General features: G+C 37.2%; 14 protein-coding genes, 1 long non-coding RNA gene and 1 pseudogene across 19 annotated transcripts; 9 read left to right on the plus strand and 7 right to left on the minus strand.

The window, feature by feature from the left end:
• The first annotated feature begins 4,380 nt into the window (after positions 1 to 4,380).
• On the plus strand, positions 4,381 to 7,766 carry LOC147870047 (ras-related protein Rab7-like). The gene is made up of 7 exons (XM_087336352.1): positions 4,381 to 4,530; positions 4,623 to 4,649; positions 5,379 to 5,478; positions 6,022 to 6,168; positions 6,997 to 7,077; positions 7,226 to 7,371; positions 7,454 to 7,766. Exons 1-7 carry the CDS (start codon positions 4,478 to 4,480, stop codon positions 7,518 to 7,520), a joined length of 621 nt encoding a protein of 206 aa, XP_087192478.1. The 5' UTR covers positions 4,381 to 4,477; the 3' UTR covers positions 7,521 to 7,766.
• Positions 7,767 to 9,568: 1,802 nt separating this feature from the next.
• On the plus strand, positions 9,569 to 23,885 carry LOC147870048 (uncharacterized). Of its 3 annotated transcripts, XM_087336365.1 has the most exons (14): positions 9,569 to 9,800; positions 10,065 to 11,262; positions 11,411 to 12,143; positions 13,377 to 13,842; positions 13,915 to 14,072; positions 14,163 to 17,666; positions 17,776 to 18,006; positions 18,094 to 18,297; positions 18,614 to 18,817; positions 18,928 to 19,089; positions 21,393 to 21,740; positions 21,820 to 22,240; positions 22,538 to 22,625; positions 22,902 to 23,885. In XM_087336365.1, the coding sequence occupies exons 1-14, from the start codon at positions 9,638 to 9,640 to the stop codon at positions 23,149 to 23,151; spliced, it is 8,130 nt and encodes a 2,709-aa protein (XP_087192491.1). In that variant the 5' UTR covers positions 9,569 to 9,637; the 3' UTR covers positions 23,152 to 23,885. The 3 variants fall into 3 exon arrangements, with proteins under 3 accessions (XP_087192491.1, XP_087192506.1, XP_087192498.1); XM_087336380.1 differs by lacking the exon at positions 9,569 to 9,800 and having other exon boundaries at positions 11,126 to 11,262; positions 11,404 to 12,143; XM_087336372.1 differs by lacking the exon at positions 9,569 to 9,800 and having other exon boundaries at positions 11,139 to 11,262; positions 11,348 to 12,143.
• Positions 23,886 to 25,340: 1,455 nt separating this feature from the next.
• On the plus strand, positions 25,341 to 26,320 carry LOC147870049 (uncharacterized). The gene has a single exon (XM_087336392.1). It carries the CDS (start codon positions 25,433 to 25,435, stop codon positions 26,057 to 26,059), a length of 627 nt encoding a protein of 208 aa, XP_087192518.1. The 5' UTR covers positions 25,341 to 25,432; the 3' UTR covers positions 26,060 to 26,320.
• A 4,872-nt stretch (positions 26,321 to 31,192) lies between these two features.
• LOC147870050 (uncharacterized) lies at positions 31,193 to 32,121 on the plus strand. Its single transcript, XM_087336416.1, has one exon. The coding sequence runs from the start codon at positions 31,224 to 31,226 to the stop codon at positions 31,878 to 31,880; it is 657 nt and encodes a 218-aa protein (XP_087192542.1). The 5' UTR covers positions 31,193 to 31,223; the 3' UTR covers positions 31,881 to 32,121.
• Positions 32,122 to 33,301: 1,180 nt separating this feature from the next.
• PSS1 (phosphatidyl serine synthase family protein) lies at positions 33,302 to 40,505 on the minus strand. Its single transcript, XM_087336404.1, has 13 exons — positions 40,367 to 40,505; positions 38,692 to 38,863; positions 38,468 to 38,533; positions 37,605 to 37,664; positions 37,413 to 37,503; positions 37,182 to 37,236; positions 37,007 to 37,086; positions 36,244 to 36,360; positions 35,935 to 36,019; positions 35,705 to 35,796; positions 34,561 to 34,814; positions 33,892 to 33,980; positions 33,302 to 33,824 (listed from the first exon to the last, which is right to left on the minus strand). Exons 2-13 carry the CDS (start codon positions 38,832 to 38,834, stop codon positions 33,673 to 33,675), a joined length of 1,284 nt encoding a protein of 427 aa, XP_087192530.1. The 5' UTR covers positions 38,835 to 38,863; positions 40,367 to 40,505; the 3' UTR covers positions 33,302 to 33,672.
• Positions 40,506 to 42,948: 2,443 nt separating this feature from the next.
• CHL (chloroplastic lipocalin) lies at positions 42,949 to 45,629 on the plus strand. Its single transcript, XM_087336424.1, has 5 exons — positions 42,949 to 43,094; positions 43,678 to 43,825; positions 44,315 to 44,545; positions 44,764 to 45,054; positions 45,184 to 45,629. Exons 1-5 carry the CDS (start codon positions 43,036 to 43,038, stop codon positions 45,460 to 45,462), a joined length of 1,008 nt encoding a protein of 335 aa, XP_087192550.1. The 5' UTR covers positions 42,949 to 43,035; the 3' UTR covers positions 45,463 to 45,629.
• A 1,464-nt stretch (positions 45,630 to 47,093) lies between these two features.
• Positions 47,094 to 49,746, plus strand: LOC147870053 (Ribosomal L5P family protein). The gene is made up of 3 exons (XM_087336436.1): positions 47,094 to 47,413; positions 48,223 to 48,423; positions 49,025 to 49,746. Exons 1-3 carry the CDS (start codon positions 47,150 to 47,152, stop codon positions 49,394 to 49,396), a joined length of 837 nt encoding a protein of 278 aa, XP_087192562.1. The 5' UTR covers positions 47,094 to 47,149; the 3' UTR covers positions 49,397 to 49,746.
• Positions 49,747 to 52,192: 2,446 nt separating this feature from the next.
• On the minus strand, positions 52,193 to 55,427 carry LOC147870054 (uncharacterized). Of its 2 annotated transcripts, none has more exons than XR_015531670.1 (4): positions 54,952 to 55,427; positions 54,435 to 54,571; positions 54,158 to 54,350; positions 52,193 to 52,697 (listed from the first exon to the last, which is right to left on the minus strand). It is a non-coding gene; the product is annotated as an uncharacterized LOC147870054 (long non-coding RNA). The 2 variants fall into 2 exon arrangements; XR_015531669.1 differs by having other exon boundaries at positions 52,193 to 52,404; positions 54,952 to 55,426.
• A 4,380-nt stretch (positions 55,428 to 59,807) lies between these two features.
• Positions 59,808 to 62,036, plus strand: LOC147870055 (acyltransferase GLAUCE-like). The gene is made up of 3 exons (XM_087336460.1): positions 59,808 to 60,338; positions 60,669 to 61,254; positions 61,495 to 62,036. The coding sequence occupies exons 1-3, from the start codon at positions 59,874 to 59,876 to the stop codon at positions 61,875 to 61,877; spliced, it is 1,434 nt and encodes a 477-aa protein (XP_087192586.1). The 5' UTR covers positions 59,808 to 59,873; the 3' UTR covers positions 61,878 to 62,036.
• Positions 62,037 to 64,130: 2,094 nt separating this feature from the next.
• On the plus strand, positions 64,131 to 70,463 carry GUN5 (magnesium-chelatase subunit chlH, chloroplast, putative / Mg-protoporphyrin IX chelatase, putative (CHLH)). Its single transcript, XM_087336472.1, has 7 exons — positions 64,131 to 64,304; positions 64,568 to 64,635; positions 64,931 to 64,981; positions 65,089 to 66,370; positions 66,512 to 66,594; positions 67,138 to 68,940; positions 69,387 to 70,463. The coding sequence occupies exons 1-7, from the start codon at positions 64,220 to 64,222 to the stop codon at positions 70,242 to 70,244; spliced, it is 4,230 nt and encodes a 1,409-aa protein (XP_087192598.1). The 5' UTR covers positions 64,131 to 64,219; the 3' UTR covers positions 70,245 to 70,463.
• A 960-nt stretch (positions 70,464 to 71,423) lies between these two features.
• CHUP1 (Hydroxyproline-rich glycoprotein family protein) lies at positions 71,424 to 78,609 on the minus strand. The gene is made up of 10 exons (XM_087336494.1): positions 78,455 to 78,609; positions 78,084 to 78,267; positions 77,600 to 77,670; positions 74,651 to 75,499; positions 73,110 to 74,501; positions 72,813 to 72,944; positions 72,519 to 72,700; positions 72,321 to 72,432; positions 72,023 to 72,169; positions 71,424 to 71,881 (listed from the first exon to the last, which is right to left on the minus strand). The coding sequence occupies exons 2-10, from the start codon at positions 78,178 to 78,180 to the stop codon at positions 71,774 to 71,776; spliced, it is 3,090 nt and encodes a 1,029-aa protein (XP_087192620.1). The 5' UTR covers positions 78,181 to 78,267; positions 78,455 to 78,609; the 3' UTR covers positions 71,424 to 71,773.
• A 180-nt stretch (positions 78,610 to 78,789) lies between these two features.
• On the minus strand, positions 78,790 to 78,903 carry LOC147870058 (U6 spliceosomal RNA; annotated as a pseudogene).
• Positions 78,904 to 80,162: 1,259 nt separating this feature from the next.
• TWN2 (valyl-tRNA synthetase / valine-tRNA ligase (VALRS)) lies at positions 80,163 to 91,453 on the minus strand. Its single transcript, XM_087336483.1, has 21 exons — positions 91,299 to 91,453; positions 91,119 to 91,181; positions 88,011 to 88,073; positions 87,777 to 87,934; positions 87,622 to 87,694; positions 87,472 to 87,537; positions 86,183 to 86,266; positions 86,019 to 86,096; positions 85,834 to 85,917; positions 85,659 to 85,738; positions 85,451 to 85,508; positions 84,996 to 85,298; positions 84,747 to 84,914; positions 84,436 to 84,626; positions 83,939 to 84,341; positions 83,124 to 83,375; positions 81,998 to 82,504; positions 81,820 to 81,923; positions 81,238 to 81,337; positions 80,816 to 80,958; positions 80,163 to 80,603 (listed from the first exon to the last, which is right to left on the minus strand). The coding sequence occupies exons 1-21, from the start codon at positions 91,353 to 91,355 to the stop codon at positions 80,444 to 80,446; spliced, it is 3,195 nt and encodes a 1,064-aa protein (XP_087192609.1). The 5' UTR covers positions 91,356 to 91,453; the 3' UTR covers positions 80,163 to 80,443.
• Positions 91,454 to 93,294: 1,841 nt separating this feature from the next.
• On the minus strand, positions 93,295 to 102,159 carry LOC147870060 (putative serine/threonine-protein kinase SIS8). Its single transcript, XM_087336506.1, has 13 exons — positions 101,037 to 102,159; positions 99,447 to 99,887; positions 99,204 to 99,307; positions 97,247 to 97,881; positions 97,117 to 97,157; positions 96,663 to 96,731; positions 96,479 to 96,579; positions 96,324 to 96,402; positions 96,148 to 96,246; positions 95,584 to 95,652; positions 95,385 to 95,434; positions 94,386 to 94,562; positions 93,295 to 93,946 (listed from the first exon to the last, which is right to left on the minus strand). Exons 1-13 carry the CDS (start codon positions 101,505 to 101,507, stop codon positions 93,868 to 93,870), a joined length of 2,415 nt encoding a protein of 804 aa, XP_087192632.1. The 5' UTR covers positions 101,508 to 102,159; the 3' UTR covers positions 93,295 to 93,867.
• A 3,045-nt stretch (positions 102,160 to 105,204) lies between these two features.
• Positions 105,205 to 107,466, plus strand: LOC147870061 (pentatricopeptide repeat-containing protein At3g09040, mitochondrial-like). Its single transcript, XM_087329108.1, has one exon. It carries the CDS (start codon positions 105,205 to 105,207, stop codon positions 107,464 to 107,466), a length of 2,262 nt encoding a protein of 753 aa, XP_087185234.1.
• A 1,605-nt stretch (positions 107,467 to 109,071) lies between these two features.
• LOC147870062 (metal transporter Nramp1-like) lies at positions 109,072 to 117,332 on the minus strand. Of its 2 annotated transcripts, XM_087336517.1 has the most exons (13): positions 117,035 to 117,332; positions 113,275 to 113,353; positions 113,128 to 113,168; positions 112,119 to 112,197; positions 111,887 to 111,991; positions 111,704 to 111,813; positions 111,426 to 111,607; positions 110,568 to 110,637; positions 110,310 to 110,483; positions 110,111 to 110,215; positions 109,880 to 110,011; positions 109,620 to 109,715; positions 109,072 to 109,452 (listed from the first exon to the last, which is right to left on the minus strand). In XM_087336517.1, exons 1-13 carry the CDS (start codon positions 117,155 to 117,157, stop codon positions 109,123 to 109,125), a joined length of 1,626 nt encoding a protein of 541 aa, XP_087192643.1. In that variant the 5' UTR covers positions 117,158 to 117,332; the 3' UTR covers positions 109,072 to 109,122. The 2 variants fall into 2 exon arrangements, with proteins under 2 accessions (XP_087192643.1, XP_087192651.1); XM_087336525.1 differs by lacking the exons at positions 113,128 to 113,168; positions 113,275 to 113,353; positions 117,035 to 117,332 and adding an exon at positions 112,284 to 112,384.
• Positions 117,333 to 123,489: the final 6,157 nt, after the last annotated feature.

The following is a 123,489-nucleotide window of genomic DNA, read 5'->3' on the forward strand; positions in this document are numbered from 1 at the left end:
GGATTCTTTCTTTTTGGATCAGCTACTCCATTTTGTTGGGGTGTGCGTCAGCATGAGAATTCTCTCTAGATGCGTTCACCTTGGAGGTAGGAGATGAATTCGTCAGAGAAGTACTCCTTGCCTCCATTCGATCATAGGCATCGAACGTGCTAACTGGTTTCTTTTTCAACTTGGTTCTTGAGCTTGTGGAAGTGTGAGAGCACTTCACTCTTCTTCTTCATCGGGAAGATCCATGTGTAGCACAAGTAGTTGTCGATGAAGGTGACATAGTATCAGCATCCTCCGCTCTTTGGTGTTTGAGCCGGTTCCCATACATTTGAGTGGATCACGTTGAGGAGGCCTTTGCTTACACATAGCTCTCCTTTGGGAATGGGAGTCGATGTTGTTTGCCGAGCTGGCATGCTTCGCACACTCGGTCGACTCGTTTCGACTCAAATGCTGGAAGTTTGACGATGACTCCCTTTGATTGCATCGCTCAAGCCGTTAGAGATTGATGTGGCCGATTCTCTTGTGCCACAACTCGATGTTCGTCTCGGTTTTGAGACCTTTGGCATTCATGGCCGATTTCACTTCGTTCGAATCGAGAATGAACATTCGGCCATCTCTCTACCCCCTAGCTATGAGTCGGCCATCTCTTTCGATAAAGCATCCTTCGTTGTTGAAATGAACTTGCATTCCTTGCTCCACGATTTGGCTAACCAAGACCAAATTCTTTGTTATTTTAGGCATGTGCAAGACATTCTTGGTGCAATTGTTTTTGTCATTATTGCCGAATGGAACATTGTCGATGTGCCAAATAGGGTGTGTGGTGTCGTCTCTCGTCTTTATGTACTTGGGTTGATCCGACGTTCTTAAGTCACAAAACCATTCTTGGTGTGATGTCATATGATGTGAGGCACTGAAGTCGACGAACCACATGTCTTCCGAGTTGGAGATGCTTGTGGAGTTAGAGGCTGACATAGAGTTCACTCTATGTCTCATTATGAATAGTCCACCGTAGTCGTCATATTCAGAGTTGGTGGCGTAGTTTGTGAATTGTCGGCTTGTGGAAACAGAGTCTCTTCTTCTCTTTCGACACTCCTCTTCGTGGTGGCCGACCTTCCCACAAAAGTTGCAAATAATGGGCCACGTTTGCCGACCTTGTTAGGCATGGAAGCTCCCCCTTTTTCCGAAGGTTCCTCGATGGCTTGCATCTTCTTATCAAAGGTTTGAGTTCCCTTCATGAGATGGGCCGAATCGACCTCTTCTACTGCCTCGACCTCGTCCTCGACCACTATCCGAATTTGAGAAGAACATTTGTCCTTCCGACATCTTGGTCTTGGTTCAGATGTGGTTCTCTTCAACCAATAGCATTGATTGAAGGTCGAAGAATGAAGGAGGGTTTTCTCTCACTAAGATTGTCGTCCTTATCATGTCGAACCGTTGTGCGAGGCTGCCCAAGCACCCTTGCACCATTTTGTCCTACTCAATGTTTACGTTGATGGAGCTAAATGAGTCACAAATGCTCTTGATCTTGGTGGTGTAGTCCAACATAGACATATCTTTTTGTTGAATGTTGTTCAACTCTTGCTGGAGTTGAAGCTTGTGGAAGGTCGTATTGGCGGCGAATATTTTCTTCAAGTTCTCCCACGCTTCTTTAGGCGTCTTGGCGTCTCAAATGTGGCTAAGTATGTGATCGTGGACACATGTTGCCAAGCAATACATTACCCGACTTGCTCCTTGCTCCCATGTTGGGTAGTTGGCTTTTGTGATGTCGAGTTTGTTTTCGAGTGCATCGTTGATGTAGCTCCAATACCCTTGGCCGACTAGGTATTGGTTCATTTGTACTCCCAAGATGAAAAATTTCTCCGGTCTAGCAGTTCACTAGGGAGCGAGCTACCCATTTGTATGTTCATGTTGATGTAGTGTCTTCCTTTTTGGTTTTTCTTCCTTCGGTCACGTAAACGTGCTACGTAGCGGATAGTCGGATTTGTCGTTGGAATTTCGAACACACAATCACGAAGAGGCGGATGGGCTTAATGGATGTGGTAAACCACACGCTCTGACACCATGTTAATAATTAGGTAATTAACTAAGGGTTAATTAGTGTTTAATTATGTGAGTAGTTAATTACGTATGTGATTAAGCCGCAGAAGATTATGTGATATCTGTGTGAGAGAAAGAGATAGAGGAAGTTACACTTATGAACAATGAGATTAACAAGAGTGTAATTAAAGACCTTTCTCTATATTAATAAGCATCAAGTTACAAAAATGCCCACAATGAGGTATACATACAAGTCATGTGCAAGGGTGCACATGTGTGAGTAGAATATAGGTATAAGGATGTAAATTCTATATTAAATATACTTGGTAGTGGAGGATCTAGAATGTATCCCCACTTACGTACAAGTACAATATCTTATTTGAGGGTTTAAGAGGTCAACAAACTAACTAGATTCTATCTAGGTAACTAATAAGTTACGTGGTTAACTAACTGGCTAAACTTAGTTGAGCTTGATATCTCAACAATATGTTGTGAACAAACTAGAAGAAAAGGAAAAAAATTCTACACATTGACATCCCTCCAACATATTGACACTGGGCCAAGTAGACACCATTAGGGGCCGTATATTATCCCATTGATACTAGTTTACTTTGTGGGGCTAGGGGCTAATGTTACTTCTGATTTTGAGGGAGCCTCAACCAATAACTTGGCCTTCAAGTATTGTTTACCACAATGGGTTGCACTCGTGCAAGCTTGTTATATGGCTTTCTTAACTTTCCCCATTGTAAAGGTGTTGCAAGTGTCAACCGCATGTAATTCTTATGCAATGTCATCAGAGGGCTTTGTTTAATTCCCATGTTTAATTCAACAATATTTGTAAGTGCAATGGAGTGTGCCTTGTCTTCCGCCTTTACATACTCGTTTTCAAATTCTTTGAGTGTCATGATGCACCGACTTTGCCTTTGGATGAGGTTAAGTGTGGTGTCTTTCTATATGATAGCAACAAAATCATGATTGCTTAGAGGAATTTCCAACTCCCTATTACTTACTTCTTCGTTGGTTGAACGAACAATATAATTACTTTGAACTCTCGATCATGGACAACAATCTCAAATTTGTCATTTCGTTAAGGAAGTTCCTTTCACATGAAAGTTGTGCCAATGGAGAAATGAAATGATATGTCTAATCCATTGCCCAAATAGAAAAAGGCTCACTATTCAAGAGTTAATATTGCAAGTGAAACGTGGTTCACATAATGGGGGCTAACTATTCCATTGGTTTGTTTCCTTGTTAAATGTGACTTCCACATGGGATGGAAGGTTTACATAAGCCTACACACATTCTAAGTGGCATAAGTTATAACATATTCAAGAATATTCAAGTGGTATGATTTGACAGTGATTGATCATGTCATTGCGCAATGTTTGAATGGGGAAATTGATCAACCACTCAAGTGAGTCCTTGTACGTATGGAAAAAGGCCACCTATGTATTTAGGAGGCCCACAAGTTTTAACTTTGAGGGTCACAAGAGAGTCAATCAACGTGTACACATAATTTATCAAATTCACGAGGATGTTTGGGACGAAGAATTCTTACAATCTCACATCACACAATCTATTTGAGATTTATCCTACACTGGTTGTTGCCTTCATAGTTGATGATGATCAACATTTATTTTCTTTAATGAGTGGTCCATATGCTCAAGCATAATCTCAAACAAGAGAATCTCATAAAATGCACAAGGCAATTTGATGCCTTGTCTTCTTTTGCCTCTTGATAATGTATTTACTTAATATTATTAACCAATGAGATTTATTTATAATCGACTAGATCAGGGGGTGGGGGGGAGTCAAACTTATGTTTTGATATTGGTCAACTAATTATTAGGTTCATTGCATGTAAGCATACCGTGTGCACTATGTTGTAGGCCCATTCAGACTAAAAGAGATAATCAATACCCTAACATTTGAGAGATTACAATGACCTCACAATAGATTTCCATGTCCAAGAGATCCCCAATAACCAATGTTATTGGTAAAAGTGCACTCCTAGAGTGTAATTCAGTTCATACACATGAAGCCCCCGATAGAATCCAACTTTAAGCTACCTCACAAGAAGGCGCAAGAAGCATAGAGAAAGAGGTTCAGGGAGAGAAGCTAGCTAATGCAAATCCTCACGAGCTCTGGCTCTGAGCAGTCGAGTGCAGGCAAGAGGGATAGCCGACGACGGACGAGGGACAACAATCTTGGCACTCAAGAGTTGTCCACCCATATTTATATTTATACATTTATTTCTTCCAATTATGTACACTCTTTTTTTCATTGCTCTCTTGAAATATCCCCCCCCACCCTCTCTCTTTAGCCACGTGGTGAACAGAATTTCCCCCAAAAAAGCGTTTTGCGATATCAGTCATTAATATGTTGCTTTTGTCAGAAATCCCACATCTTCTTTGTTAAATCTCTGTGAGCTTTTGGGTTTTTGAAGGAAGGCATGGGTTTTGGCAGAAGGACTCTCATCAAAGTCATCGTCCTCGGAGATAGTGGGTAAAGTCTTCATTCTCTTCACCGTTTCTTCTTTTGTTCCATTTTCTCTGTTCATGAAATTGAGTTTTCACGAACCTAGCTCCTCTTTGCAGAGTTGGGAAAACATCATTGATGAATCAGTATCCTTTTAAAACCTAATTCTATAAAAATTCCTGTTCCTTTTGCGTGCTAAGTTTTCATGTAAAGTGCAGTATTTCATGTTATATCGTGTGCAAAAGGAAGCGTGGTTTTCTTGGAACGTTTTCTATTTGATAGGGCTTTTGTAAATTTCGTCACCTGTTAACCCTTGATTTGTTTACTCATTTATTTTCATGTTTTTTTTTTTCTTTTGACGAGTCATTGTGAAATGCATTATGTCATGATATTTTTATTTTGTTAAACAGATATGGGTTTTATTCAAAACACTTCAGATTTCTTTTGAACCCTAATTTTCTTTCCTTTTCTTTGATGGATTTCGTGAAAATGCATTCATCATATATTCTAGACGTGTAACAGAGACGTGTTTTTTCATAAACCCTAATTTTCGACATTTCTATTTCCTTTTTCTTGAATGGGTTAATGTATCAAATGCATTGATCACTGTATTCTACATGTAAGTAGAAATGGCATTTTCTTGAACCCAAAGATACAAGATGTTTATATCGCCTGGTTATATGTGTTAGAAAAGGTATTTTTTTCAAATGCATCAATTTATGTGTATTTTATATAAATGGGAATGGTTTTTTTGACCCAAAGATATATGATGTTTATATCATGTACTTATACATACGTGTTAGAAAAGGTTTGCAGATGCCTTTTTTTCATACTACATTGTTTGTTTCTATGTTCTTAACCCTTTGAAACACAAGATATGTTCATAAGAAGTTCAACCACCAATACAAGGCTACCATTGGTGCAGATTTTCTAACAAAAGAAGTGCAAATTGAAGATCGACTTTTAACATTACAGGCAAGGATTCTTGTCATGTGTGCAAAAATCTTGTCTATTATTATTCAGGAAACATACCATAAGGTTTTGGATTTTTACCAGAGTGCCTCTCAAGTCTTGGGTATTTGTCATGCCTTGAACTTCATAAATGTTTCCTTTTTATTATGATTTGGAAAACACAATCCTAGCCTTTTTACCAGAATACTCTCCCTTAAGTGTTTTTGTGTCCCACAGAGGGAATTGCTGGTAATATTTAAAAACTTAGAATATTTTGCTAATACTAAAAAATTAGGAGGATTCAAGTGAATGCTCAACAAGTTAGGAATATTCTGGGGGTTTCGCCTTATTATTTGTGAAACATACCCCTAACTTTTTGGTTTTTTTTTTGTTCTATTGAGAGACATGCCTGTAATGCTTTTAAAATGCTAGGGCATTTTAATAATGTTTGACAAGTTCAGAGTGTTTTGGTAAATGCGCAAAACATTAGGTGGTATTGTAAGAGTTGTACAGTTATTATTTTTTACTTTCTAATGTTTATGATTACTGTATATTTCAATCAATCAGATTTGGGATACAGCTGGGCAAGAGCGATTTCATAGCCTCGGATCTGCTTTTTATAGAGGAGCAGATTGTTGCGTGCTCGTGTACGATGTCAATGTGTTGACATCCTTTGAGAACCTTGAGAAATGGAGGGATGGATTTCTTATGCAGGTTAGATGATCTAATGATAAACCATTGTCATGAAAAATTAAACACATTTCATATCTTGTATATATGGTTGACATATTTCTATGTGAGAACACTGTATATCTTTGATATATTTTGAATTTTTGAATATAATGGAAAAGAACTACCAAGTTTTTCGGTGCAAAAAAGAAACTGAAAAGGTCAAAAAGTTAAACAGAAAACCAAGGAGAAAGTGGTTGTGTTTAAAAGTTATGAAAGAAGAAGAAGAAGAAAATAACAGAGACACAAGTTGCTTATCTATATTTGGTTGTGTGAAATGCATGTTTTGTTTACTAGTCATTATTCAAAGATTGAATAAGATGTCCTTGCACAAAATGGTCTAATAAATGAAGCTGAAAGAAGTATGAGATTGCGACATAAGTTGTATGCTTGAATTAATGTGAAGTTTTGTTTTGACGGCATTAAACAAGATCTTCTCCACATTGAAATAATCCAAGGCCCATTTGCAAGGTGAATCTTCTTTTTGTTCCCATTTTAGCTATGCATTATATACACACAGATTACTGGTGGGAAACTGTCAAAGCAAGGTTAAAATCCATGTCAGTTCAGAAATATCCAAAGGGCAAGGCATAAATGTGATTGAACCTATGTCACGAGAGACATAAAAATTATAAAGGGGATCATCTGAGGGAAAACTTAAATATCCTATATGTATTAGAAATGAATTGTCCAAAATTCAATTGATTGTGAATACACCACATTATCTATAGACAAATATACCATACACGTACATGTATGTATATATAATTCAACCATGCAAAGTGCAGATTGTGTTGAACTTACTTTTGGCAGGCAAACATTCTTAACCCTGAGAGGTTCCCTTTCGTTGTTCTCGGAAACAAAATTGATATTGATAATGGCACGAGTAGAGTGGTAAATTAAGATTTTCCCCTACTTCTCATTATATATCATTACTCAAACCTATTAATTTATTTCAAATTCATTAACAGTTTTGGTTCTCATAACTATTTATGTTTTAAAACTTATTCACATTTGTTTCCTTGAGCTATGTGCATTGTAGGTATCTGAGAAGAAGGCGTTGGCATGGTCAACAACAAAGGGGAACATTTATTATTTTGAAACATCAGCAAAAGAAGATGTGAATGTGGATGATGCATTCATATGTGTTGCACAAAACACATTAAAGCTCGAAGCTGAGGATGAGATGTAAGTTCATTTTCATCTTTGGGATGTATTGTCTATATATGCCTTATAAATCACATGTTAAAGGAAGTCCATTCAATTTCAGATTCATTCCTGATGCCATTGATGTGGTGACTAGAAACTCAGAACAGGCGTACAACTGCACATGTTAAAAACTTGAGCTTCTCAAAGAATTTTCCATTTACTTGTTTGTGCCAGGTAAAAAGGATTCAGTCAGGATCCTCGATGAAATCCTAGCTCATTGCGAAGAATCTTTGTAGCATTTTTTTCTTTTTCTTTTTAAGTCCTCAAAAGTATCTTCAATTTCTTTAGAAATCTTCATATTCCTAGGGATCTTTTATCCAAATCTAAAAGAATTCCTAGAAAATTTAATTAATTAATTAATTTTTTTCTATCTTTATTACCTTTGTAGACTTTTGTATTATAGTTCAAGCATGCCATTAAGGATCCAATGTATTTTGTTGATTGGTATGCAAGAGGAAGCTAACCAATATCATCATATACTGTGATAATATAATTAGTTGTATTCCCTAATAATGCCATTTGTTTATATACTGTAATCTAGTATATGCCAAAAGCAACAAACTTGGAACAATAGAGGCAGAAAAAGCATGTAGTTTATTCCCTTCCATCTTCTCAACATTTGCTCGTTTACCGTGAACACCATTCAAAAGTAGTATATCAATGGTGAAATATGATTTGATTCACACAAATTCATGTTATGGTCAGTGTGAAAGCATGTGGCTTGAGAGTTTCCAACGATTAAATTGTCAATGTTTGTCAAATGCTTCCTTTATCAAAATTACAAATCAATGCATTAAAAAATGTTGTAATTTGTAATATAATAACAGTCAGTTTCACATTACAATCCATTATTATAATTAACTGTCCATATGTGCACTATGCATCATAGGAATGTTCTCAAAATTAAATGCAATGTACTCCTTACATAAAGGGCTCGACCCAAGTTTATTCTTGTTTTCATCTTAACTCAACAACACACAAGTGTTAAATCATCTTAACTCAAAACATGTATTCCTACAAGCCAACATTAAACAAATAATGAAATTTGCATGTTAATTACACATGATAATTGAAAGGAATCTTTGTGTGTGATTGTGTGAGGTAATGGTGTTATTCATGGAACAATTTGTAGTGATTTGAATGTTAAATGGGGAATTATGACACTTTCAATTAAGCACCCAACTCAGCTAAAATGACGAAACACTTGCAAAAGCTTGTGCTATGAAAAGGGAAGGGAAGGAATCGGACTACATCTTAAAAATTGAGAAGAGAACTAATCAATGTTTTAATGAAGGATAATGAAAAGACTCACATAAACAAGTTTTCTATATGTACACAAAGAAATATTGTGTCTATGTTTAATGTCAATGATAATGATGAAGAGATTCATGATAATAGTGATTATGGCTAATGTTCAATTTGATGTGGATCCAACATCTTCTCTTTAATTTTTATGAAAACTAATTCGGGCAAAGCGTGTGCACTTTGTTATCTTTTCTAGCATCCATGTCAAGAAACATGGGCTAATAGCGATATAATGTTGTCATTCTCCAATCCCTCTTATTATTTACCTCATCTTTAGAAGGTGTTGTATTTGAATTTGGGTTCGTGGCAATCATTAGCACATTAGCAACACGCACAAGCTACATATAAATACTTTTAACGGCTACATTGGAAACCCCCTGTTTGAACTTGGGCTTGGGAACATGTCATGATCTATGATTGCTAGGATCCATGGTTTGACTCAACTCAACCACTAACATAAAGCTTACGGTGAGCCACATGATCGTTTACGCTTTTACAATTGACTTCAATTCTAGAAAACGTCAACAGTCCATGGTCTCTTCGATCTATATGCCCAACTTGGTACCCCCCCAATAGAGAGCTCTCTCTTCTCTTGTGAATGAATAGTGTGACTAGACTTGGCACATAGATCCTTTTAAAGGTGACCCAACTCCCTTAATACAATGCACTCTTGACCGCACATCGGGACACGAGACAGGCCATGTCCGAAGAAGGAGAAGAACCGACAACATGCAAAATGTTGACCAGATCATTGAGAGAGCAAGAGAAACACAAGCTCCAAATTTAGAGACTAGCAAAAAAACGTTAGCGTCTTTTGTAAGGGGATTTGGTCCCAAAGTTGTAAAAACAACTGCATACTATGTGTGTATGTACATATACCCTCTAGGGTTTAAGGTTACTGAATCTGATTAGGGTTTACGACTCCTGAGTCCAATCAACCATGGCCGAAACAGAAGTACGCCCTGTCAAGAGATTTCGATCGTCTTCCCCGTCGCTTACCGCTGAACATGTGTTTCCTAACCAAGAAGAAGAAGAAGAAGAAGAAGAAGAAGAAGAAGAAGAAGATGAGGATTTGGCGTTTTGTTTGCAAGCAGAAACAATAGGTATCTCTCTTGTTCCTAACTTCACCCTAAACAAGAATAACTAAGCTCTCTATGAACAGAAACTAAACAACTAAACTCTAAAGTCGCCCCCTCCCCAAAAATAAATAAATAAATCACAAATCGCCAAATTCCTAAATCTAAATGCGTAAACCCCGAACCAACTTAAAAACCTAATAATCGAACAACTCAACTCTGAAAATGACTCCAAAAAACATAAAAACCAACAACTAAACTCTGAAATCCTAAAACATTTGTTTTTTGCAGAACAAGAGAAGGAAGATGACTTCAAACTCGAATCAAGAATGCCAGCTTTCTTTCGAGTCGAGGATCTTGACGAGAGACTGAAGTCAATACTTGCTGGAATATCATCGAAAAACCCTCGAGAAGACCTAATAGAGTTCAGAAAATTGCTTCAAAATGATGAAGATGGTCATTTTCTCTATCAGTACGTCCTCCTCTCTCCGAAATGTGCTGAGCTAATGTCGGTATGGTCTCTTGGTCCTGGTGCTGAACCCGCTGTCCCTTTATTGCAACTGATGGAAGAGATTATGAAGCACCCGATGGGAAAACAAGGTAATTCTATAGATTTGTCAAAGCCTGATAATGTGAGAATCCATTCTGTAGTTGTTCGGTTGCGACTAGATCGGTTGGCTCGATTGATTGTAACTACAAAACTTAAGGATATTTATGCACACTTAACATCAAGTGAGAGAAATAGGCAACGATCTGCTTTGCTTCTTGTTGCCTCGATAGTTCGACGAGGAAGTTTGCTCGCATCGGAGATAGCTACAAATTTTGATTTTTCACTTAATGCGTTGCCCAAGTTGTCAAAACCATATCATAACTCATATAAGAATGCAAACAAGAACTCCAAAGAGATGAATCGGAGCACCACAAGTACATCCGTTCGGAGTGCTTTCATCGAGTTTGCACTATCGTTCCTGGAGGTTTCTCATGCAGCTCTTTTAAGATGGGTTCTTCAAATTAGACCTTTGTATACAGGTGTTTTTCATAATCTTTCCACCGATGATGAGAAGACAATTTTGTCGGTTCTTAGTGTGTTACGAGACAAAGTTTTGGATTCATCTTCTATGGTGCCACCAGGGCTTCAAAGTGCCATTTTTGGAGATGCTACCCTTGAACAATTATCTATTATATCCTCAAATGAAATGCATTCAAAGGCAGCACAAGCTGCAAATGACACCCTTTTAGTGTTGTGTACTGATCCATCACATGGTATATGTCCTGATGCTGCTGCATTATGGGAATCTTCAACAAGAAAATCTGGTAACTTTGGTGGAGGTCAAGGACGATTGGTTAGACTTATGCTGAAATTGAGAGCAACTGAAAGCCAAAATCACAGGGAACTACTTTTGTTGATAGCAGCTGGAAAGCCAGTGCTAGTTGCTGCATATTTTGATTCATTTCCTTACTCTCTTGAGCCGCGAGCTTCTAATGCTTGGTAATTCCACACTGGAAACTTTTTGTAAAGAAAAATGTTAATCATTTCAATTTGTATGCACTGTATAGGCTTGTGATTTTGACAGGTTGGCTTAAATGTGCCCTTCTACTGTTAAGAGAACACACTATGACATTGGAGCAGTATGCAGGTTTGCAGCTGTTTCTCTTATTTCGGATATAATTCTTGTCTCAAAGGTGCAACCTCCTTTCATTGCACTTGCCACACAAGGACTTCCTCCACCATTTATTGAGGACTCTTTGTTCCAAGCTATTCTAGGTAGTGCTTTACCTAGAAGCCTAACTCGACTAGTCATTAACAGAGGTCTTCTTCATGCAAATATATTTGTTAAGCATGGATGTGTAAGGATGCTTCTGGAAGTCTTTTCTGCAGTGCAATTCTACGTGCTTTCCATCCGCAAGGCATCTGTGAGTTGTCATCAAAATCTATGCATTGGTGAGTGTAAAGAACCAGGATCAATGTCAATGGAAGGCAGCTTAGATGTTTATGATGCTACTTACAAACACTCCACTGAATCTCAAAAATGGCTTCTGCTAGAAAAGCATCTACAGAATGAACTTCAGTCCTTCTCACCAGACCCACAAGTTCTTGTGTCAATGCTCTTTTTAAAACCAGTTCTTACTAATTCTTCAAACGAGAAGAACAAGAATATCTCCAAATCTCTTTCTACTGATGAAGATCACTTTGAGGAGAATGTGCACAAAACTGACACTCCGATCCAGGATTTTTATCATAAAGAGAACGAAGAAGCAAAGTTAGTTGATATCTGGAATGCAGATTCTGAATTGGTTAAGACTGGGGAACTTAAAGATGTGGCAGGTTTTCTCAATGCAAAGATTTTGGAACTTTTGGCCTGTTATCAAGTAAGATGACGATCACCATTCTTTAATTGATAAATTTTAATGTATTTGTGCTTTACAAGTATCTGGCAATGTGAAAAAGGACAGCATATTCTATGTGGCAATTGTTAGGGATATAGATTGCATTGAAGGCCAGATTAAGCGCATTTTAAACCTTGTACCCTATATGATGCGCACTGTAGAACAAATGATGCACATAATACTTGGACAATTGTTAAATAGCATTTGACTCGTTTCTGTAGGAGTTCGATTGTCCAAGTATCTCATTTGTTTCATATGGACGAATGCTCCTTCTTGGTGTTTCTTCATGAATGCATGAAATGGAGCATTGAGGCTAGCTTGTGTTGATGTCATGCACTCAGAAGAAAAAATGATGCACATAATACATGGCCAATTGTTAAACAGAACTTAACTTGTTTCTGTAGGAATTAGATTGTCCAAGTAGAAGAGGATTAGACAAGTGTCTCACTTGTTTCATATGGACGATTGCTCCTACTTGGTGTTTCTTCATGAATGCGTGAGATGGAGCATTGAGGCTAGCTTGTGTTGATGTCATGCACACAGTGAATCATATAATCTAGACCTATTCATGGTTTTCACTTAACGTATGGGGCAATATCTGTTTTGTCTATGGTTTAAAGTATACGTGCATGGATATAGATTTGTAGATAGAAATAAAGAGAAGGTTAGAGGAAGAAGTGAGGCTTTCATTTATAAGCAATATCAAATTTAAACGTAAACCTTTTGTGGACTGAGTATGAGTAGTATATATGTAGAACTGTAAAAGCTTAGCTAACATCTTATTATCCATTGAACGTCTATTTATGTCAGTTTACATGTGTAAGTGTGTTTTTGGATAAATTGTGTATTGATATACCTTGAACCAGATCCAGGGATGCTTTTTAATGTTCCATAGACCAAATGCTTGAAGCACAAAATGATTATTGATTGTTGATTAGTATTCAAGCATGCTATAATGATGTCAGAAACATTCACTCCATTGTTTTCATAAAAAAGATCAATCCATATAAACTGAAGCTTAAATGAAAACTTTCTTAAAAGTTGTAAGCTTGTATGGAAACGGATCTCACATTGTATTGGATTGAAACTGCATCATGACTATATATTTCTGAGTAATTGATCTTGAAAAATATTTCATTGCCCAAAAGAACGTCTTTGTTTGATTACTGAAGAACATCATTTTTAGAGCTGAATATGTTGAATGGTTTACTGCAGAGAATCATTCCAATGGCTTTGGTGGAATGTTCCTTTGATGTTTTCAAACTTCTGCCAGAGGATCCAATATCGATGACAGTATCTCAACAAAAGGCTTTATTGATGCTACTTTTAGCAGCTTCCAGAGAAATTGAAGGATTGGATCTGGATTCAATGTCTCATCACAGCTATGGAAATCTGAATCCAAGACATTTGTACAGGCACTTGAAGTCATTGTTAAATTTCATGTGTAAACAAAAGGTTAAGAGTATAAAAGAGCAAACCCAAACTTTGGCTTACCGTGCCATGATCAGTTGTGGAGCATTTGAGAGTAACAATGGGGAAATTGGAATATGGCTTCAATTTCTCCCACTATCTGATGATGCAGTGACGTCCTTTTTATGTGACTCTGTCGATGCAGTTGGTAGGAATATTGATAAATATGTGGATATTCTACTCTCTACACTACATTCAGCTTCAAGATCAGGTATACAATGTTGAAGTCTTATTAGCATTTCGTTTGTCTCATAATCTAATCAAATGGCTGTTGTATTTGCAGATTTGACTATTGCTCCAAAGTTTGGACCTCTTGGAATTTGTGTGCTTGATAAGTGTCTACGAGTTCTTGCATCAAACACCAAGAGTTTTAAGGTTCCTCAAAAGACTAGTATTTCGATTTATGTTGCAAATGTATTACAGCTACTCCTACAGTCACAGGTAAGGAGATAGGTGGTTAAGGAATTTCAAGCTACTCCTACTCTTTGATTTCATGTGTGTTCTTACTTTTCAAGATGTTGGTTTTTTCAGGTTCATTCAAAAGCCTTGGGCATTATTCTAAATGAACTATTATGCATTGAGAAATACGAGCCATTGGCTACCACTAATGTTTTTAGGTCTGAGTGGTCTCCCCTACAAACTCTGCGGGTAGAGGTTCATCGCATTTTAAGGGAAGATAAACTATGCTATTGGAGCGCAAATACTTTCTATCAGCCAATGGGAAATGGCGCTTTAACTCAAAGCCTCCGGAAGGCATTGGAATGTTGTAAAAATGATGACACTAGCTCTTTGGACGCAAAAGCTTCTGCACTTGGTGCTTGCCTTCTCTGTTTATGTCCAGGTGAACTAGTTGAGAACTTTCCTTTATTGATGGAGACTTTTTTCCCTTTGTTCAAAGGAAAATTCCTTGTTCTGACTGGAATTTTCGGTGTCTATAAGTGGTTACTACCAGCTATTATAGAATCATGGAAAGATCTCTTCAATACAGCTATAATACTAGCCTCAAGCTTGGCACTGTCCACGAATATTGCTAGAGACAAGGAAGATAAATCCCAGAATGACATAAGTTTGTCTTTTGATGGTGCTAAAGATAATAGTATGTCAGCAAATACTTCAAATATCACAGCATTCTCCTTTTCAATATTTTTACTTAGTCTTCCATTTGGTGTTATTTTTCCTGGTGCTCTTTCTGCCTATAAGGCAGAACTCTTGAAAGTAAATGCTTTTACAGTAATACTTCAAGCTGCAATATCGGAAGTTCCACCTCAATTGTGGCTAAGCACGGCTAATTCTGTATTGTTCTGGATTGACAAATTGTGGAAACTTCATTCTGAAGGTTCAGATATGAAGTGTCAACTTGAAATTTGTATTTCCCTTTTGAGGTCTATGATAGTTCCTCTTGAAGGGAAGGGTTGGCTTTGCTACTTACTAAAATCAGCTTCAGACCCAAATATTGATGTAAACCTGATTATTGAGTTCGTTAAAGGAGTGTTAATGCATCCTGTTATGGATTTGCAGTATCGAATAGGGGGAAATTACCCATCTTCAACTCCATCTGGACTTGGAAAAGGAGAACATGGTGATGAATTTGGAGTAGAATCATGGTTGTCCAGAGGTCGAGATGCATTGACTCTTCTTGATTGCAAAGTGATCGATATTCTTAAGGAGCTTTTGCAGTGGTCTTTGGATGTATCACATACTGCATTTCCTATTGAAGTGAGGAGGACAGTTCAGTTGCTTAGAAATTCTCTGTCCATGTCTTGTAAGCCTTTTCTTACAGAGGCACTTTGTACTTTAAAAGAGGCCATTAACAATAAAAAAACAAGTGCCCCCAATAATTTTTCTAGCATTTCTGCTTACATTGTCTTCTATTTTTCTTCCTATATTGACATCGAATTGATTGTTGATCTTTCTTATACATTGCTATCCCGGGAAACTTGTAATGGTAATGTCAATGATGGAAGTTCCTTGACCTCAACAATCTCTTTTTATGACATGGGTGTTTATTTTGCTACCTCAGTTTTTGATAGAATTGGACAGTTAATCCAACAAAAGGATTCAGGAACCAATGGGTTTGCATGTAGCAGTTTATTACAAAGTATGTATAGAAGCCTTCTGGAATTAGTAATAACAAGTCCATCGGAAAAGGTATATTCTTGTCTTTTATCTGCGTTGGATGCTAACTATGGTCAACATTTTTTTACTCCTGATGGATCGTTGTACAAGTTCTCTTCTGCATATCTGTCAATTTGCATCCACAAAATGCCAATGAAGGTATTACGCCATCTTATGACAAACATCAGTAGGACAAAAGTAAAGATAATCTTCTATTTGGTTCAAATCAGTCACGTATTCCTTCCAGAAGTTTTTGAAGTCTTATGTCAGCACCTAGGGCTGACAAATATCCGACTAGGTCCTATAGTGTTATCAGAGTCTTCCCAATCTGGTCATGCCAATGAAATTTACACACATAAGGAAATGATTCTTATGCTGCCTGTTGTCAATTGGCTAATACATGTTATCAAGAGTGAAGAGAATGACTCTCTGTTTAGGATGGTTGAACAGATTACCATTAGCTACTACAAAATGATAACTGAGGTAACAAATCATTGGGATATCTTTCCAACAGCATTGGACATGCTAGATGTGCTCCCATTTGCCAATTCACAGGAAGGAAACAACGAATTCTTTAATCTCTTTGGTTTGTCCACACCTGGACAGCTTGTGCTAATGCTCAAGCATTGTCTCTCTTATCATGCTGTTGTTATAGAGCAAAAGAAGGAGTTATTCGTTTCAATTCTGCAGAACAGCGACCAATTACCTATCAAAGATGTAAATGCGTTGTCAGTAGAGGATACTGTCAAGTCAGTGAGTATTATAATTCTGAAATTCATGATGGCAAGGATGCTTCTGATGTCTGATATAATCAAAACAAGTGCGTCAGATGCAGAGAAAAGTGATAAGGATCCAATGGCTGTAGATGGAATAGCAGAAACAATGGTTGACAATTGTTATGAACTTTCTGATAATCTGATCCAGACTCTCAATGTGATTTTCAAACATAAGTTTGGGGGCAAAGAAGAACGCAAGGTCTTTAAAATATTTGGCCGCAAAATAGAGCTATTCAAAAGAGACATTTTGCGTATACTTGAAGTGACATTGTTGAATGAACTGAAGGACATTTTCATAGGTTTGATAGATCTCAAGGATGAAACGCAATGCTTATCCTTATTGAAGAAATTTACAAAGATAATTCTCCGATTTAGATTTGGTGAGAGATTGCCCATGCAGGTACTTCGATCTTGTGTCTCCACAAGATCTAAAATGCCTGTTTTCTCAGGGCGCTACTCAACATATGGCTTAGAACTTCTAGTGGGCCATTCGGAATTTGCTTCAACTTTACTGCTCTCAAAAGATATCTCCAAGAACCATTTGCTGGGTCGATACTTCCATGAAAAAGACACCACTTCGAGATCATTACCGTCTACCTTGTATTTACTAAAACATCATTTACTACATAATTCCATGGTTGCAGAACCCAAAACTTCCCACTCATTAGAACTGCAGTTGACCGATGCAGAAAGTAAAAAATTAGAGCTACTTAAGTTTTTGAGATTATTATATTTTCTAAAACATCAGGCTCTTGGAAGTGAGATTTCCGTTGGTTCAACTGTAAGCTCGATTGAGATGCTGTCTTTGTTATTGGCATCATATACCGCTTCCATGAGTGAAGTTGATAAGGAAAATCTGCTATTAATGCAAGAGATAGAGTTTTTTGAAGGGCCAGGCTTTCCTGGCATTTTAGGAATGGATTATCTTTGGGGAGAGGCAGCTCTAAAACGATGGAAAACAAAATCTGGGTCTGTCATGTCTGAAGCATCTGATGATGGTACTGTTACGGAACTCTGGAAGAGATCTTTCAAGGAAGACCTCCTACTAGATCCCACAAAGTGTGCTCTTGGCGTGCTGTTTTTCCCTTCACAGAGAAAGCTTTGTACTGGTATATTTGTATCGACAGGCGTCAATGTTGTGGAGGTGGTCTTCATTTTCCTTGTTAATATCTGTTCTTGTGTCCTTGTTAATATAAATTGAAGTTATTAGTCCCATTTGGGGTTTATTCTTACAAGCTCCCTTGACATTAAAGGATCAACAATCCACGGATGGGGGAGATGAGAGGATGTTGGGAGATGCAGCATATGATCCATGTTTCATTTTACCATTTGCATTGCACTGTCTATCTTGTGGGTGGATGATGGCAGATGATTTTGTCAGCAAAGGACTACTAGCCTTAACATTGGTCAGTGTTTCTTCTGCGGATGAAGACATGCGTAAACTTGGATATGAAATTCTTGCGAAGTATTTCATGATCCTTGAGGTATTTATTTAAATGCATGTAGTAATATGCATTATCTTATCTCTGAAATTCTGCGGTTTTATTTGAATTTGTTGAACATGTGCTTAGGTCTGTGAGAACTTCAAGGGGAAGCTACAGATAAGGCTACTATTAACTTTCCTGAAGAATATGGTACTACAGCCATGGCAGAGGTTGCCTTTCATAACAACTTTGTTTGCTGCTGAGGCGTCTTGTATGTTGATGCATCCATCAGATGTTCATTACCCAGCCATCAACAAGTTCCTGCTTCGTGCTCCTGGAATTGACCCTGAGGTATATTCTTGTATTTCTGTTTGTGATTTGAAGCTTGGTAACTATTTAGATTTTTCTGCCATGGTAACACTGAAGTAAAGAGTTCTTAATTTCTGTCTTCAAGCCCAGGATGTTTCAATCATATCTTCAGGAAAAACTAAATTATAGTTGATGGTTGATCTAACTTAAATTATAAAGATTGTGATATACCCTGTTGGGTATGTATCTAAAATCACCTTAAGAAATGTTGACACTGAAAGTGCCTATGTGAGATTAGTGTAAGCAAGCGTTTAAGTACAGGCCAACATTTTGTTATGTGACACTTTTTCATTTACAGACAATACCACTCTTTAAATCTTTATTTGGAAGTGGATCAGTTCATTTTCGGGCTGATCGAGCATGGATGCTGCGTCTTCTTGCGTTTGGTTTAAGAACCTCATTCGATATTCATATTTATCGTCGCCGTTTTGTACTAGAAATTCTGATGAGTTTCTATAGCTCTCCTTTAGCTGATAGGCATACGCGGGAATGGATTTTCCAGGTTTTATTCTAGTGGAAATAATATAACGTGCATTTGTTTTCTTGTTTCATACCTGAAACTATTTTATGTTTTAACTTGTTTGCCCTGTTTGGCCTTCTAATATCTGTCAGATTCTACAAAGAGCATCCAAATTACGCAGCCTCATTCAATATCTTATAGAGAGTACTGGCTTTCTATCTTGGCTGTCCTCTATTATATGTGGTAATAGCACAGCAAAATCAGGAGAGTATGCGGTTGGAGTCTCAGAGGATTTTTCTTTGGAGGCTTTACAGGTATTTGGATTCTTATACATTTTCCACTTTGGTTAGTTTTGTGAAGATAGATAAATTTACTTTGGAGCCTCAATTGCACGTGTTAATCTCAAAATTCAGCATATCAATGTAGTCTATTGTTTTACATGTTCCATTTACATTTTCTATGGATGATGCTAGCTTTGTTATGCAAATTTATAAATATGTTACATTATGTGTGCTCACTGTGTGTGCCACTTTTTTCATATTGAGTAATGTGGGATGATAAGAGCTCATAGAGTGTATCTGAAAGTGCCTAAATTGCTTTCTATTTGTTGCTGTTGGCATGTTTACAAATTTGGATCTCACATTTGGCTGATTTTATTACCGATCGTACCAGGGTAGATGCTAATACCAGGTTAGAGGAATGTGACAATGATTGGAATATGACTGACAGTTATAAGGTAAAAGAGAAAGAAATGTTGCCTGGATAAAGAAAAAAACATATTCTTCAACTTTCAATAGCAAAGACAATTAGAAGAAAGCTTGAAGTAAAGTGAGTTAAAGTAATCAATTTTGGAATTGAAAGCTGAGCGGTAAATTATTGGGTCACCAAGAATGTAAGAGAATAGTAAATACTTAAGCCTAGATAGTGAAATTAGAATTCGTATTCAATGTACACTTGTAATGTTATTGACCTAGTGTTCCCCTCTACTTCCGAGTTGTTGTTGGCTTTTTCTAAAACGTGTCTTCAATGTCCACAACTAATTCTGCTACTCGCTATTTGAACCGGGCTAGAACACACAAAAAGTCATTAATGGATATAGTCGCCTTATAGTCTAAGATCGCCGATGATCCCGTGTCTGGTTTTATGGTGGTGGCCATCTCTATTGTGAGTGAGTTGGAAGGTGGTGGATGATGGTTTCTGTAGGACATCGGCATTAAATGCGTATGAAGTTGATTGTTGGGTGTTTTCCTTTATTGGCCACTAGTTGGCTCAGGCTTTGGATTAATTCCCTTCCTGTTGGCAGTGATAGCAAAGGATTGGTCTCGGTTTGTGATTTTGCAGTGAAGTGTCTTGATTGCGCAGATGGGGATTTGGGACAATTGTCTTTATTTTGTGGATCCTCTTGTTTGTCACTTTGAAAGTCTCTGTGATTTCACTTGTATTTTTCTTGATGGTGCAGAAAGTACCCTTGGTTAACCTTAACATCTCCATGGTATAGCTGAAAATTTCTGTAGTTGTATGAGATGCTAGAGTTGTGGCTCTGAAAGCTGCTGTAGCTGCTTGTTTCACTTGGATAGTGATGATTATTGTCTTGGGTGTTTCACTCACCAACAGTAGCCACCATTATTGTTGCAGAAAATCCACTAGTCGGCTTGTTGATAATTATGATCTGTATCGCAGAAAGTCCAGTGATCATCTCTATAACAGTAATGATTATTGTTGAAATCATTCTGCCAGTCATTGCAATGGTTGTCATGATCGGTGGCATGTTTGGATATGGGCCAGCGATTGTCATGGCAACTGTAGTCCGGTTCAATCTGTTCAGCAACTTTAGAAAGGAGCTGTACTCTCACTGCTTGATGGTGTGATTTCTCAAGCTCTGTTTGAATGCACATCCAGTTGAGACCTGTTTAATGTTAATGCAGATAGTGCAATGGATGTTTGTGTTTAATGTTAGCAAGTGAGGTCATTGGTGGAGGTACTTGACAGGGCAGAGGTTGACTAACCACTGTCAAATGGTGTACATTACCCTCGTGTACTGTGTTTTGAGTACTCCATTGTGGTCACTATGTGTTAATCATGGGCATGACGGTCGCACAGCATCAGGAATGGTAGCGCTAATAGTTAGTGGGAGTAGATTGTGACAAAAGTCTGGAAACCGTGATAGTTAATCAGAGAAGGGGACACAGCACTTGGTTAATAATTAGATAATTTAATTCCAACTGTGCTCTCTCTAAGAGATAATGAATAGCCTAACTCTTGAATCAATAGATATGACAATGAGAGCTAAATACTTAGATATTTGGAAGAATTCTAAAAAGTGGTTTTAAGGGTGGAGCAAGTAAAATGAAGATAATGTTCTGTAGCTTAGAACCCTCTCTGTACACGTTTAGAGTTAGCACATTTGTTTAAAGTAGAGAGAGACTATCATAAATACAGCAATTAGGCTTCTAAAAGATCTCTCTTACCGCTGTGACAAAAATGTTTTAGGCTAACTAAATTGATTGTAATCCCATCTTAGTTGGAGTGTTCTAACTACAGTATTTATTATGTAAAAAACTCTCGATCCTGTATGAAATTCATGCTGTCTAGAGAATATGAAATTGTGTTTTTTCAGATATTTGAGAATGCTCTATCTTGGAGAAGTGTGAAAAGGTGGCTTACTTTGGAAGGTTTCGAGGAATTATTAAAGGTGGTTTGGCTACTTCATCATGCCCTAATTAAGAGTCAAAGTTTCAGTGAAACATCTGTATTCATCAAGCCTTACCTAAGAATCCTAAGAACTGCATTCCATCTTTCACTAGCAAGAAGAAAATATCAAAGTCGCTTGAAATTTTCAATAGCAGATTTTCTTGAAATTGTTCAGCTCGTCAAAGCACAACAGGATGTTGTAGGTTCAGAAACACAATTATTAGCCCTTGAAATCTTCCTTGAAAGCTCACCGCCAGCATGCCATTCCCTTGAGGTAACATACTTAGAGAAAATATTTGATACATTTTTGAATTTTGTTTTATTTCAATTATTCTAAAAACGTTTGTAACCAGGACAAACTTCATCTATATGAATTTGGGACATGGGCATTAAATATGGTGCAATACCAGCATCTTATTTCACCGTTCTGTCTCAAGAAAATCAAAGGGAGAGAAAGAAAGGAAATAGATAACTTTGAAAGTGGCGCTGATTTGGATGGACTAATAGGCAAGGTCTTGAGATGGATATCATCTTCACTTATTTTAGGTGGATTGGAAGAGGGCATTGTTTCGTATGGTTGTCTAACTGCATGGGATTGCTTGAGGAATACAATAAGCAGTGTTGATATTGCAAGTCCAGCTGATAATGATGCCAACAAGAACCTTTTACAATTGATCATTAATCTTCGATATTTATCAGGATTATGGATGAGTAATTCCTTGTCTGTTGTGTGCGCTTGCACCCTGCTGCTGTCAAAAGTTTCTGAACCTTGTGGTAATGTCTTGTATCACTGTCTCTCTGTTTGCTTTTTCTTCTTGAACTTTATAAATACCTATGAGTGTGTGCATTGTATCTAATTCAGTATTGGTATTTTGCTTTCTCATCTCTAGTTCAATTATTTTAGTATATAATATAATTTAGTGTTTGGCCTCTTTCTCTAGTTTCTCGTGATTGTTCGAACATGTGAAATTGAGAATATCTCTAATTATTGAATCGTTGGAGGGACTGTTTGTTGGTATTAGAGTGACAACTTTGCTTTATGGAAGATTTTTTATTTTTAATGTTTGTCAGGTATCTTTTTAAAAGCATCCAAAGAATTGCTGAAGGGGCCCCTTTCGCAAGTTTCTGCTCCTCCTGAAACAGATATTTCTTGGCGATGGTATGGAAAATGCAATCAATTTCACATTTAAAATTATTCTATATTTTCTCTCTGGTTGGATGTATTCCTTTTTCTATTACCCACATTCTGCATTTTTCAGTTTCAGATCTGTGATTGTGTGAAATAGTGACTGTGAATATACAATGTTCCATAGTAATTTGTTGAAAGTGCTGGTTGTTGTGTTTCTCATTTTGTTTTAATCTTAGTTTTCAACAGCTTTTCTTCGTTATGCAAAAATCTGTATCTGAATTTGCCGATCCAAACTGTGATCTGCAGGAACAGGAAGCCATCTGTTTCCAAGAAGCCACTGAAGACCTTTGAGATTGAGACGTGTTCAATGCTAGTTCTACTTTTTCTTCAGCTTGTGAATGCAGAAGAGAAGAGTGACATTCCTTTTGCGGTGGAGAGATTACAGAGTGCTTTCAAAAACCTGTTGAGTTCTCAACGTATATCTGGTTTGGGATCTGATGTTGGCAACCATGATATATGGAAGCATCTAAAAAGTGCATCAACATTTTCACACTAAAGAAATCATGAAAGCATCTTCAAAAGAACTTTCGAATTGTTTGAACAACCTCGTGGCTTGCATTCTCTTCCCTGTGATAAGTATCTTCTTCTTATGAAGAATATGAAGACTCTAATAAAGACTATTTTCCTCTCCATATTACATCTTGAAGAAGATGAACTAGTATGATGAGGCACATGTTTCTTAAGGGGAGGGTATTGCAACCAACTTAACAAAGATGGAACCAATGTAACAAAGGGGAGGTACATGCTTCTAAGAGAAGAGTGTTGCACCTATTCTCCCATATGAAGAAAGGGGAGTATTGAATAGAAGGATAATATCGGAGAGATTTGAGAATACAAATGCTGGTGAAGGAAATATCTGGGGGCAGAATTACGTTGGTGGTTAATACTTGTTGGCTGGTATCTCCTCCCAAAAGAAATGAAAATCCCAATGCAAATGTATTGAGCATTTGAATTCTGTTCTAAATTCTCGTAAAACTTGGCAGCCATTCTACTTATTTTTTATCATTTTGAAAGCCCACAATGGTAATAACTCCGTTAATTAATATTCATTTTTTTCATTTCCAAAGCTCACTTATTAACAGATTGACTGTAGTCATGTATGAATTAAAAGAATGAAAGTTCAGGTGATATGGAGGCACGACCTCACCTTCCTCCATCACCCTCACCTATATAAACACAATGTAAAATCTATCTCAAGAGGGGGAGAATATAATTGATGTTTTGTCACTGTTTTTTGTGTCAACTTCTCTATTGCCTATTATTAGTTACTGAAGTAAATGTTAATTGATTAAGTATAAAGTATGGGCCAGTTGCAGGAGTGCCTAGTCTAGCTTTGGTGACTAATTGACAAAATTGCTTGCTGAAGTGTAATTGAGGATGGTTTTTATAGACCCCCACCCCTACCAATGGAAGGAAAATATATTTGGCAAAAATGTGGCTGTACAATCGGCCTGAGCAAACTTACCACTGAATGATATTGTTCTTATTGAACTATGCTGTTCTTGGCAAAACATGATAACTCTTTTGAGTGATGTCTTATAGAGTGAAAATTAGTGATTTCTTCAAGATTGATCTACTGTCACAATTTGCATTAGATATTTTGAGTTTGTGCTGCAAACATTGTGTCGCATATGTTGCAAGAAACTGCAAAATCATCTTTTTGTGACAGGTATGTATTTAAGAGCCCAACCCCTTGTTTTGAACTAACACCATTGATTCTACATGACTTAGTCCACATTCTTCAAGATTGATCTACTGTCACAATTTGCATTAGATATTTTGAGTTTGTGCTGCAAACATTGTGTCGCATATGTTGCAAGAAACTGCAAAATCATCTTTTTGTGACAGGTATGTATTTAAGAGCCCAACCCCTTGGTTTGAACTGACACCATTGATTCTACATGACTTAGTCCACATTCTATATGAATACTTGTGAGGAGAATGATGGAGTGCATGTTTTCTGGACATGCCACTTTCAATCACAATCCACATTTATAAGGTTATGGCCATTAAGAGAAGTAAAAATGTTTTTACTATGGACATATCCGTGGAGGTCCAAAGAATGGTGCGTGCAACAAACATAGCCATCAAGTTTGAATAAACGCTCAGTCATATCATAAAGAGAAATTAAAAAAATGTCTAGATTTTTTTAGCTAAAGAAAGATATAATGGGTATCAATGTATGATATAATAATAAGTAGACAAGTCTGAGCATTGTCCTACATTGTACACGTTCAAACAATTGAAAAATATCACCACATAAGTTGTTGAAATGATCACAAATACTTACCAAACTTCTAGAAAAGGTGTTTAATATGTGGGCACCTCAACTCAAAAGGTGACTGCTCAATGGGTCATACATAATGGAAAATAGGAGAAAAGAGTAGGGGCAGTGAGATTGTGTGTGTGAGATTGTCGATTCTTGTAGACAAAATGGTAGTAAAACAAAATAGAACATCTTCATAACCACGAGATTCGCACACAAACTCCCATAAAAAGAGACAATATGAGCATATAATCAACCTTTAAAGATTGAAAACATTCCCTTTCCTTTTACTTTTTAAAAACTCTAACATGAGTAAACAAAACTCCAACAAAAAGGTCAAAAATACTTCATATATAAATATATATTAATCTTATAAAATACATATTTGATAGAAAGGACGATGACTCCAATGTAATCGTGAACCTTATAAATGACCTACAAATCATTTCATCATTGTTCAATCCAAGAGTGAAAAAAGACTCTGTGAAGGGCTAAACTAGCAAGAGCAAAAATGTACACAACTAGATGTCTTGCACTTGTCACCATCCTCTCTTTGGTGTTGATCTTTGCTAATTTCGGCACAGATGCCTCGGCCAAGCTTGGCCAGGGGAGCCGTAGATCAATGGCTCGTAGGGGCCTTCCGCGATGGGCCGCTGGGATCAAGCAAGTTGTAGAGTCTCGGGGTTTTGATCCTTACAGTATAGTCGATGCCACTGACCCCAACCTCGAGTACTATGTCCAAGTGGATGTCTCCGGGGTCGACATTGGGACCTTACTCCCTGCCCTGGACTCCAACACCACCAATGACTTTGGCGAAATCGATGCATTCGCACTCAATGTCACGTCCGGCTATGATGTGTCATCACAACAACTCGGGATCATCCGTGGATACACCGTGCAGACAAGCTACACCTCCACTAGCTACTCGGTTGAGGTCGAGGTGCTCGACTATAACGATGGAGCCGGTGTCAATGGTACCATTAGCCTCCAAGGTCTCATCACCGAGGCAACCAATGAGCTCGCGATCCTAGGCGGCTCGGGTAGCTTCCGTGGGGTCACGGGATACGACATTGTCACATACATCAATGCTAGCTCCTCTACAATCTTTGTTTACCACCATGCTCTCTACTTCCTCTAAAAGAGAATGGTTTAACCATCTAGAACCTCCAAGCATATTTAAGGGACGTTTTAGAAACTTCTTTCAGTTGTATATGTGGGCCTAGTGTGGCTGTTTTTGTTTATACTTGCATTTCCTTAAATATCATTTCAATTTGTTTCTTTACGGGCTTAATCCACCCTCACATGTTTGTCAAGAACCTTCTTTGAGTTGTATGTGTGTGCCTAGAGTTTGTATGTTGTTTACACTTTTGTTTCCTTAAATATCATGCCAATTTGTCTCTTCAATGGGCTTGATTCACTCTCACATGTTTGTCAAGAAACATCTTTGAGTTATATGTATGTGCCTAGAGTGTGTTTGTGTTTACACTTTTGTTTCCTTGAATGTCATGTCAATTTGTCTCTTCAATGGGCTTAATCCACTCTCACATGTTTGTCACCCGATAAAATGGTTATATTTTGTCTCATACTTCATGCTAACTAATTCTATCTATCTATCAATTTGTCTATGTAAGTTGCATTGACACAACAAAGAGTTCCTAGTTTTTCCTATCAATCAAGGTTGTGCGTGTTAAATGTTTTCTCGATACTTGATTGGTAATTAGTTCAAGCATGCATATCGTAATTCCTTGCTAGAAAGAGCTCATTAAACATCAAAATTTGTAGTTATTATAGCTCAAAATGTTTCTGTGATGAGTCTAATGATATAACTAAAATAACAATGTAATTGTTGGTGTATTTGCCACCATTTTTTGTTTTTACCCTCTCCTTGACCCAATACCTATCTAGTTCTATGTTCATTGAGATTGTCCTTAGAACAAACTCACTTTGGGGTATAGAATAAACAAGCTCTTACAACAATAATATTTTTATTGTACCATGTAAACTTTACCCACCTAGCAATGATTATGTGGGACTTTGTTTTTTCTCTTAAGGGACTTGTTGAATTTACATGGGAATGATCAATTAACACATTCAATCCACAAGGGAATGTTCGCATCAATATCATTTGAGAGACAACATATTAACTTATGGTTGGTAGGTCATTGTTGATGTTTAAGTTGCAATACAATTGTAGGACGTCATCATTCATAACATGTTGACATTAGCATGCAAATGACTTGCATGGAATCACCCTTTTAACATCTATATAGCATTGATTGTTTGTTTATTCATCAAGTTGAACATCCATTATGTGCCGACAAGTTTATCAACTTGATGCATTGCACTAGTGCAATTTCAACATTCAAAGGTGATAATTAGAGAAATCAATACCTTGCAGGACTATTATAACGGTGTGGTTAGAAATTAACGAGTGATAATTAGAGAACCAATACCTTGTAGGACAATATATATATATATATATATATACATACATACATACATATATCATATTATGCTGACATCGTTGTGTTTGCCTTATTCTACTAAGAAAAGAGGCCAATTTATGGAAAAGGAATCTAACCCCTACGATGGATTCGAACATGTACAATCCCATGACAACAAATTTGACCCTCTCGTGATTAGCAAGTTTGATTTGTCCTCCTTAAGAGTTTGCATTGACACATTCTCCAAAGCATGAATTATGTAACTTTTTAAATAATCTAAGCTGGAATTATCGTAACTAGAGTTCCAATCAGATAATTTTGGTGGTAATCAACGAGATGGCAAGACTATTGATGTAAGACGATTCTCACGGTAATCTCCGAGATAGTTGATGCGGACAATGAAGCATAATTTTTAGTTTAGGGTTTAGGGTGGGGGTTGATGCATATTTTCATGTGGAGAGGCAGAGAGTACACTCATGTTGTTTTTGTAGGTACAAGATTTTGGTGATAATCAGCGACAACATGGTTAATGTCAACTTGAGGAAGCTGATTTTCTGTTTTTTTATCAAGATAAGTGATGATGGTGTGGGGGTTGAAGCATATTATCATGAGGAGGTGAGGAAATGTTTTCCTAGACTCATTTGTTGTTACTATAGGATTTTGGTGGTAATAGGTGAAATGGTGAGATGGTTGATGTGGACTAAATGAAGCAGCTTTTATGTTTCTCATGAGTCATAAGGATGAGTGGTGATGGCATCGGGGATTGAAGCATATTTCCACCAGAGAAATTTTTTTTGGGTGATAATCGGAGAGAGTATTTTCTCGATGATCGTGGAGATGAAGATGGTCGGTTTTGACATGGGAGACCCAAGGTTGATCCACACAGCAGTATAGCAGATGCTCTCATTGATGGATATGTATCAAAATATGGGAGATGCATTGGCATTATAATATGGTGGATCTATTGCTCATAGTATTGTTTTTCTTGAGAGGTATGGAAGGGAAACCCTCACTTTGGGAGCTAGATTCTAATTATTCCTTACATGTGGGAGTAATGGTGATGATTCACATGCATATGATGCTCGGTATAAGCAGTTGCTTTCAAGTGTGGACTTAACTAAGGACTTCGTTTTAGCTGCACATACCCAATTATGTAAAGCTTACAAAGGAATATGCTTGTTGATGAGGCTAGAGGATGCCATATGAAAACATGTTTGTTTGGAATTGTTTTGTATGTTGTCGCTAATATGCCTTTTTAAAAACTAATGAAAGTATATTTTGTTCTGAAAAAAAATCATTCATGCCAAATGATAAATCAAATAGCGAGACTTCCCAAAAGTGACACCTTTGATGCATATAAATATAAACATCAATTTGGGTTTCTCATTTTTTTTGCTCCAATGTAGTGATAATGCATTTATTTCAATATATAATGCCCTATATAATTGTTATAGTAGTTCTATCATAAGAGAATAAAGGTCTACTTTTTTTACCACCCATCAAAGGTTTATGTTTTGGAGAATACGTTACCATAGCAGTTTGGCTTGCAAATGAAAAATATAGCTTAATATTAAATCGAAAATAAGTTATGTGGCATGGATAATATCATGACGTGTACATATATGTGATAAGAGTAATACCAATGAAACATTGCTTTAAAGTTTGACACAAATAGGAAATCTCGACATTGCGAAGGTGTTTTAGAAATTGAAACTATAAAGTTTAAACGATTACAAATTCATCTCAATAAGGTGAGTTTCATATTAGAAACATGTTATTTGGAAGCTATAGCCGCCTATCATGCAATCAAAGTGATAGACCTAACTGATAAGAGCCTTTAAACATTATATGAAGAAAGTAAGTTCGTACAAGTGCTACCAACTTTCCAAGATAAAAAAAGTTAGAAAGGAAATATGAATGGAAAAGGCAGAAAAAGACATGGTTACCCCTTGATGTGAACATGAAATGCATGTAAATAAAAAAGGAGGGCATCTTTACCATAGAGTAATAAATGGAGAATTCAAAATGAATGGTGGGCAATGTTTCAACCATTGCCATAACATGTAAAAGGAATATAAGCTAAAATTACACATGGTGACTATCTATGGGCAAATGTGGAACAAAACTTCCATATGTCTGCCCCTAAAATCCTTATAGGAGAGAAAATGAAAAGAGAGATATTAACAAAGGATAGATACCACATAAAGAGGAGTTTAGAGAATGTGAGCTAGTAAATAATACAAACTTAACTTCCAGGAATTAGAGAGACAAGGAAACCAAGTCTTACTATGAAAATGCCCTAGGGGAAAATATTTGTCTTATGTTTTACTGAGGAAAAATATAGTTGCCTAGTCCTTTTTCCTAAGCTCCTAAAATTGACAATCAATTGGAATAAAGGCAAATAACCTCAAACGAAATATATATAAGCATGAGATCTAATGTCAAAGCATTGCCGTTATACAACATATAAGAGCCTTTGCATATACATTACTAAAAAGTTGAAGTTACGCGATATAAACATGAGGATGTAGCGGTAAGTGTGTACTTTGTGTAAGGCTAAAGTTGTGGGTAGTTCGATGTTATAACTTATGGCATTGCTATAGAAAGAATTCTTCATAAGCTTAGTTTAAGTTCATGTATGTAACATTCTTGTTGCCACTTTTACCAAAACACAAACATAGGAAATGGTAACATGCAAGAGAGCACTTATAAAATTTTACATGCTAAAGAAATATAATTGAGATTCTAAACTTTACTTCTATACTATATATTTTTTGTTTTGTCTGTCAAGATTGTGGGTTTGAATCCAGAGGAAATGGGTTGTGACATTGTTTGTTTTTGAGAAAAACATCACATATTTTTTACTTTAGACGATGAACACTGACCATTGCCTATGAAAAGGAAATGGTTCTATGACATCAGGATTCATCACATTCTCCACAATGTATTATGATATTGGCAGCAACATATACAATAAATATGGACGAAAATGGAAAGGGACAACAATAAATAGATATTTGCAAAGATAAATATAATAGGTCTTGCATAAAGATGTTGGTAATTAAATAAGTGATACAAATACAATTAAATGAATAAGACAAGAAATGAGATCATGTGCATCGTGTCACATCCTAGTAAACCAACTGTCAAAAGCATCGAGCTCATTTTCACGATTCCAAATTGCAGTCTTAAAAACAACACAAATGTTGTTCACGCTCTTATTGGAAGTATGATGTGTGCGATAGTATAGTATACAAATTTCTCGCAAGAGACGGAGACGGGCATTATTGACACCACAGCATGAGCCGTACAATAAGAGAGAGAGAGAGAGAGAGAGTCCTCCAAGAGATGGCAATGGACAAAGTGACATACATATTGACAATACAAAAATACGCTCAAAGACTTACACTCAAATGCATGTTACAAAGAAATACACTCAAATATGTACATGTGTATGTACTGTAGTCTGTACATGTATATGTATATGTATACATGCATTCATGAGTGTGTACATGCGTCACAATCCAGACCTGTAAATGGATAAGAATGAGCCTCGTCACTATTTAATACAAAATTCATAAATGCTCTCCAACCCGTGAATGATCTAGGTCTTGGACGGCCCTGAACTCGTTTCGGGAATCCGAGACGATCAGGGCCGTCCACCATTTTTTATATCTAAAAAGAAAACAGAAAAAGAAAAGAATAGGGAAAAGTGAAAAGAAAGAAGAGAGATAATGTCTTCAAGATGAGGAAGAAGATAGATATGTATATGTATGTATGTATGTGTATGGAATGGAATGTTAGTATAAATAGGAGGACAAGATGACCAAGCATCTATCATAAACGAAGAGGTGGACAATGGCTTCCCATCCAACAACACTCATTCGGACCCTGCTCTTCCTCACCCTGCTCTTAACCTCCACCATTGCAGCTAGGAAGATAGGGTACTCTGGCACCAACACGCAACGCAAGCCCTCCCGGTCGGGCCTCCCTCGATGGGCATCGGCCCATATCATCCACCAAGTCACCGACACTCAGACAAATCCAGTAAGAGACCCTTACAGTATCATCGACATCGGGACCGATGTCGACCCTAGCCTCGAGTTCTACGTGCAAGTCGAGGTGGGCGGGGACGACATTGGCATCATCCTCTCTCCCCTTGACACTAGCACCACCAACAGCTTCGGCGAGATCCAGGCATTTGCACTAAATGTAACGTCCGGGTATGAGACCTCATCCACGCAGCTTGGCACCATGCGAGGTTACACCGTCCAGACCAGCTCCACGTCTACTAGCCATGCGGTCGAGGTCGAGGTCCTCGAGTATGATGATGGGGCCGGCACCTCGGGGAGCATTAGCCTCCAGGGCCACATCACGAGTTCCGCCAATGAGATTGCGATCGTCGGGGGATCCGGTAGCTTCCGCGGAGTCCGCGGCTACGATGTCATCACATATATCAACGCAAGCTCGTCCACCGTCTTTGTCTATCACCATTCCCTCTACTTCCTCTCTTAGAAGCCACATACCCAGACAGACCCTTGTCTTGAATAGGACTCCCTATAAGTATCTCTTAGGACCTTGCATTTAACCCTCCCTAGTGTTCGGAAGAATATCCACATTGCCTCAATTATGTCGAAAACATAGCCAAAGCCTCACCTGAAATGTGCCTTCTGTAAAATCACTTTCTTTCTTCTAGAGTTCAACATCTACTCACTTTCAGCATCTTCCAAAGATAATAAAAGCTCCTTCCGGATCATCTAAGTCTTCCGATCATTGAATTCAATTTCTATATGTTTTGAGAAGAGACAAGTAATGAAATAGTTATCCTTGTGAGGAAACAAAGTAAAGTTGAGTTGCATTTAATATGTTTTCGTATGGCAACGTTTCTTGTGTATTGTGTGTCGTTAGTTGAAACGGTTTCCAAGGGTAGGGCATCGACATTCATAAGAGATGCATCTTATGTTGGATGATTATGTGCAAGAACAAGAGGGGAGCTGTGGTCAGTGGTACTAGGATTAAGACCCCTTTTAATATAATCACTCGTTTTGATCCCTAAACCCTTTTTAAAAGTTTATGCCCTTACAAAGAAATCTGACACATTATATCATTAATTACCAAGCCCTTAAGAGTTGTTATGCGGCTAAATTGTTCCAATGGGTGCCCATAAAGGTACAGTGAATTTGGAGGACATACACGTGCATTCCTCCCTCCATGGATGCTTACTTATCATCTATGGCCTTTATCTTTTCACGTACACAAAATATTACCTTGGTATTGTCAAAAACGACAATATTACCCTTGGTTCAACCAATATTTCGCTAAGGTTGCCTCATCACTGTCTATAATCTAATCAAACTATCTAGGCAAGCAATGTATTCAGCTACTAATCAAGACATCATACAAAGACAGTACCAGCTACTGACTGATCATATCTGGTTTAATGGGGGCACTTCATTAATTACGCAATTTTGCAAAGTTTGTCAAAATACAAATAGTTAAATAAACAATAAAGAGCAACTTAATTACAAAATCCAATTGATTAACTTTACTACCTATTGCGGTTATAATGAAAAAAAACTTTGGACGTTATTGAAAAACATACAGTACTTTACTGGTAAGCCTACATCGTTGCCAAGGATAGGAGTGCTCATATTTTTTCAAATACCAAGCGAAAAACTTTCCAAAACAGTGTTTTGCTTTATTTCAAAAATACCCTTGAGTTGTCATTGACTCTCCAATTGTGCCAATGAGTCTGAAGGTGCAACCATATTTTATCCCCTTATTTATAGGTGCTATTTGGGCATTATATGGCTATTCATCCCTCTTTTATCTCCTCTTCTAGGGGCTAGCCAAGGGCAGTAATGGGTGATTAACTAAAACTAAGTGGAAGTACTCATAACTCAAACATTCAGGGTCATGCCGGGGAAACAATCATAGTTAGCTACACAAATTCTTCTCATTAACAAATCTTCCAGGCCCCAACAAACTAGAGTTATGGTTTATAGAATCTGTCACTGAATTGTTGGTATATCGAAATTCATACATGCTAATATAGATCTCTTCAGATCAAAAGTGAAATGATATCCATCCACCACTAACTAAAAATTCTTTGGGACTGACCAATCATTTTTTGCATCTAAGCTTCGCATCTGGAAATCTTTTTTTTTTAATCTAATTGTACAGTCCATTGTCAGGTTGGTTATGACCTCTATGGAAGAATATTTAAGATATGATGAAAAGAGAAGAAGAAGAAACCGGTTATGTATATGAAAATCTGATTTTGGACAGATTTTGGATTTTGACGAAGTTATGCAGCTTTTTTGGTTGTCATTCCATTCTTCTTCGTATGACTTTGAAGATATGATTTAACAGACCAAACGACCAGGAAACAAAATAATCCAAGTGCAAAACAAAGCCAGAACCATACTATCCATCGTGGCATCAGCTCATTGTATAAACCTGTACCAAAGGTGAACTGTTAAATGCTAAAACCCTAATCAAGGTGGAAGAAATTAAGCCACCATACCTTGGCCAAACTTAATGCAAATCAAGACTTCAACAACGCAAATGGCAACAGAAACCCATGTGAATGCTCCAACTTTTTTTATCGGCATCCTGGAGGTGAAATTAGATAGAATCAATACAAACATTCAACCGTATGTATCGCTAAGGAAATCTGAAAACACACAATGCAATACAATAACTTTTATGAAAGAGAGAAATAGATAGAGAGAATGATCATTACCATCCAGGAAGACCGAATATATGGTCTAAGGGATGGGGATGTGGATGGTCTATCAATTTTATGACTTTCATGTAACAGTATAAACGACCAAACCAACAGCCAGAGAGAGAGGGTGCTATGAGACAAAACAAGTACATATGCATGCATTCTCTACATACATATGCCTTCTGAAAACAAATGAAGTGATAAAAAAAAATTAGGATAAAATAGTGAGACTATAATGTGAAAGGTTACTGAGGACACGATTGGAGGAAGCGGGGTCCTCTAAGCCTACAGAATCAAAACTCGAATCCATAAGATGGATAGAGAAAGATATATTAACATCTCCAAATGACCATCTATAATGTGGCCCATATGTTGAGAAACCACACAAAGATAACTGTATTAACTTGTCAAAGTGACTGGCAGAAGAAATTTATCATAATAATATATATAGAGAGAGAGAGAGACCTGTCTTGAAGATATGCATTATACTCTCGAATGGCAGGATTTGCTATAAGCCACCAAATAACTAGCCGATATACGTTTAGCGGATTGGATGGTGGAACCCAAAGGCAATATTTAAGAAAGAAAGCATTGAGCTCCACTGTAAGTATGATAATTACGAGTCCGAGAATCTGAATAAATCTTAGTGGCCCTGATAAAGGGTGCCACTCATCTCTATCCCAATAGGCAGGAGTGAACTGACCCAAGGAGCGTTTAACCTGATAAAACAAAAAATCAAGCAAGACAAGCATATGAACCCCCAAAGTAATACAATATATATTTGAACGTAGTAACAAGTAAAACAACAAAACCAATTAGTTCATTTATTTTTTGGGTTTTAGGGACAAATGAGATTTTTTTTGAAGTCATTCATCTTGTTTTTTCGTGGTTCTAGTTAGAAAGGAATTCAAGTCCCAAATCACATGTCTTAAGAGTTTGAACCATACCTGTCCAAATATTTATTTAGAATATCACATCAAAAACATTTCAAAGTTATTTATTTTGGCTTCAGTATCTAATATCTCCAAAAAATCCAAGTTATTTGTCCTGGTTTACTGGACTAACAAGAAAATTATGAAACGTTTATTTTGATTTTAGGGACTAATTAGAAATTTCGGTTTAGGTCTGGAATTTGAATCTAAACTACCCAATCGATCAATTAAGCAAGTCATTCCAAACATAATAAAAAAATCTCAATCCCTTAGCTTGTCGTTTGTCTTGATTGTAAATATGTAGGGTGGATATTTTAAGCCATTTATTTGAGTTAATTATAAGTGTTTGAAGTCTCAGACCCAAAATTATTTCCAAACCCCAAAACCAAAATGGGGGGAAGGAAACAAGTAACAAACTCAAGATATATTGGGTAATTGAGAGTAAGATGACTAATCATTGTAGTACACATTTCTTGAACAAAAACGATGCAAATAGTTCATTTGAACTCAAGATTTGACCAGAATAATTACATTTAAGATTTTGACCATATGGATTTTACTAATTCTGATTGATCAGAGATACACGTGAAACATTTAATTGAAACTTGAGCATAAAATGTAGTGAGAAAAATGCCACATATGCTGTTAGGAACTAAAATTGCAGAACACTTACATACCTTGCCAAGAATGCTAGGCTGAAGACTTAACCCAACCCATTCATATGTCTTTCCATCAAAATAATGTACAGTCTTCATGCCTGCCCATATACCTTTTAAAAAGGCAAGAGAAGAAATTTAATAAAGTATTGGTGAAACACAGAGGATGAGACATTCATTTATGACACATTCTTATACTCATAGTTCATATTCTAGACTTGAATACAATAGCAAAGATGTTGGAACAATACCGATCCAATTACAGATCAATATATCCAGTATAATGCTGTCCCACCAACACTCATTGAAATTTGGCAGCATATGATTGAAGGTGACCTGCAATCCATCAACACACTGAGAACAGTTATACTCTTTTAACATAATTTATCCTTTTACGTGCACATGAACAACAGAATGTATTTAGACCATATATTAAAACTAGAACAGGGTTCAAGTTTTATGCTCCTGCTAAAACAAATTCTATTTTTCTATCATTTAAACCACCAAAGACATTACGCATAGTTGAAAAAAGTTACGAACTAAAGTACGAAATACGATACCTCCATCATCTCAAAACCTACAGATAATATCCATAAGAGAGAACCATTGCGAATCATAATGGCTTTTCCCCACCAGCCAAGGACATGAGCTATTACAAACTCATCCAACACTGTGTCCTACAAGAATATCAATTCAACAAATACAACGCCGTAAACATTCGAAACCGAAATAACAATATGATTTTTGGTTGGTACTGAATAGAAATCCGAGTAACCATCAAGATGTAAGCTACAGACCAATTTTGTCACATCAAGATCATGCATTGAGCAAGTTTACAATCATGAGAGATCCAATTAACCATCTTGGACAATCCACGAAAAGGGTTATGAACCAATTGTCACCTCCAGATCATACATAAAACTCATCCAAGAGAAAGGCAAAAGATCAACCATCAAACTCACCAAATGTTGTTAAACTAAAAAGAAAAATAACTCACATGAATATGATCTCATTCAAATATTGAGGCTCTCAAAACTTAATATTCATTTACTGTTTTACATTCATTCATGGATGTTGTGCTAGTGTGGATGCATCTCATCCTATTCTATTCAATCCTGCATGCAGCTAAACTTGCATAAATTGAAAGTGCAAGAGCATTTTTCCATTGTACACAGCGTGTCAGCCATCTGAAGGGTTTCGAGGTATGCCAATTCACAAATGCATACATCATAACCATGAGCTCATTCATTCAGTAAATTTTCTACACAGAAATTTTGCACATGTTATAATAATCATTGATCCTAATAGCATTGATGACATTACATATAAATTGATGAACATGCTTTTTGGATTATCTGGTGTGTACAACCGGCAATCAGAGCCATATGATCTCTCCGGAAGCTCTGCAAAGACCAAATTCAGTGATATAACAAGTTAAGGCTGAAAAGTTATTTAATTTTGGGACAAGCAAAAACTGCTATTCATAATCTGCACATACCAATACCCAAATCTGGATGCAGATACTTCATAAATTGGCGTGCATCCTCTCGTGTCTTCAAACAAACAAAATGGAAAGCTGGTTAGTAAAGGCATAATCTAAACTAAAATTTCAATCGATACTTTGCCTCTCTCAAGCAAGAACCAAATTTGGCAATGAAACAAGAGAAATTTACAGCAACCAGGGAGATACTTGGATCATGCGAGCAAAGAAACCTGGTTTAAATCTTACCTGAAATAAAATAAAAGAAAGGAAGACCAGGTACACCACCGCTATCCCATGGATTAAACGCCAAAAAGACGGATGAGGTCGAATGAGAATACTGAAATATGCATCACAATATTTCAGAACTCTTGTTAACGCCAGAATTTAGCACATTTGAATCATTTGCACATGAGCAAACTGAGTAGACTTAAAGCTTACGTATCAGGTGCCTGCAATAAGCAGTAACCCAGAAACACCGCAATCATTGCCCATATCCCTCTGAAAAAAGAAAGACAAAGATTGTTGGTGCTAATTTCATTTTATGGGGAAAAAAAAGTTTGTCATAGTGGATTGCATCATCTTTATATAATGTTATGGGGTTTCAGAGTAAATTCTACATCTATTTTCATTATAACCATCAAAAACAAATCCATTTGACATTTTTTATGATAGTACGTGGATTTATGAGAATGTCTTGCCCACGTATAGAGTCAAAAGTCAATTATTAACCCCAAATTTGTGCTTTTGGTCATTCAATTAACAAAATCAAAATATCTTCCCACACTCTGCCATGTAAATTGCATTGATGTCATGCAGCAAAGGGCCAAAATCCATATTTTATCAAAACCAACTCAATATCTACACAATTTTGAATATGTCTACCTTCTCACAGGACGATATTTTGATAATTTACTTGGTGATCAGTGACCTAAGTGCAAACAACATAATATGATGGATATGTGCAAAAAGTATATTGTGACAGTTTTGATTTTCATATCAAACAAAGACAAGTAGATACATGTACAGCCTGAGAGTAATTCTTCAGCAAACTATATTTTGGCATATCATGATCGCTACAATACATTAAAAGGAACTAGAATGAACGTAATGAATGGAATATCAAGGCAAGGATGTGTTTATCATGTTTTCTGAGGGAAGGAATACAAATTTTGATTTTTATTATTTGGTAAAAGCCAATCACAGATATACACACCCATAAATTTGTTTTTTGTGAAAAGGCTTCTGGACATCTAATATGGACCATTCACAGTATGCTGAAAGAAAGGGATGGGATAACTTACCGATAAACGTTTGTTTCTTTATTGTTTTCCAATGATGACTCTTGATGTAAAGCTCCACTTGCCCAGCTGCATTTTTAGCAAGGTAAAAATCAATTTCACCAACACATACATACCTGTACAAATTGCACAATATGCCTTACAAGTACATCATCAATAAATTGAATACACAGTGTGTAGCAAACAATAAGCCCTATGTAGTGGGGGCTAGGGATGATCAAACTTACACTAGCAAACATGCCCCAAGAAGAAGCACTGTAAGTGTACGTGGCTTATAGGCCCAGGCTGTCCATGGATCGAGGTCTTTTTCATCAATGCTAGTTTTCGTTTGCACAGCACGAGATCTTTGTTGAATGCGATCAGAAGCCATTGATGAAAAGAATTTGCCTTTTTGCAACTCTAGAAATTCCAGTTAATCAGAGTTCAAATGTACTGTTAGACAAAGAATCCTCAATACACAAATAAAATGAAATGAAATAAATATTCTAGAAATGCAAATTTATAGTAGCATATTTAAAGCTTGAAAAGCATATTTCTGCCTTCCAGCATTTTTAACGAGTATCTATTGACCAACAATATATATATATATATAATTGCCAAATTTTCAAACTAGTACATTTATAGATATACACATAGTCTCTCTAGCGACTGTCTAATATCTATAAATAATTCACAAATAAATAAAAGAAATAGCAAAATTATATATAGGGAGAAAAATACACACACACATAAAGAGTATTTAATATCAATTTAAACATGCAAAATATGTCTTCCAGCATTATTAAGGAATATCTATTAAAACCTAAAAAACAATAAAGAATCAACAATGTTTATAAACTATTATATATTTATATGTAAACATCACCATCTGGTGATACCAGGGCAAATAATCAGATATTAACAATCCATGGATCAGAAAACAGATGATGACCATACTATGTTAGCCATATGTCCTCAATAACTCTTCTTATTCGAGCACTGGATGTTGTGCACTCATTGGATAACTATAAATGATAGGAGTCAATATAATTCCCATTGGAAGGGGCCTATGAAGAGGATAAAACGAGTGGATAAGTATCATGATCTTCTGATACTAATTTCAGATCATTGTATGAGCATGTGTTCAATGTGCTATTCAAAACAAGAATTGGCACGTTTTCATTGTGATATGAGAATGTGCTCAATGGGTGATGATTGGATACAAGTATCAAATGCTTTCAGTGTGGCATCAAAATGTTCAATCTGCACTTTGATGCAAGTATCAACATGCTTTCAATATGTGTCCGAATATGTTCAATGCACGATTTGAAAGTATCAACATGTTTTCAATGTGGTACTGGAATATCTTTGATGCATGCTTAGATACGAGTATCTGCATACTTCAAATGTACACTACAGAGAGTCTCTGGTTCGTGTTTCAATACACGTATTGAAATATTTTAAATATGGTACCAGAATATGTTCAATCCACAATTTCCTACAAGTATCCACATGCTCCCGATTGACCAACCAGAATGTGGTCAATGCATGCCTTGTCAAAAGCATCAGCATGCTTTCAATATGGTCGTATCAGAATATGTTGAACGCAGGTTTTGATGCAAGAATCCAAATTTCTTCAATGTGGTTTAAAAATGTGTGCAATGTGATCCAACCATCACGACATTTTCTAGATGTGGGATCAGCATGTATTCACTGTGATATAAGGATAACCAATCACACATACAATAATGGGATCATTTTTTGAGGTGTTTTACAAACTAAAGATAGAAGATTGATGAATCATTCCAAGTTAGAACCATGGATGGATCATGTAAGGTCAGTTTTTCATCCCGTCAAGAGTACAGACAGCAACAAACACAATAAATTAAGGGTATAATGAAATAAGCTTTTCTGACTACTAACCGTTAATAGGGTCGATGCCAGCACCATAGAAGATACGTCGAAGAGTGATGTGGACCTTCTACAGCTTCACCTGTACTGTGGCTTCGTTTCTACGTTCAGCATATTTACAGGTACACACATACATACATTATGCATACACACATACCGCATATATACATACATACTGATACACACACACATACATACATACATACATACATACATGATACATACATACAGCAGGCCTCTTCTCCCTCACTCACTCTTTCGGGGATCCTTCTTGTCACAAGTGGTGTACCAGGAAATGGAAAAAAAGAAACAAGTGTTCCAGATGCGTAGTTTGGCCGAAGCAATGCAATGTTAGTCTATCCAATCCAATCCGCAATTATTATATCAGACATGTCATCGGCATGCTTTTGAACAAGTTCATGCAGCAAACGAAACAAAGATACATGAGAGCCTTGAACTATGGACTAGGTCATAGTGCAAACTCGGTGAGAAACGAACTCCCCCAAGAAGGAGATCTCCCTGAATCAACGTGGTATGCTCCTCATAGCACATAAGTGTTGTCTCGCCTTCATCTAAGCACAAAGATGGCTTTTCTCCTATACAACTAAGCATGGGAAGATGCACCTTTTGACATTTTCTATTTATGTTGTCCAATGTATTACTAAGAAACATTTTTAAATAACCAATGTGTAGTCGTGACATGTCATTGTAGCCAAACATTGTTGCATGTCATTATAAAAGTCATGGGACATGTATTGGCCTATAAGAATGACATAAATACTATTAGCATCAGAACAATTTGCAAACAAAAAAATATATCACGGCACATGTTATGGAAAATGTGTTTCCTAGGAAGAAATACAAAGAGCAACAAAAGTTTCTCATAAGTTGTCTCGACATAACTACAACTTTACATTCTCAAGATTCTATATGATATTATAAATTCAAGAGGTTAATAGAAATGGGGGTCCCCAATGAAAACCAAAACATGAGAAACATCAAGAGAGAAATTTGTTGTGAATGGATAAAAACAAACTCAACATTCTTTAGCTCACACACATAAACAAGATATTATACAATTTTGAATAGGAAAGTGAAAAGAGGCCCACAAAAAAGTCTCCACAGTATTATGTTTTCCTTGAAAATGCACTGAGGATTATATGTTATTCGCATACATTATGAAATATTCATCATTATGGAAAGTATGATGGTCCAATATTATTTCCATCCTACATCATAAACATGCACATGGCAATTGAATAGTGGAGCCTTTTTATAACAATGAATGTTAGGCTAGAAATATTTTTCTAAAAATGATGTGTGTCATTGTAAGCATATTGTGTAAATTGTGAAGGTTAAGTAGCTGACAAGTTATGTGCTTTAAACCTATATGTACCACAAGAAAGTGGAAAAGTTTTTATATTTAGAAAATATTGTCATTTTATTGCATTATTTGTAAAACAAGATAAGGAAAAGAAATTAGAAATACTCCATGATTAATCATAGACATTGTTTATAAGACATGGAAGTATTTCTATGTGTTTTGTAGTATTATAAGTCCATTTTTCACAAAGCGTATAGATAACCAGTCAAAATGTTAAGGTGTTTGTTGTTATGATTGTGTTTCAAAGAGTAACGATATCTTATAGATTAAATCATGTTTTATACTTCACCTCATCATGTTTCGATCTTGTGAATCATATCGTGGGAGATACATATTTTGAAGCCATATTTAGTAGTTGGTTATATCTTATTTAAGAGTCTATTATTATTGGTTATTACTTAGTTATATATTTGTTTATCATTGCATAATCATCCTCCATTTTGTTAATATACATATTCTTCTCTATGTCTCTTTATATCATTCTATCTCTCCCTCTACTTGGTGGTTTACATTGTAGCATCTAAATCATGCACACACGCACACACACATGAGAGAGAGCCCTTTTGGAAGCCCCATCCGTGTATAATGAGAGAAATTACACATGATGATGTAGAGAGGGAGAAGAGGAAGGAAGATGCATAGATATCATGTGAGTTTCATCCAAGGAGTAATAACAAGTGTTGAACCTAGATAACAAGCATCGATCAAACCCTTCTTTAACCGACAACTTGTTGTTGCAATTCCAACATCGAAACGATGACTTTGACAATCCCGCAAAGCATAAAATACTCACACAAGAAAGTGAGAGAAACCACTCATGTGATGTAAACCGATACTAGTTTGCGCAGTTCAAGAGTGTTAAAAATAGTGTGGAGTTTGTTTGAAGTATGCATGGAGCCATTTTGTTTCAGAATATGTACATAAGGGTGAGAAGGGCCATCGAGCTGGGATGATGCGGGGCATAACGCGTGTCTACCGTTATAGTGGCTCTTTGATCGATCGATCGATCTATCTATCTATCTATACATACATATATATACATACATACATACTTACTTACTTACATATATATAATGTAGGGCATGTGTTGAGGAGGTCATTTGGGTGAAGGAGTCCAAAGTGTGTGGGAGAGCGGGGTATGGAATGATAGGGGCCATGACCATGGGCAATGGCAGGGGCAGGGGCAGGGGCAGGGGAAGCTCAGGGGCATCTGTGAAGATAAGGGAAACAATGCGAGGAAGGATATGGTAGCTCGTTATGGGTATCGAATCAGATGGCAATATTGGGGTCCAATTAGATGGCATCTCTGCTCTCCTTGGCGTCTTCGAACTCCCAAATTCTCCTCAGCAAAACCAGGTTCTTGTTCTGTTGAGCGAGCAAGAGAGAAGAAAAGAGAGTATTTGTCCTTTGTTAATACACTTGCTCTGTTCTGTCAGGGTTACTTGCATCCCAATTTTGTTTAGTAGCTTCCGATTAATGAAGAGGAATGGTTCTTGCTATAATGCAAGGAGACTCCCCAATTTGCTATATTAGTGCTTGCTTATTTACCTCTGTTTTCTAAAATCAAAGTTATGCTACGTCTCTTCACACCCACATACACATATGTATATCTGTGTGTGAATGTTCATGTAGCAGGGAGGCCGATGTGTCAATGTTGGATCAAATTGATTAAAAATTCCAGCTGCTGATATGTTACTGTGTGATGGAAAGTGAAAACCAATTCGAATTCTGGCAATTGCTATGATTGTCGATTACAAATCTTTGCAGTTCATATAGTTTTACTTTTCTAGACTGTCTGGTGATTATGAAGGCTTTTTGCATAATAAGACTGGTTATTTTTAAATGAGAGAGGTAGATGTAAAAAATAAATAAATCTATATAATAATATTGTACCCTTGACAAAGTATTAAAAGAGGAAGAGAGAGAGGTCTTGGTGTAGATATAACTGCAAGAATACCAATGGGAACAAGGTCATCATATCTTGCCAAAATATCATCCCATCTACTATTTGGGACTTGAAGGGCCATTCGTGTAAAGCCATTGCTTCGGTGTTGGTTGCAGCGTTAGTGGTCAACAATGCACATCAGGTATTCTATGTGGAGCAATATTTTTCCAAGAGCACTCTGGGAATATTGTTGATTTGAATGGCTTGCTTGTTTTTCTGAAGGAAGACACCCCAATTTTATTTTAGTTTTCTTCGGCTATTCCTCAGTTTTTCAAAAGATACCAGAATACCCCTGTGGTAGAAGGAAAATTCATCTCTACAGAGGAATATCTGGTAAAGCTTGAAAAGTTGGGGGTACTATGATAAATACTCAACAAGTCAAGGTTCGCAAGGAAAAACTTAGGGGTGTTTATCATCAAATGGCTATTTTTCACAGATTTTGAAAACTTTTTGGCTATTATTATGATGAATTTTTAAATATTGGCCTGAGCTTATAATGCATCGAGGAAATGCAAATATTATTTACAGAAAATAAACTAAGCATTTAGTAAGTCTGATAGGTTCCTTATTTTTTTCCATGGAATTTAGGGGTATTTTACCCTTATATAAATAAACTGAAGTTTTTTACCAGGCTTTTGCGGAGAGCAATCATATCAGCAATACCTTGTGTCAAATAGCAGCTGTTCCCATTGACACTGTCCTAAGACTAGAGGGCACATCAGATGGTGAAATACCTTTTGTTATGGGAGGCATGACAGCTAAAAATTTTAATCCAGCAAGATATGCAGGAAGATGGTTCGAAGTTGCATCTTTGAAACGTGGATTTGCAGGACAAGGTCAAGAAGATTGTCATTGTACACAGGTTAGACTTGGAATTAGAAAATCATACCATTTCATCATTGACTAGGATAATGACCTCACCTTGCAAAATAGTGGGTTGTCATGATATGATGAATAGAAACAATGTAGTGTTTATTTATTTATTTTTTGCGGGGAGGGGGGGATTACTCACGTGTCACTATAATGATTGGAAAATACCAAAAAAATGTGTGTTTTTCATTTGATTTCATGCTTCCATAGGGCTTGTATACATTTGACGAGAAGAAGAAAGCAATAGAAGTGGATACTTTTTGTGCGCATGGCAGCCCAGATGGATATATAACTGGTATAAGAGGGGTTGTCAAGTGTGTCGAGGATACTGACATCATGATGGCAGAGACAGACGAAGAAAGACAGGAAATGATTGCATCCAAATGTTTTCTGAAATTTCCGTATCTACCCTTTATTCCTAAGGAGCCTTATGATGTCATTGACACGGATTATGATAATTTTGCGCTCGTGTCAGGAGCGAAGGACAAGAGCTTTGTGCAGGTACCTAGATAGTTTTTGATTCAATACTCCAGAAATGCAACACATATTTCAGCAAAATAATTTCTTGGATTTCAATTTTGTTGTTGAATATGGACTAATGACAAAACTAATTGTTCATAATTTCTGTAGATATATTCACGAACACCAAATCCAGGTCCAGAATTCATCGAAAAATACAAAAACTACTTGGGAACCATAGGATACAATGTAAAACAAATCAAAGATACACCCCAAGATTGTAAAGATACATCTATGGGGCAACTTCAAGAAATGATGGCAATGCCAGGAATGCAAGAGGCTTTGAACAATCGCTTCCCAGATTTGGAACTAAAACGACCTGTTCAATTTGATCCTTTAACTAGTGTCTTTGATACTTTCCGGAAACTTCTTGAACTGTACTTCAAATAGCATGGCTGAAGTATTTTCAAAATCCTTTTATGTCATCTTGGTTTTTAAAGAAAATTTAGTGTGTATTCATGATCAAGCAAACAAAACTATTTTATCTTCTTCACAATCAATAAAACAAAATTGTTTGCTTACTTGTTGCAGCCCTTACACTTAACTCACTCAGTCACTCTCTCTTTTATCATAATTAGCTTACCCTAGTGGAAAGTTGTTACACTATTAGCACTATATCTTGGGTTCGAAACCCAATTTCGAACCTCTCTATTACTCCATATATATCTCTTAATTTACTAGATGCCATTGTGGAATGTAGGGATTGAACTTGTGACCTGGTCTCAATTGGGCAACCTTACCAATTGAGCTACATCTATCTGGGCACATTCTCTCTCTGTCTCTCATAAAAACAACATGACAATACAAAAATTCTTTGATGTGCCTACCACAAATGTGAGGAGCTTATGCAATTGAAACTTGTAAGGCGTTGCAAGACTAAGTGATGTAAAAGCAACTCCTCCCCTAACAAGGTGCCCATAAACCTTCATTGTGAAAACTACTAAATCATTCCCCCTTACCAACTGAGCTACATCTATTTGGGCACTTTCTCTCTGTCTCTCATGAAAACAACATGATAATAGGAAAATTCTTTGATGTGCCTACTACAATTGTGAGTATCTTATGCAATTTAAACTTCTAAGGTGTCGCAAGACTAAGTGATGTAAAAGCAACACCTCTCCTAACAAGGTGCCCGCAAACCTTCATTGTGAAAACTACGAAATCATTTCCCCTTTCAGCCTATAGGCCATGTGCACATTGTGGTACTCTAGACATCATCAAACAAGAACCGTTTTTTCATACTCTAATTGTACAATATACCTCTACAACTAATGTAGTCAGAGACAACCTTATACAATGGGGAGGGCAAAGTTCTAGTTCTTGATTGAAAACCCACCAAAAGAGTCGCAATATTTCCTTAGTTAATGAGCCCCAACCAGAATATAGACACAAGGCCTATGGGACATAACATATCCAATAGTGTTTGGCTCTTCAAGTGAGGATCCTCATATTCAAGAGAGAGATAGACAAAGGGAAGGGGGTATTTTGATCAATTTTTAATATGGCAAAGCAAAGAGATAAGTAAAGTTGTGATTTGGCACCCATTAATGCACAATTGCTTCCTTCAAAACAATCAACAAAGAAAAAAAAAGAGTAGGAGTATAATCAACCTTTATCGATCTATACATTGTTAAGGAACCGAGTTTGGTCAAGGATGGGCGATTTGATGACGCTAATTAATTCAATCATTAATTAATCCATAAATAAAAGAAAGAGGAAATAAGGTCTTTTGTGAGGAGTAGCGACACATGGGTTTCATTAGTTACATAAACCGAACCTCAGTCTAAATGAGGAAAAGCTTGGGTCTCGATGAAGAAAGGTCCATATGTTTTTGGTGTGAAAAGGGAAATGAGCTATGAAGGGGCGATTCGTGTAATTTCCTAAAATTATGAGGCGGAGTAGGAAGGGCAGTTTGTGCAAATACCAGAAACCTGCATAGCCAGCCCTTACTCTGTTCACGATTTCTCTTCTTCTTCTTCTTCTTCTTCTTCTTCACTATATGTATTGTACATACATATATATATTTATGGTCCTTTTCGACGAGGAGATAGTTGAGATAAGATAGCTCAAACTCTCCATGGCTATGGCAGCTACTGCAACGACTCTACCTTCCTCATCTTCTTCCTCATTCTGGTCGAAAGAACAATTCGTGTCTGTCTCTCAGCGTGGAATCTCCATTTCCGTAAGGGCGAGAAAACCTCTGTCTCTGCGAGCTTCTTCTTCTGTTGCTTCTCCTCCGTCTGATGCGAATCTTGACACAATGCCTCGTCTGAAAGGAATCTATGTCAACAATGTTATTCCTGCTCTCTCGGAAGAGTTCAAGTATGGAAATGTCTTACAGGTATTCTTCTGTCTCCTCTTACATAGTTTTGATTCTCTTATCCCAATTCTGTTCTCTGTTTCTTCATAAAATTATCCATGTTTTGGAATCTTTTTTTCATCATAGACTAACGTTACTATTGGAAAAGTTTACCTGGCACTCATATTTGAGTTCTGTTTACTCTATCGTGGGTTTCTTCGTCATTGACTAATCCTAAATTTGGCTTCCTTTTCTTCATAGATTTTATAGTATTGTATACTTTTAACTATAGAATTGGGAATATCTTTACTCTAAATTAGGGTATTTGCTTACCCTAATTTTGATATCTGATCTTAAGTTCCTTTTTGCACTAGATTTGGGGTTTTTACTCTAATTTTTGGATAATTTTCTTCATAAATTATGCCTAAAAGCCATATATTTACTTCATTAATTGTGTGCTCAAGGATTTTTCTGGAGTTTGGCTCCAATGTGCTTTTATATCTATCCGAAAATTGGCTTATAGTTTGTCATAAATTTACTCTAAGCTTACTTGACCCACCCTAACTCTGGGATTATGTTCGTTTCAAATGCTCAACCTAAATCTGCCCCCAATGTATTAAAATATCTATCCTAATTTGTGTGCGCTTATGTATACATTTTCCTAAGGTTCTGGGAGATAACAAGATTGTGGTTAACCATGGTGTTTTTTATCCTAACCTTCAGTGTTCCTTCATAGACGTAACATAAACCTGATAAAAAAAAAACTATGCCCTAAATTTTCGCCATCCTATCTATTAACAGATCTACCTTCTCCTTGTGCTTATGTATACATTTTTTTTCCGTTTCGGAAGGTTCCAAGAGTAGAGAAGATCGTGGTAAACTGTGGTGTGGGCGAGGCGTCTCAGAATGCGAAAGTTCTTGAGAATGCAATCAAAGACATCTCCACAGTTACAGGGCAAAGACCATGCATAACTCGAGCGAAGAAAGCTATAGCTGGTTTCAAGATCCGTGCCGGTGTACCTGTCGGTATTGCTGTTACCCTCAGAGGAGAGGTATATTGTGTTCTTTGTCTTTTTTCCTTAGAAAAAACTTCTAATTTTTTGTCCCTTCATGTTCTCAATGGGTAACCTCGAAAAAACGTTTCTCACTTTGTTATAAGGTTTGCATATTTTTACATCTATTTCATTCTGTGTCCCATTGTCATCAATAGTATCTAGGAAGAGACTTGCATTTTTTACATCTATTCTGAATCTTTTGTATTGTCCATTTACATGCTTTCAAATAGGATTCAGGATGTTTCTTCAATCGAACAATTGCATTCTACTTATTCTTCGTCTATTTCATTGCTATCTCTTTTATGTTTGCAACTACATCTAGGAGGTTTTCTTATTAAAAGACTTGCATTTTGCTTGAATGTTGTGTCAATAGTTTGGGTAATCCTTTTTGAAGGTTTTAACCAGTTTTTCCATCAAAAGATTTGCAAGATTTGCAATATATTTTATGTTACCTGTTATGTAAAGTGCATCTCAAAGATTTTTTCATGAGAAGGCTTGTATGGTTTCATGAAGTTAAAAATAAAACCATTTCTAAACGAAGTTATTTATTTGTCAAAGGCATCCATCAGAGTGTTTGTTTCATTGTGATACAATGCAGCTTATGTACTCCTTCTTGGATCGGTTGATGAACTTGGTGCTTCCTCGTACACGTGATTTTTTGGGTGTGAATCCATATAGCTTTGATGGCAAAGGAAACTACAATCTAGGGCTCAAAGAGCAAGGTGTCTTCCCTGAGATCAAATTTGACAATATAGATAAGCCAAGAGGGATGGATGTATCCATTATAACAACCGCAAGGACCGATAAGGAAGGTCAAAGACTTTTGACTTTGCTTGGTATGCCGTTCCGAGCAGGTGATATCTCGAATAGACCACCCGTCCAACGGAAGAGGAAAGGTAAATTCTCTATTAAAGGATACAAAGGAGCCAAAACGTCAGGCAAGTCGACAAAATCCAAGAAGAAGAAATGAGGTCTTAAATCTCTCTTCTAATACTCCTATGTTTCATTTTATTGGCTCTCTATGTGAATGGTTTATGTATTCGTTCATCCATCTTTCTTTCTTTCTTTTTGTCTCTTTACATTTTGCCTTTGGGCCTCGCAACCTTGTAGCTTTTCTCCCATGATTCTCGTACACATTTTTCAGCTCGTTCTAGGAGAGTTTTTTATGATAAAGCGTGCTTTGTATGAAATTAGGACTGTACCTTAGAAACATGTAAAATCTGATGAACATTCCAAAATTGGAGGGCATTCATCAATATGGATTTTTAAAGATTATCATGTGCAATTTTAAAGCAGTGTGTGAGTTGAAAATGTGTATTAGCATGATGTGGATTACTACTTTACTCTTGAAGATCACCATTGCAAGATCAAGATCCGTATGCTATGCCGTGTGCAGAAATGTTCAATATGATGAGTAAATTAGGACTGTACCTTAGAAACATGTAAAATCTGATGAACATTCCAAAATTGGAGGGCATTCATCAATATGGATTTTTAAAGATTATCATGTGCAATTTTAAAGCAGTGTGTGAGTTGAAAATGTGTATTAGCATGATGTGGATTACTACTTTACTCTTGAAGATCACCATTGCAAGATCAAGATCCGTATGCTATGCCGTGTGCAGAAATGTTCAATATGATGAGTAAATTAGGACTGTACCTTAGAAACATGTAAAATCTGATGAACATTCCAAAATTGGAGGGCATTCATCAATATGGATTTTTAAAGATTATCATGTGCAATTTTAAAGCAGTGTGTGAGTTGAAAATGTGTATTAGCATGATGTGGATTACTACTTTACTCTTGAAGATCACCATTGCAAGATCAAGATCCGTATGCTATGCCGTGTGCAGAAATGTTCAATATGATGAGTAAATTAGGACTGTACCTTAGAAACATGTAAAATCTGATGAACATTCCAAAATTGGAGGGCATTCATCAATATGGATTTTTAAAGATTATCATGTGCAATTTTAAAGCAGTGTGTGAGTTGAAAATGTGTATTAGCATGATGTGGATTACTACTTTACTCTTGAAGATCACCATTGCAAGATCAAGATCCGTATGCTATGCCGTGTGCAGAAATGTTCAATATGATGAGTAAATTAGGACTGTACCTTAGAAACATGTAAAATCTGATGAACATTCCAAAATTGGAGGGCATTCATCAATATGGATTTTTAAAGATTATCATGTGCAATTTTAAAGCAGTGTGTGAGTTGAAAATGTGTATTAGCATGATGTGGATTACTACTTTACTCTTGAAGATCACCATTGCAAGATCAAGATCCGTATGCTATGCCGTGTGCAGAAATGTTCAATATGATGAGTAAATTAGGACTGTACCTTAGAAACATGTAAAATCTGATGAACATTCCAAAATTGGAGGGCATTCATCAATATGGATTTTTAAAGATTATCATGTGCAATTTTAAAGCAGTGTGTGAGTTGAAAATGTGTATTAGCATGATGTGGATTACTACTTTACTCTTGAAGATCACCATTGCAAGATCAAGATCCGTATGCTATGCCGTGTGCAGAAATGTTCAATATGATGAGTATATGCTGTATCCTCTGAGAGTTTAATTTCAGATTGAAACCATATCTCATTCCAATGTCTCTATTGCAAATACATTCACTATTAGGAACTGTAACTTGGAAACATGTAAAATGCGATGAACATTCCAAATTTGGAGGGTGTTCATCGATATGGACTTTAAAGATTATCATTTGCAAGTTTAAAGTAATGTATGAGTTGAAAATGAGTATTAGCATGATCTGGATTATTACTTAACTCTTGAAGATCCCCATTGCAAGATCGAGATCGGTGTGCTATGCTATGCTGTGTACACTTGGTTATCATAGAACTGTTCAATATGATGAATATATGCTGTATTCTCTGAGATTTTAATTTAGGAAGTACACACGAATGACAGCTCACTTGGGTCAGAACATGGTAATATAGCCGAGAACCATAAGGCACCAGACATTTAATGGTGTAGATGGGGACAAATCAAACAGGCGTGTAGGCAAGCGTCATCTATTTGGCTCTAAAACAATATTAGCCAGTTGCAATGGAGAATGTTTTAACTTGCATAACCAACAACATAGTTTTTAAATACTTCATGAATATCTTGAAATCACTCATTGCAATGTCAGAACTGCCACTCTTGTATCAAATCATGTAACCATCACCAAACAATGGTCAGTTGCAATGGAGAATGTTTTAACTTGCATAGCCAAAAACATAGTTTTAAATACTTCAGGAATACCTTGAAATCACTTATTACAATGACAGAACTGCCACTCTTGTATCAATATCATGTAACCATCACCAAATAGAGATTTTTGTTTTTCAGCTCACAAGTGTAATTGTCAAAACATTGTATAGAACTAAGGCTCCGTTGCAATAAAACTCACATTAGTTGCAACTCTAAATCAAAGAAGCAGCATCTCCAAATTACGAGATAGTTCAAATCATGTTGTACTACGTAGTAATGAAATTGCACCAAATTCTAAATTTGAGGAACAACCCAAATGAGAGAGTTAAATCACATTGTACAACATAGTCATGAAATTACATCAAATTCCAAAATCATTTGAAGGACCACCCAAATTATCTACAACAGTAATTCTGTCTTCATTCAACTAAAACACAATGTGTAGTACAATTGGGAACCAACCCAAATGAGAGAGTTTAAATCATATTGTACAACATAGTCATGAGATTGCATCAAATTCCAAAATCGTTTGAAGAACCACTGCCTTTCACTGTAAAATGGGGGGTGGGGGATTTCATTCTTACCTTCTCTTTCCTTTCTGCTTTTTTCACTGCCTTGATTTTCTGCAATCATTTTCACATTTCAAATCACCAAGATACTTGTAATAACTTCATCAGCATCATCGTCAGTAGGTAACAATTCGCTATTGTCCAGCTTCCGAATAATTTGTTGTGTTGATCCAGCTACATAATCTCCCTTACCTGAATAAAAAATTCATGCATCATCATTGTCTTGCCCTCTGAGTCTTCTTGATCGCATAACTCTATCAGAAATGTCTTTAAATAGCTGTGATTATCTAAACTACTTTCACTTTCTACTTGTAAATATTCATCATCCTTATGAGGACCCATCAAATTGTGATATCCAGCTAGTTTATAAACGTTACTGGTTCCTCATCAGGAATGGCCTTCCATCTAAGTTGCTTTGCTCCTTGGTTTTTAAGTACATTTCCCTGAAATCCACATTGTTATTCCAATATGTCAGCACATCTGCAACCTGAATTAATGAAGAGAAAGAGAGTTTAATATTATGTGACCTCAGTCATAAGAGTGTTTAACACAAATGATGTTCCTGGGGAAAGGGGAACTCTCAAAACATAATAGATGCCATTGGAAGGAAATGGAAGGAAGTGACAGTGAAATGGAGGCAAAAAAAAGACGAAAAACTCATATCTTTACATCCCTTGTGAAGGTATACGGACCCAAATTTTGATAAACTGAATCAATACGTGAGAATATTAATAAAAACAAATAAGATTTGAAAAAAGAGAGATGTGGGGAGGGATAGGCTGCAGGCATTTGCATTGTATCTTAAACCATTGTCATAACAATATTTTTTATAAAGTAAAAAACTAAGCAATCACAACAATAAATGAGATCAAGTTTAATGAACAAATTTACATGTTTAAGGCATAGAACCTCCAGATCACCAAATTTCTTCATCAACGCAAATACTACTGTCTTTCTAATGTCAACCCTACTTTTGTTACACTTAATGTGTATCGTATGAAAGCTTTGGTCTGAACATACTTATATGAACCTCATTAAGTAACTGCTGGGTGTGAGCATACTTAGAATAGTATGAACCTAGTTAAGTAACTGTTGGCTTTGCAGCAACCTGTAGATATTGGTTATATAAACCATTCTACATCTTTGTAATCATAAACTCGTTTTTCCTAATCAACTGATATTTCCTTAAGTCTTCTAGGTGATCTTGCTGTGTGAGAGTTAATCTAAGATCCCTGCATTTTCTACAATTTTTATAGAGCTCGGCATTCTGCAAATCAAAATCAGTATTGAGTATTAAAAGCAATATTAAATGTGTTTCTAAATAACTAATATTGCACGTTTGTTAATAATTTCACGATGACGTACAAATTCTTCTTTAACATCTGAACATTTACACATTCCACGCTCCCTACATTTTTATGCTTACACATCTGATTTATAATGTTTATATCAGCTTATAATAACAATCAAATTCCTTAGATAATAAATGGCAAGCACACAAGATATTACTAGAATATATAACATCAATAATGTGATGAAAGAAAAAATACATTTCAGTGCATATTTGAGTTTGTAAAATTCATCAATATGGAAAAATAAACAAATTTGAAGTAAGATAGCATAACATAGACAGGCTCTTTTATTTAAAGAATATCGGCATTATATAGTATAATTTTGCAGAAATTATAAAATGCACTCGTAGCCACCACCACCACTCCCTAGATCCTCTTCTTATTTTTCTGCATCCTCTTCTACAAGAGGAGACATAGGTGTATGTCCCTTGGGGCTCTACACTAGTTTTTAGCCTCATTCTCAAGGAAGATAATAAGAATCTAGATAATCAAGTGTATCTGTTTGTCTGTCCCTCTATCAATCTATTTATGTACCCAAAAGCTTTTGATATGGAACCAAAAGCATTGTCTGAGAAGAGAAGATACGACCTTTTCCACAAGCGACCTGTTTCAATTCTTTACCTTTAGCATGGGCTTCATGTTGACAATGCATGGCATTTTCCAACTGATTCACGATTTCCATCATTTTCAAGTTCAATTTTGTAGTTTTTTCGATAGGTACACATTCAGCCCTTGCTTTGAATTGCTCATTCCTCAATATATCCAGTTCTTGAAAAAGAACCTAAAATACAAGAATACAATTCCAATAATTGCAATGAAGGCAAGCACATAACAACTTTTCTTCTGAAAAATAAGACTTCCTCACTGAATCTTGCTTTGATTCAAGGCTGTCGAGTTGCAAAGCCCCAGTCACACAAATGTTGTTTCATTTTATCTCTAGTTGCTTAATATCTCTGACCAATTGCTTTCATTCAGGGAAATGCTTTCATGCTGAATTTTGTACTGCAAATACGCAATCTACAAGAGAATTGAACTCAAAAGAGATCATATGCATGTGTTAATCTACAAGAAATCTGACAATTATCTCTATATTTTTTAACACTTTCATTTAACTCTTCCTATACGGATAGATATCTCATCCTCCGCCTTTTCCATATTGTTCAATAAATCATCAAGTGGCCCTATTTCATTGCATGTGTTTTGTGTAGCTTCTTTACGTGCCTTTTCTTTTTTTCATTGCTTTTGTCAAGTTGTTTGAACTTTATGATCTTCAAAACACATATTTTGACATACATATGGAATATCAAGCCTCTATTCATATTGATTAGAGAGTCTTTATTGCATATTTACAAATAATCATCAAGTCCTATATCCGTTATTACCTCCTCAACTCCTCGAGGAGTTTAAATTTACATTTAACCCATTGGAAAACCATATTGAATATCATGTCCATATTGGAAAAGTTTCTCCTGGTGATAGCTTCTTCCAAAAGAATCTCTGCCAATTTGATTTTCATTCTTATTTCGTAATCATTTATTCTTGGCCATTTCACCATGAAAAGTATTCTCCTCCTTTGCAAAGGAGTCCTCTTCTTGCCATGATTCACCTTTGAATATGATGAGTTCCCCCGGGGGAGCCGCTTCCGCTGTCATCATTATTATTAAACGCAGAAGAATCCTTCCTCGTCTCACTGCTCGTAGGCCTTTTGGTAGGAGAAGCAGGCACGCCTTACTCTGCATAATTAACTCCACAAGCTCCTAGGATTTCTGAACCACCATTCTCAGGGAAGAATCTGTGTGGAGAAGGCACACTAGCAAATGAAGCATCCGTCTCCATGGGGTCCTCCTTCCTGGAGGAAATGAAGGAAAAGAACTCGGAAATTAGAGGTGGGGCTTCTGAGATTTATTTACAGAAGCCTAAAACCCTAAACCCTAAACTCACAGGTCTCAGTCTTCTTTAGGGAGACACTTGTCAGGCAAATAATCCCATGATTGGTCGCCCAGTGTATAATGGCAGAAAGAGTTAATAAGGTTGTCTTGGTTGGCCTAAATAACCAAGAACCATGTGGCTTATGTGTAGATTGTTCGAGCTAGTAAGCCACTTACATGACCATAGAACCTTGTGGCTTATGTGTAGATTGTTCGAACTAGTAAGCCACTTACATGACCATAGAACCATCGGTCTATGTCTCAACACTTAACTATCTATCCCACCCATTGTTGCATTTTAGGTATGTGATCTGGTACCAGGAAGCTCAATCAGAGCCAAAGAAGAGCTCGATGTCTATTTGCATGCTTCTTGGACCATCACATATGACAAGTTTGAGAGACTCTTACAATACCTCGAGGTCGGTGTGTTGTTTATTTGGTCATCTTTCAACATGTTTTGCTTATGTTACGTTTATTCTTCTAGCCTTGTACTATTGTTTCATTAATTTATGAAAATATAAATATCAGAATGTTCATGAAACAAATTAATTAAATATACAAAACCAATAACCATTCTCCTAGGAAATTTGGCTGATAGGATGATTCTCATTGATCATTGGACTCAGCTAATCAAGCTTTACGAGATAATTAAATTAATTTATATTGGGTAGCATTGTACTTAGGAGGTATGTTTTTTATGAAGTGATAGCACATTAATTGCACTGATTTGGTTTTAAGTAGTTTACGTTAAAAGAATAATATTTTGATCATTTCCAAAATTCACATAGCTTATTCGGTGAAGTTTTTTGGGAGAGAGCAATTCGTGTAAGATTTCGATCATTTCCATAATTCACATAGATTATTTGCTGAACTTCTGGGGAGATTGAGTAACGACAGGTTTAAACTTTAAATGACTATAAATAAGTCCATTACTATCCAATTTCACCGACAAAATTAAATAAACAATAATAACACATTGCCAAGCAGTAAATAGCAAGAAGACAAAAAACATCAAGGTTTAAATGCAGTGAGTAACATTTGTATTTTACTATGCATGGTGATGTTAAATGAAATTCGTGAAGGTTCACATTTTATCTATGTTTCTCGCATTACGAAGATAAACATTGTGCACCTGTGAATCAACATGACATGTCTACTCCTGTATGTCACCCTCTAAAATCCACCCACTTACACACATACAAGTTGCTATGCAATGGATCAAATAATTAAAAAAAACCATTGTTGTAGGGGTAGAATTACAAGATGGGTGTCTAGTTTCACTTTATTCAGTTTACGTTGAGCCTAATTAATATGTACCTATTTGTATTGTTTGAAGAGGGCTTTCGCCAACGGTGACTACGGGGTGGAGTTATTTTTCTTTTTGAAAAATAGTAACTCATATTTTCTCATTGAATAAGCATGTGATTTCTGACATTTATAATATGATTATTCACTCGCGTGTAATAACTTTACCATTTATTGCAAGTGCCAAAATGTTAATTGACCTAACTATTTGGATGAATGGAAGGGTACGAAGTCTTCTAGTATAAATTCACCCTTCATATTCCAACACTCAAAACAATCCGCCTTGCCCCTCTCTTCGAGCTAGGCATTCATGAATTGAAACCAATGGTTGACCTGTTATGTATGCCAAGAAAGCTTTGAAGAGGCTACACATGAGAATATTTTGGCATGGACTACAATATCACTCTACTTAAAAACAAAGTAATTTGTTAGAATGGGGAATGCATACCTATGGGGCATTAACTTATGGGAATATGTTGTTTATTTGACTCTCTTCTTATATGGGCACCCACTTACTCCTTGTTATTGTCAAGGCAATTCAACAACTTTAAGCCTCCTATCATCAATCAAATACCAACGCTAGTGGATACATTTGAGAAACCACCTTGGAGGAGTAGATTTTGGAAATATTGTTATCAAGGTGAAAGAGCATCACATATGTAATTGCTTGATCTACCACGAGATATGTAAAGGACATAACAATGCCTCTTTGGAGGTTACTTTCGTGAAACTTGTGAAAATAATGGAAATGGATATCAAAGATGAGATGGATGGAGTCATTGAAATAGGTGGAGGGGGATGCTCTTATGTATGATTCGGAAGAAGTCCATTTCTTTTTATGTGATGGATGGTGTCATGAAGCACTGTTGATGTGCACGCAACATGTGGAAGGTTATTAGATGCATATAAATTGTTCGAAGGACCGAGATCCCTCAAAGTGGGTGTTGATCGCATGGTTGTACATGATGGCATGTTCATACATGTTGGAATCATGGATTGAGGCATACAAAATGACCTCTATACCATAATGCTTTGATTGAGTTTTACGTTGAATATGGAAATAGAGGATGCTTGGTCATTGTATATGTGGGGGTATATTGGATGCATGTGATGACCCAAAGGTGGTATCGGGAGATGTTGAATATGAACATGATAAGGAAGATTGATTTGGTTTGAACATATGCAAATTCATGGTATGTTTCAACTATTGAGGAAGTGTTCAATAAAGTCTATTGAAAGAAGGATTCATGGCTAGCAATTGTCTTATTCAAGACGGGTTGGGGAAGGATAATCATCTCCTTTCCATCATTTTGTATTTTGTAACTGATATGGTTTTTTTAAACTAATGGAAGGATATGTTTAAAAAAGAAGAAGATGTTTGAGTTTGTTATTCCTAATAACAAAAGAGAACGAGGAGAAAGAAATAAAAATGGTTGGAGAACTTTTAGCATTCTACTTGATTACGAAGACAAGCATCACTCCTCCGACCATTTCAAGTTCTAATGTATATGTGGAAACTCTAAATTATTGGAGAATCATTCGACCAACTTATTCTTTTTATGGTTATCAATGCCTCTTTCTTTTCTGGGAAGCTAGAAATGATGGTACAAGGAAACCCATGGTCCACAATTAGGAAAATCCACAATATATAATCATCCCACGAATTCCAGAAGATACCACTAGAATGGCCAGCCAAATTGCGAATTAAATAGTTCCATGGAGTAGAATAGAAGAAGTAAGATATATGGGCATATATTTTTGTTTTTGCTTGTTGTAAGAGAGAGTTAGAGATAGAGATTATATACCGAAAGACAATAAATTCTGTTCAGTTTGGTTTGTACGAGACAAATGTGCAAGTACATGTAAAAGTTTGAATCAATCAATCAATATCATGAATGGGAGAGTGAGTGGGATATCTCAAGTATCCATCTCATTAATGCTAAGGCATCTCCTCTTACACTAATAGGGCAACGGTGGAATTTTACATCAAATAAAGTGTGTTAACAACAAGCTAACACACAAGTGCGTTATGGTCGAGGTTGATATATCAATAAAGAACAACCCTATACATTGTATTCAGAATCCTACATAATAGACTTGGAGGGGGGGGGGGTCATGAATAAGATAGATCAACCAACAACCATTGCTTAATCACGAAGATCATTGTTTGGCACACTATGTACTTCCATTGGCCTCAAGACATTTCCAACATGGATCGATCTAGGACGGATATTTTCAAAAGCTATGAAATTACATCTCTACGAACACACTGCAATCTTTTAAGGTCTCATAATCAAGTATCGTTGTAGTTCACTTTCATAAAATGCCACGCCACAACGAGAATAGTAGTGAATAGATATGTAGGAGTAATTTGTTTTGGTTTCCTCATTGCCATATAGAGTTCCGTCAAGCTTTCGATAAAAATGGACCTACTAATGAAGCGAGGATGATGCCACGTAGTTTAATCGTTCCATTTCACTTCATTTTCTCGTAGATCAAGCAAGCAAACTATTGTGGAGTCCCATGGCGTGGAGATTAAGGATGGCGTGGCGGGAGACATGTGAAAGGATTAGGGACTCGGAACGTGTCAACGAGATCCCCACCCACTGGGTCTAGACGGACGGACGGACGGATGGACGTGGCCGGGTTTGAGGGTTTAGGGTTTAGGCCCTAGGGTTTACAGAACACCGACGACGACGTTGACGGAGGATAACTCCATAAACTACGTATTTACGTATTTATTTGATTCGAAATAATTTTGGCGACATTCCATTATTTTCGCGGCGACTGGTTAGGTGAGAAAAAATCAAATAAATTCAAACCAAAAAACAAAGGAGCAGGCGACAGAGAGACAGATCAGAGAAAGACTCTGAGAGAGCTGGCCATCGCCATCGCTCATCACACAGAATATCGAAGGAAGCTAACGCCCCCTTTAACTCACCGCTCGCCGTATGCGCATTCGCCTATCATCTTCATCACCATCGCCATAGCCTCACAGTGTGAAGCACTGCACAGGCTTGCGATCATCTCTAACTGAAATCTAGAGAACCATCTTTTCCATCGCTGTCTCCATGGGCTCTCAAGGTGAAGCTTCACCATCCCCTCTCCCTCTCAAATTATCTCCCATCGAAACCATCCTTCCATCTCAAAACACAGACTCGACTCCCATCCCGCTCTCTCTGATCGACCACTGCCTTGCCTACGTCGTGGACACAGTCTACTTCTATCCTAAGCCTATCGAAGGTTGCCACCATCGCCACGAGCTCGTCCCCAAGCTTCGCCAAGCCCTCTCGGAGATACTCGTCCCTTATCATTTCCTTGCGGGGAGGCTAGCTCAGAACCCCAGCAATGGGATGTTAGAGCTGGATTGTGGGAGGCAGGGAGCCGTCTTTGCCTCGGCCTCCTGCGAGCTAGCTATGGCCGACCTCGGAGACGTCACATTCCCTAACCCTGCATTTCGTGGCTTGGTCCTGCAGCCACCTCTGCAGAACGCCGGCGCTGCCAAGATGACAGACGCCCCCCTCCTCATGATGCAGGTAAAAAAAGTATTTACATATATACGTAGATTCATGGGACTGTGAGAGGGCTATACATATATACTTAGTTCCCAATCTTTCTTCTCCTCCACAATTCTCTCAGAAATCCATGGAAGCTCCTCGGAGCTATATGTACGTAGTTTAGCCATTGCTTCTCTAGGAGCAAACTGATCTCCACTCACTCTGAGAAGTTATGCGTCCTATGGTTCCTCCGTGTAACCTCCATCTCCGTCTCTTGTCGTTCGTTCGTTTTTTCCGAGTACTTGGCCACACCACACACAGTTGCTCTGACATGAGAAGTAAATATAACCATGATTGATTGTTTTGCAGGTAACAGAGTTCAAGTGTGGTGGCTTCACCATCGGTTTCTCCATGAATCATGCTGTTTTCGACGGGCAAGGTGCCTTGGAGTTCGTCATGAACTTTGCGTCTCTGTGCAGGGGAGATGGGCTGGTTCTCGAGCCGAGGCCCCATGACCGAGCTCTCCTCATGCCCCGAAACCCTCCTCGAGTCTCATTCCAACACCCGGAGGTCATCAAGCCCTGCGACATCCCCAAGGATAACCCATTCACCACCGCCGACCTTGCAGACCTCGACTTCTCTGCCATGAAGCTCTCACAGTCCCACGTCTTCAAGAGCTTCCCTGTTTCTGCAGACATGCTCAACAAGCTGAAGCAAGCTGCCTTGACGAAGCCCCGCGATAAAGATGCCGTTAACGGTGATACTAATGGTGATGGCTATGGGTCCGTTCATGTTACCAAGTGCTCATCTTTCGACGCCATCGCTGCGCACGTGTGGCAAGCACGCACGAAAGCCATCGACACAGGCAACTCGGATGAATCCACCCCTGCCAAAGCTCTGTTTGCTGTTGATATCCGGAAGCGAGTCCAGCCCCCGCTTCCTGCTGGATTTGTGGGTAATTTGTTCTCTCCACACCCCTCCCTATCCCTACCTCTGTCTCTCCATTTGTGGAACCGGAAGAACCTCTGCGTGATCTTTTTGTCCAGAATCTAGTGTAATTGGAAGCTTGATCTTGTCCATAGATTGTGTGAATGAATTCCATCTTTGAGTTTCTGTTTGATGCATTTTGTTCGGATATGTACCAAAGCATAACCGGGTAGCATATTTTTTTTTGTTTCATTGGGGGAACCTGCAGGGAATGCGATTCTCTCAGGATTTGCAAGTGTACCTGCGAAGGCACTGAAGGAAGGCAGCTTGGGTTATGCCGTGAAGAAGATACAAGAGGCCGCTGACACCCTCACCGATGAGTACATTCGGTCGGCCATTGATTTTGGTGCCGTCCATGGTGGCGGAGTCCCGAACCTTCCGGGCGGGATCTTCTTGTCCGCATGGTGGAAGCTCCCCTTCTTCCTAATCGACTTCGGCTTTGGGAAGCCTGTCTATGCTGGCCCTGTCATCAATGCCATGGTAGAATTTGTTCTGCTCCTGTCCAATGGCACCCAAGAAGGTCTCAATGTCTACATTGCCCTTGAACCTCCCCAAATGGAGAAGTTTGAAAGACTCTTGTATGAGATCTAAGGCTTTTTATTATTAGATTTTTGCTGGAGGCTCTGCGTCTATCTCTCTTTTGTCTTTTGTAGGCTTTGCATTTTGATGGTTTGAGTGGCATTGGTTTATTATGTTGCCGAATCATCAAACGAGTCGAATTCAATCAATAATAGTATTCTTTTTTGGTGGATTCCATGGAGATAAAATATTTGTAGATGATTTATGAACCGTTTTTGGGGCTTTTGATTTGTTCTCGATTACCGACAGTATGTATTAATATTCATATTATACTAAACCCTTATTAGAAAGGAGCGCAGCATGGAAAATTGGTTCCTTATGGAGATCTAAAGATTGTAAAACAAAACATGAATGGAGTACATACTAGATTAGGTAAATCCCCTCTATTGTTAATCTAACGTGTAGAACTTGTAGAGAGAGATCTTATTATGTTAGTCATAGGTCAAACATGATGACCCCACGGGACAAGAAAAATGCATGTGAAAGTTAGCAGCGGCTATTAAGAACCTTTTTCTAAGCTATTAAATTTAAATAAATAGGATAGGAGGAACCCAATCCTCTTGATCATTCTCAAATGGCAATCATTGAAATTTAGCAAAGTTACCACCATTGTCCAATATTGGTAGATATTAGGATGGGTAGTGTTCGTGGCGCTGAAAGCTTAGCTTGTATGTTTCACTTGCATGTTTCACCATCGGAGTCTATGGGTAATGTGTCTATGTGTGTAGCTAGGCCTATTATGTACACATATTTTCAAGCCCTTGGAATAGGTCTGCCTATTTAAAAGATTCTCCATCCATCGTTTTTATGATCATGATAGTGCATGCTCATAGCATTCCCCCTATATCACATTAATCCCTTTCAAAATACCCTTCTCTTATGTTTTGTGAATATTAGTGATGACCTTCACCTAAGTTATGCATACATAACAACTCTCTCAACGCGGATGGACACTATGGCTTTGATAGAAATGTGTGCAACTATGGGGTTGGGTTGAAGATATGTGGAAAGCATAGTTGAATGTGATCAAAGGCATCACATTATACCAACGTGTGATACTCAGAACTCTCAAACTTTTAGAACAAAATGTGCATAGTCAATTAGCCTCATCACCTTTGCCTCAATTAAATGCCTTGTCTCAAATTGAAGCTTATGTGAACTAAGTTGCATGAAGCTAATGGTTTTGGATGGTAGACATGTATGAGAAAAATGTAGTTAGTTGACTTGGTGACTTTGTTTTTGAGAAATAGCATCATGGATTGAACATCTATACTCCATAAGGCAATTATAGAAAATTGGCGAGCTTAATGAAATTTGTGTATGAGCTACTTAAAAATGGCTTAATTGCAGGGTGGTATTACCAAGACACAAAAATATGGTCTCATATATATATATAAGAGAGAGAGAGAGAGAGAGAGAGAGAGAGAGAGAGAGAGATCTAAAGTTGTCTAATCTAGAGGAGAGGATTACATGTTAAACCCCTACATCCTACACCATCATATTTTAAAGGGTAATGGCAAAGCACAAAAATGTCCCCTAACTTGTGGGGTATTGTACAAGAATAATCATAAGATGTAGTAAAAGATAAACTCATCATAGTAAATTCTTAGAATGCGAGGGGATTCATTAAGTATGTAAAAAACTAAGGGTGTTTAGTAGTTACGTCCCCCCTTTTTCCCTTTGTATAAGTGATATGAAACTTACTTGTACGGGTCAATATACATGGCTTACCATGAGCCAACACGATGAGAAAACAAGATGTGGTACAAGCATGATGCAACAAAAGATTGATGGGGGGAGGGGGTGCAGGCCCAATACGATGAGAGGTTGATAGTGTTTATTTGGTTATTTATTTTTTACTGGCATATGAATGAATGAGACTAGAGAGGCAGATGAAGGGCCAACAACGAGAAGTGTGTGGGTGTGGGTGTGTCCTCCCCCATAGGGTGTCCAAAACCTTAGGACTAGAAAAGTTTGTTCTTTTGGGGTGGGGGATATTTTTTTGGTTTGTGTGGTTCTGATGGTCTTTGCTTGTCAAATAAATTAAAAAACAAAAACAAAAAAAACCTAAAGTTACTGAAGCAAAACAGAATGAAAGAAAAATGTGAAATTTAATATTTATTTTGTTGGTGGTAGAGGAACGAAGCAAGCCAGTGACCGCCCAATGGGAACACGCCACGTGTATGACCCTATCCATCCTCCTCTCTATTTCTTCCTCTTCGATTTCTTCTTCTTCGATTTCCTTTCATCTTCTCTGCTCTCCCTCCCTCCGCTCTGTGTCTCTCTCTACAGAGCCTCCAACTAGAACACTGCGTTTCCCTCTTTCTTTTGGCTGAGCTTTGTTTCGTCGAGCTATGGCGCCCGTGCTGGCCCCATCCTATCAGCTGTGTTGTGTTCCCTATCGCCAGAACTCTAGACCCATCATGTCTTCTCTACCAGGTACATCTCTCTCTCTCTCTCTCTCTCTCTCTCTCTCTCTCTCTCTCTCTCTCTCTTTCTCTATGTGTTCTCTCTATTTCTCTGTTCCTCCCTAATGCTCTGTTTCTATATCTCTGCTTATTCTCTCCAAATCTCTGCCTATTCATTCTCATGCTCTGTTGATCTCTCCTTCTCTCCAATACTCTGCCTGTTTGTTTTCTCTCCCCCCCATACCTCTCATTATGTAAACCCTAATTATCTTTTACTTTTGTTATTACCTGTAGGAATTTCTCGAGCATTCTATGAGGGTTTGCGTCAATCCAACAATGTGGATTTATTAATGGGCACCCTGGTGAGCTATTCGAACTCAATAAAAAAATTGGCGATTTTTTTTAGCTCGTAAGCTCAAAAAATTCAGAAAAATTGGTCATTTTTTAGCTCTAAATGTTCATGCAATTCAGGCACCTGGGTTGTTTTTTGAGCTCATAAATCTTGTAGTTCAGAAATTTCGCTCATTTTTGAGGTCAAAATAATGCCCACACTATACAGGCCATTTTTGAGCTGAAAAGTTATCACAGCAAACATTTTGTCATTGTTTTGAGCTCATGAAGTGAACCTAACTTCCTCTTTTATATGTGAACGTATAGGAACACCGCCTTCTTCCTAAATCTAGCCTCGGATGCCGAGCTTTCCGACAGGTATAAAATAATGAGGAAACTATCCTTTCTTCTCCATATTTCTTCATTTCAATCTTTTGATTCTTTCAGTACTTTAACATTGTAATGATGTCTTTTCCACTAAATAGACCACGTCAGCTGTGCTTGCTGGTGAAGAGAGTGTTATTGGCCAGGGTATGTTCACACAGACTCGTCCCGATGTTAGAAGGGTCTCTCCCCAAGGGAAAAACCCTAATGTAACGGTTGTGAAAGTTGTATATGTGGTCTTGGAAGCACAATATCAATCCTCACTCTCTGCTGCCGCAAATAACATCAATAGAACAAGCAAATCAGTGAATTTTGAACTAGTTGGCTACCTTTTAGAAGAATTGAGAGATAGCGCCAACTATGAGATGTTCAAGAAAGATATGGCTGAAGCTAATATCTTCATAGGATCACTCATCTTTGTTGAGGAGCTTGCCCAAAAAGTGAAAGCTGTAGTTGATGTTGAAAGGGAACGGCTGGATGCTATCCTTGTCTTCCCTTCCATGCCTGAAGTGATGAGGCTCAATAAGCTTGGTACGTTCGATTTATCTCAACTTGGGCAATCAAAGAAGAGTTCTTTGTTTAAAGCTTTGAAAAAAAATGGTAACTTTGAGGAGAATCTGCTGAAGATCGTCCGCACTCTACCCAAGTTGTTGAAGTTACTACCTCTTGATAAAGCACAAGATGCTCGAAGATATGTGATGAGCCTTCAGTTTTGGCTAGGAGGATCCTCGAGCAACCTCGAGAATTTCCTTAAGATGATAGCTGGAGCATATGTTCCTGCTCTCAAGGCGACTGGCCTCGACTACGATGACCCTGTCACTTTCATTGATGTTGGGATCTGGCATCCAATGGCCCCTCGGATGTTCGACGATGTGGGTGAGTACATGAATTGGTATGGCACAAGAAGAGATGCCAATGCAAAGCTTAAGAGCCAAGATGCACCCGTCATCGGACTCATATGCCAGAGAAGCCACATTGTCACAGGTGATGATAGCCACTATGTCGCAGTTGTAATGGAGTTGGAATCAAGGGGTGCAAAAGTGATTCCGATCTTCTCTGGAGGGCTTGACTTCTCTGGGCCTGTTCAGAGGTTTTTCTGTGATCCTGGAACTAAGAAGCCATTGGTGCAATCAGTAGTTTCTCTAACAGGATTTGCTCTTGTTGGCGGTCCAGCTAGTCAAGATCATCCTCGGGCGATTGAGGCTCTTCGTAACCTTGGTGTTCCGTATCTTGTAGCTCTCCCACTTGTGTTCCAATCTACTGATGACTGGTTAGGTAGCAGCCTAGGATTGCATCCTGTACAAGTGGCATTGCAGGTTGCTCTTCCTGAACTTGATGGAGGACTTGAGCCCATTATATTTGCCGGTCGTGATGGTCGGACAGGTTCGTTGAAAGTTTCTTTTTCTTGACCATTCACTATTTTAAAATTTGGCTTCCAGGCGGCCATATGTAGGAAAGCTTCATGTTATTTTGTTAGAAGATATATTTTGTTGTTTGAGTGACTTGGATCCTGGTTATATGTAGGGAAATCGCATGCTTTACATAAGCGTGTTGAGCAGCTATGTACCCGGGCTATCAGGTGGGCTGAACTCAAAAGGAAAACAAAGGTATGTTGATTGTTCTTTTGGCCCTTCAGTTAGTGATCCTTTATGTCCTGCTATGGATCCCTTAGATACTCTCCTTCGCTACTAGAATAATTCTGACAAAAGAAAGCACTGATGATCTTGTAAAACTATATAGACATTAACAAAATGATAACTAAGGTACAGTTGCTACTTTTAGGTCCAATAATTCTAATCGTGTCAGATAGTATGAATCTTGACAAAAATGTATTGTATAGTTGCTTCTTTTGTATGGATCTTGAACATCCACTAAGGTATATGTACTCCTTTTAGCCTACTACAAGTGATCTTTTAAATTATATGGATGTTGACAAAAACTAAGGTATAGAATTAAGTTGTATGAATACTGACTAAAAATTAGGATAGGTTCTAGATATCCTGTAATATTGTACAGATAATGAGGTATAGAATTAAGTTGTATGAATACTGACTAAAAACTAGGATAGGTTCTAGATATCCTGTAATATTGTACAGATATTGACTAACCTGCTATGGACATTGAATAACTGCTGCTTATATTTTTTCCAGGCTGAGAAGAAGCTTGCTATCACTGTGTTTAGTTTTCCTCCTGACAAAGGAAACGTGGGAACTGCTGCCTACCTTGATGTATTTGCTTCAATATTCAGTGTGCTCAAAGGGCTGAAGAAAGATGGATACAATGTCGAGGGTTTGCCTGAAACAGCACAAGGTCTCATAGAGGAGATCATCCATGACAAAGAAGCAAAGTTTAACAGTCCTGACTTGAACATTGCATACAAAATGCCAGTCCGGGAATATGAAAGGCTTACTCCGTACTCGAAATTACTGGAGGAGAATTGGGGGAAAGCACCTGGTAATCTTAATTCTGATGGGCAAAATCTTCTCATTTATGGTAAGCAATTTGGCAATATATTCATCGGCGTACAACCCACATTTGGCTATGAAGGCGATCCGATGAGGTTGCTCTTTGCAAAATCTGCTAGTCCTCACCATGGATTTGCAGCCTATTACACTTTCGTAGAGAACATATTTGGAGCTGATGCACTTCTCCATTTTGGAACTCATGGCTCATTGGAGTTCATGCCTGGAAAGCAAGTTGGAATGAGTGATGTTTGCTACCCAGACAGCTTGATTGGAAATATTCCAAACATCTACTATTATGCTGCCAATAACCCATCTGAGGCCACTATTGCAAAGCGGCGGAGCTATGCTAACACTATTAGTTACCTTACCCCTCCAGCAGAGAATGCGGGTTTGTACAAAGGGCTGAAGCAACTCAGCGAGCTGATATCCTCCTACCAATCCTTGAAAGATTCAGGTAGGGGTGAACAGATTGTTAGCAGTATTATAAGTACGGCAAGGCAATGTAATCTTGACAAAGATGTACAACTTCCTGAAGAGGGGGCGGAGCTAACCGCTGATGAGAGGGATGGGATAGTTGGGAAAGTATATGGAAAAATCATGGAGATTGAGTCTAGGCTTTTACCATGCGGTCTGCACATTATTGGTGAGCCACCAACTGCAATGGAAGCAATAGCAACTCTTGTTAACATTGCTGCCTTGGATAGGGCAGATGATGGTATCTTTGGACTGCCGACAATTCTGGCTGAGTCCATTGGCAGAGATATCGAGGAGATCTACAGGAACAACAATAATGGAGTTCTTGAGGATGTTGAGCTTTCGAAAGAGGTCACGGATGTGTGCCGAGCTGCAATCACAGCATTTGTAGAGGAGACAGTTAACAAGAATGGTCAGGTAGTTAATGTCATGGACAAGCTAGGGTCTCTCTTTGCTGTTCCAAAGAAGGCCCCATGGGTTTCTGTGGTTCAAAAAACCCAATTCAAGAATGCTAGTAGGGAGAAGATGAGAACACTCTTTGAGTTCTTGGGTGAGTGCTTAAAACAAGTTGTGGCCAATTATGAAGTTTCAAGCTTGGAAGATGCATTAGAAGGGAAGTATGTAGAACCTGGACCTGGTGGAGATCCGATCCGGAACCCTAAAGTTTTGCCCACTGGAAAGAACATTCACGCCCTTGATCCACAATCTATACCGACTGTTGCTGCGATGCAATGTGCAAAGACAGTGGTAGATAGGTTGTTAGAAAGGCAAAAAACAGAGAATGGAGGAAAATTCCCCGAGACCATTGCACTTGTATTATGGGGAACTGATAACATAAAGACTTATGGTGAATCACTTGCACAAGTGTTGTGGATGCTAGGTGTGGAACCAAAGCCTGATGCCCTTGGACGTGTCAACAAGGTGGAGCCTGTGCCTCTTGAAGAATTAGGGCGACCTAGAGTAGATGTGGTTGTGAATTGCTCTGGAGTCTTCAGAGATCTCTTCATCAATCAGGTATGGGTTTTAACAAGAAAACCGGGAATTTACTACGAACTCTATGCTAACTTTAATGAAGCGGGAAAAGAGTTAGCTCAATATCTATTACTTACGGATTTTGTAAAATAAATATTCACCCAATCATCTATATTCAGGGAATCCTTGAGGTTCCTTATTTTTAACTCAAAGATTCCTGTTCTGGTGTGAGACCCCTCCTAAGATCATATCACACAACAAACAATTCGGTCTCATCCATAAAATGTGTCCCAGGAAAAAAATACTTGCTTCAGGTTTTGGGTCAAGGTTTTAGATTTTAGGGTATAACCTTTATAAGCTTCCCATTTGTGTATGAGCTCCTCAGGATCATATTAAGAATGGACAGTTTGTTCTCCATCCACGAAATGTGCCCCATTTATAATTTTGAAATAAACTGAGTTCTTATTTTATGTCCTCTTGTTTTGCAGATGAATCTGCTTGATAGAGCTGTGAAAATGGTTGCGGAACTAGATGAGCCAACCGAGATGAACTTTGTAAGGAAACATGCCTTAGAGCAAGCGGAGAAGGCTGGCATTCCACTAAGGGAGGCAGCAACTCGTATATTTTCAAATGCATCAGGTTCATACTCGGCAAATATAAGCTTAGCTGTGGAGAACTCATCATGGGAAGGCGAGCAACAACTTCAAGAAATGTATTTGAAGAGGAAATCATTTGCATTCAACTCAGATGCACCTGGCAGCGGAATGGAAGAGAAAAGACAAGTTTTTGAGATGGCCCTTGCCACGGCTGACGCAACGTTTCAAAACCTCGATTCATCAGAGATCTCGCTAACTGATGTGAGTCACTACTTCGATTCCGATCCAACTAAACTTGTCCAAAACCTAAGGAAAGACAAGAAGAAAGTGAGCTCTTACATTGCCGATACCACCACAGCGAATGCACAGGTGAGGAGCTTAGCTGAGACTATGCGTCTTGATGCAAGAACGAAAATGCTCAACCCTAAGTGGTATGAGGGCATGCTAAGAAGTGGGTATGAAGGTGTGAGGGAGATAGAGAAGAGACTTACTAACACGATGGGATGGAGTGCTACCTCTGGGCAGGTGGACAATTGGGTTTATGAGGAAGCTAACTCCACGTTCATTGCAGATGAGGCTATGCAAAAGAGGCTTCTTGATACCAACCCTAACTCATTCCGGAAGCTCGTTCAAACATTCCTAGAGGCAAACGGCCGTGGGTATTGGGATACATCTGAGGAAAACATTGAGAAGCTCCGACAACTCTATGCGGAAGTTGAAGATAGAATTGAAGGAGTAGATAAAGCCTAATTGTAGAGGGAGTTTATCCCTCTATAAAGCTCAACAAGCTCAAGTTGAGATTGTGAGAGATAGAGAGAGGAGATCCATGATCGGCAGTACCCCGTCATCCCTCTTTCTTCTTCAATTATTGTCTTGTAATTCTTTTCATCTCATAACATTTCTTTGATTTACCCCTTGTAGATGATTTCTCCATTTCTTCAATAATCAAACAATTTGGCATTTTCTCAATTCCCATCTTTGGCATTTTCAGAAAGCCAAGTTTGTCTACTTTGTATTAATGTTACCATCAATATTCATCCTTGTAAGAAAGCATGTTTGCATTTGAGATCGACTTGATATGGATACAGATATACATGTATTCTACAGATAGGTATATATATGTTGACTTTTCAAATGAGATTGACATGTAACCATTACTTGATTTTGTTTAGCAGTCGTGTTTGGTAGTGCTCAAACTGCACATTCAGTCTTAGTGATGATGGACATTTGTCGTGGGGACAGTTAATTAACTCCCTCTATCTTAGGCAGACTTTGTAGGGACAACGATCATTAAGTTATTTGAGCTAGGTGCTTATGCGCCCTCATAATAACGAATAACTTAGCATTGATCTCTTAGTTAACTTGATGAAGAGGAGAATTTGACACTTTCAGAGTACAAGAGAGTAATACATAAACTTATTTGTGGATGGTTGGGGAGAGTGTATCAAGAAGCGAGTTAGGCTAAGCTTAGATCTCTCTCTCTCTCTCTCATAAGGATATACAATAAGTATAGGATTCTCTTAACCAATTGTCTTCACTAACAACAATGTTGAACAAAAAGCTTTTTTTTCCTGAACCAACCTCATATTCATGTTAGACGCCTTATGCAGACTGAGGGTAATGACAGACCAATCATTGCGTACCCATGATGAAGTAATATACTCCCCTTACACTAAGGGTCAAATGAATCTTACACAACTAAAATGAAGGGTCACTGGTTAATGGTGACTAATTAAAGAACCACTAGTTAAAGGTAACTAATTAAAGGACCACGAATTAAAGATTACTTTTGTTGCAATGGCCAAATTATAAAACGGTTCTCTTGAGCTATCAAGTTCTTCATTGATTATCTACAGCCAAATTATAGAATAATAACGTCTGAATGAAATTCTTGATCCTTGATAATGGTTTTATTGAATATGTATCAAGTTGCAAACGAGAATCAATTCATGAGTTGAACATAAAATCACTCACGTACAATTTCACAGACTGGGCAACTATCTGTAAGATAAAATAAGACCTAATGTCTATATACAGCCGAACTATACCTTTGTAAGATGAGCATCAAATAGGTGCAACGGGATAATTCTTTTGTTTCTAATTTTCTCTATTTATAATACATATGAAGCGGATACAAACAGGTGCTGCCCTTACATTATACAGAGGAGTTCATGGATTACTCATGAGGCAATGGAGTAAAGCATCCATATGGCAATCTTCTCTACATGAATTAGGATTTAGGGTTAACAAATGAAGTAACAACCTTAGGTTATATTTCATTAAGGCGCTTCATTTGCAATCACTGCTGTTCCCGATGATTGTTCACGAACACGGTCCCTAAGCTCTTCAAATGCTCTCATGCTTTCGGCATCAAATCCTCCCGCAAACTGCAGAAAGCAATTGATTAATAAGTGGAAATTCAGCATTCAAAAATCCATCCAGAAAATGGAAAGAAAGCAACATTACATATTCATGATTAGAGAAAGGAGAAATTGTATCGGGGATGAGAAGTAAATGGGATTGATTACCTGATGAACTCTAAATGCAAATCGTACTCCTTGGAGGAGCAAGAATTCCCGTTGCGGATCTTGAACTGCTGATGCAATTGATGCATCGAGCTCTCCTGCGACTCTTTTCATATAATTCCTAGCTAATTGCACTGTTGCAAGTTTAATCTGCATAAAAAATACCCAGCATATGCATGTTAAACATGCATTTTACACTAGAGGGCAAAAGCTGAGAATTTTATATGGATTTCTCTCTAGACATATACCAATTATCACACCAGTGTATTTGGTTAATCTTACAAATAATGGAGTAATGTACCTTGCCAACCAAGCCAGAATCTAGCATCCATTGTGTCGGAATACTGAATTCCTTGTACCTTGCAATGGCCATATCTCGAGTCCGTAGCAGTGCATAGACACTTTGCTCCACTCTATAACCAAGAAGAATATAGTCAGAATATATGCTATATGGTGAATATAACACTTGAATGATACATGTATTAAACCATCGTTTTACTTTTCTAGCAGTGAAAGCATTTTCTTTAGAGCTGCTTCACATGGAAGGCGTGGGTTGTCTTTGAATGATGTGACCTCGATTTCCAGCTTTTTCAAATCTTGATACTCAAATGATGCCTCTCTTAAAACATCTGCCTTGCTTTCGGGCCAATCAAAATGTTTCAAGACGGCACGCTCATCCACCTGACGATAATATATTCATGTTGTTATGAAGGGATTTCATATCAAATATTAACTGAGTCTTCTTATTATTTAGCTACATTGAAGATGTTTCTTATAATGTCAACTATCTTACCAAAAACGAAAGCTCCTCATCTAGCCAGGAAACAAATGAAACAACATCTTCAATATCAGCATAAGCAGCACTCCGGACTTCTGCTGCAAGGGATTCCACAAATTCACCCTGTGTTTCCACATCTGCTTTAACCTACATTTCAATGGACAATAACAACAAATTGTTGCCAGTTAAGAATCGTTTGGTAGTGTCTAAACTCTATATATATGTATGTATGTATGTATGTATGTATGTATGTATGTATGTATGTATGTATGTATGTATGTATATATGTATGTATTAAAATGCAATCCTCACCGCCAATAAGAATGCAGAACGGTTCTCAATCTCTCCAATAAGGTTGTTGCGTGCATCTGATACATTCACATCAGATCCACCCACGACAGGATCTTTTCTAGCTTCTCTCCTCATCAATGACTGATAGAATTCTACAAGCTCCGGAGCTCTTTGCACTTTGTCTTCATTTGAAGCTTGCAATTTATTGCTTCCAGGAGGTGGAGGAGGTGGGGGGGGACCACCAGGAGCACGTGGAGGAGGTGGTGGTGGAGGGGGACCCCCTGCAACTATATCAGATGGTCCTTTTATAGATATATTTCCTGATAAGGGTGGTTTTGCGGCAGAAGCTTTTGGTGGTGGCTTTGCAACTCTAGTAGGCCTCTTTTCCACCTCAGAGAACTTCATCTTCTGCACTTCGGGTCGTTCTACATTTTGTTCATTAGATGGTATTACGTCTGCACTTGGTTGGGGAATCTTGAACTTATTTGAAAGCTTCCCGGGTGCGGCCATCATACCCAACTTCATGGCTGGAGATGGAGCTAGAGAAGGAGCTATTTTGAGCTTTTCTGCAAGCTTTTCAGCCCTTGCTTGGTCAGCTTTCTCCTTTATGGCATTCTCTCTTGCAACAGCAAGTTTGTGCCTGTCTTTAAATGCAGGATATTTGTCTTCCAGGACACCTGCAACAGATTTTTCCATAAGCTGGAATGACGCTGCAACATCACTGACGGGATCTTTCCCATCAATGGTTTGCCGAGTCTTAACTGGACGTAACATTCCCAAGGAATCATCTAGATCTGTTGAAAATCTACCACTATCAGATTCGTTCTTGCCATACGTTGTGATAGCTACAGAATCACTATTGTTTCTCATCATTAGTGATTCTAATGGCCCCTTTGCCCGATAGGCAGGTGAACTGAGAGTAGAAGAAGCAGGTGATAAATGAGACTCATCTTTATTTCTTCCCCATTTCTTCAATTTCTTGATAAGCCCTGACTTCTTGGAAGTAGATTGCCTTGTCGAACGTTGACTACCATCAATTGAACCTTCATCAAAGTCATATTCTGATGGAGTTGATGGTGCCGAAGAAATCATACTATCCGCATCATTTTCAGTTTGCTCTCTAGCTTTGGCAGCGAGGAGATCAGGAGCCGCATATTCCATCATTAACTGTTTTGCTTTTTCTTGAGATCGTGGGCTCAAATTCTTTCCCAGCTCTAGAGCACTCAGCTTTCCAGGAGGTGCTTGATAATTTCTAAGCTCATATCTCAGACAAGCATTTACCCACCTCAAGTATACAAGCTCCTCAACCTCACTGAACCTATTCATTTGCAGCCCTTCAACTTGCTTGCTAAGGTCGTCATTTGCAAGTTTCAAAGACAATGTTTCAGCTTGCGCCCTCGCTACTAGTTCAGTCTGCATTTCAATTACATTTACGGATATAAGAAATAACACTAACTTTCATCGGAGTCACTGAAACATGATTTAAATTCAATAAATGAGACTTATTCAGGCATGAATCACGAAGCTATAGCTTTCACCATCACTTTTTAAATGATACTTACCTCAGTAAGGCTTGAGAGCTCGGCAATCTTTGCCTCTGCTGCAGCCAATTGCACAGTTAACTCTCTTTTCTGATGTTGGAGTTCTTTACTAGTTCTTCTAAGCTCTAGTACTTCAACTTCAAGTTCTCTCAGAGCTTGTAACTTCTTCTCTGTATCAAAGTCTTTCTTCGAGACCCCCTGCTCCTTCTCTTGAAGAATAGCTACTTGCTGCTTAAGGATCAAAAGTTGAGCTTTTGTTTGTCCAGCATCACTTTGTATTGTCTTTTGCAAGTCCTTAACCTTCGCTCTAGCAACATCTAGTTCTTTCTTTAAGTTCTCCTTGCCTAATACTTCTTCTGACAACTTCTGCTTTTGTTCCTCAAGAGCAACAAGTTTTGTATTCAACTTTTCAATTTCTGCGTTTTTCTTTCTCAGTTGCCTTTCTAGCTCCAGATGGGCCTTCTCTTGTTCCTTGAGGCCATAGTAGTCAAGCAGCTCAGATTCAAGCTTAATTTCTTTCTGTTTCAAATCGTTAACCAAAGCCTTTAGTTGAATAAGCTCTATAGACCCATCTCTAGATTCATTGTTCCCTTTCGCTGTTTGGATTGACAATTTCTTCGCAGAAGTTAAAGCTTCAAAGATCTCTAAAGCTTCATCATCCTCAGAATTAAAACTATCATCTGATTCATATTTTGGTTTAGAGGTGTCTTTAATGGCACAACCAATGGATTTCTCGGAATCAGAAGGCAAATCAAGACCTCCTTGAAAGAGATCATCAATTTCTGGAAGCAAAAGCTGGTCTCCTTCTTGAAAACTTCTAGAACTCAGCGCTGGACTGAAAGTGCTGCTGATCCGTTTAACTTTCTCCTCCTAAGAAGAAAGCCAAAGAAGTAAATCTCTCTCTCTCTCTCTCTCTCTCCACCCAACAAAACGATAAGACACAAAAGCAAATACATGCTTAATGTTGAAAAGTCCCTCACATTGTCTTCCTGGAAGCATATGGGAAAAAACCAACAAAACGATAAGACACAAAAGTAAATTTTTGTGTTCTGGTTGGATGCAATATATAGAAAAATGGTTTGGAAGATGCGATGCAACACTTGCTTCATGATGCTTCACTAGATTCCTTTGTGAATGAGGCCTTTTTGCAATGCCAATGTATCATGACATGGGAAAAATGTGGAGGCTCAAACCTCCCACATTATACTACATATATTACACCTTAACGACAAAATCATATTCTTTGCCGAATGGGGAAATAACACACATCAATACATGTTAGAGCCCATCCCATTGTTTTCTATCCGAACCATTGCCTCCATGGGACTTAGCTCACACTCACTATGATGTGACATGAAACATTGAGTCACAAGTGATGAGAGTAGTTGACTATCCACATTTTTCCCTAAACAAGTGTGCTTTTGCGCACATCTTCGACCAAACCCAATCCTTGCACGAATTTCTCTCATCGTTGAGAGTGTGCTGCCTTTACTCTTAATGATTGCCAACATGAATAAAGAGAAAAACATTGGTGCCCGATGATATAATCCAGGCAGCGATGGGATCATCCCCAATAGTGGCTGAGGCATTAATCTGATCAGTGACCCATATCCAACTTTTTGGAACTCCCTAAGCAAAGGTACTCAAGATTGGCATTTAGGTCGTCTAAACTGCTGCAGAAAATGGGATTGTTGGCATGCTGAAATGCAGGAATGGTTCTAGTTGCATGGCATATGTACAAACACACTTCCCCCATTTCAATATAGTTTGCATTGTCCACACTGAAGAATAGAGCGATCCAAACTGAAGTTAATAAATTGAATAATGAAAGAACATGGATACACATCACATCTCTTGGTACAAAGATGGGCCACTACAAGGCAATCTTTCTGCACACATCATTGGATGGATTTATTATCAGGCCAACTTATATGGATACACATCTTAGGACCTCTTCAGATCACTTAGAGATTGGGATTGCATATTATATGTACGCAAATCTATATCTGTCATTGTAGTGTTTTTCATGAGAGACGAAGGAGGTATCATTGCCTCTTCAAACAAGGCTTTGGCCTGCTCCACAAAGTCATGGAATATGAAGATCAATGTTGTTTGAAACTCTTCTTGCTAGAACTCAGAGACATAGAGAGAAGTTGTTGAATGGACAACAATACATGGCTTTCTTTAGCTCCATCACTTCTTATGCTACAAGTCAATTCATGACTACAAAAGTGGGTTCTTGACCAAGACACTCACAAGGGGTTACAATTGATCAGGGAATAGCCAGGTACCATGAATGTAGATCACAACCATCTGGAAGACGACACCATCACCCTTGTCACTAACAATAAAAAGGCCATTATCACCCGGCATCAAAGGTGCCTCCCTTCCCTTCCCTTGCTTTGGAGATTTCTCCATCTTGGAGTGGTCCATGTTGGAGAATTTTCAAAGAAAAAAGTTTCATTCAATCCAACTTGAGAATCTTAAGCTCTTAGATATTTAGATTCTTTAGTACCCTATGCTTACTTATATTTGTTTTGGTTCATACCCTATGATAAAACATTGTAAGCTCCAATGTCTTGTTCAGTCTGAAAAGATGTTAATATAGCTTTTATCTTACTTTCTCTCTTACTACTAAGCCAAGTTTTTACTAGTCCATGTACCTGAGTTCAATTCTCACTATATGCATCACTTTACTGGATGCCATTGTGGAATAAAAGGGTTAAACACATGACCTTCTGGACTCCGCTGGACAACCTTACCAACAGACCACAACAATTTGGAGGTCTTATATAAACACACACAAACGTGTGTGTGTGTGTGTATTATATGTATGGTTTGTCTACTTCAGGTCTCCTAGACCATATTACTAGCCTCAAAATAGGATAATAAATTATCATAATCTCTCTCTCTATCTCTCTCTCTCTCTCTCACACACACACACACACACACACACACACTCAAGAGTACCTCTTCTTGCTGCACATCTGCATAAGTGTATATTTCTTTGCCATCGTACACCTCCTCCACAAGGGGGAGCTCTGCCATAAAGTAACATCGAGAATTATTTTACTTGATATGATGTAAAGAAGAAGAACAACAATATAACAACCTTACGATGCATCATCACAATATTTTAATCAATCGAATTAACAACAAAAAAGGCATCCATAACATTGAGATTCTTCACAACTGTTTTCTCAGATCAATAAAGAACAATTAAAAACGACATACAAAACATTGATATTCACTGGCAGAATAGTTAATAGAATGCACAATTCTTCTCCTGAAGATTCATCATCGCAATTGTTACTCAATGGAATCAAGAAATTTTCTCATTGAGATTTATCATATTAATTGTTCTTTGTGGTCGATAGAATGATGAACGAAAAGCCACATCTAATCTTCCGTTCAATCTATTGAAGAAAGAAGAAAAAAATAGACCCACAAATACCTCGAGATTCATCACGATTTCGACCACGGGCCTTGAGCTGAGCAAGGGTAATGCCTACCAACGAGCAAGTGACAGCTAGCACCACACGGGCAATCATTGGGATGAGGTTCAGAAGAAGTAAAATTATGATATGGTGGAAAATTTTCGGTTAAGGCTTAACATTGATGAATATCTCTATACCCTTCTGCGAGATAAAAAATTCAACATACACAAAAGCAACAAGGCGGATCAAAAGAAGAAAAATAGATGATAGAAACATATGTACAGGGAAGAATTTAGGCCGAGATAAGAACTAGAGATATAAAAAGGAGAAAAACAGACATCAGAAATGGAAGACTGGAGATTCAAGATTAGATATTGATGAATTAAACCTGAATTTTACAAGGCAAGTGAGTAGACATATCCGAAGCATGAACCATAGTCTGCAATCTGGCTATGGAAGCTTCTGTTTTCTCTTTGTCTCTCCTATCTTATGCTCTGTTATTTGCTCTGTTTCAATATTTGTGGTCATCCATTTTTTTATCAATAAATCTTTTTGGTTGATAATGAGGTTTGAAACCTTACGAACCTAAATAAATTTTGTCTCTTGATGTGTAATGAGAAAGAACAAGAACAAGAAAAAGAAGAAGATAATGTAGATAGGTAGGTCACTTGCTTCCATGCATTATATAAGAAATATATATAATATATACATGGTTCACAAGAAAAAAGCCTATGGCTCATGGTGGGGTTTCTCCATTTGTGTCTGTCATCTTTGCGTATGGGTCATGCTAATCTTCGTTGTATCGTTCCAGTTTTATCACATGTCCCCCAAAGGGACATGGCGGGGCCTCTCTCTCTCTCTCTCTCTCTCTCTCTCTCTCTCTCTCTCTCGTATAAAAGATGTTGTATTTCATTGTTGTACAATAATAGCATATAACAATTCTAAGGCCACATGACCATTGTCAATAGGATCCACACATCAACATGGTTCACATGCACATGGAGTTCTTGTACCCTGTTTCTCTCCACTCACAACATGCAAAGGAGTCACCATAGAGCACAATAAAGAATGTTGACGTCAAAGCAGACTACGAGTACTAGGATATAACACACACGAGCCATACAATCACCAAATTATGGAGATAGTTGTTCGCCATCTTTGATCAACATGAGGAAACCCAAATGCACTTGTTAAACTTTGTCACAACTTCATTATACAACCATCCACCCACCACTATTGTCATCATACAAGGAAACAGGGCCAAGAGACAATACATTGTAGTCACCTAAGTAAGATTGTAAAAGTTAAATTTAACCTTCCTATATATTTCCTTGAGTGAGAGCTTAGTCTCTAAACCTTCTATTATCCCTTAAAAGTTTAATATTGCTTAATGAAATGTCGTAAATCTTCAACATTTTATCTTACCAACTTGGACATTTGCATGATGTTGACTATATTGTGTGCTATATCAACAAGAGTTAGAAAGAGGACGCCCAACAAAAGACTTAAGAGTATGTAAAAACAAGGAGAGACATACAGTGACTTTTATACTTGCCCTAAGGCCAGGCCATCCTGCACTTGTTTGGAAAATTGAGTCCCAAGTGTTATTTCCTACAATTGTTGATACATTTGCATGATGTTGACTATATTGTGTGCTATATCAACGAGAGTTAGAAAGAGGACGCCCCACGGAAGACTTAAGAGTAAGTATGTAAAAACAAGGAGAGACATACTGTGACTTTTATACTTGCCCTAAGGCCAGGCCATTCTGCACTCGTTTGGAAATTTGAGTTCCAAGTGTTATTTCCTAAACATTCTGCAACCAGGGGGGAGGGGGAGGAGTAATGCCTCCAACTAGTAATAAATAAGGAGGGTATTGAATGAAGTGTTTACAGAGGTTTTCGCAAATTGATTAAAAATACTCTAATAAATAACCTTTATAACATAAAAACATTTCTAGTGAATTAATCCTCTTTATTACATGGTTCAAAGATAAAACGTTCGTATTAGGTCCAATCTAATTAGATCAAATATGTGGAGCACAATTTATCTATATGCAACAAAAGTAACATTGTCCAGGTAAAAACATTGACGCATTTTGGGAAATGGTTAAATATAATTCAATTCAAACAGTAGCAAATGAAGAATTGCAATGATAGATAAAAGGACAAGTCTCAGATGTTCTGAACGTAAAAGATTCCGAAAAACTTTACTTCTCAACTACACAGAAGTGTGTAACTTCCTGGAAATATTTTTTGTTGGACCAGAAGCTTTGCTTCAATAGCTCGCAGATCAGTGACATAAATAATGAGCGAAGATCAAAGGCAACAATAATTATAGGAAAGCTGAATGCCAGCTTACATAAAAGAAAAAAAATTTATATGATAAGCCTCTCATAGGCCCTTATCACTTCCTCCTCAGCCTCCAATTCTGCAGTCAATTGGTTACATTTGTCCACATTTTGCTCCTGTAATTTCAATGGCACTTTCTCTTTGTAGCCTGACGTTTCCATCATTTTTGAAAGTGCTTCCTTTCTCCTGTTCAAATCCAACCATTTATATAAATAAGCAAAATGATCATAACAGCCAAATTCATCATCATTTAAAGCCATAAAATATCCCTAATTTTTCTGGATATTTGTGAGTATCCCATGCTCAGTATTTACCAGAACACCACTCTCTAATGATAAAGATGTAACAGTGTTTTGATAACCCAATCATTTTGGTCTAGAAACTTAAGAAAAACTCACTGCATAATTTCATGACGTCTTTTCTCATGCTTCACAATTGCTGCATGTGGATCCACAACTCCCTCTACAAGTAAGTAAGCTGAAATTTGTGGATTTACAATAGCCACAGCAGTCCTGGGCACAGAATCTGCATCTTGTGTAAACTGTACAATAAACACGGGGCAAATTATTGCATATAAAACTAATTAATAAAATAAAATAAAAATGATCAAACATTCCCCCTACAAAAATGCCATTCAAATTCACTTAATTCCAAAAATGCCTCAGAATAATTTCCAGAACAATAAAATATTTACTTTGCTCTTTAGAAAACGTATTTGTAATGAAGAAAAGCATAAGAAAAAAAATACTTGATGTTATTTGAAGTTGAGGTTAAATAAAATGAAGAAAAGCATAACAAATTGGTATGCTAATAATCTTACCTTTAAGTTTGATAGTTTAGTAAGGGTAATAATCTCCAAAGTGCGCCGCTTAACCAAAGATAACATTTCTTCTGATCGGCAGAGTAATAAACCATCAGGTCTGAGAAAAGCAAAAGCAGAATATGATTTTTTGCATGACAAATAAACACTAGTATGCCCTTCATAGTATGCATTCGGGTATTATAGTAAATCCAATAGGGTCAAGAATAAAGCACAATCTAAGGTCATCCACAAGCAACTCTTATAGTAACTAGTCGTTTAGCAGGTTGGGATGACAAAATGAGGCACAATGCTCCCATAATTTCATTAATCACTACAGCAGTATGCCTTTCATAATTTCATCGAACACTAGTATGCCTTTCATAGTATGCACTCTGGTATCATAGTAAATCCAATAGGGTCAAGAATGAAGCACAATCTAAGGTCATCCACAAGCAGCTCTTATTTTAACTTGTAGTTTCGCAGGTTGGGATGACAAAATGAGGCAGAATGCTCACATAAATTCATCAATTACTACAGCAATAATGGGATTGTGCTCTTCAATTAAACGGAAACACACATGAAAAAGCTCTGAAACTATACCTTAGTTTTGAATCTAGATCAAATGAAGTTTGAAGTCTGCGAATAGCCTCTATAACAGATTGTACAATTTGCATTTCTGTTTCAATTTCCAGAAATTCCCATTCCTGTACAATTAAAAATATTGGCTTTTGGCAGTTGTGAAAAAAAAGCAGTGACTCCAAGAGTTGTGAAACATTACCTGGCAATGAGAGGGATATTCTGCCACCATAATAGAGGGCTTTGCAGAACTGTCTGGACTCCGTGGCAACCGTTGCCAAAGCTCTTCAGTAACAAATGGCATAATAGGATGCAATAGACGCAACCCATTATCCAGGCAAATCCACAATGTTTCCTGGGTAGCCCTTTGTAAATTTAGAGACACTTCTTCACTGGCGTTTCCAGCAAGAGCTGGCTTGCTAACCTCTATAAACACGTCACATAGGTCATAATACCACCATGAATGAATGGCTGTAGCAGCTCCTGATAAATCATATGCCGAAAGACAATTATTTGTCTTCATTATAGCTGTGTTAAGACGAGATAAAATCCACTTGCATGAAAAAGGGAAGGAGAGGAATTGGAGGTTCTTTGAAGGAGAGAAGCCTTTTCCAAGGTTGATCATTGCAAATCTTACTACATTCCAAAGTTTATTACAGAAATGACGGTAGCCAACAATCCGTTGAATGTCGAGGTTTATTTTGTCAGACTGCAGATAAGAAAACAATCACAGAACAGATCATAGCAATCAAATGCCCACATTCAGAATACATGCACACAAAATACACAAAATACACAAAACTGAAAACTCAGGATAGAAAGAAAGATGGAAACTGATATAAAAACATAACATATGAATGTGGAAGACATGAAACTTTATACATAAAGCCATTTTTAATGTTTTAACTCTTATAAAGATGAATGCCCATTATTGGGAAGATAAAATTAAATCCAAGACCATCCATCCATAAGAATTCCATGGGTTTAGCATCTTTTTAATTTCATACCGTCCTCAGCAAAAGGAAAGGTCTAAGAGTTTGGAGTATTATAAACACTTAAATAGCAAGTTTCGCAATTAACCGAACTAGTGCGAAAAACAATATTCCTGCAAATGAAAAGGAGACTAATGGATGGACAAAAAGATGAAGACTCAGAAAATATGATATACACTGCTGGAAAGGTCAATATGTAAGGCCAATTCACGAACACAGATTAAGGATAACAACATCATGCAAGATACATAGAGAAAGTAACAATGAAAGCCCCAAACAACAGAAGCTAAGTTGCACAATCTAAAAAAGAAAAAAAAATGAAGAAAGAAGTCCTACCTGTAGAGTATAGGCAACAAGTCCGAAGCGTAGAGCATCAGTTCCACACTGCTCAATTCCTTTCGGAAAGTCCTCTTTTAGTCCCTCACTTGCTTTCTTAATTTCATTCTTGTCGAGATTACCCTGCTCCAACTTCTTCACTAATTCATCTAATGTGATACCATTGATCACATCCAATGGGTCAATAACATTTCCAAGAGATTTCGACATCTTCCTTCCATGTGCATCACGCACCATTGCATGCAAATAGACCTACCAAAGGAATAAATAACAAGTATTTCCTGCTATTAGTGGCTTCTATTATTAATAATATCATTGTAAACAGTAGAACAATATATAAATAGAGAAAAGAAGGGCATTGTGCCAGGAGTAAGATGTAGGGATATCTATAAGCGAGGGTAAGGAGATGCTAGTTGTCCAATGGAGACATAAGCATTCTGCATCTCAAGGAATGTAGTGCTATTGCAGTCAACAAAATTATAATGGAGGAGTTGGGATGATATAGAATGTCTATGGTACTTCTCTTATGGGAGGATGATTCTTAAAAACATTTTGCTCAAAGAAGTATACTTTGTACCACCTGTTTGCATTAATGTTTGACCCAGGACAAAGGTATCTTAACTTTTCTTATGGGATGATTCTTAACAACATTTTGCTCAAAGAAAATGTGCTTTGTAACTCCGTTTTGCATTAATGCTTGACCCAGGACAAAATTAATCTTTGAAGTATCCGACCACTTGTTCTAAAGAAATGACCAAATTTCTGATTCTTTTGCTAGTTATATCAGCTTTAAATATCTAGAACACAGTTATTACCTTTTTGAAAGGAACTTGACCCGTCAATGTCATGCCTAACATGACCATGCGGGCAACCCAGAAGAATAAGATATCATGTCCAGTCTCTAGCAGACTTGTGGGATAGAAAGTTTTCAAATCAGTAGTGTTTTTAGGCCAACCCAGAACAGAGAATGGAAAGAGCCCAGATGAAAACCATGTGTCTAGAACATCAGGATCTTGTGAAAGATGATACTTCTTTCCAGGATACTTCTGTTTTGCTTGCAATTCAGCCTCTTCTTCATTTCTACCAACCACCCAGTGGTCATCATAAGCTCCAGCATTTACCAACTCGTCATCTTCCAAAGTCACATACCATGCTGGAATTCTATGCCCCCACCAAAGTTGTCTTGATATACACCAATCCCTTATGTTCTCCAACCATCTACAGAATCAAGACAATTCAGCGAAACTTTATTTATACATTGAGTAGCAGTGGTTTAGATATTTGACTCAATTTAAATCTGAAATTCCATTACCTGAACCAGTCAGCTTGTGCATGTTTTGGCATTATCTCTAATCGGCCATCCAAAACAGCATCACAAGCTTCTTTTGCCATACCACTGCAATCTACAAACCACTGTGGTTTCACCATTGGTTCAATGATATCATTGCTTCTTGAACATTTAGCGAGTCGCATGTCATTGTTCTCAGCTTTACGATAGAGTCCCTGTGAAATACAATAACATGCACATGATGTCAACAAAAGGTGCCTTCTTCAATACTACTAGAAATTCTTCAATTCACTCTCAAAAACCTAATATCAATATCAAACAAATTCAACATTTACCTTCAATTTCAAGGCTTCTAGGATTTCCACACGAGCAACAAATCTCGGCATCCCCTCAAACTGTCCTCCATTACTGTTAATTTTCCCATCATCAGTTAAAATACTGATAAACTCCAATTTATGCCTTTTCCCCACTTCAAAATCATTTGGATCATGAGCAGGGGTAATCTGTCACATTAAATCAATGCTTTCAATATACTTGCAAAGATGGACAAATGTCAAAAATATGCTTGAACCACAGAATCTTACTTTAACTGCACCAGTTCCAAAAGCTGGATCGACAAGAACACCATCACAAACGATAGGGATCTTCCTTCCATTAAACGGATGAACAGCAAATTTTCCGTGCAAATGCTTATATCTGTCATCATCAGGATGAACGGCTATTGCAGTATCACCAAGCATAGTTTCAGGTCGTGTGGTTGCAACTACTATCTCACCATCTCCATCCTCTAAAGGGTAAGCAAAGGAGGTAAGAGCCCCAAATTCAACAAGCTGATCATAGCCAGGAACTTTCAACAGTGTTTTCCCCTTGATATCTATATAGTCAACCTAAAAAGAGGGTTTTCATAAGAAAATAATATAGAAGGAATTGTAAATTGTTTAATATACTCTAATCAGTACAATCATCTTCATGTAATGTCTTTTTGGGTAGAAACAATTTTTAGCATCATTCCCACAAGAAATTACAATAATAGTAATACCTCAACATCAGAAATGGCAGTCCTCAGCATACAGTCCCAGTTGACTAGGCGATTTGCTCTGTACAGGAAAGGAAATAGGCCTTCATCAAATAAACTTAAACGAGGTAAACTTGCAAATAGACTTTCATCAAAGAATTTACAAACCAACTACTTTATAGCAGAATTTCTGTGGTTACAATACAAACTTTTCAGAATTAGTGTCTAGTACCTATAAATTAGTCCTCGTTGATGCAATCGCACAAATGCCTCTATTACTGCCTCTGACCTTGTTGCATCCATCGTGAAACACTGCATCAAATATTTCATTACGAAAACTAATCATTAACAACCTGGTGCAATTTTAAAGAACCATTCCACTGTACACAGAATTATAACGTTAATACTTCTCGTGACCAATCAAGAGAAGCTCCAACTTTTCGAAGTTGTTTACAAATCCGGCCTCCATAATCATCTTTCCAATTCCAAACCTGTTTTTAGCCAAATGTACCGTTGAATGTTTAGATCAGGTCAAACAATTGACCACCTAGAAAATTATCAATAGAAGCTAATGGCACTGTAGTATCCACACCTCCTCAACGAATTTCTCTCTTCCAAGATCATGCCTTGTAAGGCCCCTCTCCTTCATGATCTTTTTTTCTACCACCACCTACATCATGAGATTTAGGTTGAAACTACATAGCATTCACCAAAGGAACATTATGAATCAAACAAGATATTCTTAAAACAGAATACCTGGGTTGAGATGCCAGCATGATCTGTTCCAGGAACCCAAAGTGTATTGTATCCGCACATTCGGTGCCATCTGACAATTGTGTCCTAAATGCAGAAGATAAAATGACTTTACAAGCTTAAAATGGCAGATACGAAATACACAAATGTAGGTGAAATAGACCAGAGGATCCATCGTGAACAAGTTAATCTGAGTAGCTGTAGACAGTGATAATCAACCTCTATTAAATGGATGTGATCACATGAAAATTTTGGGGTGTGAAAAGTTATACGGTATGTTAGGACGTATGTAAAGAGCAATAGATGGGTTGCCAGCTTAACAATACACACTGTGTGGACATATGTACAGTGGAGCACACATACGGACCACCAATTGTCATATCTCGTGATAAGAACATAATCACCCTTGTCATATGTAAAGAGACTAATTGTTGCATTCACTGTGAAGGACCTCATATCCTTACCCACTCTCATGATGGTATTTACTGAGAAATTTGTTACAAAGTAATGAGAAGGTGAAGTTATATAAACCAAGCTCCCTCCTTTTATATAGTGTTGATTTACATGATTAGTAGTATAGCTTCATTGTAATTTCCCCTCCCATCGCTTAACATAAATTAAACTCTTTTGGTGCATAGTGTCTAAATATATTTTCATTGTGTGCGAACTAGCTATCTAGTCCTCTAAATCTTCACAAGAATTTGTAAATACTTGACTTCAGCAAAGACCAAGACATTTCAATGAGTATTAAGAAGGATTCAATATTTGAAGAGAAAAGGAAGAGGTCAAGTTTGAATTTGAACTTTCATCCAGAAATTAGTAAAAGCAAGAGATGCCATTCTTTAATTGTTTAATGCTATTTAAGGATGGGGTTAGGGTTGGGAAGGAAAGACCAAGTCACATTATTTGATAAGTTCAAGTTCATTTTCATCAGTAGAATTTGGGTTGATGAACACAACAATGACTTTGGGTGTCCCTTTGAAAGAGCAGAGTATTTGGTTCTTCTTTGAGTGGATTTGAGTGAGACCACTGCTCAAGACTCCTCCGATGGATTCTCACTTTTGTGGCCTAAATACATTAGTGAGTGGTTTCTCCATCTAAGAGAGCTTGCTACATTATGTTAAAACCCCTCTTGTGTTTGGATGCACAATAGGATAAAACACATTTGAGCGATATCTATGAAATTATAATGCATGTACCTGTGCTTCTACACCTCAGTTCAGTCAATTTAAAGCGATCGAGAAAAAGATAATTATAAATATTCATAACAGAAATGAATAATGTGCACATACTTCTATAGCACATGTGAGGCCATGTCCAATGTGTAGAGCACCTGTAACATTTGGTGGAGGAATCACCTGAAATTTTGAATGAATTATTAATTCAGAATCAAATTCAACAATCTGAAGTTTTCCTTAAGAAACCAGGCCTAAATAACTCACAATCACAAAAGGTGGACTCTTCCGAGCAGGATCAGCAACAAAAAATCCAGATTTCTCCCAATACTCATACCAACTGTGAGAATAATCAACAATCAGATATTAACAGAGTAGCATTCTGGCAGGAACTAGCCAAGCAACCAAATTCACATAATCACCTTGCTTCAACGAGTGTGGGATCATATGATTTTGCCATATCAGGTGCTAATTTTTTTCTTTCCCCTGGAACAGTGGGCGGATCTTGATAGTCACCATCCTCTTCATGTTTGCGAGCAGTTTTTTTTGTTTCCTTGGGTTTAGAGGTCTCCTTCTCTTTCTGTCATATCCACACATGTATTTTCAAGGTTATGAAGAGAAATACAGCAAAAATGAATGTAGTAGACAACGCTTACCTGGGCTTTCAATGCCTCCGCTTTTTGCAAGGCTTTTAGTTTCTTTGCTTCCTTCTCCTTAGCCTGTGTTCATAATGAGATTAGCAAGGAATTTATACTGATCTGTACTCATCATAGGATTAGTTTGGACGCAAGTATCTAGGTTTATAAATATAAGATAGTAATAGTAATACAAATAACAAAACCTTGTAAATATGAACTCTTCTACGTAAGTAGCAGTAATAAATGAATTTGTCAAAAATGGCCTCCTTGGCATGACAGTTTAGCTACATTCCAGTTCTCTCAAAATACAACTAATTGCATTTCCTACAATGGCCGTCATTTAATTTAAGATTGCATACATAGCATATGGAAAATTGTGTACATAAGCTTGTTTCCTATGTAACTACAAAGATCTTTGTACATAGCATATGGAAAATTTCATACATAATCAGATGGGCTCGGTTCAGTTCGGTTTCAAGGCAAGGAAACCGAACCGAGCCGTTTATACAAAACAAAAACCAAACCAAACCGTTTAGGGAAAAGTTGAAACCAATCCAAACCATTTAATAGAAAATTTAAACCTAACAAATTAAATCAAACTAATCAAACATCTAAATAAACTAAAATACATTAAATTAAATAAGTATTTAAGTTAAATTTATTAAATCAATAAAAGAAACTTTAATTGAACCATTAAATTAAATAAACATTTAAGTTAAATTAATTAAATCAATAAAAACCCATTAATTAAACCATTAAATTAATAAACTGTTAAGGTAAAATAAAAGTTAACCAAAAACCTATAAACCTTTAAACCAAACCTATAAACCTATAAACCCAAGTTTTAGAACCGAAACCGAACCATTTATCAAAAATCCAAACCATTAAATTCTTTTGGAACCAATAAACTGTTAAACCATGGCTTAACAATTCACTTCAGTTTGAGCCGAAACTGTGCCCATTGCTACATAATCTAACATTTTGACCTTGACAGAATACACGCTGCAAGAAACGGCAAAGAGCTTTCTATGGCCACTGTAAAGCACAGTGAAATCTTTCTACAACATAAATCCTCTGTTAGCTGTCTTATCACATAATTAGCATTTTCCTGACACAAGTACTCCATTGACACTTGGAGTACGTTTCCATTGGCATTTTTCTCCAAAAATTGAAATAAACTAGATAGCCTCAGACGTCACAATCATACCTCTACATTGAACACAGAATATTCATCCAATAAGCTGATGCTGCCAACATGAAACCTTCAGTAACTATTAGAACCACAGTCTGATTCACACAGCATCCGCAATGTGCAACAGCAATTTCTTTCTCACATTGCCAAATCAACCCTGATTTCGTTTTCTCTTCAAGCTTCTTACTCCATAATAATGCATAGTTACTCAAATGTCTTTTGACAATGATCATTTTAGAATTAAGGTAAATCATGCATAAGCATCAAGCACTCTATCAAATCATATATAAATGAGTTGGAGAAGAAAAAACAAAAAATTGCAGACATTATCAATGCATGAAAGTAAGTAACTTGGTTGTCTCTAAAAGCCTCCACATTCATCTAATTGAGAATCATGGTTCTTCGCAGTTATAGAGAACTCACAGACTTCACGAAAGCTTTTCATAACCATCCATTCAATATAATACAATGTCCAATTGATATGAAGCAACCATTGGCGTTCAGACTTATCATTCATGTTATGGAACCTTTAGAAAGCATGCATAGTTTCCATAATTATTCATCTAATTCAGAATCATGGTTCTTAGCTGTTCCAGAGAACTCACAGCTTTCACAAAAGCGTTTGACAATCATTCATTCAATTTAATACCATGTCCAATTGATATTAAGCAACTATTGACGTTCAGAATTATCAGTCATGTTATGAAATCTTTGGAAAGAATGCATAGATCCCATGATTGAATGAAAATAATTTGATTGCTCAATTTGCCATTCCATTCAACATCCTACTGCATCAAAATTAAGCAGAAGTGTGCTGCACAAGGTCCATCCCACGTCACAGATCCTCTCAAAGGCATGGAAATTTTCTGGTTGTCCATTAGACCTTAAAATTTTCTATCTTAAAATTGTGCCTACGAGATTTTTGAGCAAACTATATCCTTTTTGGCTATGTTTAGAGTCTTAACTGAGCTTCTCGTCATCATCATCTTTTCCTATTTTGTTTCATTCTCTATGGATCGTTTTGTCTACGTTTTGCTTTGTTTTCCATTCTCTGGTTTGCTCAGTATAGATTATGCAGAAGCATGGCAACAGAAACTTGTGTCGTGGAATCTTTAGAGAACACGCCGTCACATTAACTGTTGAAACTGTGTTACTGGAGGAAAAACACTGTTTTCTAAAAAGCTTTGCGTAGTTTTCCAATCTATTTAGTCCCATGTTTGATCTTAAAATAGAACCTTAAGAACAGAGGGTGTTGGTTCTCTGAATAAACTTCTCTACTCTAAAACGGATTACAGTCTACTTTAGTATGATCTACGGATCAATCTTCCAATCAAATTTCCTTTTATCACAGCTTTGCTTAGTCTTCTATTCTAGAATACATCTAATATCTTTCATGTTCAATATAAATGAAGCAAAGCTATGGAAAGCTTCAATTAATTAAAAACATCGACGGACCTGAATTTCATTCTGCACTAAAATAAGAACCTTTGCTCGTTTTTACAGACCGTTTAAGAAAGATATGCAGAAGAAGAAGAAAATTTCATTGCTTTTGCCTTCACCAACTCCTTTGCTTAGTTTTTCGTACTGGTCTACTCTCATGCATATTCAACAGAAATAAAGTGATCTATGAGAGCTTCACTCCAACCTTTAAAGGATGAATGTATCTGAAGGTTGAGTTCCTCTATACTGAAGCACATTCCCTTGCTCGTTTTTATAGTTGATTGAAAAAAGATATAAAGGAAGAAGCATAAAAAAACAAAGCTTTGACAGAAACGTTGCTTAGCTTTTCATATTGGTTAACTATCATTCACAATCAACAGAAATGAAGAGAAGCTACGGGAGCTTCAATCCAACCTTTAAAAGAAAGCCGAATACAGTTGATTAAGGAAAGATATACAAAGGAAGAGGAGCAAAAAGAAAATAGCTTCAACTACCTTCTCATCCCTTCTCTTCTTCCTCTCCAAATCTGCGTCGCTACCATTAGCTGATTCCGATGTCTACAAAGAAGGAAAAAAGGAAAGAAAAGTAGAAATATAATGTTAAGAAGATAGAACAGGAGAGGTGACAATAGAGAAGCCAGAGAGAATGGTGCAGAAAAAAATGAGTAGAAATACATCTTCATTACGGAGGTCGAGGTCGCCATTCCCGCCTCTATCATGAGTATCCGCCATGGCCAAGGGATGGAAGGATGGATCGAGCTTCCGTCCTGCAGGAAGACTTAGGGTTTAAAAGAAGGGTAAAAGAGGCACTTTTCTTTCGTTAATAACCGTGTATCATGGTCGTCATCACCTTCTTCCTCTCTCTTTCTCCGTAGGTCGCTCACTCTGCGTTGTCCATGTGTCTTTTTGGTTTTCTATAATTCCACGACCTGCCCCCCAACCCACGTCCAATGAGCAAGCAGCCCGGGCATTTCTAGATGAAACACTTGCTGCGCTTATCGTTTTTTCAAAGATGGTTAGGCGGCAACCTTTCAGCCGGCCGCCTGTGGTTCAATCATCCGTTCCAAGAGGATCAAGCATTGTACCCCCCTCCCTTTCATTTACTTCACGTCCTCCATGAGCACTCGAGTTTTCCCGTTGTAATCTGCATAATATTCCTCTCCATGCTTTCTCTTCTATATTTCCCCTTTAGTGCTTTGTTATGATCCACGAAATATACCCCTATGTTTTACTTTATCCCCACCCTTTTGTTTACATCACCATTAACCAAGTAATTATCTTTTCCTTTTTCTCAACTGAATGTGTTATTTTGAGTGGTCGTTTCCGTCCTTGTTTCTCTCTTCAAAGGCTAACCAAGGGCATTGGTGAAATAATGAAAACTTGGGAGCGTTCATTATATCTTCCTATTTCAATAGAATTGATGCTTGAGAAATATAGGAGACATTATTAACATTATTATGAAGTTAAGAATATGGATGTAGTTTCCATGGTTTATAAAAACTATTTTACGTCACCTTGAAGAGGAACTTTGTTTATGTATTCTTCTACTTCACAAACATTATATGATTAGCAAACAATAAATTATATAATTTATGTAACTAGGGCATGGATTTTTGAATGATTCTTGTGTTTTTATTGATCCACCAATACCATATCTAAAGGTCACGACCACCAAACTTGAGCCTCGATTCATTTGCAATTCTTCACCAATCGGTACCAACTCTTACATGATGACTTTGCTCATTGGTTTTCACCTTAATGTTACATTATTACCAACATTTTTCAACGAATTTTGGTTTGTCCATTTGCAAGGAATCTTTGATGGAATTCAACATTTCTTACTTCGCCCTTGACAACAAGGTTGTTCCCTCCATTATATCCACATGATTTTCCCATCTTATTGTTTAGATATATGAAAACTTATATAAAACATTTATTTACATTTCCTATTTCAAGCAACAATTAGGAAACCAAAATTTTGAGCATTTCTCATCCTCCTATGTTGTACAGCTAAAGGAATTGACTCATTATCAACCATGCAACTTCCCAACATTGCCATTGCTTTTATTCCATCACTTTGCAATAAGCTCCATAGAGGGCAACATATTAGTGGATTTCAAACCTCATCGAGCATTAATTACAAAGTGATGTGAATGCACCATGCTTGCATTGATGATCATTTACTTATACATAATACAAGTGGTAGTTATGTTAATATGAGATTGCAAAATATCTTGACTAGGCTTGCATACAACTAAATATATGATTTACTTGGTGGCTTCAAACTATCATATGAATATGATTGACTAGGTCTGCATGGAACAATGAGTGATAGGGGTGCGATTTGAGAAAATGAGAGATTGCATGTGCCAAAGCTCGCTCAAGTCATTACATATAAAACCTATGACGTTAATATACGTGGAAACATGTAAGACTAGTCTAGACAGAAAGTAACATTGCCATAATGTGTGATTATATATTTCTCTTGTTACATTCAAAACAGTAACACAACAAACTAAAAATAGTTGCATACCCACCACGAAATTGGCAATTTACTACCATCAATAATTTTCAATTTTTTGAAATCACAATTCCACATTGCTTTGTACATATTATTCCCCCAAGATTGAGATTATATCTTGCATCAATGTCAGAAAATGTGAGTTACATCTGAAACAACCAGATTCTTACATTTTATAATGCAAAAAGGCATGTGTTTACAAAATAATCTTTACTTAGTAGATGCCAATCGTAACCTTTTGGGCACTTGTTCGGATGCCTGTTTGTTTCTGTTTTTTCGAATGTTTAAATACTAAAACTTTGAAGGCGTCATTTGCATATACCTTTCAAAGAAAATTGGATGTGTGCACCTCTTCCACACACCCAAAACCAAACATGTCACCAAGGGGATGGGTTCCTTTGAACCATTCATTCCCCAATATCAGGACCAATACAATCTTAATGGCTATATATATGTATATGTGTGTTTATATGTTTTACCCATATCAATACACTACACCCCCTGGTACTAATGCTCATTCTGCATTGTACAGGTTCGTATTCGTCGACCAAAGCTATTTTACATCTTCTATACGAGCATTATTACCCATTTTTGCCCATGTTATCCGACAAAAATTACCCGATACCAAAGTTCTTTGTTTGCTTTAGACAAATGCAAACAAGCAAAATTATCTGGTTTTCTTCGCTTATTTGTTTACTTTCTTTAGGGAACCATTGTTCCTTATCAGTATTTGACTAACAATCTCTCCAGTGGCTTCAGAGCAATGGTAAGCTCAGAGAATGTTGGGCGTAACCTCGACTCACTGTTCCATTAACAAAGATCAGTCAATAAAAACTCTCTTTTATCAAACTCAATCAAGCTTATCTTTATTTCCACAGAAAAAATCTAATCTCTCCTCTATTATTCTATATCATATTATAAACAAATAGAACCTCATATAGATATACAACAATGGAATAAACCAGATTAGGGAAATATTTCATTAAGTTTTTGATATATTTCCTGTTTCTAATCTTTCCTTATACAAATCTTGATCTCAATCCTAAAGCACTAAGTCTCCTATATCACTGCTGCCTCTTTAAGCTATACTATAGCATGGTTCGCTTAGGTTTTAAAATAGCATTAGACATATATACGCTTCTAACATACATCACAAATGGAACACATCGAACACAGTGCATGTAAGTGATAATGGAAAAAATTAATAGATTTGGGAGCATTCTATGATCTAGAATACAAACCTTTGCCAGCAGCTTGAAATTATTTGAGCAACAAGGGGATCCACATTCTCCGGGATATCGAGGCGACGATTCTGGAATCCAACTGCACCAACCACCTGCATCGGGTTCATTCCACTCCATGGTTGTTGTAAGGTGCATAATTCCCACAAGATGACACCAAAGCTGTACACGTCACATCTGAAAAACAAACACAGCGTGAATACTTTTTAAGTGTCCCTACAAATAAAAGTTTTGCTACAATTAATCCATAGGAGTTTTATCTGCAGGTTCTTGCCCAAAAACCAACAAGAACCTTCAAGCCTTTAATAACTAGACAAAAAATACCATTATCTACTGTAAAATTATTTGTATTTCGAAACCAATTAAGAAACAATAGCCAATGTTAGATAAAGAATTTGTAGAAAAATGAGAAAAAAAAAATACTAAACCCACAAGAAACTCAGTCTTGAAATTATCTAATTAAGCCCCAACAAAAGGAATTCAACCTCGAACTACAAAACATTACATAAAAGTAACATATCAATAAGTTAAAGTGAAATGAGCATGAGCATGCCCAAAAGCGTTTAAGATTCCCTATTCACAATACAAATCATTTGCAAGAGCAAGTTAATTGTTCCATATTTTGAAAACTCAATTAGATCCACGTCATCATTGAGGTGAGAACTTCATGGATGAGACGTCCCACCAGCAGGACACCATAACAGGATGGCTGTTGCTGAACATGATGGATCTTAATATACTTGCATCATGCCATCTATTTGAAACAAAGAGGCCATGCATTATAACTTATCTTCTATAGTTTCCAGAAAGGCTCTACAGCTCCTTCAATTCAAGATGAGAAACTGTATATGCATGTCATTAAACAGTATCCTCACATTTGAGTATCAAATTTTCTTCAATCATATATCACTCCAAAGCTTCTTTTCATAATAACTCTCTATCCAAATTTTGAGTTTGTAGTTCTTTGAAACAAAGAAAGAAAAATGAAATGCTGCTTACTTCTCATTCGAAAGCTCATTTCGAAGTACTTCAGGTGCCATCCATTCTGGCTGTAAGAAAAAAGACAACAAGAGTTTACAATCCATGTTATAAGAATAAGGGAAAACCTCAAACGGGAGAGAAGCTTGCAGCTGAGCTACAAGTTTGGAGACCACCTAAACCAAGACATAAGCCTAAACTGAATATTCGAACTACTTACAGTTCCAGCGGTTGATTTTGAAGAGAGAAATGTATGATGTTTCATGCGAGACAACCCAAAATCACACACCTGCACATTCATATTTACTTACAATACATATGGTGGTGAATTTAGGAAGAGAGAGAGAGAGAGAGAGAGAGAGAGACTCCTAAACAGTTAAAAGAAAGTATTGCAATCAGACAGAAAAGATATAAAATAAAATGACTTTTCTCAGAAGTTCATGAGTTAATTGATAGCTCAATTAATATACTGACACGCCATGCTACAGCCACTCATCTAGAGAGATTATCTCATCAGACATGTGGAGATTTCAAAATTGAACATTTTTCATTTTAAAGGAAGATATAAAATAAAATGACTTTTTTCCGAAGTTCATGAGTTTATTGATAGCTCAATTATATACTGACACGCTATGCTCCAGCCACTCATCTAGAGATATTATCTCATTAGACAAGTGGAGATTTCAAAATTGAACATTTTTCATTTAAATTTGTCTTTTATAAGAATCTCACCAGAAAACTAACCCGTATTTACACAGAATTTTCAAGATTACATAAGACAAACCTTTGCGACCCAATTTTTATCGACCAAAAGGTTTGGCGACTTCAAATCTCGATGAACAATAATGGGGTTGCTCGTGTGGAGATAATTCATGCCTTCAGCCTAAGAACAAACAAACGATCAGATTCTACAACATGTAAAACCCCAGGAAGAGCTGAAGTTGAATTCAAGAAACATACAACATCCAGAGCCATCTTCAAGCGCAATTTTTCATCAAGTTGACAGTTAGGCCGATGTAGCAATCTGAATAAACTTCCTCTGTTTCATATTCAAATCAATAAATCAGCAAAAATATAGAAACCCCTGTTAAATTCCACAAGTTAAAGAAGAATACCTTGGCAAGTATTCAGTCACAATAGAAAGGTTTGGTGGGCGTGTTACAGCACCAAGAAATAACACTACATTGGGATGTTGCATGCGTCGCATAATTCGAACCTGAAGAAGCCAACGTATATAGATGTGAACAAATCTATAATCTCTTTTTCAATCAGAACGCTTGAAGATAGGTGTCATTTTACCTCACTAATAAATTCATCAAGTGCATCCCCGAAAAAATCTTGGTCAAGAAATTTTTTAACAGCAACTTCCTGCATGCATGCCATCAATAAGGCAAAAAAACGCATTCACAATATTGGCATCAACCGACAAACGCCACAGTGCCTTTCACAACATACATTTTCTAAATAAAAGCGTTGAAACCAGACCTGCAGTCCGGCGGCAGGGTCTACGACTGACTTCAGGCAACATGAATTACGAAGCTTTTTTGTCAAGGAATAAGAAGAAATATAAAGTACTAAAAAGAATATCATCATTTTATGATGGAGTTTATAAGAAAGTTCCTACAGAGCACATGGTTATCCTTCATATGCAAATGGCTTAGTAGATTTCTACAATCTATGATATCTGCTATTCACTAATCTATTGGTGGTGCAATGAGAATCACACAAACACAAATGGAAGTTCAAGAATTACCGTCCCACGCCAATCTCCATGATGAACCTCACCATAAGAGCCTGTCATCAGTAAAACATTGAAGATCATCTTTCTATAAAGAAACAGAAAACCTACATATCTTCTTCTGGTCATTTTAACAAAACATTACCCAATCCTATCCGCTCGCCTATCACAATCTCCTCCCATGGAATTTCCCACTCTGCCACATTTTCTAGCACTGGGTCTCCTTTATTATTGACGTGTTTTTTCCAACATTCCATATAGCCAGAATTTAATCTCTCATGAATCGTTTGTATTTGAATCTCTGCCTCATCCTCATGACCCTTACTTGCTTTGTCACCACCCATATTCTCAACATGATTCCTTTGCATAATCCATTCTTCATCTAACTGCAGAGGAGCAACCATAGCTGTCTCAATGCCAATATGTGCTGGCTTTGACCTATCAACTTCATCTATCACCTCAGAAGATACATGAAGTCCAATTGCTGGAACTCTGGAAGTATCATTAGTAGTTCGCTGTTTGCCAGGTAAAGACTGAAACACTTTTGCTTGCAGCCCACTAAGAGTGTGATTTGATGGTTCTGCTGCACATTCCTCTCTAAAAGTGGAGGTGATTTTGGGTTGATTTCCACCAGTTGAAAGATTATGAGCCTTGTCTATCTGTGAAAAGAGCTCTTCAACCAGGGCAGAATTCTCAAAGAGATCAATATTGGCTGCAGTTCCAACTGATTCAGCAGGTAACAAAGTGCCAGGTGCACCCATTAAGTCAACAATATATTCCCTGCATTTCCATTAAAAATATAAACTATATTACACCACAGGCAAAACAATTTTAGCGCTTATTTTTATGTTTGTCACTTTTCTAAACTCAAGCAAGTTGTTATGCAATAGGAAAGATGAAGAGACTAACATTGAAACAAATCGACGGCTAAAAGTAATGGGTGTGTGTTTTAATTGCATAATCGTTCATTATAACTATCTTCATAAGATAAAAACCACAATAGAAAAAAATGTACTGCAGAAGTACAAGGAAATTTCTCTTTCACCAATTATTACTTGCAAAATGGTCTCAAAATCAGATTCTGATATGAAGACTATGCAAGAATTCTGGAATTGCTATAGAGAAAAAAAACAAAGACATATCACACAAAACAATTCCAAACATTGAAAGCAGAGAGTCAATTAAGAATTATGGATGGTGAAAACAAACAAATACCTTTAATGTTACAAAATGTATTATAGACAAATGCCTTAAAAGGTTCTTTGAAGCCCCTATAAGAATTGCACCTACAGCAAAGATGAGCATAAAACCAAAATCATCTAAACTACCAGAGTCATATAAATGACAGATGCCTATACAATCAGACAATTTATTGAGCATGTCCATAAATAAAGCTAGAGGTTTCGTTCAAATACAATATATGATGTAAATCGTAATTCTCAGGACACAGCATGTAGAACTTCCACAGGTAAATAAAACAAAAAAAAACACCAATATTGCTAGAATTCCATGACTAGAGAAATCCTCTATGCACAAAGAAACGTCCACGTAAGATTTTAGACTTACTAAGATTTCATTTCACATCTAGGAAGATAGAGATTGCTCCTGGATAAATTGCCAACCTGCTGGCATAAAAGACTGCCACCTTTTTTGGTATTTTTTATTGATGACTAAAAGCAGCCTAAACTCTAAAAACACAGCCAGTGTTTTAAACTTACTTCAGCAATTAAAACCTGCATGTTAATCTTCAAAGATACCTTCCATTGAGTATAGTACAAAAAGTAAATCAGCTATGAGACCTACATATTTCCGCACTTGCCAATTACTCTCTTTTAACGCTAAAGCTGAATATCAAATTGCACATCAAGGGAGGTTTGTTTGAATAAGGCCCAACTTTACAATTGCACACACGCCACCACGCATAAGAACCCAATGTGAACTAGATCAGCCCCATACCTACCCAGCCTTGGCTCCCCTGCTTTAGGACCTGGCCCCCGACCATTCCAGGTTGGTCATACAATGTCATTATAAATATTAAAATAATGCCAAAACAGAAGAAAAGTTGACACTTGCTGGTTAAAATCCCAATCACAGTTTCTAACCTCTCAGAATCTAGTTTGACAATATTGACTGCTCCTTCATCTGTTCCTGTGTAATGACTTCCTTTAACTAATCGACATGGAATGCCCACATGATCCGCCAAGACCTAGATATTGAATACCCCAATATAAACTTTAAATGTTGAATCAAATGAAATCAATTTCATTTACAAAGTTAGGAAAAGTTTGATTTTAATAGTATTGCTAGAAGCAAAATGTATTCCAATAACCCACGCTGACATATACCTTGAACAATAGTGCACGGTGTCGAGAGAGTCCAATTTTAAGACAGCCCAGTGGCAAAACAATATTGTTTATGGACATCCTCAGCTCATAGCTTTTAGTCACCCAGTTTCTAAGCATATCATTTGCATCAACAACCGGTCCTCCCATATGTTGAACAACAAGGTCTGCTATTTTCTGAACAAGCTCACTCGATTGTAGACAAATTCCACTCATTCCACAGTCAACAGCGAGGCAAAGAGATGCTTGTTCGAGATGTATAAGATCTGGGTCTATTGTTCTGTTCACCAAAACCACTTCATAGCCAAGCACGTCTGTTAAAGGTGTACTTTGAAGGTCTACCAGAGAGGGGATCTTTTCAGCAGTGCCAAAATCTGACACCACACCATAAACATCATAAAACCCATCTACCACCTTTTCATCATAGTCAAGCACATTGTAATTCTGCACAACAAATACCTTGAAAAGTTAGCTTGCTAGCAAATGGGAAACTTGAAAAGGAACCTAACCCTGTCTGCATTCAAATAATTAATCAATCACTTTCACAACAGTCCCAAATGTCAATTCCTCATGCATATAAATCGATAACATGGATAACATATAAATCAATTGGTTAACAAGTTTATATCTGAATTGCTTAGTGATCTTTAAAAAGCAAGGGTAATTTTGTTGTTTTCTTTTTTATGAGACGGTAGACTCATTCTTGAACATAGCCATAGTAACAAAGGATGAAAACAAGCTTCAGCATCAAGAAGAACCTATTGTTGATGCAAATGGTATGCTTAGAAACTGGGTAAATAAAAGCATTGTTCGTGAGTCGTGATAGTATTCTTTGATTAGAAATTGTATAATGGACTAATTTTTTCAGGACTAATCTCAATTTTTAATTTTGCTCCAAAATGAAACTGATTCATACGTTATATAAAACAAAGACTGATTTAAAACTCAGGCCCTACCAATATCATCATTAAATCAGAGCCAACACTAGTACAAGAGGAGAATGGATAAGATCAGAACATATTCCAATACTCGTTTCATGATTAGGGATCCAAACGTCCCTTCTTATGCTATACCCAGCATTGATGACCCCAAAAGATATTCATTGTTTTAACATTCAAGTAGAAGCTCAACATTCACAACACATTCCACAATTTGCATTTCAGAAAACTGCCACCATGTTGCCTGCCAGGATTGATGAAATTGGTTACCCATGGGAAAATGAGGAAGACGTTCATCATCCAACAGACAATGAGAAGTTACACTTTCAAAACAGATTTTAGAATTTGATTTATATGCTGCTAAAACACATTTCACTATTAGGGGTCCAAAATTTCCCCTTTATGTACTTTCAAAATGTATTTCAAAATAAAGCCTCCTTATGTAGTCTCTAAGCACATTTCAAAATTAACCCTCATACACAATCTCAAAAAGGCATCTCACATTTAAGTTCCCTTTATGTATTTGTGAAACACATTTCACAATTTAGTGCCCTTTATGCACACTCGAAATGCCTCCCACAATAAGGTCCCCACTATACACTCCCTTAAGTTTAAAACACATTCCACAAATACGCACTTTTCAGTGATTGCTTACCCAGTATCGATGTGCCGCAGATTCAGCAGGGTTACTTCCTGGAGACACAGGCCGGCCAAGGCTTATTCTCTTTGCAGCTCTAATTTGCAACAACTCGGGATCATCATTCTCAGCATTCTGATTTGAGACACTGAGTGCCAAAGCAAGTTGAACTTGGTATTCTTCTTCATACAAGTTGAAATTATTCTGACCTTCTAGATGCGGACTTTCAACATCACTGGTGGCCCGGGACAGGTGGGAACTTTCTGGTCGCCGTGCAGGTGTAGATACATTATTCGAAGAAGAAGAAGAAGGTCGGAAGGTATGGCGAGCATTGGTAAGCCATCCTGATAGACCCGATGATGAAGTTGATGCAGCAGAAGAATCTTGATTTTCGGTCGAGCTTAATCCTCCTATGGCTTGACTATTCTGCCCATCAAAGCCAGCCTCATGGCTCCCTCCAAGGTGAAGCTTTCGAAGGATATGTTTCATTGTCAGGAGGACACAAAAAAATGTGTAGAGTGATATGGTATGCTATGATATATGATAAGATGTGATGTGAATTTGGTATCTTATCAATTTTGAGATGAATATGAAAAGGTAGGAATTTCCTAACCCTAGCCCTAAATATCTACAATATCATAATCTTCTTCAAATTGAGAGTGGACAGAACCCGTAACTCCAAGCCTGCGTGATATAATATAATATCTTCCACAAATTGGAGCCAATCGGAGCTAACCGAGAAAACATAATGCTAAATCATATCGATAATGATATCTTATGCATATCCGAGGAAGCCAAAGCCCAGGCCCTAAACACTGCATTTTCGGACAGAGAAATTGACGATGAAGAAAGCTCACAAGCGAGTTCATAGATCTGAGGAAGAAATTGCAGAATAATGCTGCCGTGGATTTTTATATCTCTACCTCTGCTCCCTACATAGAACACATCGACCCTAAATTTGTGGCATAGAACGCCCAATGAGAACAAACCACTGCATTATTCGGGCGATGTGAAGAGAGCTCACGAGATAATTTGTAGATCTGGGGAAGGTATTGCGTCGATGTTACAGGAGACGGAGGAGGTCGCCATGGATCCTGTGCTGCTTCCTCGAGACGAGAAGAACGAATGATTTTTGCTTTGTTGATTTTTGCTTCCTTCCCAAGGTATCTCTGAACAATAAAAGGCTTCATGGATTTCTGAAAAGTGAAATTACACAGACTACCCCTCTGGCTGGTTTCTCGATATTCCATAAAATATACCCCTCCCACTCAGTTCTTTCCTCTCCTTCATAATTTATAAATACATTATATATCTAAAGACTAAATATAATACATAATACATATATAAGTCTCTTTAGGCCCTTTCGTGTGTATGGTGCTAACAACTCCTGAAAACTAAATAAGTCTCTAAAGACTAAATATAAATTATAATACATTATATATCTAAAGACTAAATACAATACATAATACATATATAAGTCTCTTTAGGCCGTTTCGTGTGTATGGTGGTAACAACTCCTGAAAACATCCAAAATGTAATAATCCCACCGATGAATCCACTTATTAACCTTCGAATAATGTATGCCACAAGAACGAGAACTAATCATAATTCAGTATTAAAACTTTCAATCATATATGTAGGCAAGCATGTGAAACCTTCTATTAGAATCTTTAAGTGACATTAAGTAGAATTAAGAAGGGAAATAAGGAAGAAAGGGCGCTAGTCCACTCAAACACCCCCTAGTAAAAGTAAGAGATGGATCCGAGTCCCCCATCAATGTCCCATGCCATCGAGTATGAACATGGATCGTACATTGGTTTTGAAGAAGAATGAGGCGTGCATGTATTAAGCTAGAGCTTTTCTACACTATCTAAATCTTTGTCTCAAAGCACTAAAGATTATATTTGCTCAAACCATAGGCCCTTGTACGTTTCACACTTTGTTGCTTTTTCTAAAAAAGTGACCAAGTGATCAAACACTCTAAAGTTATCCCCCATTGTAGGCTCGAGATAACTCAATCCTCACCCTTTGTTCATTATGAATTAGCCCATACCTAACCCTAAGGTTAGAGAATCGCGGATACGGTTATGCTCGTAAAATATTCCCTAATCTTTGTTGTTCAATCAATTAAAGTAGGGTTGATGCCATAAAAGTTTCACATTCAAGAAATATGATGTCACTCTAAGAGAAATGCAATTTGAAGTTTGAATACCATTACTATCAATTGGTGCGTGGAACATGTCACTTTCGATGTTGATATCTCATTTATTGTATAAATATAGACAATGAACAATTCATCACATTGATGTCATAGAAATCATCGAAGTTCAAGTAAGCATTCAACTGCCCATACCCTAGGAACGCGACAATCTATTCAAAAGGCGGACAGATATATATGAAGTTGAGAAAAGTAAAAAGAACAAGTACTGACATCAACAAAACTTTAATCAAAGAGCGAACCAACAAACTAAAAATGTACTTATATCCTTCCTTCAACACAATAATACTACTTTGCATTGTTTGTGCAATCAACCCCATGATTAGTCCGCGAAAAGAATGTACAAACCAAATCAGCAAAAATTTGTGACGTGTTAGATTCACAAGCCAGCCAATCCTACTTAAAATATAGTTAGTGCATTAATTTGCAAACCCCACACGCAAAGTAATATATATCATGTCATCTAAGCAAAAAAACAAGAGAGTAGCTACTAGCAATACCCATAAAAAACAATGGCATTGTTCATAGTTGATGTAATATGGCATGTGAATTGTCAATATTTAACTTCTTCCAAAATCTTATTGGGTAGTCGTGTTTCATGCCCAAACATATAAGCAACATGACTATTGAAATGAAATGAGAAAATTATATTAGTGCCAACTCACAAGTTACAATCTTGCCATTAACTTATTTGTTATTTTGAAATTTGAAGTATTACCAAATAAAACTTGACCAATGAATACACTTTTGTTTTCTATAAATTTTGTGAAATTTGGACTATGACTTCACTAAGGTAATGAAGAGTTCACCCTTTAGTATTCCATGATTGACCATGTTTTGCTATACAAGCTAGGAGTATGTAAAATATTATCGGATGTCGGGGGAATACAACCACTCACAAATACCCCAAAACAACTTCAAAGATTGCTTTCCCATTGATTTGCGAAGCATATGCGTCAAGAAGACAACAAGAGTATGTGAGCCTCTTGTTTGAACGAACTAAAAGTACACGAGAATGTAACACTCAAGACATTCTAATGTGTAAGAGTCTTTGAATATGCATAAAAGTTTCCATTACAGCTCACTTACACATGTCATATTCTTTGGCACAAAGCAAGTGGAACATTAGGCTTCCATGGAACATGCTAGCCATCATAACATATCATTCATTATAATCTTTATAATATGTGTTTATATATGTCTATATACACACACAGTTTCATATACACCGTGTTTACATTTACATGGCTAAGCCTATCATCATATACACGGTTTGTATATGATAACCTTGTGTGCAGTTTGCAATCAATGTAGTGTGAATGTGTTTGAGAGTCTCTTAGAAATAGGGCGACATGATCTTCCATTAGGACAACTTTGAGGTTTCAAGTGCAACGATTTTACACAAATTTTACGTTATTCCAGCAATTACACTGACCAGTGGTAATAATCTCTTTATGATTGTTCAACAAGGCAATGCGCAGCTTCCCACTGGGACAACTTTGAGGTTTTTGTGATGAGATTTTAGACATCAGTTAATACACGGGATTGTGGAAACATTTTGTGTAAAAATTTCTTCACCTTTTCTCATTTATTAATGCAAGTGATCGGCAGGAAAGAGAAAACTTAATAATTCTCCTAGAGAAAGCTTATTTACTTAATTCTCCTCTGTTATCATGGGGGTGATGAGATGGCATAACTTTTGCTCTGTTTTTTCTATGGTGAACCCAATTCCACAAAAACGAGATAAGATCTAATGAAGAGATTAAAGAAGACCTAACCTATAAAGGGCAGATGGGAGGAGCATGCATACGTGCACACACAACCCTCTCTCTCTCTCTCTCTCTCTCTCTATATATATATATATATATATATATATATATGAAGAGCTAAGGACATGACTGCATTTTGCTATGGGAAACTATAGAAACCTATCAGAAAATGATTAGCAATCAAATGAATACCACCCACATGGAAGAGTTCACATTTGTGGCTTTGCTCAAGTCATGTGCCAAGCACAAGAACCTCAAAAGAGGCATAAATCTACATGATGAAATTATAAAGAAAGGATTCCTTGAAAAGAGTCCTTATATAGCCACTTCTTTGATCACCATGTATGCTAAATGTAGAATGCTTCCAAAAGCTAAGGAAGTGATAGAGATGCTTCCAAATAGAAGTGTGGTATCTTGGAATGCACTCATTGCAGGGTATGCACAAGAAGGGCAACCTCGTGAGGCTCTAAACACCTTTGAAAAAATGCAATGCGAAGGTCTGAGCCCTGATTCGGTCACATTTATATGCACCTTGAAGGCATGTGGCATTCTTAGGGCCATAGATAAAGGCAAGGAAGTTCATGACCACATTGCAAGAAGTGGGTTGTTGGGTAAGAATGTTCCTCTTGGTAATGCTTTGATAGATATGTATGCCAAATGTGGTGATCTAGCAAAAGCAAGACAAGTGCTGGATGATCTTCCAATCCGAGATGTTGTCTCTTGGAATACACTCATTTCTGGATATGCCCAAAAAGGGCAAAAGGCTTTTGAGGCAATAAAATGCTATGAGAAAATGCGTAGAGATGATGTCATTCCAGATGGAGTTACATTTATTTGCATACTGAAAGCATGTGGCAGTCTGGGTGCAATAGAGATGGCTATAGAGGTTGGCAAGGACATCCATGATCAAATTCTTAAGAGAGGATTTCTGGAGCAGGATGTTGTTGTGGGCACTGCTTTGGTGGATATGTATGCTAGGCATGGAGAGCTTGTGAAAGCTCAAAGGATCCTCAAAGAGCTTCTTATTCGGAATGTCATATCATGGAATGCACTAATCTCTGGGTTCGCAAGGCATGGGCAATGTGACGAGGCATTTGGATGTTTCAAGCGGATGCAAAGTGAGGGTATCTTTTCAGATGTGGTCACATTCATTTCCATCTTGATGGCATGTGGCCGTGCAAGAGCAATCAACAAGGGTAAGCAAATCCATGATGAGGTCTTGAATAGGGGCTTGCTGAGTAATAATACAGTGCTTGGGAATGCTTTGGTGGATATGTATGTGAAATGTGGTTTTCCAGCCAAAGCACAAAGAGTACTAGATGAGCTTTCCATGCGAGATGTCATCACTTGGTCCTCGGTAATTGCTGGCTATGCCCAACAAGGACAAGGGCTTGAAGCATTGAACTGTTTCGAACGGATGCAAAGTGAGGGGTTCTCTCCAAATGTGGTCACATTCATTTCCACGTTGAAGGCGTGCGGAAGTGTTAGAGCCATTCTGAAAGGTGAAAAAATTCATGAAGATGTTACCACCAAGGGTTTACTAGAAAAGGATATTGTTCTTAGCACAGCTGTGGTGGATATGTATGCCAAGTGTAGTAGGATGGTGAAAGCTCGAGGGGTCCTCGAAAATATTGCCACCCGAACCACGGCTACGTGGAATGCCCTGATTGGAGGATATGCTCAACTAGGGCAATGCCATGAAGCATTGGAGTGCTTAGAAGAGATGCAAAGAGATGGCTTATGCCCTGATGTGGTTACCTTCATTTCTATCCTCAAAGTGTGTAAAAGCACAGGAGCCATGGAAAAGGGCATACAAATCCATGAGGAGATTTTCAATAGTGGCTTGCTATTGAAGCATCTCATGCTTGGCAATGCTTTGGTGGATATGTATGCAAAATGTGGTGCCCCAGCCAAAGCTTTGCAACTGCTTCAAGAGCTTCCAACCCGAGATATTGTTGGTTGGAATGCATTAATCTCTGGATATGCACAACAAGGGCAAGCCAAAGAAGCCCTAAAGTGCTTTGAACAAATGCAAGAGGATAAGATATCTCCGGATGATGTTACACTCTCGTGTGTTCTAAGTGCATGTGGTCACTCTGGACTCATAGAGGATGCCCAAATTGTTCTGAACACAATGATAAGGGAGTATAGTATCCTTCCAAACCTAGAGCATTATACTTGCATGGTGGTGGCTTTTGGATACAGTGGGAGGTTTGATAAGGCCCTATCGGTGATACATGCGATGCCATCGTTGGATTACTTGGTAGTGTGGCTTGCGTTGTTAGGCTCTTGTAGGAAATGGGGAAATGTAAAGGTTGGGAGGTTAGCCTTTGATCAATCAGTACAACTAGATAATACATGTACAATAGCTTATGCTCATATGGCTAATATCTTTGCAGTGTCTGGGATGCACAAAGATGCACAAAGAGTTGAAGCTATGAGAATGAAATATGCATGTTGATTCATATGACAACTACATTAAAAAAAACTTCAATAGCATGAGAAGGTGGTAGGTTCGATAAGGCCATGTTGGTGAGACAAGCAATCCCATTGTTGGACTATTTGGCAATGTGGCTTGTACTACTAGGTGATTATAAGGAACGAGGGAATATGAAGCTTGGGAGGAAAGCTTTTGATTAGGCAATGTTCTATATAATGCTCGTACAATATCCTTGTGGCATTTGAGGCTCACAAAGTATTGACTCTATGAGAATGAAGCACACAATGTTGACAACTTCAATATCATTAGAAGACTGTCCTGATGTGTTAAAACTAAAACTCCTAAACGTTAACTTGTTAATATAGCTGAACCTATTCCTCAACTGCTTGTTGAAGGCCTTCCCATAAGTTTGTGCTGCAGGCGTATTTACTTTTCATTGAAGTGCATTGCTAAGACTTGTTGGAATATTCACATGGTTCTTTCATTTCAATGAGCCATGCAGCTCTATTGTAAGTGATATATGTGTGAGTGTTATATTACCATCATATATATGAAAGAAACAATAGAAATATTGTATTAACATCTCTATGAGACCCAACAATGTTTGCACTAGTAATAACATATGCTATCCCATCAAAATCTGAAACAGCACTACAAAATAGATGTATGACGACATGCAAATTTAAATATCATAATGCTAGAGCATTACACTAGATGCTTGGCATCAATCTTCATGTCATAGGGAGAGATCAAAAGCAGTGATGGACTAGATCATGCACTAATGCCCACATCTCAATCTTCCTGTATCACATATGCAGCATAATTTGCAAATGGATAAAACTTAATAAATCTGTGCTGCACATTTCGTTATTGTGCATTTAATTCCCTATTTCGTTGCAACACTATGTAGTGGGTGGGTGGGTGTATCTTCATGATATTCCATATCAAGGATGCATTAATTAGACCAATTGGACTACTGAAGCAAAACCATAGAACAGAAATAGAGAAACAATGACATTGAGGCAGACTCCATCCACTGATGGTTTACTCATAAAATGTAGATTTGTGCAGTGTCCACATGTAAAGGCTTTGACTAATATGTATGTTACATACAATCAGGTTTTATTGTTTTCCTCTTATATCAGATTTTTGTTACAACCGATCTAGTAACCCTCGAAATTGAGTAAAAATGCTATATTGCTAAACCAATCGTTAAATAATGTCTAATGCCTCAATTTCAATACTTTAGCTGCAGTGTATACAATGGACAGATACATTTAGCTGCTCTGATACTTGTGCTGCACATCTAAGAATCTCTTCCTGGGAACCAGAGAATTAGAAACACTTGGTACAAAGTATTTTTGGTGATAGATCATTCTCACTCATGTCAAGTTTCCATAATGAAAACGAGAACATGACAAAGAACACAAGTTTGCGCCTACAGGAAAACTTCTAAATGAAGGAACTTCCATCTTACACAAAATAATTATGTGTTCATCTACCTACGTATGGTATGTTCACATCTGATTTGATCCACACTCATAAGAATATATGATGTATGTGCTTAAAAATCACCTCTTGATTTTTGGGCAAAACCTCTTGCAAAACACACCACCTCTATAGTGCTTTTTAGAAAGAAAAAGAGAGATTTTTTTGATTGATAATGATTTCTCCTATTTATTTTACACTTAACTGGCTTGAATTAACAATGGTCAATGGCCTATGATGTTCATTCATCTCAACTGAAAGAGACTTTTCATCCTCAAAAGGATCAATCATTTCTTGCATATCATGCAAAATGTATGTCTCTGTTCTATCGTTCCTCAATGCAAGGTAGCCTATAAAGCTGGCATATGCCAATAAACCAATAGAACCCAAAATTCCAATGGCCCATTGAATTGGTTTAAATCTTGTGCTCGTATGGATCCAATAAACACATTGACTTGAAAGGTAGAAGAGGTTAATGAGGATTATACAGCTACCAATGCTCCAAGCAAGGCCAGCAACCTATCCAACACAAGTAATGCACGTATATGGCTTATCTTCTTCATACTTCAGATAACAAATACATGATTTTCTGGTATACAGTTCATACGTAAGCCTTGAGATATTAATGAAGCCCAAAGTAGTACTTTTATGGATATATACTTTTAAAACAAGGGAATCAAGATTACCCTTCTCGAATTGGCATGGCACCCCATCTTCAGACTGTTGCTTGTGAACTTCAAAAGAGGAAGAAGCGCAAAAGGCAATTCAAATGACAGAATCATCTGTGAAAAATCGCAGCAGGAATAGCATTTCCAATCAATCATAACAATATTTTAGCAAGTGACCAAATAATCCCTCCAGAAAAAGAGAGAACAAATTGGGACAAATTTCTATCTAGAAGAACATTACATTATCAAACGAATCAAAGGTATCTAAGAACCCCTACCGAAGATACAATGATCAATTTTCCAGCACCACTAGGTCCAGCAATGAGTGACACAATAAGGCTGGGTACAATTGCTACACATCTGGTTAGCATGTTTCTAATCCATGGAGAATATTTCAGTTGCAAAAATCCCTGCAATTTCAGACAAAAAGGAAATCTTATGGCCAAATAAACTGAGATTTTCAACGTTCTACTTTGTATGTCCTGCATTAACATAGAATACACACCTACCTGCATAACATATTGGCCAGCGTAAGTTCCAGTTATTGTAGAGCTTTGTCCAGAGGCCAGCAATGCAATCGCAAACACAGTAGAACTCCATGAACCCAAAGAATTCTGTAAATCGAAGTGACATGATCATATTCAGTGTGCCCTCGAGAAGCTTTTGCATACATTTAGTCCAAGAACAATGGGCAAGTTATAACGCTACTTTCAAAAGGAAGGCAGCACGATTAAGATCGAGGTCTTTACAGTTCTCTGCATCCTCAGTAGAAATGTTTGGACTGCTGCAGACAGCTCCACTAACAGAAACCACGGCAATATTTATGATAAATGACACCAGCAAAGCAAAACAACATTCTACAAGGTTGTATCTACACCCATCCTGCACAAAAAAGGAACTGAATTAAAATAAGAATCTGGGACTGGAGAATGTTTTTCACAGATACGCTCTTTGAATGCAAAATACCTTGATTCCTTGGACAGTTCGAGGAGTCTTCCTTGTTAAAACCAAAGCGGAATGAAGATAAAGGTTGTGACTGTAGCAAAATGCCGAAAGCGGTGCAGTGATTTAAAACAAGACTATTTCAAATAATTAAATATTCCAACATGTTTGAAAGAGAATGATTAAAGTAATGGTAAAACTTGCATAGGGACTACCAAATGTTCAGTGATTTAAAATGGAACTTTTCTGTTAATTAAATATCCCAACATGATTGAAAGAGAAAAATTAAAAAACTGGCAAAAATGCATAGAGACAACCAAAATGAAATTCATTGAATCTATCATCTTTGCAATAATTTCAGTTAAAGGACAAAAGTCACACAGAAAAAAAATGCTAGACATGCTAGTGTATGTTCACATTAAATCATTGATCATGACACAAGATGAATAATTTGCAACAGATGGTTACAATAGGGACACATAAAAATTAGGAGGTTGCAAGATGCTGGAGCTCTGGCAACAACCCAAGGTTAATCTCTAGAATCAAGAAGGAACAATGCCAAAACATTCGAGTTCAGGGCAGTAATTTACAGGGCATACCATATCATTTAACAGAACAATATCTATGCATTGTTTATGACTTGAGAAGCTAAAAAGCCATATGACCAGTCTAACAGTCAGAGTGGAGCTTCTATAAGAGTATTGATACAGGTAGAAGGTCAGCACTCCATACAGTAAATAGAACATCTTTGGAGAATGATACAACTCATGCTATGCATGGATAGAGCAGATGGTTGTATTATAAGCAAAAACCTCTTAAATGGTTAAAAATCCGCATTACGTTCCTATACATAAAAAATAACGCATGGAAAGCAAGACTTACGGCATGACCATTGCACCCAAAAGAGAAATGGCGATTGCAAAAGACCCATCTCCTTTCAACTGTGGAACAATGAGTCCATACATAATCTCTGTATAAGAGGGTTCTGCATAGTGCAACTCCAAGAAGAAGCAGCATGCGATAGTCAAAACCAAAAAGAATATGAATACTTCCAACTTTCTCACCTACAACCAACACCATTATATAGAAAACAAAAGTTGGTAAAATACTGAATAAACTTTGTTATAAAATTACCACCAAGATTTGAGCATAGGAATCACCCCATATTGCTGTAAGCCAAGAAATATTAGAGTGCTAAAGCCTGTCAAGATGACTCCGATCCACAATTCAATATGGAATAGCATATTAAGGGCATACGCTGTCCCAATTACTGAAAAATAACGCAATTGTAAGCTGCATAATCATGACAAAATCAAGAAGAAAGCAAACAATAGAAGACTGACCTTCAGGAATGTCACTTGCAACAATAGCTAATTCTGCTAAAACCCATAGAATAAAGTTTGTCGATGGTGGGTACTCTGCCCTGCAATGTTCTGCTAAATGCTTTCCTGAAACCAAACATGATCTTTCATATCAAAAACTATCAGCATCCTTGAGAAGTCTAGATGAATCACAAGAATCAATGCATTGACAACTATCCAGAAAACCAGATCAGAACCACATGAAAAAATTGACCTGTAACAACTCCCAAGTTAGAAGCCAGAGATTGCACAACTGCTCCTGCTATGGTTGCTATCAGAAGTACCCAAAGAAGCTGCAACACCAATTGAATTAAATCAATCAAAATGGAACACATCTCCTATATTCACATCAGTGATGTTGTGAATAGCATTCAATTACCTGTCTGAACATAACTGTTCGGTTCTATAACAGTATACTATCTCTTTTGTTCATACTTATACACTTTGCTGCAGTCATGCATCTCGCGCATATTTTTGATGCCACTCATGATGTGTATAGCCTAGATCAAGGTCACAAATTCACTATATCTATGCAAAGTTTCACCAACTCTGCCTCCCTCTCGTTCTTTTATAATGGATTACTAGCATCTACATTATGGCAACATTAAGATGGTGATGCAATATTCATGACCAGTATTGTGACCTGACAGCAAGGATCGAATTTGTTATATTATCATCTCTAATGAGATGTTTCAGAGGTTAAGTGCATGCGCATGTTTTTGTCAAAATTGAAAAAGTAACTCTCATCAGAGTGGAAATTTGAACTGCTTGTATTCCTACGTTCAAATTCCATGTGCAACTTTAAAATACCTTAGCTGTAGGTGTGGGAAATGTGGGACAAGATGATGACTTTGACTGAGCGGGCAAGATGAATTGGAGGGAAAGAAAACCGTGATTTCGATGAATTTCATTGCCTTTGCAGCCTAGCTCCTTTAAAGTTCCATACATACATGTGAGGTAGTGATAAATGCAAAATTATTTTCTTGATTTATTGATCTTCTCTTTAGGAAGAGGGGTAATTTCTTAGTCCAGAAAATAAAGTCAGGTTGTTAACAGAGTCCAGTAGACTTTCAGGCAGGAAAAGACACAGAAAATGATTAAATATCCTTCCAAAAATGAACAATGCAACAATTTACATTAATCTGGATTCTGATTAAAATTTTATAGTTTTACTAGTGCTATAGGTGTTTTTCTAAATCTTAAATCAGGTAAAGTTTGCATACCTCAAACTTATATTTTGCACCAGCTTGAAGGTCACTTTCAACTAAAATTTCATGAAGATGAGACAATATCAAAACTTTTGTTTTATTGTGTTCCCAGAAGCAAATCGAAGTGAGTGGATGAAAACTTTCATTTATTCTTTGACTTACAATTTCCAGGGTCCATGTATGCAATAGAAACAAGAAACCCTGGTCCAGCATATGCAAAAAGCTTCCTCAAACCTCGGTTCTGCAAATATTAAAGACAGAAAATGTTGTATATTCAAAAGTTTCTTAGACTCGCACATAGTTTTATTATCCTGTAGTTTTGCTTAAACGATTTCCAAGTCTAGAAATGGGGAACATTTAGTTCTAACAAATGCTTCCCAATAGAAAGAATTTATGTGATCCTATAGTTAAAGACATATTACGCCTCTTGGACTTGTTTTCTGGGTATTAAACAGAAAATACTCTAAACACTTATTTATGCCTCTTGGACTTGCTTTCTGGGTATCAAACAAAAAATACTCTAAACACTTGTCTACGGCTTGTCAAAGCCATTGAAATCAAAATTTGGACAACCCTATTTGCATCTTACTTATGCATTGACATCAAAGTTTGGAAAACTCCAAACAAGGGTAAAACTACAATTATTTAATCGTCAACATGTTTTACATGTAAAAAACATGAGCAGAAAGCTGAGAGAGAGAAAGAGACAGAGCCGAGAAGAACTATACCTGAGTGTCTTCAAAAGGGCAAAATACAAAATGACTAGGAATTGCATGATGAAGTCTCCACGAAACCAAGGTTTTAATCGCATGCTCTTGAGCCTTGACCAATAAATACGTGTCCCAACCCACAAAGGATACCCAAAAGAAAGGACTGGCATGCAGTCATGAATTTTAGGACCATCTCAACTCACCTAGATCCCAAACCAGAGGCATAGTGGTTTCCAACTCCAAAGGTGCCATTCATGAAGTTTCCCAGGATTCACATGGGGTTCAAATATTCTTGCTTCCCCTAGGGACCTAATCACCCAGTCCATGTCCAATGTCCAATGTCCATAGAAGGTATTATCCTTGTGTATTTATAAAATCAGAAATTTTGGGCAGAAAAATAATGGCAAAATCCATTGTGAATCATCCTTCAAAATGTTTTACCATGCAGGAGGTCCCATAGGCAATATCAGGGTGGAAACACGCCTACAATACCTTCATGCAGTGACAAGTGTAATGAACTTTACATCCCAAGAACAAGTACAGGTCTACTGCAAAGGAGGGTATACACCTGCATAGTCAACAGTCCTGAAAATCTCCGATTTTGCTGCTCCAATCAGTCAAAAAGGAAGATGTTTAATAAACTTTAAGCAAAGTATGTTTACTAGCCCATGCACCTGACGGTGGCTCAAATTTCACTCTTCTCACTATTTTACTGGGTGAACCTGTTGAATGTAGGATTTAAATGCATAGCCTGGCCTCCACCAGACAACCTTACCAGCTGAGCTATATCCCTCCTCTTTCACTCCTTATTTCATCTGCTCTATATAGAAATTTCATGACCTTCAGCTTCAAGAAATTTCATGGCCTAAGCCTTCAACCTTGCAATCATTGTTTATATGTAGAAAACAGGGTCGTATATTATGCATACCGAAATTCCTTCAAAATTGCCATCCGTCCTAATTCTGACTGAAGTAAAAATCACAGTATATACATTCTGACTGAAGAAACTCAGCATGGCTATATCCCCCAAAGAGAAATGTTTTGTGCTTCTTGAGAAAATTACATGGTAAATTCATCCTTATTTCTCGATTACTACAATATTACCATTTTTCTTTCTTTCTCAAGGATGACCAAGAGCATTTTGGGAAACAGCACAAACTTGTGAGTACTGCATAGTTTGTCTCTTACGCTTAAAACACTAGTGTTACGATCTCTTTTTGTGGGTGCAGTTACATTGTAGCAGGTAAGGAGTGATGTTACTTTGACAATCAAGGGAAACCTATCAGATACCCCACATTAAGTAACATATGGTAGAGGAACAAGTTATTGTGTATCACCTGCTTCAAGCACAAGATTATGACGTCGATAAATACTAGAGATAGGTCCATTAATATAGGTTAATTCTAGATGACCATATCCAGAAACATAACCTAAGGTTGGATTTATAAAGAGCTAGCTTAGTTTGGAAGGTGTGACACCTCATTTTCCTTGTACTACAGAATCATATAAGCATCTCACGTGAAATTTATATCATTCTGTACTATTTCCAATAGCACACCTTTGCACATCTGATTTGTCCTATAGACCAATCTGGCCTTAATAATAAGTGTTAAACTTGTTTCCCTTTTTTCTCTTTATCACCTCTCTATCAAGAGAGGTTCCTAGAGTGCAACAATGTGATGATGGGTTCCTTGAGCTTCTTAGTGTACACAATCTCCAACCAAGGCATGTGCTAAATGCCTTTAACATGAGACTTAAGGTGAGATGCCTACCACTAAACAAGGTACTAATCTTCTTGACATATAGGTTCCTACTTGCTTGAAAGCCTATTACCAAAACTTTGTCAAAGATCGCCACAGCAGAGTAGTACCTCACTATAAATGCCAAAATCCAATATTCACTCAACAATGTTAATACTATAATCCTCAAAAAAATTCAAATGTCAGAAGAACCATGTTAAGTACAGGTACGTGAAGGATCTACAAGGCTAGGCAAAAGATGAGACACCAGGAGTGGAAGTGGGAGTGGAAGTCGGAGTGGGAGTAGGAGTGAGGTGGGGGTGGGGGTGATTGTGGACGAACAATGCTCGTGAACAACTTAACTATTGCTAAATTCCAAGGTCTTATACTTCTAAGGAAGTACTAAATGGAAACATCTGAAGAGATTTGAGATCTTCCCAAGCCATGATGGTATAATGACGGCACAGGATAGAAGACAGAGGCTATTCAGTTCCATTGTGCGTTGGACAGAGAACACATCCGCACCCGGAGATTAGCGTGATGTCAATTGCTTAATTTGGATCGTGATTCTCACACCGCACATGATGGTACAACAATGGCACAGGATGGAGGACAGAGACTATTCACTTCCATTGTGTGTCAGACAAATGACACATCAGTATCCAGAGATTAACTTGATGATGTCACATCAGCATACCCACAATGAGGGTCGCATCATAATCAGTGGAACTTAAGAAGCTTGTGAAACCTCAGCAGTCAAATAATTACATGCCTTTGGCATCACAAGATGTCGTTGACATCTATAAATTGAAGATGAAAATGGATGGAGTTAAATTGATTAGTTATCACTTTCTTTTGTTGTACTGCACACAGAATCATCATGTTCGTTTTTCCTCTCATTATGATGGAAAATTGAGGTGATCTAAACTGATTCTTAAACCCAATTCCAAGTTTCTGTAACCCTATTTCCTTTTCCGAAATTTTGCATTAGCATGACCCTGCCAAATTCTGCAAATTTGAAGAAAAGGAAAAATGAGAAACTGATTTTTCTATTTCTTAGAAAACTATCCACATCGATTTCTTGGTAACCATATCCTTTGTTCTCCCTATATCTCTTTATTGGCATGATCTGACACCTGAAATGTCTGAAAAAACTTTAAAAACTTCAGATTGGATGAGTAGAACAAAAAGAGATATCCCACACTTATTTCTCAATAATCCTAAGCTTAATGATTACTAAGATGTTTGCATTATCATGATCTTCTAAGTTCTGAGATGTCTGTTATATTCCTGATAACCCTAACCGTACCCCTAATGCTTTTGAAAAACGTTGGCCAATACCATGATCATCTGAGGCCTGAGCTGTCTGCTAAGACCTCATAAAAACAGAACATTTAGAGTAGAAAGGATGAGAAAAAGAAACACGCAGAGAGGGAGAGATTATTATTATGATTGTATTGTTATTATTATTACCAGAGGAATCTCTACTTGCAAGTCTTTGACAGGATCACCTTTGTGAAGACCAGAAGAGTCTTCTTGATTGACAACAGGTTCATAGCGTGATCTATTGGGCGGTCCTTCCTTCTCGGGTTCCATGGAGAGAGAGAGAGAGAGAATCAGGAAACACCGTGAGGGGGCGTGGTGTTTTCTTTTTCTCTGCCGTGACTATTTCCTACAAGAGGAACAGAAATACAAAGATGAAGAAGAAGAAGAAGAAGAAGAAGAAGAAGTAGAAGATCTTGGGACCTCGACAATTTCTTTCCCAAACACTTACACTTCCAACTCATTGAAAGCTTTTAGTTTACACACTTCCTGAGTCTGTGTCTCTTTGTGTGTGTGGGTGTGTGTGTGTGAGAGAGAGAGAGAGAAAGAAAGAAAGAGAGAGAGAGATATAGAGAGTAGCCAGTGTCCGGACTCGATCCATGCGCCTTTGTGTTCCAGTTCTGTGATGTACCTGTATTGTCTTATTCTTTGATTTGATCGTTCCATATCACCCCCACCTCCCTCTCCCAGTTAATGGTTTGTGTCACTATTGCTTATGGTGCGCCTGGATATTGTGTGTAGAAAAAAAGGCCAAATGATGCTCTCGTATCCTCTAAGATGTTTCCCAATTAATGGTTTGGGTACAGGGTTCATATGACATGTAGCTTGGCATTTGAAATTTCCAGTTGTCGCCACAAAGTGACCCCCAAATGCATGATGCGACCTCAAGTTATGTTGAGAAGAATGATTAAAAAAAGTTAAGTGTATGAAAAATTTGAGAAAAATGTTGGAATCGTTAACACACCAAACAATTTGGGATCTTGGTGATCCCGTCACTGAAGTGACCCCATAGGTTGAGTCCCAATAACCAAATTGATAACAAATGCATGAGTTTGCAATATCGATCATCTAGAATCTAGATCATATGTATGTCTTTGATTATTGGGTAATGTATATTGTCCTTGAAGTGTTTATCGTTGTAGATAAGGGCACACTTTTTCCAAGTGTGACCAAGGAAGCAACTACATGCATTTTGTTTGATTAATGACTTGTGGTGCCAAAAGCAACATAAACTCACCGAGTTGCAAATGCGAGTAGTGAGAGATAAACCTTAGTTCAACACAACCACTATGTAGGCAATGAGAATAAGGAATGGTCCTTCAAAACAAAAGAGATGGCAATCCTCTTCACAATCAAGGTGTTTAATTGAGATTTGTACAACAAAATATTGTAGTATATGGTTTGGAAGGGTAACATTTATTGACCAAAGTAGGTTGCACAAAGCTCTTACTTTATTTATCATGATGTAGTGTTCTTGCATTTAAAAGTAGGTTGACACATTGCTTTTCTACCAAGATTTGAGGGTTTGAACAATTATTTACATTCATGTTTTGTTTCACAACCATAGATCACTTAATTATCCACGTCTAAGAATGTCTAAGAGAGTGGTAATGTTGTTATAATCGCGATGTTCAACGTGCTTGACATGCATTCATTCCAATTGTGGTTGAGAAAAGTTGCACCTCAAACTATATTATTGCCTTGTTTGCAGTCCAATATCATTTTTATCAAGTATTCATACGTGTGGATAGTCATTCTAAAGGCCTAACATTGCCAACAAATACTTATTGATTCACAATATGTTAGCACTCGAGACATGACCAAAAGATGAGGTAGATTGTCCTTGGGGTCTTGTGTATTTGACTCAAGCTTATGACATGAGAATGTCTTGAACAAATTCAATGTCCTAATATATAAAGATGACAATTTGTGTTATAAACACCACCACGTTTGATAGGCTAAATGTAAGGACCGACAATAATGCTTGTAATACTCTATTATTAGCCAAATGAGACACGCTATGGATGCACTCTCATCAAACTACTATAAACTTAGTACCGTAAGAAATGGATCATGGTTGTGGCCTCATGTGAGCGATGTAACCTTTAAAACGTTGTCTTAACTTAGAATGTAGGTTGGAAATCGCTTTTGCACTATTGGGAATGATAGTTATAACTTATCATTTATCATCGGGTCCCCCACATTATTGATGCATATATCAAGCCTTATACAACCAACCACAATGTTTCCATACTTCTTTCATCACATGCACCCTACTCTCAGGAGACTCTGGCTTAGGTTGACTTTAAAGATAGCCATCGTGGTTTTTAAAACACGTGGATCGTGCTTAACTTTGGTTAGCATAAGAGAACAAAACTAAAACTTTGACCTATTTCTAACTATTGTTATTACATCACAAAACGTAATGTGCAATTCGATCTTCAAGTGACCGAATATATGGTATCCATCAAGATCCGATAAAAGTATAACCCGAGTCAAAGTTTAACCGTGTGTAGGAAAATATTCTACCTTTAACCTTTTTCCAAGTTTTAAAGGTGCCCTCTACCATCATTATATATAAATAGGAGATTATGTGATATTGTTCTCTCTCCGTCTATATGGAATCAATTGAAAAGGTACTCTAGGGTCAATTGTCACTCTCAAACATTGTTAGGCATATAAGTATCTTCTGTACTCTCTAGTCAAAATTATCTAGGAGCTAGATGTAGGAAGAAAGTCTCACCTTTTCTCTACCTAACAGTGTGTATGGATCTTTTGAAATGTGAGATTTCTTAGTATATAACCACACATTTTATATTTTTCTTTTCGAATCTAACCTTACTAGTTTGCTTCGTATATGTTGTATGTGCACCTATTCGTAGACCTACAATTCCTTCACAAAAGATTATGTTCGATTTTTTGGCCATCTTAAAATGAATTGTGAGTGATTGGATGCATAATATGATCAAGATGGATCCACACGACAATGTTTATGTTGTGAGGAAACGATTATACATATTCAATACCTTGTGGGCATCTTTCTTTGTTGCTCTTTTATCATTACCACTCCATGCATTTCCCTAATATCCCTTCCCATATGTGAATCACGTTTTGTTCAAACATTGCACCTATGCATTAGCATAATTAATTTACTTATTATAGGCCTAAATTCAATTTTCTTTGATTATTTCGGGGCAACATTGTGGAGTTATCCCATTTATTAAACCATACACTTACAAACTCAAATCTTATAAACCTTGCTAACTTATTTGATGACCTAGGAGAGTTAGGGTTGGACATTGACTTAGTTACCTCCTCAAGATTGTGTGAAAAAAATCCATAAAAGTGAGCGAGGATATTTGATATATGAGTTTATATCTTATTGTTAATTTTAAAGGAAAATATGTAAAATTTTCTTGCTCGTACATTTTTTAATAGACATGTCCCTTAGGTCAATTACTTAGTTAGGCACATGCACTATGAATCACTAATTTTATACAATAAATAATGGCTCATACAATTGCACACAACAATCCTTACTATCATTACCTATGAATAACAATGATATCATTCTTCAACCCTCATGTTATGAAAAAATGGTGATCAAGAAAAACTTTATGTTCGTGTTGTGTTGCTTACGTGAGGCAAATATTGTTTACAACAATGGTAAACTATATAATGTGTCTATTCATCAATATTTAAATAGTCTTTCAAGATAAACAATGTTTGGGAGGAGCACCCATCCTTCTAGAATATTTTATCATGTTGATAAAAGTATAATGATAAAAGGTTGTGAGAATAAAAATTCACAATAACAAAGACCTATTACGAGGTGGTGGTACATTCTAATCACCTAGATAATTAATAATTAGAGATCAAGCATTGATTCCTTTGTCCTTCAATTTGGACCTTAGAACAACCTTTAATAAGTGGTTATCGAAACTTTAATAGCATAACATGACTAAAATTGAATTACTGAGACCATTGTTGGGCATTTGTCTAGGTAGATCATTTGCAAGTGCTTGCATAGATCATATGATTGGATTTATATATGTGTACAAAATTGAATATCAGAAATTCATGTAAATTAATGAAATATATGGTTATAGTGAATAATATACATTTATAATGGCACTTGTTCACATCTCTTTAGGTTTGTGCAACATTGTTTTTCAACTCATGGGGAATGTCGTTTGGTGAGTCTGTAATAGTTGTGTTACTTAATTATGGACGGAATCTCTCATGTATGAGGGTGATCTTTTAACCAAGATCGGTGAGCTTTTAGAAGTTCAAAATTTATGTGTCCATAACCCATGCATACCATGATGCATCTAAATGCATCCATGTCCCAAAAATGAAATACATTCCCCACCCTTCCACCACATATACAACCCAGAAATCTCCTAATTGTATATAAATTCTAGGTGAAATCAATTACATATCTATGTAGCTAGAATCCGACAATAAACAAAAACATCATTTCACAGAATTAGCATAAAACCAACTATTTCATACCATTCACACAAACCATTTGCCTTGCAATACAATGAACAAGAATCCACACCATTAGTCAAGGATGTTGGAGAACCAAGAAGAGGATATGAAAATGGGCAGTGGTGGGAATCAGTCAATGTGCACATGACAGCGAGACCATACAAGGGATGAGAAGGAGAGTGGATTTAGGCGAGGGGGATTTGTGCTGTAGAAATTGACAAATAAAGTAAGAAGAGAATATTAGGAGAATGGACAACAAGATATGGCAATGATTGCATCATTTGTTGAGGACATATACTTTGTTGTTTGACAAGCATACCATTCATTTATGGAGGATGTTTGCCAACACATATAGTTTGTCGAGATTTTTTGGAGAGAGAGCAAAATGTTATGCGAGTGTGCAATGGGAGTAATGAGTGGATGGGTGGAAGATAGGACGAAAGTGATAGCAGATGAGGGTATGAGAAGCATAACATACTTGAGCAAGAGGAATTTGCGAAGTAGGATTTGAGAACCAAAGTTGAAATAGACAAGAGACATGAGAATGCAATGAAGAAAAGAAAGAAAGACAAAGCAACATGACAAAGGATAAATCAAGTATTGGCAAAATGTTCACGAGCTTACCTTACAAATTTTCTAATTAATGCAATGGAACATGTTTTTTTCCCTACATTGACAAATATTAGAGTAGTTATATCTTTGTTGATTATGAAAACTTGAATGATTCATTGCGAGCTTATGGTCACTTTACTTATATTGACCTCAGAGTAGAAATGTGTTGTATTGAAAGAACATTTTTGGACAATAGTACGCAAACTCGCAAAGCAGAAAAAATAACTTATCTCATGTTACAATTGTCAACCTTCTATTTTTAATTGGATTTCTTAATGTGGCCCTTCTATTTTAATTGACATTTCTTTAATTTGGCTCACATTGTATTAATAGCTCTTGCTAAGATTTATAAGTGATTAACTCTCTCTCTCTCTCTCTCTCTCTCTCTCTCTCTTTGTATATATATACATGTTTCTAAAGAAAGAGGCATCCATCACATGTGATTTGCATGCAATGTCTAATTAACTCTTAATATTATATTGAATTGATTAATAAAATAAATGTTCTTTTGAGTAAGGGTACATTTAACGCTTCTAGAAAATACACCGAGGATGTGGATATTTCGTGGAACATAAATGCTAGTTTTGTGAAAAGATCATATCATACCTAATGCTTTGTGAAAAGATTATATCATACAATATACTTCATGCTTTACAATAATGTCAAGTTCAAATCTTTATATTAAGTGGATTAACATTGCTTACCCTTTTGACTAATATTATATGTTGTGCTTCCTTAGTGTACAGAGAGGAGGGGCAGAGGGTGCAGTTATTGCACTTGTCTTTAGCTACATTTTATATTAAAGTTAATTAGTACCCTATCGGCTACAACTGTGATTTAGTGCATAGTTTTATTCTTCATTGTGTATAAGTAATTCCCGAACAATCTTCTTCGCAAGTAGATTGATATGCATACATTCAATACTTTTCGAAACACACGAGTAGGATGAGGTATGTTTTTTAGTGCATATTTGTTTATATCAAGTTGCTCAATACCTACGAATTCCTTAAGGACACTAATCACATAAAAACAAACGATTAGTACCACTGAGGTGAATTGATCAAAACATCCTTAAGTTGTCTAAAAACCAAGGAATTTCAAAGGGAATTCACCAACATGTAACACATGAAGTTTTTCATGAACATGGGGAGACAACAAATGTTGACACATCCGCACCACTCGGCCTTTCCCTTGATGAGGCAGAATACCAAAGAAGAACCAGGCGTCCTTGGGGTGCTGGGTTTCAAAGCAACTCGACGTGGTGTAGAAGCAATAATGAAAATAAGGGAACGTGAGCTACACCGCCTAGAAGCCATGGCTAGGGCACTCTCTACATTGGGACCACGGGTCACACCCACACCAAAACCCTTTGACCCCCCACTTCTTTTCGAGAGGCATAGGTGGAAATAAAATTAGGCTTAGTGTAAAGTCACTTCCTTTATCGAGTATACCACATTTTGTACACTACTAGAACCCTTTTAGCTTAAGTTCTATTTTTA

Source organism: Azolla caroliniana, unplaced genomic scaffold, assembly GCF_043228905.1.
Source record: "Azolla caroliniana isolate FFs.n. ecotype wild unplaced genomic scaffold, voAzoCaro1.0.p SCAF_1, whole genome shotgun sequence".
In the NCBI taxonomy this organism is placed as follows: Eukaryota; Viridiplantae; Streptophyta; class Polypodiopsida; order Salviniales; family Salviniaceae; genus Azolla; species Azolla caroliniana.

What these genes read in the sequence shown, in the direction of transcription:
- LOC147870048 (XM_087336365.1), top strand. Translation starts at nt 9,638, where the DNA reads ATGGCCGAAACAGAAGTACGCCCTGTCAAGAGATTTCGATCGTCTTCC. An exon ending in ACATTCAGCTTCAAGATCAG is followed by an intron (nt 13,843 to 13,914) that starts GTATACAATGTT and finishes TTGTATTTGCAG; the next exon opens with ATTTGACTATTGCTCCAAAG. An exon ending in AAAAGTTTCTGAACCTTGTG is followed by an intron (nt 22,241 to 22,537) that starts GTAATGTCTTGT and finishes AATGTTTGTCAG; the next exon opens with GTATCTTTTTAAAAGCATCC.
- TWN2 (XM_087336483.1), bottom strand. Translation starts at nt 91,355, where the DNA reads ATGGCGGATACTCATGATAGAGGCGGGAATGGCGACCTCGACCTCCGT. An exon ending in AGAAGAGAAGGGATGAGAAG is followed by an intron (nt 88,074 to 91,118) that starts GTAGTTGAAGCT and finishes TTATGAACACAG; the next exon opens with GCTAAGGAGAAGGAAGCAAA. An exon ending in GCCTCACATGTGCTATAGAA is followed by an intron (nt 86,267 to 87,471) that starts GTATGTGCACAT and finishes TTCTGCATTTAG; the next exon opens with GACACAATTGTCAGATGGCA.
- LOC147870055 (XM_087336460.1), top strand. Translation starts at nt 59,874, where the DNA reads ATGGGCTCTCAAGGTGAAGCTTCACCATCCCCTCTCCCTCTCAAATTA. An exon ending in CCCCCCTCCTCATGATGCAG is followed by an intron (nt 60,339 to 60,668) that starts GTAAAAAAAGTA and finishes ATTGTTTTGCAG; the next exon opens with GTAACAGAGTTCAAGTGTGG. An exon ending in GCTTCCTGCTGGATTTGTGG is followed by an intron (nt 61,255 to 61,494) that starts GTAATTTGTTCT and finishes GGGAACCTGCAG; the next exon opens with GGAATGCGATTCTCTCAGGA.
- LOC147870060 (XM_087336506.1), bottom strand. Translation starts at nt 101,507, where the DNA reads ATGAAACATATCCTTCGAAAGCTTCACCTTGGAGGGAGCCATGAGGCT. An exon ending in GTGACTGAATACTTGCCAAG is followed by an intron (nt 96,403 to 96,478) that starts GTATTCTTCTTT and finishes AATATGAAACAG; the next exon opens with AGGAAGTTTATTCAGATTGC. An exon ending in ATAAAAATTGGGTCGCAAAG is followed by an intron (nt 95,653 to 96,147) that starts GTTTGTCTTATG and finishes ATGAATGTGCAG; the next exon opens with GTGTGTGATTTTGGGTTGTC.
- LOC147870050 (XM_087336416.1), top strand. Translation starts at nt 31,224, where the DNA reads ATGGCTTCCCATCCAACAACACTCATTCGGACCCTGCTCTTCCTCACC.
- LOC147870061 (XM_087329108.1), top strand. Translation starts at nt 105,205, where the DNA reads ATGGAAGAGTTCACATTTGTGGCTTTGCTCAAGTCATGTGCCAAGCAC.
- CHUP1 (XM_087336494.1), bottom strand. Translation starts at nt 78,180, where the DNA reads ATGATTGCCCGTGTGGTGCTAGCTGTCACTTGCTCGTTGGTAGGCATT. An exon ending in ATGCTTTCACTGCTAGAAAA is followed by an intron (nt 72,433 to 72,518) that starts GTAAAACGATGG and finishes TCTTGGTTATAG; the next exon opens with AGTGGAGCAAAGTGTCTATG. An exon ending in TTGCATTTAGAGTTCATCAG is followed by an intron (nt 71,882 to 72,022) that starts GTAATCAATCCC and finishes TGCTTTCTGCAG; the next exon opens with TTTGCGGGAGGATTTGATGC.
- LOC147870049 (XM_087336392.1), top strand. Translation starts at nt 25,433, where the DNA reads ATGTACACAACTAGATGTCTTGCACTTGTCACCATCCTCTCTTTGGTG.
- GUN5 (XM_087336472.1), top strand. Translation starts at nt 64,220, where the DNA reads ATGGCGCCCGTGCTGGCCCCATCCTATCAGCTGTGTTGTGTTCCCTAT. An exon ending in CATCATGTCTTCTCTACCAG is followed by an intron (nt 64,305 to 64,567) that starts GTACATCTCTCT and finishes TATTACCTGTAG; the next exon opens with GAATTTCTCGAGCATTCTAT. An exon ending in CGGTCGTGATGGTCGGACAG is followed by an intron (nt 66,371 to 66,511) that starts GTTCGTTGAAAG and finishes GGTTATATGTAG; the next exon opens with GGAAATCGCATGCTTTACAT.
- LOC147870062 (XM_087336517.1), bottom strand. Translation starts at nt 117,157, where the DNA reads ATGGAACCCGAGAAGGAAGGACCGCCCAATAGATCACGCTATGAACCT. An exon ending in GTGCAAAATATAAGTTTGAG is followed by an intron (nt 112,198 to 113,127) that starts GTATGCAAACTT and finishes TTGGTGTTGCAG; the next exon opens with CTTCTTTGGGTACTTCTGAT. An exon ending in TGCAAGTGACATTCCTGAAG is followed by an intron (nt 111,814 to 111,886) that starts GTCAGTCTTCTA and finishes GTTATTTTTCAG; the next exon opens with TAATTGGGACAGCGTATGCC.
- PSS1 (XM_087336404.1), bottom strand. Translation starts at nt 38,834, where the DNA reads ATGGCTTCTGATCGCATTCAACAAAGATCTCGTGCTGTGCAAACGAAA. An exon ending in TTATTGCAGGCACCTGATAC is followed by an intron (nt 37,504 to 37,604) that starts GTAAGCTTTAAG and finishes TGCATATTTCAG; the next exon opens with TATTCTCATTCGACCTCATC. An exon ending in AGCCTAGCATTCTTGGCAAG is followed by an intron (nt 34,815 to 35,704) that starts GTATGTAAGTGT and finishes TTGTTTTATCAG; the next exon opens with GTTAAACGCTCCTTGGGTCA.
- CHL (XM_087336424.1), top strand. Translation starts at nt 43,036, where the DNA reads ATGGCATCTCTGCTCTCCTTGGCGTCTTCGAACTCCCAAATTCTCCTC. An exon ending in TGGTCAACAATGCACATCAG is followed by an intron (nt 43,826 to 44,314) that starts GTATTCTATGTG and finishes GTTTTTTACCAG; the next exon opens with GCTTTTGCGGAGAGCAATCA. An exon ending in AGGACAAGAGCTTTGTGCAG is followed by an intron (nt 45,055 to 45,183) that starts GTACCTAGATAG and finishes TAATTTCTGTAG; the next exon opens with ATATATTCACGAACACCAAA.
- LOC147870047 (XM_087336352.1), top strand. Translation starts at nt 4,478, where the DNA reads ATGGGTTTTGGCAGAAGGACTCTCATCAAAGTCATCGTCCTCGGAGAT. An exon ending in AAAACATCATTGATGAATCA is followed by an intron (nt 4,650 to 5,378) that starts GTATCCTTTTAA and finishes TTGAAACACAAG; the next exon opens with ATATGTTCATAAGAAGTTCA. An exon ending in ATAATGGCACGAGTAGAGTG is followed by an intron (nt 7,078 to 7,225) that starts GTAAATTAAGAT and finishes TGTGCATTGTAG; the next exon opens with GTATCTGAGAAGAAGGCGTT.
- LOC147870053 (XM_087336436.1), top strand. Translation starts at nt 47,150, where the DNA reads ATGGCTATGGCAGCTACTGCAACGACTCTACCTTCCTCATCTTCTTCC. An exon ending in AGTATGGAAATGTCTTACAG is followed by an intron (nt 47,414 to 48,222) that starts GTATTCTTCTGT and finishes CCGTTTCGGAAG; the next exon opens with GTTCCAAGAGTAGAGAAGAT. An exon ending in CTGTTACCCTCAGAGGAGAG is followed by an intron (nt 48,424 to 49,024) that starts GTATATTGTGTT and finishes GATACAATGCAG; the next exon opens with CTTATGTACTCCTTCTTGGA.